The 124,665-nt window shown below is 40.9% G+C and overlaps 2 protein-coding genes across 4 annotated transcripts; both read right to left on the reverse strand.

Annotated features, from left to right (window-relative positions):
- Positions 1-7,565: 7,565 nt before the first annotated feature.
- zgc:194930 (uncharacterized protein LOC557813 homolog) lies at positions 7,566-29,630 on the reverse strand. Its single transcript, XM_031289867.2, has 3 exons — positions 29,332-29,630; positions 14,762-14,814; positions 7,566-9,573 (listed from the first exon to the last, which is right to left on the reverse strand). Exons 2-3 carry the CDS (start codon positions 14,791-14,793, stop codon positions 8,865-8,867), a joined length of 741 nt encoding a protein of 246 aa, XP_031145727.1. The 5' UTR covers positions 14,794-14,814; positions 29,332-29,630; the 3' UTR covers positions 7,566-8,864.
- Positions 29,631-35,262: 5,632 nt separating this feature from the next.
- LOC116043285 (NACHT and WD repeat domain-containing protein 2) lies at positions 35,263-86,662 on the reverse strand. 3 transcript variants are annotated; one of them, XM_031289866.2, is made up of 8 exons: positions 85,959-86,662; positions 84,388-84,556; positions 71,781-71,869; positions 62,913-63,029; positions 49,817-50,020; positions 48,855-49,005; positions 45,458-46,047; positions 35,263-41,576 (listed from the first exon to the last, which is right to left on the reverse strand). In XM_031289866.2, the coding sequence occupies exons 2-8, from the start codon at positions 84,533-84,535 to the stop codon at positions 37,680-37,682; spliced, it is 5,196 nt and encodes a 1,731-aa protein (XP_031145726.1). In that variant the 5' UTR covers positions 84,536-84,556; positions 85,959-86,662; the 3' UTR covers positions 35,263-37,679. The 3 variants fall into 3 exon arrangements, with proteins under 3 accessions (XP_031145726.1, XP_031145723.1, XP_031145724.1); XM_031289863.2 differs by lacking the exon at positions 85,959-86,662 and adding an exon at positions 85,537-85,734; XM_031289864.2 differs by lacking the exon at positions 85,959-86,662 and adding an exon at positions 85,244-85,716.
- Positions 86,663-124,665: the final 38,003 nt, after the last annotated feature.

A 124,665-nucleotide genomic window follows, 5' to 3' on the forward strand; every position in this document is an offset into this window, starting at 1 on the left:
TAATTTGGCTTTGGGTGTTAAACCTGTCTGACAGTGCAGGACATACAGTAAATAAGCAGCACGACAACCTGGTGCAAATATTGATGTACTGTATGTGTTTACTTTAGCTCTCTGGGTGAGGGTGTCACCAGCGTTATAAAAGGTTTCTCACGCTGCATTTAAGCGACTACAAATACCACGAGGAAATTAGGTATGCACATAAAAAAAGGCTATAGATAACAATAAAGCTCTGTTCTGTCTCTTTTGCATGACTCCATAAGCAGTAAATTTATCTCGGGCACTGAATTATTCAGGCCTCTAGGCGACAGGGTTCCCATGCCGATGCCAGGCTAAGTGCCCTACATCTTATCTTTGTGGCTGGATATCAGCCAAGAGGATGGAGCTCTGTCTCGGGGAGTGGGGGACAGGGGTGTTTCTTTTCAGGGAAATATTTGGGACCAGAGGGAGTAAGTCTAGTCAATGTTTAACACCTCTTGAACGACATCAGGCCTGTAAATGCGGTGACCTTCTGAAATGGTTAACCACCCACCTTTCTTTAACTCAATAGTGGGATTCTAGTCTGCTCACGTTTTACACATTACAGCAATGACTGGAAAATGGCTTACAAAGTATCTGTAACCAGAGTTAAAGCAGCTCTATGTTAGCTTCTGAAAGTACAAAAAGACATTTTTAATTTTTTTCACAAATGAAAAGTGGAACTCATAAGTAATATACTCACCTTTGCTCAATTCAATACCCTCGATGGTTTTGCAGCTACAGCCTTTCTTGGTCTGGTGTGACCAGTAGCTTACAGTATGGTGACTATTTTTAGCTAATGATCTTCTTTACTTGTGTTATAAGCTATGTTATTTTAGCATTCACCACTGAACCAAATTCAGTTTCCAGGTAAGGAATGTAATATCTAACCAGAGTGAAAACATTAGCTAATTCCCAGGGTGAATTCCAAAACAAGGTGGACTATTTGGGCTGTTTCTCAGACATTTTAAAGGGGAAACATACCATTTAATGTCGACACTGATTCACACGTTTTCAGGACAATTATTCATTAGAATAATCCCGTTTTAGCTGGATTTTTCCTCTTTAAATATAGTCTTACCCATTCCTCTGAGACAAGGATGTGTGTGTGTGTTTGGCACAATTAAGGGTGACATCATTAACTCCAACAAAGCCTTGAGAAAAACAAACATGTTAACCGAGCGCACACACCTCGGGGACTCTACAGCAGGCTGCCTAATGGACCTAATAAAAACAACATGAAGGAATCTGACACATAAGTGCTCTTTATTTGCCTCAGTCTCCATTCAACACACAGCAGGTTGTGGCACAAATGATCTTGTTGCAAAACTACTTTTGTGCTGTTATCTTGAGGCGGGGTGAGGTCAATTGATTACTGTGAGTCACTGGGATGACAGCTAAAGTGAAGGATACTGAGAGGTAACTTATGTAATAGAAAACAAGACAGAAAAGGTGAACTCTATTTCCTGCTTTCAACAGGGATGTCATGATCAACATATCTGACCATCTCTGATGACACTTTTATGGACCTTTTTGGTATTGTAATGCTTTCAAATAAGTTAAAATATTGAAGGCTAAGTAAAGGGTAATATTATATATTTTTATTATAAAGAAATTCTATGAAAATACCAAAAACCTGTAATGGATGTATCCTGCTAACAAGTCAGGCCCTGTTTACACGTACATGGTTATTTTGAAAAACGGAGATATTTCACTTTGTTTGTGCCCTTTGTTTACACGCCAACAGAGAATTCGCCTCTGAAAACGAGTCTTTCTAAAAACTCCGGCCAGAGTGGAAATTTTGGAAAACTTTGTTTGCACGTTTGCATGTAAACTGAGACAAACAGAGGTTTAGGCAGCCGAGGAAGTGAGGAAGAGAAGAGAGAGGATTTCGGGGATTCTGATTGGCTAACGTGGGCTTGAGCTTCTCGTTACACTGCCACCTACAGGTTTGGCATGCTCTTGACAGCAATGACGGCATATATACATGGGTACGTGTAAAACGAACACTTTTCTGAAAACTGACAGCTGTGCACGATGTTATTTTTGAAAACGGAGAGGTTGAAATGTCCGTTTATGAAAATAGCCGGCCACGTGTGTAAACATAGCATCAATCTCTAGGCCCTGGACACCCACACAGGTGTTTTCAGTTAGTCTGTCAGATTAGACCTCTGCCCAGGTTGAAGGTGGGCAGGAGCTTAGATGGGAATTTATTAAGTCACACATCTTTATCTACCAATAAGAATGATGAAGGTGTCATGTGTCCCGGCCTAACAGGTGCAACAGACCCAACAGGAGTCTCAGGAAGATGTCAATCAATCAGTCTAACCACACCCCCACAGTCCTGGGAAGAGGTTAACTGAAAACACCTGTCTGGGTGTCCAAGGCCTACAGCACACCCGGGCAAGTACACATGTAGTTGTAAATAACGTATAAATTAGAATTGTAGTTTTTTTTAAGGTCCAGATACATGCTAAGTTCCAGATATCTACAGTAGTGTCCTATAACAGCTGGGCACTGTAGGTTTTAGCAAATGTTACTCAAAGAGGAGTAAATAGACCATTTGGTAGGTACTATTTTTAGCTGTGGAAATAACACACATCTGCTGCACTAGTTCATATTTAAGCCTGCAAGACTATATGTGGAGTTGAGATACATTGGATGTGTTTATTGTAATGAATTAACATGACACCTAACAGTGTGGCTCATTTATGTGTTTTTAATGGAGCACAGCGTAAATTCCTTCAGGAAGACTTCTAAACTTAATCACTTTTTTCTCTCTTCTAAACCGAACAGCTGTTAGAGGCGTTCACTTTTATTTTAACCAATCAGAAGCGGCCATTAATTTCACGAGCCAATCACAGCATGACATCCCTGTTTTAAACCTGTCTCTCTCTTCTGCTCAGTTGTCATTTCAGGCTAAGAGCACAACCCTCCTCCTCCCCTTGCACCTCCGGTCTTCATCACGCACAGCTCCTGGGTCCTCCTCCGGCAGGCCGCTACCGTCAGCTCCTCGGTTTGGTCTTTGGGCTCCTCACACCACCATCAGTGTCTAGACTCCATCGGGGGATTATCGTTTGGTTTTCTACCCCTTTATAAAATATAATTTCATAACGATGGAGTCTAATCTCCAAAGACTGTACATTTCATATTATGCATATGTACAATAAATCTTTGCATATCTGCAACGAAGTCTCTCCTGATTGAAATAGTTTTCGGACACTCAATGCAAACACCAAAAACCTTTAAAACGCATCTAGACACTTCATCAATCTTGATCAATCAGCTAATCCCTAGATCTTCAACAGGGGGTCCGGGACCCCTAGGGGGTCCTCAAAGTCACTGCAGGGGGGCCTCCAAGTTATTGTCAAATTTTAAAATTTGTTTCATAAATTAAAATGTTTTAACACAATTCTAACATATTGTTAGCAAATATAAATCCCCACTGATGATAGGCTTACTGGTCTATAGGTAAGGCAGTCTCTAAGATAGCCACCCACAAATACAGTTAATCATAAAGATTCAATGTGCCACATGTATGTGTAACATTAAAATCATGCCAACAATTATTATTTTAATAGCTTAGTATTCTATGCAAAAAAGGTATGTATAAAGGCTTTGGGCCGCCCTACACGTTATTGTAGGCCCAGGTTAATATGCAACTTAATTTTATAAAATATATGTAGTGGGGGTCCCTGATCCGTCTCCCTTTCAGTTAAGGGGTCCTTGGTTTAAAAAAACGTTGAAGACCCCTGATCTAATCAAAAAGCCAGGTGTTGGTCTCTAGACATCAGGGAAAATATTTGACCAAAGGGAATGATAATGACATCAAATAGAGCACACCTGTGTTTGTTCACTGAAGTGTACATGGGAAATGTAGTTTACAATTGTTGTTCCCAATGTTTAAATATATAGCAAGCTCAATATTTGTATCACACAAACTGAGGATGACAACTTCTGTTATTTATTTCTGTTATTGCGATTTCTTGACTGCTTTCTGTATTGCTGTATTTTTAGTTTCATGCCTTTGGGAACTGCAATTGTGAACTACATTTCCCATGTGTACTTGTGTAAGATCAAGCACAGGTGTGCTCTATTTGACGTCATTATAAGCCTCGAAATTCCACTTTGTCAAACATTTGCCCTGATGAAAGTCTGAAGACTGGAAGCTTTTTAATTCAACACCTGAGTGACTGAAGGCTTTCTTCTTCAAGATTTAATGTTTTTGGTCCTTGCACCTTAGCAAAGAGTCGTGAGTGTGTTGGCTGTCTCAAAGTGCCCAAAAAAAAAAAGATACGACAGAAAGTATTGAGAGATAGACACCTTTTCATTTTGGCCATTAATGGGATATGTTGACAGTAGGAAACATAAACTAATGCCAGCCTTATGCTTTAAATGCTTCTCCATGGGTTTTTTAGACCTTCTCAATGCACTTTCGGATAAAGCCAAACATTTAGCCAAAACAAGGCTGACTATCTGCTTATGTGGAGATACAAGGTTTTCACCTGGCAAGAGCTAATAAACATAATGAACAAACAAAGAAATACAACAAACAGGCCCGTGTTTTTTTTTTTTTTTTACTACAAGTGAATTTTACCTTGAAGTTTCAGGCCAACATGGATTTGGAGCTTTTCATTTCTGGCTTTCCCACATGGATATCATGTGTAATTTAATCAATTTAATGCTTTTTAAATAAAATAAAGAAACAGATGGCCCCCTATTGGTTAATACCATTTTTGAAACCATTCAAGGTGCATGCAACTCTCTAAAGCCATTGTAAAGCAATGAAATCATGCACACAAAAGGCATAGTTTCTAAGAAGTTCACACTTTGGAAATAATTGATTTTCAGTGATGTGATCATGTACATATTCCTGTGAAGAATATGGAAAGCATGTCATCTATGTTTTGCTTAAAATAAGGGCTGTTATTTTTGAAGAAGTCGCAAACCAACCTGGGAGTGTGGTTTTAATGTAACCTAAGTAGTTTTATTATCACACATAAATGTATTTGCTTATATCCCAGCACTTCTTTTCAAACATTTGAGTGCCAAAATAAACCCCCAGCTGTTGTATCTTTGTTGGTGTATCTATCTATCTTTACATAATCTTTGCATCTTTGAAAGGATCAAAGTAATCTGGTGACGCACAAGCAGAGCACAGCTCTGTTGTCATTTGTGAATTGATGAAAAGATGAGTCACTATTTTGATTAAGCAGGAACTCTATAGCCGATCCTGTTGTTATTCCATGGAAATATGGAAATGTTCTTTTCTCATTTCGCGAGACTATCACACTTTCTCTCATGCACACACACACAATCTTTGGTGCAGGTGTGACTTATTTCTTGTACTGCAAGCACAAGGTGTCCCTTCAGAACCTCATAAAGGGAAAAAGCATATTCTGAAAATTGTCTTTGACCAGTTTTTGGAGTAGGAACCACATTTAGAGTTTGTGTGATTTGATTCCTCAAAAAAACTTGACAGATTTGTTCACTTCAGAGTTAGGTGGAAAGACTGTAAACCCTAATATCTTGTTGAATCAGCCATGTTTTCAATGTGGTTTTGCTCTTTTGGAAGAAGTCAGTACCGAAGAACGAGCTCATTTGTTCTCCAGCTTGTGATTTGACTGCTGACTTAAATAGCCACACCACTATATCCAAAAGTTATCTTGTCCATCATGGGGGAAAATAAAATAAAAAACACAACAGCCCACAGAGACACAAACCTACTTGTTCTCTCATTTTGCATGAAATGTTGAAAAGAACTGTGAATATATTCATAGACCCACAGGCGTCAGCGTGGCCTGGAGGCTGGCAGTCTGTCCCACTGACATTGTGCTGTATTGACATGGAATTGGCTTGAAAAAATATCTATATACCTTGTGAAAAACATTCAACCCTGCCATGCCTAAAAACAAAAACAAAGTCCAACTACAGAGAGAATCAAGTTTCAGGCCTAAAGAGAGTACACTGTAATTGTGAGACTCATGGCGAGCAATTACAGACACGAGGGAAGAGCAAGAGAGATGAAGATAGAAGGGAGTGGGTGAGAAGAATAGATAAGTGTCCAAAGAAAGGGATAATTTTAGTATTATCAGGGCTCTGTTCCACCTCCTGCACTGACAGAGACACGGAGACAGAGACACTAACAGCCTCTCCTGCCGCGAGGAGCTGGCCTTTTTTTCTTAGTCATGGTTGTTGTGGAAATTTCCACGGTGCTCAGGGTGAGTCTTAATGGTTCAAGCAAAAAGCCCTGCGGTGTTCATTATCCGAGGCCCCTAGGCCCAGGACGCTGCCCGCCGAGGCTCTAACTGCTGTGATGACGAGGTTTAATCACCACAGTCCCCACAGCGATTTGCTTTTTGTTTTGACATTTTAAAGATTTAATACAGCATTTTTGGAAGACAAACTTAAAATACAAAATAAACGTAACACTGTCATCCAGTGAACTTCCAGGGAATTAATGTCGTGTGTGGGACAATCTCTTCAGGCTTGAAGCAAGAGCAAATGACACAGCTAATAAGGTGTTAAGAAAACAAAGTTATTTCAGGGAAATTGAAAAGAAATTGAACCAAAATCAGTTTGAAGGCCACCAGCATTTAAAACAGTGAAATTGTATGGCAAATTTCAGTGAAATAAATGTGCCGCTGGAAAATATCCTCGGGAAGGAACTTGTTTTGGTAGAACATGTGTAAGTTCAAAAGTTGTTTTAGTCGTGCGAGAGAAAACTCATATTGGACAGATAGTCTAGCTAGCTGTCTGGATCTAACCTGCAGAGATCTGAGGAGCAGTTAACCATAGTCCTCATGAATCAACCAGAGTTTAGAATTCCAACACAAAGGAAGCGTTAGGTAACGGAAATCCGGTCGAAAAAAAAAGACATCAAAACAACAAGCAACAGCAAAAAATAGTGTGGTATTGTAAAGAGCATAGACTGTAAAAATAAGATGTAGCAGCAGTGACGTCCCCCATTGGTTTGTGGACTACTGTTTTGAAGCCTCATCATCTTGGTTGTTTGAAACCAGACATGACGATTTTCAGACGAGAGGGCGGAGCTGGGAAGGATGATAAGGCCAAGCCAGTGTTGTCTATGGTTTTAATAGCGCTGCGCTAAACGATAACGAGGGAAAGTTGCCGATTTTCATTTTTTTGGAGCCAGTGGGGTCAACCCCTGCTGAAAATGAGATAGAATGCAGGTTTAAGCCACTCCCACATTGGTTTCACTTTTCAGACCCAGAAGCTTTGTCCATTACTTTATGCAGTCTATGATAAAAAGCTAAAACGATTTACAGTCTGGCTAACCACTAGCTTACTAGGCTAACAGAGAAAATTACCGGAGATTTACTAATTAGACCCAAAGAAAAGTACAGCAACATCAAAACCAATCTTCAGGTCTCCAATGAAGACAAAAAGGGAAAAAGTAGTAGCGTATCCTCCTCCAGGCCTAGCGTTAGCTGCCTGGCTAATACCAGTCACTATTTCTTCTGTATATCCATAATATCTATTCTCTCACATTTTCAACCATACGTATGCTACACAAAGTACCTCACAGGCCAAAGTACATTCTTTTATTTTACAATACATATATAATAAGTAGAAATTATTTGGCAGGCAAACAATGAGTGAAAAGGTGAGATGCGGTGAAAGAAAATAACATCATTATTCACAACAGCTCATTAAGCTTTAACATACTCTTCACACTCTTTCCTCTGCACCATCTAGCCTCAGTTAGTTCATTATTAGGCACATATGCGAGCTTCGGATTGAACTAATGTCACTGGCCAGACTAAAAACACAAAGCCTGACTTATAAAATATAAAAAAAAACAGAGCTAGTAGGGTGAATTGATGGACCCTTTGTGGTTTATTCACCAGTAATTCAGTAATTCAATGTTCAGCTAAAGTTGAAAAACTAAGGCGAAGTGAGTGAAATGTACAGGTGGCTATTTTCTATTTCACGCTTTGGTAACCTGCAGAAGATTTTAAATGTGAATAGATCTTCTGATATGGTCTCACACTATAATGTTGTGCAACAAGTTAAATTTTTTTGATTGACAAAATAAAGAAGAGAGTTGTCAGTGTTCATGTGTCTGATGATGTAAGAACAGTGTGTAAACTAATTTTTCTAAATTTCCAAGTAGATACAATATTGATGAAATCAATGATGACACAGTAAGTTATAAATAAGAACCGCTTCCTTGTCCTCTCTCCAACAACTTCCACTTTCTTCTCACAAAAAAATCTAAAAAGGATGACAAGTGAAGATATAAATAACAAAAGATAGAGACAAAACAATAGGTATAAAAAATGACCTTTAGTCTTTCGCCTGCTCAGTGAAACGAGGGCGAGGTTCCTGAAGAGTAAGCAAGCTATGGCAAAGACTGTTTACAAAGGAAATATTGACTCTATGCTAGCAATTCTCAAAGCTGTGCTCCAAAAATGAGCCAAAATGTGATCGAGGCAACATGTTGTTTTTTTTTCTAATTTCTAACAAGGGCAGTATGAACATGGCAAAGCAGTGAGTGAGCACACAGGCTCATTAGGACTGTGGAGTGTTAAATACACTTGATTCAAAACAGGCTGATATGGCTGCAGTCTACACATCCATTCATTTGTGGTATTGGAAAAGTTGCCTCATTCACAAGGCGGACATTATCTTCTGTCAGTATAACCACAATAAAAAAATATCCAAGATTTTGAGTTCAAAAAATAAATCTCTATTTATTTTTGTAGGGAGAGTTTTCCTTCATTCGTTCCATGCTCTTTGATAAAAACACAAAGTGGGTTTGAACGCTCCATCAAGTCACATTCAGGTCTTATTTGGTGATAAGCGAGAGGCAGCGCAGGGGTCTGTCACTCACAGTCCTCCCCGGCGGTGGCGGCCTCCAAAGCAGCGAGAGCCTCGGCCACCATTGAGTCCGTAACGCTGTGCACCTCCTCCTCGTCCTCGCTCTTCATCCCCGAGATCCCGCTCTCGACGGTGGAAACATCCAGATTCTTTGGCAGTGTGAGCTCATCCCTGGTGTCGGCCGAGGAAAGGCTGGTGGTGCTGGTGTGGACGTCCACCGACAGGGCGCTACCCTCGTCCCCCGTGTCGCACGGGGGCTCCGGCGTCCCTCCCACGCCCTCGTCTATCTCATCTGCTGACAGGCTTTCGCTGCCGCGTCCCCGCTGGCCATGGCTCCTCTGGTTTTCGTACTCGTCTTGTATGTTGGGGTAAATGGGCACCTGGATCGGGCCTTTTTCCTGATTGACCCATCTCGGTCCCAGAGCCTCTGGCTGTATGATGTACAGGCCTCCGTCTGCAAGTGGTGTGCTCCCCTGCCGGAGGAGCTCCTTCGCAGGGGCAGCGTGCTTGACGTAGTTAACGTGGTTGTTGTCCACCTCTAGTTTCAGTGTGCTGTCGTTGGACTTGCTGTAACCCAGGTTGTTGAAGCCCTGCTTCTGCTGGTTGAGGCCGCGGAGCTGGTCGCTGCCGGGATGGTGTTGGGGCTGGTAGAGGGAGTTGGCTGCAGAGTCGGTCTTCCTCACATCCACCGCCACAGAGGGGTCATAGATGTAGCTGTGAGGGAGACAGACGGAAAGGCTGTTACAGAGACAGGAAGGGTCAGAGTTACATTTGACTGCCCCATTTGACTTCCTGGATCAGCGTCTGACTGGGCTCCAGGAGTCAGATGTTCCCGCGCCGATCGATGAAAACACACACTCACGTACACTGACGGTAACAAGGATACCTCATTGTGCAGACTTTCTAAATGTCACTGTCTCGTCTGTGCTTGATGTTTACACTGCATCTTGCCGTGGCTGTGGTAATGTTTGCACTGCTCGTGTGAATGTCAGATATATTATGCAGACAGTTATCGGAAGGAGCGGAGAAAAGATGACAGGGAGGTGTACGCAGGCCTCTGACTGCAATCTTCTCCAAATCTGGTTCAAATTGTTTGTGGAATTTCCCCCTTTTTGGTCTATATATCCCTGCCTCTGCTGAATTCTTTTCATCCCCGGTGGGGACAAAATGTATCCACCCCTCAAAGTGATCAATGCTACTTCACCAATAGACCATATATTATATAGCCTACCTAAAATAGAAGTATTTTAAGGGTTAGGGTTAAAAAAAAGTGCTGTAACTTGAACAGTATAGTGTGATATAACGATAAAATCTGAAGAGCAGTTGCTGGTTGTATTTAGCCGCTGCAGAACTCTGGTACGCTAGCTACCAGCGGGCGCCAATAGGTGACTGCGAGCCGGCTACAAGCACCGCCAGATGACAGTCCTTTCAGGGGCCATGTAGTGTTGTTTACATTATTTGTAAACAACATTTTGTTTTGACATTGCTGGCTGAGCGGCACTATCCATGGATATCCAATTCTTGCATGCTTTGTATTTTTGTGCATGATCAACCTTCCCCCAATAAACAAGCATATTTTCCAATTAAAGGAGAATCTTATTCAGCCTAATAACAATAATAAATAATAAAATAAAATTGAATGTGCACCACAAAATTAGCTGTTTCCTGCTGTGAAAAGTCACTAATCAGCATACATTACAAGTGCATGGTCTTCTTGTGATACCAGCTCATATATACTTTTGATTATAGAGAGAAACGGGCAGCTGATTACGTTCAGAGTCTGTCTAAGAACAAAAAAACAACAACCAATGATAATAAACACAAATAAATTAACATTTTGTTTTTCGAAAAATAATGAGCTCTAGTTATGCCACATAGTTCAGCTCATTGAAATGAGTGACAAAAGTTGAATGCGAAGGGGCTATTTTCACTCTCTTCACTTTCATTTTCATTTTCAATCACATTAAGCAGCACTGATACATAATTTAGCATCAATGTGATGTTAGATGTGTCTTTTGAATCCCTGCTCACTCTTCTGCTGAGTCTTCTATTGTGTAAATTACAGACCGCTGTATTCTCTTTCAAAGAGATCCGTCGATGTCCCATTTCCTCGTAGGATGGTCGAGGTCAATAAAGGTCTGAGACTAATTAATGCTCATTTAAGCTCTACACCTTAAATAGTTCCTTGTAGGCTTTAATGACTGCCTGATACCTCTTTCTGGAGGATTTTTTTACAAGGGCATATAAGCACAAGATGACACATACACACACACACACACACACACACACACACCTCGACAGGTATTAGGAGTGTTGGCAGGTGGGCTTTATTGTGTGGACAGTGTAACAGGCTGTCAGACATCACCTGCTGCGAGAGCCTCATGTTTCGTCCTTTTATTTGTTTTTTCCTCCACCCTCCGAGCCTTGCAACCCCAATAGAGCTCCCTCCATCTCACACCTCGCCAGGTGCCTCGACACAAACCTCCTCCCTGTCTCTCTTTCAGCATCACTGTAATGTATTTGCAGCTCACAAATCTACTATGCCTTTACACTTGACTTCTCCTTGATATGAGCGCTTTCCTTAAAGCTTTATTCCATCTATCGTCTCAATCGCTACCTCCTGCTTCTTCTGTCTTAACTTGTCTTCACTCTTCTTTTTTGTGCTCGCTCTGTTTTTAATCTCACCCCCCTTTTGGTTTTTACTTCACACTGTTCAGTATGCATGTCCTTAACAAGAAGTCCTAAGATTTAAAACTTTCAGATATATTGATATATTCAATAATTTTTTTTAATTATAAATCCCCTCCTGGTAAGCAGACACACAATAACCTCCCCCGCCTACACATATTTATAGTCACAAGCTAACATGCTCATCCTTTGACTTAAGCACCTCTCTCTCTCTCTCTCTCTCTCTCACCCTGCATCCTTCCGTCTGTCTCCCCTCACAGTGGAAAGCTGAGAAAATGAATGTCTTCCATTTATTTTGCTCCTGGGCAGCGCCGCCGCTGTGCCAAGGTGAAATTTGAGGCTTGCTTTCAGAAAACACACACACACACACACACACACACACACACACACACACACACACACACACACTGTGTTGCTGCAATTTTCTGTTTTTGTTTTTATGGTGGAGACAAAACAGACACTAAAGGCAGACAACATGTCAAATTTGTGGGTACATTGAATGTGAGTGTTTATGTGGTTATCGGACCTAAATCAAATTTCTCCAAGCTTAAAATGTCATACAGACAGAGACAAAGCAGCAGCTCCCCAGTGTTAGGCTTACATTTGAACACTAAAAGAGTATTTTTGCATATACAGTGAGTAGATTGATTCTGGGGAGTTCCTGTTTTCCCGTCTCCTTCGGGATTCCCTTTTGGTGGCGTTTTGTTTGTTAAACATTTGCATATGTTTTAACTGTGATGGTGCACCAGATGAGCTGCTGTTTACTGCATCATGTTAAGTCAAATAGTGATTATGTTACAGGAGCAGATTCCTTTGAGCTTGTGCTACACACATTTAAGATGATTATATTGGTTTAAAATGTAATGCAGGGTGCAGTGGTACCTATGGATTTTATGCCGCCAACAACATTAAACCTGTGATGAACATCCTAATCGCGAGCGCACAGCTTGTCCTCTTAAGTGAATGGAAATTTCCACCCTAAAGTGGCAAAGCTAAAAAGTGCAAAGTAACTATGAATGTTTTATTTCTAATCAAGTTAAAAAAGAATAATTATGGGGCGGCCTCTAGCTCACCCAGTGAGAGCGTGCGCCCCATGTGGGCTGAGTCCTTTGCAGCGGGCCGGGTTCGAATCCGACCTGCGGCCCTTTGCTGCGTGTCATCCCCTCTCTTTCTCTCCCCCTTTCCTGTCCAATCACTGTCACTATCGAATAAAGGGAAAAGCCCCAAAAAATAATCTTAAAAAAAAAAATTTCACAGAAAAAAATATTGTAATTTTGTGGTACAATCTGCTTTTGTTAAAAATACTCAATATTAGAATGGGACTTCTGCATTAGTTGGGGGACAGGCTCTTTGCCCTGCCTTCAAGTGTTGCCAAGTGGCTCAGGTATAAATACTTTTGCATTTAGATGAGTTCAATCCACACGTTTTGTACAAACTAGTTAATTTGAAGCATAATGAACCCTTAAATTTTAATTTCCATTTCAATGAAATATACCTGGTATTTGGAGAAAGCTAAAATGAACTTCTGATCATGTGCCAGAGTCCTTGTAAATAAGTAAGAAAACAATTCAGATTTCCCCACATATGTACAGTATACCTTTTAATTCAAATTTTTTTTAACCAGTTTTCAAAATAAAAGAAATGCAACGTCAGCCTACTGAGGCTGCACTGTTGACCCATTAACCTATAGGCCCACCCTGCCAAACCTCAAACACCACTAAGTCCAGAAATGTGACACTCCAGACAATTAGGGAGGTGTGTGTGTGTGTGTGTGTGTGTGTGTGTGTGTGTGTGTGTGTGTGTGTGTGTGTGTGTGTGTGTGTGTATGTTCGCATTCACATGTGTGTCTTTGACATGGGAAAGAAATAAAAGTGTGGAGGGGGATTACGGCTCTGGTATGCGAATCACAGCGTGCCCTTTCATTAATCTGTAATCAGAATCTTGTTTCCCGGCCCTGTGCTGTCTCCGTGTTCACCTCAAGAAGCATAATGATGCTGAGCCTTGTAGGTGTTTAATGAATAGACATACCTGCAAAGAAATACAGTTTCCAAGGGTGATGGCTATTGGCATATTGACTCACAGTTTGCACAAAGAGCCCACGTGAGGCTGAGAGTGCAGACATATTATAAATGGACCTCTCACTATCTGCATGAAACAAGACAAGAAATCATTATGTGGGCAAGGAGACATTTGCATTGTCACTGTGGACCTGCAGATAAGTAACTCTACAGTGAGAGGTTGTTACTGAGGAGGTGGACTGGAACTAGTTGGTTGATCAGGTAGTTGACAGGCAGAAAAGATTTTTACAGTCTACAGCCATACTTTGAGCTAAATGCTAACCTCAGCATGCTAACATGCTTACAGTGACAATGCTAAAATGCTGACGAGCAGTTATATTTACCATGTTCACCAATTTAGTTTAGCCTGTAAGCATGCTAACATGTAGTACAGCTGAGGCTGATGGGAATGTTAGGTTTTGCAGGTATTTTGCCATAAACTAAAGTATTGGACAAATTACATTTTAAACCAGTTGATGGCACTACAATAAAAAAAAAAACCAAACAGCTGTGGGCCACATAGGCTGAAATAAAAACCATCTCCAATAACATTATTAAAAATCAATACCTTTCTACGAAATCCAAATTTAAAGGAGGAGTTGTTTCACACAGCAAATGCCATGTATTTAATGTGTGTGGCTGTTGTTTAGGGTCTTCTAGAACCGGACTGATAACTGTTAAAAAAAGAAATTTGGGCGACTTTATAAGGATAGGGGCATTTTAGAGACTAAACAATTAACTGATTAACAAAAAAACAAGATTATTAAAGGGTCAGTTCCAAATTACAAAAGCACATTACTTACTATTTCTTCAGTAGAAAGAAATCAATGCAATCTGTTGACACTAAGTTCTGTGAATTACACAGAATGGCAGGGACAGTGTTTCTAGAAAGTGATGTGGCTGTTGAATCTTTTAGTATATTTTATTTATAGATTTTCTTTCAACATTGTAAGTACCACAAATGAAATTCCATTCACCTCAACATGTTTTGAGGTAAACAAAAAAAACCCTGAGTCATATATATCACAGGTTTGAAACATAAAACCAAAACTGGCTAGATTCCGATCGAGGAAAAAGAAGTGATTGTAATATTGTGTCCTGACAACATTCACGAGAAGGATCCCGAAAACAAACAAGAAGAGGTAGTAATGACTCACCTTTTTATCATCCTGCAGCATTGGCACCCCATTTGGCCAGCTGTGTCGTGGAGCTGTGGAGGGACATTAACAAAGACATTAAAGTTGAATCACACATTAAACTTTAATCACACAGACACCCTTCGACTAAACAGCACAGACAAAATCTAAAATCATGCACATATCGTTTTCAATGTCTGAGCTCACCAATCAAGGAAAGGTTACAGTTACAGTTACACACACACACACACACACACACACACACACACACACACACACACACACACACACACTTTGACAGTGTCCGATACTGCTATTGATCAGACAGTTCACCACCTCTGACAAGTGAGTAGTTTTTAAATGAGGGTTCTCTCAAGATTCCATCTCATCAGTCAAGTTTTGGCTTTGCCCTTGGTCTCGACGGTGTTTGGACACGAGGATGAAAACTCTGTCTGCCTGAAGCACCGATAAAGATGCTATTGCCATCCATCACTGTTGTGTGTGTGTGTGAGCATGTATCTACTTGCAGGATGGGAGTGACCTTTTCTCTCCTGGTGGTGTGTTTCTTTAGGCTTTGGCGTTTCATTGCCTGTGTAAATAATTAATCACTGAGTCCTGAATGGGTTTGTCTGGGAGCAAAGGAGAAAGAGAGAGCGACAAAGACAGAGGACACAGTGTCTCTTTGTGAAATATTAGAAAGGATGTGTGCCCATGACACGGACGAACCATTTCTATTCTTAACCTTAACTCTCTGACCCTGCAGCCATTACCTTTGGTTGAATCTTTGAACAGAATGGGTAAAGTACAATAAGTTTGAGCTTAATGTCATTACAAATAATAATAAAGGCAAATAAGGAACTAGATTTCTTTAAAAGGATAAGTCTGGTGTTATTCTATATGTTTATTTTTGACAACAAATTCCACGAACAAACCGTGTGTTGGTTGGTCTCTTATGACTTTTTAACTTCTAAGCAAGCCCATTGCCTATTGAGGATGTAAAATAAATATTTAAAAACTAGTCACAAATACATTGTTTCGCTTTATAAAAGTAGTAAATAATTACTTTAAACACCGGGGCACTGTAGTTTTTACCAAATGTAGCTCAAACAGGAGTAACACCGCATTTGTTGGGGACTATTTTCAGCGGCGGAATAATACACATTTGGTGCTTTAGTGAGTATTTACGATAGCAGGAAGAAGGGTTGAAGGTTTTTCTAGGATTTTAAAATGATTACTTCCCGGGAATGTAATGCTGTTTTTGCAACACTGAATAAAGCTTAATCTTTAACAGAACGATAGATAATTAATCATAACAACATTACATTCATTCTAATGTTATAATTACTGCTTTCAGGGAAGAAATATATATTGCTGACGTCATTTTTAGCAGGTTTTTTCATGGTTTGAGGAACAGGAGCATTATGTTCTTTGACATTTATTTGTAACTTTCTTTTGCACTCAATGCTCCATTGTTGAATGTCGTTTAAAATCAGGATGGAGGTCTGCATATCTGATTAAGATATATCAGGCTTGGGACGCTCCAGTAGCTCACCACGTAGAGCACGTACCATTAAGGCTGAGTCCTTACCACAAATGCCTGAAAAAATAAATCAAGCTTTAGCAACAAAGCCAATACTTGTTAGTAGGATAAATGAATTGTTGATTTTGGCCTTTTTCTGAGATTTGTTGACAATACGAAAAATATAGGAACCCTCCAGCCAAAAAGATATGTACTATGTGCAATAGCTCCTGTAATCATTAGTTTTCTTCTGCATTTGTATCCATTAGTCCTGTAAAATTTCAAGACAAAGTAAGGCCAGGTAACAAGAATGTGACAGGCTTCAGCTATGCGGTGGGACTTCATACATCTTTGTGCAAAGTCCTGGAGGGAACGAGCTAAGAGGTCCAGGTGGGCTCTGCTTGGGGGATTGGTATGGAAAATGCATGTGGGAACAACAAATATACTCTCGATGTTCAGTACTCATCATGTTAGCATTAAAAAAAAACAGACACATGTCAAGAGGGCCTGCTGAGGTATATAATATTACAAGCTGAAATACAAGGCTATCAATCCAATGCTGTGAACAGGACCATCATGACCGGGACACTTTTTTTTTTTTTTTTTTTTTTTTACATGAAAGGCGGTATTATTTGTGCAAAAGCAGCAGAGCATGACTTTGCTATCCCAAGGCATCTAATTATCCCCCCTACTAGAGGTGGGTGTAGTCGCTGAAGATGCAGCTCGGACACATAACAAATCTCAGAGTACAATCCTCTTGTCTTTGAGTGTCCTCTATTCTCTCGTTCTCCTCCATAGAAACAATCTCTTGTGATTTGAGGTGGACTTGACTGTAACCGAGCTGAAACAATTGCCACCACACATTCATCTGCATTTTCACACTGGGACCTCCAACACAGTCACATCTATTTCTGAAAAAGCCAAGAGGGTGTATCATGACAAGTGTAATTCAGAGCACCAGTGGTTCAACACAATGTGCTTCAAATAGAGGACCCTGTTTTACACACTGTTGCCCTGGCAAGCACCCACCCAGCTGAAGTGTACCTTATCTTCCAAGAGGGGGGCAAGAGAGGAGGTCATTTTCCAGCGGACACCAAGAAATATCACATAAATGGAGCATTGTATTATTGCCGGACTAAGTCACTATCAGCTGACTTTTACAATTACTAGTCGCATTCAAGCAGGCCAATAATCATCTGACAAGCTCCAACTCTCAATCCTCTGATGCTGATTTCTTCCTCCATTGCCACCAGCTTCCTCCTACTCTTGTTTTCTTGTTGTGGCGCTTCGTGCCTTGTGCATTATGTATATTCCATATCTCAGTGGTACGTGTCTGCTGCTTTCTGCTTTCCATACCCTTGGGGGTGTTTTAATGGGCTAGCAGGCTACTTGGATTTGTTTGGGAAACATCCTCAAGCTCAGAGCCTGCTCTGCCAAGTACGACTGCATATCTATTTGTTGCACTAAATGGTCCTAAACCCTTTAGACATAACTATCTCTGACTGAATTGTCATGAATTAGTTATGAGTATGAATAGGTTTACTTCCTTCATGGCACCATGTTTTCATTACAGATAAAAACACTGTGACAGTACACGGATTATTACGTGTTGTGACTGGAAGATAATTAAGAAATATCACTCCACATTTTTCTTTATAAAATGATCAAATATGGTTATATGAAAGCTATAGACATGCTTCAATTTAAAGGACTTTAACTATAATGATTTTAATTAGAATGTCATTACTGAACAACTATACACAGTTCAAACTAGACCCTCCTGACTACCTATAAATGGTGCATGGCGTTTGTTTCTTTCTTAGCTATAACTAGGGAGGCTACAAAATTTGTACAAACAAAAACTTCCAACATTAGCACTAAGATATGGCATCTAAAATAATTTATATTTCTCAAAAATATTAAATCTGCATAGAAACTATTTGTTCTACATACAACACGCAAGTATAGGCGTTATATATTAACTGCTATTTCTTTTTGGCTGATAACACTAAAACGTGTTTATTAATAACACTGTCAAGATCACTGTAAAGAAATAACATGAGAATAAACCAACAAGAGTCCAAGAGAAAATGGCACGAGATGATCTTTGCCAGAATATTTACCCCTGCAGTCAATCTCATGACTTTCCCTCTCATGTGTCAAATCATGGGAATAGAAAAAGCTTTTGGTGAAGCTGGAAAACAAGGTTGTGTTCAATTAAACTGGACATGGCAATGAAGCAGGAGTTCAAAAACTTGTTATCATTTCTTTCCACCAGAAATGTGTATTTCATTGTCAAATGTAAGGTGCATATGCATGTTGTGGTGTGTTCGGGCTGACTTCTAACATCTAGGGAGGACACACCATCAGACAGGCTGACTGATGGTTGGCTGACTGGCTCGGAAAAAGCTGGTTTGCATCAGCACGGAGCTGGGTTGCAAATTTGCAAGGCAAAAACCGTCTCTGGGTTACCCGAGTGCTGACAATGTGATTGTAGTGTTAGGTCAGCAGAAACAGCTCACAGCCAGAGATGACACAGTGCCATCTTAGCTAACAACCTCCAAGCAGCACAGGCTCATGACTTAGTCGCTAGTTACGTCACTGTACTGATAACTAAGTGACATTGGCATTAAAAGTTAAAGACAAGTCCTAAGAACTCTGCTTAAAGGAAATGACGAGACAAACATGACTAACAAGGCAGGCTGATGTATGTTCTGGCTCCAGTGTGTCTACCTGCAGCTTTGTCACACCGTGTTTACAGAGTAAATAGCTATAGATACACAGAGAGATGTGGAAAAACCAGTGTGGCGTGTTTTAATATTGATCTTTGGTATTGAGGAGTTCCCCGTGGTCCTAAAAGTCAGATCCGAACATGGCCGCATCTTCAAGACCCAACCCGGCTGAATGCAGCTGGCTCTGAGTCTTGAACCTGACTACTGGAGCTATGGTCTTGCTTTATTTCAGTATAGGACTGCAGCTAAAATTCCTTTTCATTATCGATTATAGAGAAAAACCCACAACAGTTTCATAAAGCCCAAGATTAAGTCTTTAAATCACTTTCTTGGCCCGATCAACAGTCATATTCTAAACATATTCAATGTATTATTATTTTTTGATCCAAAACAACTACATATGGTTGAATTGGTACTTTTACTGAAGTATGTAAATCTTCCACCACAATTGAGCTACATTAAAATTTTAATTATGGCACCTTACACATTATGTCATGACTAAAGGCCGTCTTATGGTTCTGCGCAGGCTCCACGCAGAGCTTTCGCTGTAGCCATGTAACTGGCCTGGTGTTTATACTTGTACGCTGGTGTGTGCGTCGAGCCGGCATGTGTGTGTGTGGGGGGAGTGTGTGGCAGAAGGAGAAGTGAGAGAGTGATGGCGATTAGCTTTGGAGCGAGTACCGACTCTAGAGTCATAGTTAGAGAAACAAAGTGTCTCCCCTGTGTTTTCTGACCAAGGTGAGAAATCTTTAGCAGGAAAAGTTAACCCTCTCCTTGATTTCATGTTGTTTATGGAGAAGGAGAACCAGGAAATGGAACGCTACCAAGCCACGACCGAGCGACGTGCGTCGCTGCGACGTGCGTCGCTGCGACGTGTAGTTACATTTTTCGAGAGGTGCACGTCAGGCTACGGCGTAGGGTCCGGCGTAGATGCAGAAGGGTCTGCGGGGGTACGCCATCGATTCGATGCAGAAGCATAAAGCGGCCTTAAGTAATGAGTAATGACTCAGTTGGATAAGATTAAGGAAGGCAGACTGTACCTATGTATGTATGTATGTATGTATATGTACCTAGGTATTTTAGAGGACTCATGAGAAACTGAGCGCCATGGAAACCTGTCAGTAATGAGGTTACAGGCTTTACAGTAACCACCAGCAGCTGACTCCCATTCACACCACAACATTTAAATGACCAATCATGTTCTTCTCCTGGAGACTTTCCAAAATCATAATGAGATCAAGGATTCAATCTGTGCATCAAATGACTATCATTCATTCAGATATTGGCCATTGTTGGGCGGCAATAACAGTGCTTTATCTGCTCCATGTGCCATTCAATATATAATATATTGCTCCTGTTTTCTATGATAGGGAAGATTGGAGGACGATTACTGAAGGGGAGAGATATTTTCGCACTGGCAGCTTGGCTTTTTCGCTTTCTGAGTTTTCTCCAGGGGAATTGAAACATTTCATCTTGGAGAAACAGGTTCAATAAAAGTGAGATTGCTGTAGAGTATCCCCTAAAAGTGGACTGTTTTAAAATCCAAGAGATACCCTCGGAACTGGCAGTCAGAGCCATTTTCGAACGATTGCTGCGGGTGGAAAATTTCATCTGGAAAGATAAGGCTTAAAATAATTCTTCCTCTGGAAAGAGTCCAGTTGAAATAAATGTTACCTGTTAAGAGTTTTGTTTGAAAACAAGAGTTATTGTGTGGGGGAGGAATGGTTAGTTAGGATGAGCTAAATCCTGGCTGTAGCTTCTTATTGAGCAAACAGACATAAGAGTAGTATCAGTAGTCATCTAACTCTTTGCCATGAAGTAAATAAGGGTATTGATGTCAAACACATTCCTTCCTGGAAAGTGTCAAGAACCGCAGCAAGGCGTCAAGAAAGGCAGTAAAGAAGAAGACTGCACGCTAATAAACATGGATGTAAACAAAAGGATCCAAACAATGCATTTTGGTAAGAAGCACTGAATGTAAACATAACTTTTGTTGGTTTGCAAGAAAACACAGGGCGTCTTTAACATGCAAAATTTGTGATTTGATCTCTAGCCTCTCATACCACCTGGAAACACAAACAAACAGTCACCTCCTTAAGGTAATTTTCCTTCAGTGTCACATATCTGACACCCGTTGTTTTTGTTGTGCCCTTAGACGACTGAAATCTATCCACAACCATTTCTGTATAACTGTGGGTTTGAGTTGCTGGTATAAACACTGCACACTATAAAACTACATACAGGTAGACAAGGCTAAGAGACAAAAACAGAGAGCTTGAATAACGTTAGAGGCTCGCTAATAGATCACAAAAATCCATCTTCTCTTATCTACTGACGGTAATTGAATGCACATTCCGAGAGTTGTTGCCTGAAGTGTAGATATGAGTATTTCTCTCGAGGGTCTCTGGTGAACTTTTCAACAAAGGAGACAAGTCTTTCACAGACAAGAGCCTGCTGTCGCTACATAGCTCGGTCACCTGATAGATCTGTTGTGCTTATGTAAGCTGTGTGTAAAATTATAAATTCATAATTTATAGCTTGACACCTACTCGGTCAGACTGTGTGTGTTGGTGTTTTGTGTGAGTGAAGGTACAGTGAGAAGGGAGATCATGTTAATGTGGGTGACATGGGAGAGGTGAGGTGATGGAAAAGTAGGCTAACTGTTCTGCCATCCATCTGACTGTCTGTTGTTTTTGTTTATTGTTCTTTATATTCTTCTTCATCTACGGTGTATTTGTCACATCTGTAGCGCTGGGTATCGTTCAAAAAATGTTCAATACCGGTACTGATACCAATAGCGTGACTTCGATACAGGTTCCTACTGTTGTCAATACCAATTTTCTAAAACAAAAATAAATTACAAAATTAGATATTACGGCACAAATCTTTTTATTTATTTTTTAGCTGCTACTATGTGAGCCGTCTCTGTGTAACAGATCACCAGCATTATTGAATCTTGGTAGAAGCATGCTGAATGCTTATTGGATCACTGACGCTGATAAGATTTACTCATTAGGTATTGAAATAGGTATTGAAATTGGGTATTGAATGACATTGAAGGCATTTTTCGATACTCAATACTTTAGAGGCAATTCGGTCGGTGCCTAAAAAGTATTGAATTCGGTACCCAGCCTTACACATCTGCAAAGACAATGTAGCGGGAATTTTCTTTGCTACAGTGGATGTGCATGTCTGGTATGATAAAAGGAAAACTGCAGGTCAAGTTTGAACCAATATTCAGTCAATTACAGATTCCCCATTCTCTAGTTCAATCTAGAGTTAGTCGATAAGTCATTAGAAAATTAATCTGCAATTATTTTGATTTTCAATATAATCGTTTAAGGTTATTTATCATCAGGCACAAATAGAAACTGATTTCTGGCTTCTCAAATGTGAGAATTTGCTACTTTTCTATTTTTTCTATCATGGTGAACTGAATGTCATTATGTTTTGGACTGTTGGTTGGACAAAACAAGCCATTAAAGACATATATTCCAGCTCAATTGTAACAGGCCATTTTTTGTCTGACATTTTCTGACATGTTATAGACAAAATGATTAGTTCATTAATTGAGAAAATAATCTGCAGATTAATCATTAATGAAAATAAGTATTAGTTACATCTCCAGACTGATCAACCACTGTGGTCCAAGTTATTTTCTAAGCAAAAACAGTATTGTAAGGATTATTTTTGGGATGTATCATAGCACGAAGCTACTGTTGTTAGCAGTGGACACTAATAGAAAATAGCAGCACTTTCTACCGTCAAAAATTGCAGATAAAGGTTTCTAAACCAAATACTAAACATAACCGGACATGTTCTTTCCCAGGGACAGATTTGACAGCGACACTGCCTTCTCAGCTGTGCGCTCACAAGGTCCATACGGGACGTGACAGAGGCTGGTAGCAGAGTAATCATGGCAAGCGAGAAGCAGCCAACGCTAACTTTTGAGAGCGTTTTAAGCTTCGTGGCTTTTTGCTAGACGGCGCTCTGAGCCAGGCAGACACAAAGCTGACAACCTCACAGATGGATGCAGTGGAGATGGCCTCATACATACACGCAGCGGACCGCTGTGGACTTGTGTCGGTCGCACGGACACGCAAGGATTTCCAGAAAAGAGGCTGCATGTGTCAATATATTATGACAATGCACGGACCATCGTGGCTGCGCGACCGATACAAGTCGATACAGACATTACATAGTATACACTAACACCGTGTAATGCCGAAGACCTGCTGATGTGCATTCAACCCGTGCTGGACTCGTTCATAATGAATCAGCCGTCACTCTGTGAGTAGAGAATCCAATCTGCAATGTATTTCAGACACTTCACTGATAAACCAGAGAATCGCTTTATGGTCAAAGATAGTTTTTGTATAATTAACTTGAGTCTCTGCTAGACCCCTGCTTTTAAAAGTAACGTAAAAGTAACGAGTAAAGTAAAAAGTTACTTTCCATAGGGGGTAACTAAGTAAAGTACCGGATTACTTTTTTAAGAAGTAACGAGTAACGAGCAAACACTACTTTTTAAAAGTAAATTCCCCAACACTGTTAGCAGTGGACACTAATAGAATATAGCAGCACTTTCTACCGTCGGTAGAAAAAATCGGAGATAAAGGCTTTTAAACCAAATACTACATAACCGTAAATGTTTCAGGAGTAATTACATCTTTTACTGCCGTTAGCATGCAGCTACACAGGACAATGTTAAAAACACTCCAGTAGTTCCTGCCTGGAGCAGATGACCAATCCTATGTGCCATAGAAGCATAGGCATTGAAAGAAATGGACACAGCGACACCGTAGACTTCGACAGAGACCAGTGAAGTCAATTAGAAGCACTTTTCCGGTGATGGCTGAGCATACACTGAGCTTGACAACGTAAATGTGACGTGAGAGTAAAAAAAACTGTTGAAACTGGAGCGTTCAGAACAGTTGGAAATCTGAACGTTTCAGCTCACGGGGATTTCTCTGAAATACATTTACCTCGTTATTTGAAGTTTTGGCCACGTTAAACATGATAAACTGACATTATAACATTATAGATATGACAGAAAATACGGAAAAGCATAATAGGTCCACTTTCATGTGTGTTGGTCTCTAGAGCTGGCAAAATGCAGGTGACCTCCAACAAGCAGTGTACCAAAACAAATAGACAGCAATAATAATAAATACAAATTTGAAAATGTTATTTTTTTTATTTTCTATTTATGGCGGGTGACCTACAACAAGCAATGTATGCAACCAACAAAAGTCTGCAGCTGTGTCTGAGCGTATGTCTGAACCGCATCCACCTTCAAGGTTGCCAGCTGTGTGTCTGCCTGGCATTCTATGTGTGTAGGACGACCAATTCAACCCTCCCGTCCTCATCAATATAGAGACATTTGTCACTTAGCTGGCTGTTGTGAGCAATGTTCAGCTGTCGGCCACGAGAGCCACAAAATTAGCTAGAAAGTAACATTTTGGAGTAGTGAGTCAAACTTTTTTGTGACCTGTCTGTATATAAGATGTTAAAGAACAGGAACCACCTACCATCAGTGATCAGTAATACTAATACACTACACTAATACACCGTTACTACTTCCACCAACAAGATTTATCAATATTTAAAATGCACACAGTTGGTTAATCAGATCTGTTTTGACTGTTACTGATCAATAAATTCTGAATGGCATCTAATTTACAAATAATATGGTTCTTTATTTAATCTCAACATGCAGCCTTGTTTTTGTGATATATCTTTCTCTTCTCCTGGTGCTACATTAAAGCTGATCTACTACCAATTCCATTTTATCAAGCTGCAACTGGCTTGTATCTCATACATGTGCTCATGAACATAAAGTAAAAAAGAAAAAAAAAAGCAATTTGACCGGATTTCCTTGTAGTCATCAGTGACTGGTGTGACTGTCTCTGCATTTCTCTGCTGAAAGAGAACTGCAGCATTCGATAAGGCGGTCGATTTAGGCCTCTTATCAGCTCTGAGGCTTTTAAATTCCAGCTGAAATGTCAATACACAATTTTAAAGTCTGTGTAATGACAAAGAAATTGGTGCTGTCTCACCCACTGCTTTATCCAGCTTTTAATAACCTGCATATACAGTAAATGAGATAACCTTCCACACCTGATAACGCTTCCCATAAAAGAGCTCAAGCTATTCATCCGAGTGACGCTATGTGTAACTTTTTCAATTGCGGCTCAAAGAAACACTCCTAAATATCTGTTATCAAACAGAAGGAAAGGAAAAATCAATTCAATATAAGACTTTTGATCTGAGTGTTGGACATGTGTGCTTAACAAGCTGACCTAGAGCTGTCTGATTTGAATAAGCCTGTTGTAATTAGGAAAGTGTATCCGTGGTGAGTTGTCATGACGACCAATTTATATAAAGTCAGCCTTCGTTAAGGATCAATCTACAGCATTCTTTTTTGAACGCTTTGTTTTGATTTTAACTTTCTACTTATGCAACTGCTGTTGTTCTATTTAAACTAGTCGATGTGCATTTATTGAGGTCAATCAATTGACATGATATTGATCAGCTGGTCCAATAAAAAGTGTCTGAAATGTCAAAATACCTCCTCTAATTTCAGATTATATCATGAAGCGAAGTGTGTGTGTTTCCGTGTGTTGTGTAATATGATGTGTCCAAACATCCTTTTCAGATGGCTTTGGGCAGCAGTCTGATGAAAACAAGTCCTGTCTCCTCTCTATTACCCAGCAGCCTCTTTATTACCCAGCAACCCCACTGCCCTGTGGATCCTCCTGACCCAGGAGCTTTGAATTGTACTTTAAGCAAGTAAACTACCCTAAGTTGATCGTTAAGGGACCGTTCGGTATTTATGGAATGGACCATCGGAGGAAAATAGGGGAGGGTCATGTCTTTTTATTTTTTGCTGAGGGGAGGGTCATCCAACATTTAGTCTGGGTGGGGGGGTCACCCAACTTTTTTATTCATGAAAAGAGCAAAATTTCAAAGTGGCTTGTTTGGTGCATATTTATCCATGTAGCTCTCAGTCTCGGCGCCCTAGCAGATGGGTCTGACCGCATATGCGGAGATGGGAGGGGGGGGCAGGAGGAGCACTGCCCCCCTGGTGGCTCAAACGGGTATTTGCATTGTTTAAAAAATGAGTGGAATAATTACATCTGGCATGACCAGATATTTTATAAATATCTTAAATAACACAAAACAACTAAATGGTGGAAGGTAATACATCAGATTTCATATACTGCTTTAGTAAAAAAAATATTACCTGGCTGACGATGGGAGCAGCAGGACGCAAAAAAAGAAAGTTACTGTTGCACTATGTCTGGACATCTTACCGTGCCAACCTTGCAATAAAAGGTTTCCTAAATGCCATGTATATAAATGTGATGTCAGCTTACTAATTGATTGCGGGTTTTGTGTAGATTTGGACTTTTATACGTTTATTCCACTATGTTTAAACGGTGAAGTAGAGAGGCCTCGTTCACCTGTTTGGAGCTGGCTGGTGAATGTGACGCTCGTATCGGCCTTGCTGGATACACCGTATCATTTACCTTTTTGTGGATCTACTGATCGCTGTGGATTACTTTTTTTTCCATGTCATTGGATTACAGCAAAATATGGATCTTTTTTTCTCAACGCATCTTAACGTTTCATGGTGAGTTTGGACAGGCATTTCAACAGACTGTAGGTCCAACACTGATTGTTCACCGTTAGATTTTAGTTGAATTTAAGCGTCTGTCTATTGCGTTCCAAAACAGCCGTGCCGCGATTGGATTACATAAGGGCGAATTGTTAAATTGTTACAATGTAATTTAAAATCTGCCTTAAAAATAAACATATATGTTTTGGAATATAATGTTCAGCTTCGGCAGCTTTACCTATGTGCTAAAATATACAATGACGAAACCTAGTGACAAGTCCATAGCAACCAGTGTTGAATTTGTTATTTCCCAGTGTCCTTTGCTGAATGGTCTCAATGTTTTATTGTTTTATTTCATGTGAATACTAGTTTACTAGAGGAGTAACTTAGTATTTGAAGTAATACAGTAATGCATGAAGTGTGCATTTAGTTTCCATGCTTATTGTGTTTCCACAACAATGTTAGTGAGTAAATCTACTGAAATGGCCACCACACCATAACAGAGGAGTGGGATGTGTAAGATGAGAATGTAGAGGTTAACTCCTGTATGTCATGGTTGTAAAAATCAAGTGGCATCTGTACTACTTTGCTAAGTGCAAACTTGCACACAAGGGGAGGGTCATGCCTGTTTTTCAAATCATTTTGGAGGGTCATAGGAAAATTATTACTGACGAGGGGAGGGTCAAATCTTTTTAGGTTAGAGGCCACAAAACTCCTCCGGTGGCCCCTTAATTAAATAACGAACAGTCCCTAACATTCAAACAACCATTATGTGAGAACAACTCTGTTTCTATGTTTTAAGGATGATATCTTTCAATATATTATCCAGGTTTGATTCTAATAATTACAAAGGCCAACAAAGTTAAATATAATAGGTATAATACATTATATGATTATTAATGGATTGAAAATAACGCTACCCATACAATAGCATTGAGCTCTATTTTCATGTTTACATCCTGTTTCATGTTGAGTCTTCCTGTAACAGCAGCCCTGGTGCGAAGCAAACTAGACCATGAGCAAATATTATTTGCATACACTTTCAATGGCTTGTTTTGTCTAATAGGCTGCAACATGGGTGGAGTCTGTCACTAAAGGCAAGAAAATGGATTTACCAAACTTAGCATCTTGTGTAAGTCATTGTCAGGATGTTGTAAAACCAACCTGTCTCGAGCTAAAACACAGGTCAGAAAACCATGAAAGGGTTTTAAGAGACACTCGATGTATGATAGCTGCTCGTACACAGCTGTTAACATCATGTTTAAGGGTGATAAACGCCAGACAGGACAGGTTTGGGCTCAGGCATAAAGCTTGTATGCTGTTTGACCCAGAGTTTAGTGGGGCTACGTGTTAGATGTGCAAACAAAGTCCAAGGCCGTGTACATGAGTTCTGGTTAACTGATTCACATCACTCCTCCTCCACCTCTCCACTCCATCCAAACAAAGAACAAATGCCCCCAATAACAGCCCTCCATTCACTCATTAACTTCACCTGCCTGCATGTGCAGTGTGTGCAGGGTATAATGGAAACTTTCAGCTTCAGTACGTCACATTTCCAGCACTGTGTGTGACATACTGAAACAAAGAGGTGCAGTTTTTTGTTTAGTTTTTACACAGATGCACATTTACATTTTACAAGAGCTAAAACAATTACTCAATTAATTGAATAACATATCAGCAAACATTATTTGGCAACTATTCTGGTGATTAGGTATTTGTTTGAGTCACTTTTTAAGCAAAAATGGCAAACATTTGCTGGTTCCAGCTTTATGAATGTGAGGAATTGTTTCTTTTTCCGGTTTTAGATGAATGTTAATGTTAATATTACAATTTAATATAATTGGGTTTCAGTAATGTTAGTCGTACAAAAGGTGGCTCTGGGAAATTATTATGGGTATTTTTCAGACATTTTAGAGGCAAAACAATGAATTAACTGATTGATAAAATATAACTTTTTGATAAAGAAATCTATCAATAATGAAAAAGAAATTAAGATTTTAAAATGTACACATGGTGGGTATTTTACAGGCTGATTTCAGTGATTCTTTATTTTTAAATTTCACTATCTGTAGGCTAACAAAAGTTTTAAAAAGTCAGTATTTCTCTACCAGAATTGTATTTCAGGTAAAGAGGAACAGGTTTTGAAACATGTAGACCTGTATACAGGAAAATAAACAAAAGTATTGAAGCACTTAAATTAATAAACAAAATATGAAAAGATACCTTGTTTTTGTTTGTTTTTTCTATTTACGGTCATGCCTATACCTACGGTTAATACATTACCTGTAGCCTAATACATACGTATCTATTCACTTGTTTATAGTTTGTGTTTATAGCATATGTCATTGTGTGCAACAGGTGTACACTCACATCTCCATTGTCCGTAAAAACTACCTTACATTCAAAAACTAGTTTAAACAGTCTTATACTTTTCATCCTTATTTATTGTGGCACCATATTAACATTATACATTACCCATAACTATCTTAATTAACATAATAAGCGTGACGCCATTGTAGTATATATTTGTTATTCAAAGCGCCATATGGCTGACATCACTACTCAACGTTCACCTGTTGCAGTGAATAACCGTCGAAGCTGTGCTCACAGCGGTTTAATAACGCATCAACAACACTTTGCACACTCTTTAAAGTTAATTTAGAGCATTATTTTTCAAGGAAGAGAGCCATAAACACTAGCAAATTGTGTTTCAACTTACCTGTTGCGCTAAGCGAAGGTGTGGCACTTTGCCTCAGGTATCAAAAATGCACGGATATCTTCAGTTGTCATTTAAGTTGTTTCTCTTCCGGTCCATTATTGAGTAGAAATTAGAAATACAGGTGAAAAAGGTGGTGGCTCCATTGAACAGCTTCAGCTGGATATGCCTTCCTTCCTTTGGTTTGAGTTGTTGTGGAGAAGAGTCTCTCTCCCCCCCCCCCCCCACCCCCCTCGGTGATTCCACAGTCCCATGTCTCCTGTTTGAACAGCCGTCTGATGGTTGGTTAGCCTGGGAAACTAGTAGACCACTGTCAAGTTGCACACAGTTAACTAAAACTGTTTCCTGTCACAACTATCAAAATAAAACGTATGAAACCTGACAAAAACCACATTATTTACAATATTTATGATGGTGAAATGTAACTAAGTAATTTTACTCAAGTACTGTACTTGAGTAAAATGTTGAGGTATTAGTTTACATGAGATTTTCCATTTTATACTATACGTGCTTTTACTCCACTACATTTTTAGGGGCAAATATTGTACTTTTTCCTAAATTTATTTGATAACTTTAGCTTCTAGTTACTTTGTAGATTTGGATTATTAATACAAAATGATTATGTATTATTATAGAGTACTGTAAAATATCCAGTATTCAGTTGAAATAAGCCCCAACTTTACCAGCTGCAACATCAAAGTGATGTACACATTAAAGGAACACACCGACTTATTGTGACTTTATCTTATTCACCGTATCCCCCAGAGTTAGATAAGTCCATACATACCCTTCTCATCTCTGTGCGTGTCGTAACTCTGTCTGACGCACCCACCGCTAGCCTCGCTTAGCACAGAACATTTACAAAGAGCTTCACAAGGAGCAAATGGTTAAAGAAGTTGAAACACAACAAACAAAAGAAAAGTAACAATGTTTTGAATATCTCGATCAACATTTATGGTGTTGAGGATGTTATCCTCACTAAATGTGTGCCTTTATCTTCAAAGAATAGATTTTACCTTTTGAAATGGACATAAATTTCGGAACCCGGAAGGTCCAACGAGTCAAGTCAAACTTTAGTTGAAGTGTTCACAAATCACGTCCACACTTATACAGCCATAACTTGAGAAGAGGGGTTGCTTCATTTGAAGAGATTACAAACAAAGAATGTTGGAAACCACTTTGTAAACGATGCAGTATTAATAATGAAGGTTAATTGGGTTTCGTAACAAGCAGCACGCCTAAATTGATTTTTTAGTGATACTGGTGGATGTCTGCCTAATAACAATTACCATCTGGGGTCATCATTTAACCACATTAATATTCACAGTACACATCAGGACACCAAATGAGGCTTTAATATATTTAACTTCCTGTCTTGATGTGGCAAACTGTGTCCAGCTTAACTCAGCTTAACCTGACCAGCCTCTTCACAGTTGATCCTATGGCTTGGCTGCGATTATGGTGGAATCACCCCTTAACACTTGTGACCCACTTAACTTGGCTTAAACCCAGAAAAGGAAAAAAAAATAAAATAAAAAAAAATACAGTAAGTCTCTGACTAAGAGTCTGATTCAACATTGAAACAATATACAAAATAGTTTTTATAATAAAAAGGGGTATATTTTGGCAAATGAAGAAAACAACTCTGCTATATTGCAATGTAATGCACTTTTAAAATGTTTTCAGGAATTATCCATCAAAACTGTTCTTGAACAATGTATTTTGTGTGGCAGTTTTGCTGTGTTGTATAACTTGACAGACAAATGACTGAGAATGACGGATGCACAGACAATAACACGATTGCAGTTTATGGCCTTGTCTTGCTCTGGGTTGTGCTTACATCATTTATTTCATAAAAAAACATGTGGAATTCTTCTTTTACTGCAAACTAATCTGAATAACTCTAACTCCAATAGGTGTGAGAATGTGTAGGTGTGTCACCTTGTCTTTCTTGTATAAACACTGTTCCAGAGACACAGGCTTTTGGAAAGAGGAAATACTCAGAATATCTTTGAAAAACACTGGAGGTGTTTTCCTGCTCTGGCTGCGATTGACTGGATGGCAGCTAACATTTTGGCGAACATACAAAACATGACAACAATGTGACACATCAAATGCTAAATAGAGCCCCTCTTGGCATTTTCAAAGACACAGTCAGTGGTGCAGCATGAATACGCTGCTTTCTCCTTATTTACTTTTTTCTTTTTGCAAAAGAGCTCCTGTGAAATACTGAAACAAATAGGAAAGTTGGGGGAGTTTCCAAATCTTTTAATAAAAAAACATAAATAAATAGTTTAATAGGCTTTGTTGCAAAGAGTGAAATAAGAAAATACCACTCTTTCTCATTATGTGTCTGTTCAATTTGAACAGCCAGGAAACTGTTAGCTTAGCATTAAGACGGTCAAAGGAAACACATACCCTCCTGTATATAACCACAACTTGTTGCTTTTACACTTCCATATGTTTTAAAGATTAAACAAAGAGATATGGCATGCTAGTTAGTGAGCTTTAAAAGTAATGGCAGATTTTAAAACCTTTGGACAGAGCCAAGCTAGTTGTTTCCCCCTGCTTCCAGTTTTTATGCTAGGCTAAGCTAACCATCTCCTGACTGCAATCTGACTCTTGGAAAGAAAGTCAAGACGAATTATAGAATTATAGATAGTGAAATTTCCATTTGTTTGAGAACTCTAAGGAGGTTCTTGTCTACATTTGCTGAAAAGTTGATGCTCAAACTTTTTTACTGCCATTGTCTGTATCCCCTACCATGTTTAATTTCCTCTTCTGTCCTGAGTGTTCAGATCAGAAAACGCAGCAGCACAGAGTGGACACTCCAATCTCTTTAACCTATCACAGGCAAACAGCTCTTCTAACATCTCCCGTGTCCTACTGTTCACCTGAAATCAAAATAGAGCACAGAAACCTTCACATATTGGCGTCTCTCCTCCCAGCATGCTGCAGAGGAATTGGGTCAGGGCTTGTTGGTAGTTATCTTTCCAAATTGGGAAAATGTGGGGAAAGAGTACAAGATAGAAGGAAAGGAATAAGCGACAATTGCGTGTCAGTGATTTGTATGAAGGAAATCCCAAATAATCAGCTAATTATCTGTGGACACTCATAAGAGTGATTGCACTGATGAGTTAAAGAGGAGTGTTTTGTGACCGGAGATATAGAATGCATTGTGTCTCAGAACAGGATCTGATTGTCTTAAAGAAGGCTTATCTGAGGTCTCTGGGCTTGAGGACCCTAATGGAGTTGAGAGTGACAAATTAATTTAAGACTCTGTTCCTCTCACACTCTATAATAAGCCACACGGTCATAGGGGCATCACCAGACTTCTCAATAGAGAATATACATTGTGTTGGCAAAGCACATATATCTATATGACTTGTTTTTCAGTCTTTAAGCATTGTGGCGATAATAGGACTTTTGTCAATTGCTCGAACTCATGTTGAACTGGACCCTGAAGTTTTGTATGACTCAGAGATGACCGTAATAAAAATGAAGGGCAGAAAGTCCACTTTACGATCCCCCACAATGCTCCTCTGTGCTTCTCAAGAAAGGGGGAGTTTTGAAGCAGCATCTGAGCATGTGATTTCATCAAAGTATAAACTATGTTTTTTCTGTTAAATTAAAAAAAGACACACAAAACTCATATTGCTATTAAAATGTACACTAATTGATATGCTATGTTTAATTAACCATCCACAGGTCCTAAAGAACGGCGAACTGAAGAATTGCTACTATTACACTACATATTTGCTATAACTCACCTCACAGACAAGTAATGGTACTTTGTCAAGTGTAAGCTTTGTCTTTAAGCAGCCTAAAATTGGTGTGATTTTCCTGTGCAAACTGTTTAGTTAATCAAATATGGGCTACTCAAACAACCAGAGAATTTGGAGTATATTTTTTAGCTTATACTGTGCAGGGTTTGGCTGCCAGTAAGGTTAAAGTGTTTATTTGTGGCTGGTTCATCTGGCCTGTCAGAGTAGAAGAGGGAGAGGGAGAAATATGGGTGACTCTTAGGCTTCCCCTTTGCTGAAAATACAGGTTACAGTTGAAAAAACATACAAGGATGACAAAAGTAGGTCCCTTGCTTATAGAGTAAACGCAGCTGACAATGAAGAGGCTATTTTAGGGCTGAGTAAATAAGAGGCAATGTCATACTGTACCTACTGTAGGACAAACACACACACACACACACACACACACACACACACACACACACACACACACACACACACACACACAGATCTGTTCAACAAATAGTAGTGCAATTATATGCAGGTGGAATGTGCTAGCAATAGTCAAGCCCTTGTTGTCATACAGACTGGAAGCAGCCCCAATAGCCAACAGACATGAGCTCACCATCATTACAATGAGAAGCGTGTCCAAGCCCATCACCACTATGGACCTGATGTTGCTGTGGAGACAGGACACACACACACACACACACACACACACACACACACACACACACACATACACATTCACTCGCACACACAGCTTGGCTTAGAGTGACACCACTGGGAAATTAAAATGGTAGCCCAAAGCAACAGGCTTTTATTGGCCAATCCCAGCTTGATCCTGAATGTATTTGCCTTGCAAGTTTGTGTGTGAGCGTGTGTGCGTATTTAGCGCAGGGCACTGTACAGGTGCACTGCACATGCATCGCCTAATTATATTGACAATGTCAGCCAGTGTTGGAAAAATATTCACCATGCTTGTCTGGTATTCAGCATCAAGAGCAGAAGAGCAATTACTGGCCTATCAAATAATTTTACAGCTATGTTGCGTTGGTGTGTGCGTGTGTGTGAGGCTGTCAGCACTGTCAGAGTTTTCTGACTCGGGAAAACAAAAACAAAAAACATGAATTACCTGTTTCGCAGCATGCTCTGCAACTTAACTTATAGCTATATCAGTACGTCAGGACTGGGCTAATTGTAGCCAATTAGAAGAAAGTTGTTCACATCAGTCATTGTCTTCTCTGAAATCAAAGGCAGTAAATACAATAATTTTATGCCTAAAGCAGAAACATGATCGCAACATCTTGTTGCAACCTCTAACCACAGTGAAAAGCCTGAGGCGATGCAGTGGAGGCAAAAAGTGAACCGATTTATTACATTAAAATGTTTCATACAAACGATGCATACACACTAGTTTCATATTGCTTCAGACATAAGTTTCTTTTCTGTTTGAATTCCAGTTAAACAACTCTGTAACAAAATGTAAGTACAACATTTATGAAAATATAAATCTCTAAACAGGTAAGTCAGTCCTGACAATACAAAGAATACAATAGAAACATTCATTATACCAGTATGTCAACTATGAGTTGCAAACATGTAAGTTATTAAAAGTCATTCAAGTTACTTAACATACAATAATACCGTTTACTGGCTTCCATATGGACACATTCAAATATACTCTTAAACTGGCATTCCAATATATTTTATAAGAGGACTCTTTTCAAACTTTTTAGCAAAGATAGCACATTGTCTCTATCATAAACATAATCACAGTAGAACACTGAAACCATTTGGTAACAATATAATTACAGTAAAAGCTTAAAGGAACACGCCGACTTATTGGGACTGTCTTATTCACCGTAACCCCCAGAGTTAGATAAGTCCATACCTACCCTTCTCATCTCTGTGCGTGTTGTAACTCTGTCCGACGGTTACACCGGTAGCTTAGCCTAGCACGGATCCTGAAGGTAAGGCGAAGCATTGCTGATCTGCTCGGGGCATCTCAGGTGCTGCAAAGCATATCACTCCGCCCAAGTAGCACAAGTAGCACTGCTTCGCCTTTCTGAGAATATAGTTCCCAGTTTGTATACGGTTAGAAGATGGCTGTGTCTCATGTGACCTTATTATTTGTACACGCTGTGACTATACAAATCACAACATGTAAATAGGAACATGTTGGTGTTATTTTGTCACTTATTCGGAGCAGTAGGCTAGTTGGAACCGATTACCTTCAGGATCCGTGCAAGGCTAAACTACCGGTGGAGCTGTCGGACAGAGTTACAATACGCACAGAGATGAGAAGGGTATGTATGTATTTATCTAACTCTGAGGGTTACGGTGAACAAGCTAAAGTGTTCCTTTAAAAAAAATGAGACAGTCAACAAAATGAAACACAAACTATAATTGGGACTTTGGCAATTACATAATATAATTTTTTTTTTTTTTTTCAAATTAGAAAGAGTTGTAGGGAAATAAAGTATTTTAACGCTTGATGCTGCTACCCGGTTTGAAATTATCCAAGGGCCGTTCTCTCAACAGTTCAAAACTAGTAAACATACAATAAGATGTAATAGCCCTTAAAAAGTATATGTCAAAGTATAAGTGTGGTATTTTCAATCATGCCTGGCAGATGATTGGTTTCATCAGAGCTCAAAATTGCGTTTTGGGTTATTACAGACATGCTTAACGAAAGCGATCACGGTACCTGCAAGGTACAACCTCATAGATGAACTCATCATCTATTCTTTTAGATTGTCAGCAAACCAGATCTTTTATTTCAGCCTGTCATGATGTTACCAGGGTCACATTTCTGTGGGCTGTGAATGTGTCAAAAAAAATTCTATTTGTGGAAAGAACTTCAGAATGTTTAAATAATATTTGTGCGGAAAAAATATCAACAGTGAAGAAATTTAAAGACTCAGAAAAAAGAACAGCTTTTGTTCGATCAAAGAGTATAAATTCGAAGCACAAAGTACAAGTAAATGTAAAAAAAAGAAAGAAAGTGATTTAAAGTGTAAGTTTTGGTCATGTTTTTGGCTATGAAAGCAAAAGATGTAACTTAAATGTGTGTTCATCTGTAACATTTCTGCTTTGAATCTGTACTCGGATGTTCACAAAAGCAGTTTTTCTTCTGTGTAATCTCACAGTTGATACAATTTTATTTATTTTTTATATTCCTATTATTATACATCTGTTTATAATTATAGTTATATTATTATTATTATTATTATTATTATTATTATAATAATGTCTTATTTTTTTTAAGCTCAAAATCTTATTGGCCTTAATTTTATCCCATATATCTCCAAATGTTCCTGTCTCTGCTGTCAGGTGTTAAGATAGCGGCATCTTATTGTTGTAGTGATACCAGGCATATAAACAGAGACTGTAGCATTTCAAGTGAGTTAGCTGTAGCCTGCAAGTACCTGGATAGTCTAGTGTATTTTTGTAGGCAAATTCAATACCAATTTTAAGACAACTCTAGATCACTTTAAACAATTTACACAATATTTCATATGAATACATTTAAATAATTTCACAAACCACTCATAAAGTGCTTCCACCTACTGTCTAAACCTCTAAATATATTCACATGGCCAAGTTGTTTCAGTGAAACATTGGGCTTATCACTCCTTCCTTTTCTATCTGAACATCTGAACAAACTCCACTAAAACCTATAGTAAGTACACTGGTTAAGGCGTGAATGTGTATGGTGCTATGCTACACTATGCTCAATAGTGGTGTTTCCCTTAAAACAAACAGCACACAAACTGATGGAACTGCAGGTAAATTCACACCAAATTGACGTAAACTGTTCCAAGAAATTTCTACAACTATCATTACAAAGAGCAATGCCATCGGTCTCTCGTGTTGTTGACTGGATTTCAGTACACTGATCGTGTAGATTTAACATCAATGCAAGTATTATGTAACTGTGTGTATACTGTGTTTACAAATTCCCTGCATTTTCATAAATCTTGTTATCTGCACATAAAGAACATTTTAAATTCCAGGCACTCACTTTGATTGCATTAAGCACAACATAACATTTTTAAGGAGTTGCACAAATTGCAGCAGCCAGAAAGGGATATGTACATATGTTCATAGTTCTTCCTTTTTTGTACAGTACCGACTGATGTTGATACAAACATAAATCTACTCTTAAACATTATGGCTTAATGTGCGCAATGTAAATAATGATAGTGTCAAATGAAAGTGGCCTAAGATCACTGGAATGGCTTTGAAAATGTTTGACCAAGACATTTGAATAATAACTTTGTTCTTCAAATGCAAAAGGACACATAATGGCAAACTAATACCTCACAGAATATACCTTTTTCTTTTTTTTCAAAAACTTAGAATTTTTCTAACAGTCTTCGTGTGAAAAACAAAGAGAAACTGTATTATAAGTTGGAAGTAAGTAATACATAAGTTGAGTGCAGTGTTAAAACGGTCGGCCCATTAACTACCCAGAGGGCTGACATCTGCAGCTGAATCACGTGGCTGTAAACAAGTATCAACTGCAACCCCAGAGATTCTAAACCTTTTAACCTATCTTCACCTGCTTGTCCTAACTCTACCTGCTTCTTTGATCTCCACCTATCACTGCAGAAGTTCAGTCTTCTTTGTAGGCGTGGTCGACTCACCTTCCCCAGAGTCAGACACGTTGATAGGGCTGTCCCTGGAGAAGACCTCGGTTGACTCCCTCCAAACGCAGTCGGCAACAGTCTTAAAGGAATGGTTGCCACATTTTGGCCGCACCTTCTGCGAGGCATTGTTGACAATCTGTCGGCTGTTGGAGGTGGCTATCTTTATCTTGAGAGCTGCATCCACACGATCCACTACTGTGTATGTGCCAATACTGCCATCCTCGAAGCCAATGATGATGTTAAGTGCTCGCTGGGAGAGAGACAGGGAGGTGGGCGTCTTGTATAGGGAGCATGTGCCGATGCTCTTACCATCAGCTAGGCGCATCACGATCAAATTGGACACAACACCAGCATCATCATCTTCATCACAATTCCGGAAACAGATATACACTAGATAACGTCCATCTCTTGATAATTTCTGACGCCAGATTATACCAGCAGCATGGACAAGCCTCAGCTTTCCGCTGTGAAGATCCAGGACATTAATATTCTCATCACCTTTGGAGACAATTCCTAGTTTCCCATTGGGTGAGATCTGGAAATCCTCTAGATTTTTCAGGAAGTTGGTTGGCAGCTGGACTCGCCTGCAAACTGACTCATCAGCCACACTCCAGATGAAAACGGTCTCTGTGGATGTGATGAACACGACACAGTCAGGGCAGTCAGGAATGAGCTTGAAGTTGACGATGGTAATGCCATCATCACAGACAAACTTCTTGGATACGCTGCCCGACCACAGGCTGACAGCGAGGAGCTTGTTTTTGGAGGTTCCCACAAGGAAAGTGTTTGCTGTGGTAACGAGTGCATTCTGGAGGGTGACTAAAATGTTGCAAACTTTGTGCCCAGTCCCTAGTCTCCAGACTCTAGAGGCATTCTGCTCGCAGAGGGACACTACAAACTGGTCGTTGTGGGTGATTAACAGCTGTGATATTCTTTGTCCATTGATGCGGAAGATGTTTTCTCCTGTGTTGGTTTGCCAGATGTACTGACTGGACTTATCATCTGAAGTCACCATGAGATCCCCTGAGGAGGTTAGGACACAGTTCTCCACTATGCCCTCGTGCTTAAAGACGGTCTCAATAAAGCCAGTGCTGAAGTTCCATTTGTGGACAGCTTCTGAACCGTCCATGGTAAACACATAATCCTCTCTGCCAGTCAGCTGCAAGGTCTGGATCTTCTTGCCTGTTTTGTCGATATTGGACATGGCGGTGATGATATCAATGTCCCAAACAGACAGCACTCCACTGCTGGCAACAGAAAGGAGCAGGTTGTGGTGGGCTGATTTAATGAGTTTGACAATAGCCCCTGAGATCTCAATAAGGCTAGCCATGCATTGCCCACTGTCCCTCCTCCAGACAAAGATGGAAGAGGTGTTCTCCATGGAGGCCACAATGCTTTGTCCATTCTTAGAGAGAACAGCAGCCACAAAGCGTTCAGTGCGTTTGGCCTTGAACTTCTCTACCATTTTCCATACTTTTGTGTCCAGAACCTCAATACTTCTGGCCTTGCAAATGAGAATGGAGCGTTGGTCCTCAGATAACTCAATGCCCACCACTTCACTGTCATCCCCTCTACAATCGTAATCCTCCATCAGACGTGGGTTGGTGATCTCTTTGGTGTTCCATACTGACAAACTTCCTTCATTGTCAACCATCACCATTTGGTGAAGGGTGTCCAGAACTAGAATGGACTTTACGAATCCCCCAGAAAACTCAGAGGTCACAGTGGCCAACTTGTCCCCATTCCCCAGATGAAAGATGGATGCAGTGTTGAGGTACTGGCCACAGAAGGCATACATTCCATCCGGAGAGCACTGAACACAAGTCACCTCGTACCAGCAATGGAACTGGTAGAGAGGCCAACCGTAGAGTAGGTCAATAACGTTGACGTCTTTACTAGCCTCAAGCCAAGCCAAAGCATGATGGGTGGACAGAGTAAAACCATTGATGAAGGCCACCCCACCAGTGACACCACCATGCTTGGACCCCTTGATTTCAACCTCAGATAAAAGGCAGGACTTGTGATTATCATAGATGAGCAGCGTGTTTTTGGTTGTGGCCACGACCAGATACTTTTCATCAGTGGTTAGCCTGATTCCAAGCACAACGGATTTGGCTGTGTCAATCTGCCTTTGAAGTTGTCTGCTCTCTACATCCCAGGTGCTGACAGACCCATCTTCGAGGGCTACAAGGACTATGTTTGGTGCTAGAGTGGGCAGGATCTCCACAATCTGCATGTAGCTAGAGCACAGAGGAAGCCTCTCTGGACTGTATGTGACGTCCATAGAGGAGTGGAGAGGCACAATGGAGCAGTACTTCGGGCCATCTTTGTCACACTCAAGGAGGAGGTGTCTGAGCTTGGGGAGGGAGGTGACAACTGGCAAAAGCCTTTGCTGCAGCTCAGCAGACAGCGATGCTGGGCTATTCAGCACTTTTACCTTAATGCTACGGAGAGTGGTGGCCAGGAACTTTAGTTCTTTTTCTTGGGTGTAGCTGTACGCTAGGTCAATGTCTGATAAAGCCTTTTCAAACTGGCCAATCTTGATCATTGTGTACAGCCAGCTGAAGTTCATGATGACACCAAACATGAGGTCATCAGTGCGCCCACTCCTGGTAAGGTGGTACACCAGCTCTGTCATCTTCCTATGGTTGACAAAGAAAATGTCAGGCTCCAAAAGATTGCACTGGAACACCCAAGGCTGCTCTGGAGTCTGTCTGTCATATGAGTACTTGTCAGAGGATGTTTTTTCATGGGACTGCTGCTGGTGGGGGTTTTTGTGATGAGATATATTCAGGGAAGTGAAATGGTTGTTATCATAAGTGAATATCTTCTTCCTGCCTCCTGACCATGCCCCCAGGAAGTACTCAGCTAGTAGGCTGTGCATTTGATGGACGTCTTCCTCGTTGCTTAGATACAGCTTCTGGGCAATGAGATGCAGGTGTCTGTTTGCCCAAACCATCAAGGTGACGTTACGTACCTGGCGTTCCACCAGATAACCATCCAGCTCCTCTTTAAGCCTTGCAACCAAATCATAAGAGATCCTCAAGGGGTTTTTGAGGTATGTTGCCACAATGACATCACCAAGAACTATATTATCAAGGGACAGAATATCTTCCAGCTCGACCTCTGTTAGCCCAGCCTTGGCCATGGTGATATACCCTAATGCTCTGAAGACAAATCGTTGGCCCAACTTGTTCTCCACGGAGTAGAAAAGCTGTTCTATGCTTTCATGCACTGTTGAGCACAGGGACCTGTCATCCACATCTTTGTGAGACCTCCAATGAACTACTTCTCTGTAGATGAGGTTGACAAACATCGGCAATGTACACTTGGCAAGTGCCTCATTGACATAGATCTGTTGGCCTGAGGTGACCTTTCTTTTAACCCCCAGCAACTGCTGTTTTAATGTTTGGCTGCAGACCTTGCGGTCCCTCTGAATTAATTCCACATAATACTCCTCATCATGAATGAGCTGTCGAAGCTTCTGCAGGATGCCATGTTTATTGGGTAACGTTGAGACTACAATACGGACTGTCCGAGGCAGATGTATGGGGAGCCACCACAGCTTGCGTACTTCATCGGCATCTGAGAGCTGCTCCAGTGCATCCAGGACAATGACCAAGGGCCTGTGGAATGAAGATTCTCCTAGAAGGTTGATCAGGAGCTCCCTCATCTCCTGAATCTTGTTAGGCAAAAAGTGAATCAGGCAGCGGTAGTTTATTGCAATCTGTTCACAAATGCTCTGGAGGAGGGTGCGTAGGTCTGTGGAGAGCTGGCTGGAGCCAATAAAACGGACAATAACCACTGGGTCGGTTTCAGGGCCCATCTCTTTCTGCAGCCATGTGTAGGCCTGAAAAACAGCATTGAGAGATGATTGTTAGAACATATAGAGTCAACTTTTTTTATATGAGTTTTTTTTTTATATTCCATATTTTAATAGCGCATAGGCAAACCAAATCTGTAAAATAAATATCTTAAGATAGAGAAAAAAAAATTATATTTACTGTGAGCACTTGTATGCTGCTTGGTTTGGTCAAACAAACTGTTAAACAACTAGAATTATCAAAGCTCTACAGGGATGGCACAGAGATTTAATGAATTGCTATTCTAACAACTGACGCATGGCTCATTAGTACAGCAAGGAGTAGAGGTTTCATACATTTTTACCTTAGTACAGAATCTGTGCTTCACCAAATTTATCACTTCTCTTGGACATAGAAAAATGTGTAAATCTCAGTAATGTTAATTTGTAATGCCCTTAAACATTCTCAACGTAATACATAGATTAAATCCACAAAGTTTTTTTTCATCATTAAAAACATTATATGAATGAGCACTACTCAAAGTTTTGAGGCCTCATTGATATTATATTCCCACCATTCATGAATTTATTAAATGGCCCAGCTGAGATTTCATGGGGGGCATAAAGATGGTATTTGACACTTTTAGGGCAATAGTGATGATTCCTACTCCACATTTAGCTGTGTATGTGTGTGTGTGTGTGTGTGTGTGTGTTTTTGTGTGTGTGTGTGTGAGAGAGAGAGAGAGAGAGAGAGAGAGAGAGAGAGAGAGACACACACACACACACACACACACACACACACACACACACACACACACACACACACACACACACACACAGACAGACAGACAGACATAATCTGTCAGTAGATAATTCACATTTTTATTTTAAATAATCTACAACTAAAATGTAACTCACATGTTACATTGAATACAGCTACAATGTACCTTCAGAACAGGAAGGCAAGATTATAGTGCTATAAAATGGGAGGATGTACCCATTTTCTCTCATCATAGCTTTTGGGAATTTGCATGCCAAACACACACCATTACAATCAGACAAAGTAAACTCTACATAACTTTAATTAACCTGATTCTTACGTGCAGTAAATGCCAGCCATTATAATGGGCCCGAAATTCAAAGATTGGCAATATTCTCTAACTGTGCCAAAGCAGCCATTGCATAGCATTGGTTGTTAGGAACCAATTACATACTGCTGTATATTTTGCTATAAGAGTCTATTTAACAGCTATTGTAATTTATCATCTGCTATGTATTATTCTTATTCTGCAACTGTGAACGATTTGGCTGCTGACGTGAAAATCTGTATTGCAACCTTACACCCCTGTTATCTTTACACAGCCCAAGGCTACGAGTTACTGTGGTGAACTGAGAAGATTAAAGCTCCAAATAAAATGCCTCATTATTTCCTATAACATTATCCCTCTCCTTGTGACTTTATTACAGTCAGCTATTTCTTTTTAGAAATCTAATTTTGTAAGAAAGTTGTAAATGCATACTCTTTTACACACAAACATTTGTGTGTTTTGTTTATACATTTAGAGCCCATTGTGACTGACAGGCAGATCACCGTGCAACCCAAAGCACTGCCCTGAGTCCCACAAATGTTTGATGATATTTTGACCTGGATTCCTCTTGTCTCGGTGGACTGGTTTGAATTATATATCAAATACCAGACAAAAATTCAGTGTGTTAACCTGTGAGTCACTTTTATCTTCTTTACTAACCACAATGAGTGTCCTTGTTTGTAGTTAGTAAAGTAGATTAAAGTGACTTAAAGGTTATTACTATGCACACAAATTAAAGTAATCTATTTTTGCAAAAAAACACATATTACAACTGGCTTTTCTTTGTCATAGAGAAACTAGAAACAGAAAATGGACATTCTATATCCTGTACTATATCATGATGAAGAAAATGGTTGCTATGATCAAAAGATTAATAGGAATGAATTTGTCCATTTTTGCATTACACAACAAACAAACCACAACACGGTCCACTCAGAGGAGTACAGGACCTGTGTTTCTGAAAGATCTGGAGTGGTCTGAGCTAAAAAATAAAGACATAAATGCTCCAGGGTTCAGATAAATAAAACCAAACTGGAAATTCAAGCCATGTTGGGACTCTTTTTCCGGCTGTTCTAAAAACCAAACGTCCTGTTAAGTCAGACTCATTTCACATCAGGGTGATACCGTACACATGCCGGTCTGTCACTGGCCAATATCGGACCCTTCCGATCCAGGATTTTAAAAATTCAAGGCTTAAATGTGCGATTAAAGCTATGCTTTGGCTGTATTAGGGCTGGGAATTCAAGCCATGTTGTGACTCTTTTTCCGGCTGCTCTAAAAACCAAACGTCCTGTTAAGTCAGACTCATTTCACCTCAGGGTGATACCGTACACATTAGACTACAATTGTCATGCTAAAGCTGTGATTAACATCCAACATCTGGGTTAGACTACATCTAGTGGTTTTGGGAGCGCATTTCATGATCTAGTCCTTATTTAGCCTTTAAATAAATGCTAAAGTCTGCAGTTTCACATGTAAAACTGAACTAAATGTTGACTGGAGAGTTTAAACATACTGCATGCTATTTGACAAGTCAAACAATCATTTCAATTCATTGTTTTTTTAGGATAATTACTAGTCAATTTTAAATGGGTAAAATTGATATCTGCATTTTTGTAAATTTCTTAAAAATGTTTCTGATGATTTAAGGAAGCAGATTTTCTCTTTTCTGTTTACAAAAACGTATTTCCACTCTCACACAGTGTGACTGTCAGCATGTTACAAGGAAGATTTTGAAAGATCCACCTGGAATTGAAAACAAGAACGAACAAAGACGTTTATGGCAAAAAAATCAGGACAGGTTCTAAAAAAAAACAGGTAAACTCCCCTGATGGAAACGAGACACATGGTGCTGTTGCAGTGAAGCAAAAAGACTCATTTGTAGCAAAATAAACTAATTCTGTATCAAATCCCTTTTTCTCTTTTTCCTCCTTAATCCTTTACCATGTTCTCTTACACACCTCTTCCTTCCTCACTTGTCACCTCTATCACTAGGCTCTGCTTTATGAGAGTGTGAATGTACATTAAGTGTTTATTAAGTGAAGATTAGGCTCTGATCACTGGTTTATTGCTGTTATCGTACCTTCTAATATTTTATACAACTATACAATGAACTTGGATGATATGACTGGCACTTACAATAAATGATTGTATCAATGTGATGTCTGTGTGTGTGTGTGTGTGTGTGTGTGTATGTGTGTGCGTGTGTGTGCTGTGTGATCTTGGCTATGGTGTGATCCTAATGTAGCCGGGCAGCCAGATGGCGCACACAAAGCCAGAGAGTGAACAGAGAATGTGGTGCATGTGCACAAACAGAGCTACATGCATGTTCACTTTACAAAACAAATGTACACAGACATTGCAGAAATCTCGACAGATGTTCTCGCACAAACGCCTAAAAACGCAAACCTATGTACAGATGTGTGTACAGTGCACACGGAAACACACACGCACACGCACACACACACACACACACACACAGACACACACACACACACACACACACACACACACACACATGCACGCACATGCGCATGCACGAACGCACACACAAGCGTATGGCTTCACAGGAAATTAGAGACGTGCATGGCAATGGACTGTCTTTTGGCAGACACACAGATGGTCAAGCAAGCGTTTGATGATAAGAGATGAACAGTTGCACGCCCCCTCATACTCTGCGGTACAAAGATGGACACATGCTCAGATCTGACAGACAGTCGAGCACAAGCGTGACCACACTGCGAGAGCCGGCCAAAGTGAGAGAGAAAGAGGGGCAGGAATCACACAAAAGGAGAAAGATAACGCCATCATTTTTTTTATATTCTCTCTATCATGTCTCACCTGTTTGGCCACCTCAGACAGCAGCAGTGTCTTCCCAGTGCAAGGTCCCCCGTACACCACCAGAGGGCTCATTCTGCTCCCCTTGGACGTCAGAAGGTACTCTTGTACGTAATCCAAAGACTCGGTCTTGAACTCGTAGAGTGCTGCGTAGCTTTTACATAGGGAGAGTTGCTGCAGAATCTCATCGTACAGCGGGTCAGTCTCTGTGTCAAAGTTCTGCTGGACCGTGGCTTGGATGATATCCACCATGTCCTCGTAGAACTGTTTACACAGACCTTCTACATAGTGGCTCTCCACTTCTTGGGAGTAGCCTAACTTCATGTCGCAGTGAGTGACTGATGAATAGACACGGAGGTTGGAGGCAGCAACAACTGTGGGGATGAATTCGTCCCGTACCTTTAGAAGGCGTTCGTAAGCTTCCTGGTTGCGCATGACGCGATCGCTGCCGGCCACGATGTCCATGTATCGGGTCATCTCAGGGATTTTGGCAAAGCGGTCAAAGTTGGCGATCTTGCGAATGTAGCAGACACATTTCCTGAGAAAGGCAGGAGTTTGTTTTCCAAGGGCAAAGTCTAATTCATCCTCCAAGGCTGAAAAAAGACAAAAAAATACAACTTACAAGTCTTCCTCAACTTCCCTATATGAAATCACCTTTTGAAAATTTAGATTACAGCATTGTGTTTGGTTAGGTTGTAAAATGGCTTAATGCAGATAAGAACCACCACCTGGATTACAACGTAAAATCTTTAAAGATAAATGTCTATAACAGATGTAGGTTTTAAATTTCTTTCAGGAGCAAAGCTGAACAGATTTGAGAAGCCTTTAGCCTGCGATTAGATAGATTTCTCTTGAGCCTTATTTAAGAAGAAATAAAGTAGGCCTAGATAAAATCAAATAAGCCAGCACTACTGAACTGTATCACAGGCTTCCCAACAAAGAGTTGGCTGACTGGAATTCTGCCAGCATCTCCTGTTTAGTGGTAGCTTACTAATTAGGTGGGAGAGAGAAAAGTGTGAAAGTAAAGTTCCAGGAGACGGCACAACTTCTATGCTGTACAAATAAGCTACACTTAAAGCCCAGTGTGCTCAATTAAAGTGCATTAAAAACTACAGTTTCCTGACACAAAAATGTCCTTCCTTTTCATGTGAAATTATGAAACTTACAATTACTTAATTCGTTTTGTTTTGTTCTTTATTATCACCATAAAAAGGCTACATGTTGTGCCTGCTCTATGAGAACAGGGCGAGGTGTATAAAACAAGGACTTGTTATTGAATTATTGCCTAAATCTTCTCCCACAATGACAGCCTGAGAAAAGAACAAGAGATGTCTTGAAAGATGAATTCAGTACTGTTCAAACAATTCAGTAATAACTGGGTTATGGCCAAATGGAGTCTTTTACAGACAGGAGCTGATATGGAGCAAAATCAACCTCACGGTGAGAATAAAGAGTGGGAGGAGTTGTTCAAATATTGGAGTTATACCTTTAGCTTTCGCTTATACCTTTTACACCAGCAGAAGTACGACAATCTGCGAATAACCGTTGAGTTGCATTTACTTGATTCTCTGTTTTGATGTTTGATCTTAATAGGAGAGTTCAGATTGGCCCCTTTGGTGACAAATAATTTGTGTTTTTTAGAACCATGTTGAATAGAAAATAATAAAAATATAAGTTCCTCAATAATTAGCCTGGTAATCACTGAAAATGTTGCATACTAATAATAATAAAAATCAAGAATAAAAAGGGGAAAGTGGTCTTGAAAAGGAAAAGGAAATCTCTTTAGAAAAAAATCTAGAGAAAAAATCTTTTCTGTTTTTACCTAAACACGGTTTGGATGAATTACTGAGATGTGAACATACAATGTGATCGGTCAATCACTGTCATCTGCTGAGCTGAGTCTGACAGATCCTGATTGCGTCTCATCTCTTGTTACCAAGTGACAAGATGTCAGTCTACACAACAACCTCCCTCATTAAATATATGGCCTTCACCATGTGATGTTTTTTTCCTGAAGGTGAATGTTTTGTATTTTTTTAAATCAGTATTTTTTTCTCATACATTATGTATATATGTATAAATATTATTTTAACCAGATATACACTGTAACACAATATTACAACTATCAGACATACTGTTTGATAAAAGGTATGATTTGTTAGATTTTGTAGGAGAAATAAGCTGCCTGTATATCACCTTTACTTATTTGATCTACTGTAGAAATTAGGGCTACAACTAAGTATTATTTTCATTACTATATACCTATATCTAATCTCCCCTTTCTCTCTAATGTCAATGTCCATTTCAAATGTATTTATATAGCACATTTAAACAACTGTGGTTGACCAAAGTGCTAAAAAAACAAAATATCAAATACAAAAATTATCATGTAAAAATACATAGTTACAAATAACATTAAAAGACGCCCACCTTAGCTAGGACAAAGGCCAGAGTAAAAAGGTGTGTATTTAGCAAGGACTTAAAAGTATATATAGTCTGCGCCTCTCGAATATACAATGGAAGGCTATTCCAGAGGATGGGAGCACCCACTGCAAAAAACCGATCCCCTCTACTTTTTAGCCTAGCTTTTGGGACATTCAAAAGCAAGTGGTTGGTTGACCTCAGTGTTCTGACTAGTGTATAGCGATGTAAAAGTTCAGCCAGACACAAAGGGGCCAAACCATTTAAAGCCTTGAAGACAAGCAATAAGATCTTGAAATTCTGAAATGTACAGGAAGCCAATGAAGAGAGGCCAAGACAGATGTTATATGTTCCCGTTTTCTTGTACCAGTTAAAAGGCGAGCGGCTGCATTCCGTACTAACTGGAGCCAATTTAGTAATGACTGATCGATGTAAGATCCTTGAGAAGGTAGTCGCTAATCAGTTATGTGACTTTCTACATAACAATAGTTTATTTGAGGATTTTCAGTCGGGATTTAGAGTGCATCATTGCACAGAGACGGCATTGGTGAAAATTACAAATGAGCTTCTAATTGCTTCAGACAGGGGAGTTGTCTCTGTACTTGTCTTATTAGATCTTAATGCTTTATTCGACACTATTGACCATAGCATCCTATTACAGAGACTGGAACATTTAATTGGCATTAAAGGAACCGCACTAAGCTGGTTTAAGGCTACTTGTCGATTGCAGAGGTTGTCACTTTTCATAGAATTACATTATTTGCATTCAGAGCTTTACGTTTGTGTCAATAAATTAAAGGTCAAATCATTATTTGTCACGTAAAAATGAATCAGTATTTTCAAAAACCAAACAGAAACCCTGAGAAATAGAAGTCAGCTTCCCTTCGGACAGTAAGACTAGTTCCAACTTAAAAAGAAGTTATCAAAAGATGTGACATGAAAAGATGAAAAAGAAAGAAACAGTCAACATGAAACGAACCAGAGCAAAGGAATTTCTTGGCCTGAGCGCTCTTCATGGTCCCCTTCTCCTGAAGCTGCAGCACCGCTGTTCGAAAGATCCTCTTGATCTCCTCCGACACATTCCTCCAGGCCTTGTCATTCTTGGTCTTGGCTGCACTGCTTGACTCCATCTATGCAGGACAGGGGGAAGGGAGAGGACAGTCAACTTTACTCTTTAGACAGAGACTCTCATCACGTACTGAGGGAATGTGGTTATTCACGTTTTCTTATGTACTGTGCAGAAACATACCACAACAAAAGGAATATTGTGAACGAGTGCTTTATGTGGCCTGGATTGCTGTATTTTTTTCAAATTATTTTCAAATTACCTGTTAAACTAGATTTTTGAGTGATTCTGCTATCTAGTAGAGAATTTGAGAGATTCTCCAAGTATGACACTTTCATATCTGAATGTTTTTAGCATCCTAAAGTGTGTTAAAGGGCTTCACTGGCCAACAATGTAAAGTTTATATGACTTAAGTGAAACTCAAGGCAACATTATCATGCAATTCTTTAACAAAACTCATTCAGATATTTTCATTCAGACGGTGGAACTCAGAAGCTTAACTGTTTTATATAAAATTAATTGCGCTGACAGAATTTCTGTTAAATGAATTTTATGGGCTCATTTGCATGTATACTAAAACCTTTTATTGGCAAACAGTAAAGCAAAGGACTTTGAATGGGCTCAAGAGCTGAACTACTTTGTCACAAGCTGAAAACCAACCTGGTTTTCTTTTCTGTACGTGCATATAAAATATGTACCTCAAGGATAATTTAATCCATAAACCACAGATCTCAAGGACAATAATCCATTATCAGCACTGTTAAAATCTCTATTTAGTAACAACCCTGTGGGTAAAATAACATATCAGAAAGACTAACAACCACTAACAAATCCCTTTTCTGCCCCTGTAGTGGTAGCATGATAGCTGGACTCACAGAGTTCTGGCAGTTCTTAAGCATTTGGGCTTTGGGTTTGAGGTAGTATGCGGGTGGCACAGAGTTTTCATCCCTGCAGTACCACTCTTCCAAGATGTGTGTGTCCAGTCCCGCCTCCACAGCTGCATCCAAGATCATTTCAAACTCAGCTGATTCCACCTCCCCCGGCACTCGGATGCTGCCGTACTTTTCTCCCACCAGACCCTGAAGAGGGGGAAGGAAGGAAAGAAAGATAAAGGGCAGGGAAGGTGAAAAAGAGAGAGGGAAAATGTGTATAATCATGATCCTTCAAACTGTTATGGGGCTCTATTTTTTGGATCAGTGGCGCAGAGTGAATACTAGAGTCAATGATGCATGCAGTGCGACTTATTTAAGGCAATTTTAGAGCCACAGGCGCAACTGTGCTGCAGTTGGGACATCTACCAGCCAATTTGTGACATCAGGGGTGTAGCTGGCCTGCCACCACGATACCCACTCTGTAAGCACTATGGTGCATACTGACAGCTCTATCTTAAATGGAAATTGCTTTATACCGAAGCCACATTAAACAGTTTAAATAAGAAAATGTTGCACCTCTCTTCCCATGTAGAAACAGTCATGTTTGCAGTTAAGTGTTGAAAATAACAATTGCGCGCAAGCGAGAAAAGACTGTGGTTGTTTGATGAAAAATCTGCCTGCCATAACTCACACAATAGTACATGAATATCACAACATAAAGATAGGCAAAAGACAGAAAATAGCAATTAAAGTTAAGGGAAGATGTAAGGGGTAAAATCATCTCATTATACACAATTGATATGAAGAATAAGAAAAAGGTTTAAGTTGTTACTGTTTGAATTCTGTAACACATAAGAAAAAAGTAGAGCTGACTTTGTGCCCTGTTACTCTTTAGAGTGGCGAATGCTCAGAAGCACTGAGGTGGACAACCACTCAAGCACAGATGTTCATCCATCTGTCTCATTGCCATTGTCGCTCTCATCTCACACACACACACACACACACACACACACACACACACACACACACACACACACACACACACACACACACACACATATTCACTAATAACTACATGTACCTACTGATACCAAAATGATACTTTTCAAACACAATTATGATTTAAATGAGGAAATAATAAGTAAACAAGACCAAACATTTGATGTTTTCAGCACTTCAGCACTTGAGGTACAGTCAGTACCTCAAAAGCTGTTATGTAAAATACACATCCTTTGCCAAATTTCATAACGCTCATTAATCAGTAGTATTAAGGAAATGAACAGATTTGCTTTATATATAGAACATATGGCACTGTTTTAAATAAAATGTAGATTGATAGAAATATAGAGGAATGTAGATTTGTGAGAATTTATGACTGAAATTTCATATAATTGTGCTTCTGTGCTGTAAGTTACTGTTATTATCGTCACGACCACTGACATTATCATTATCATCAGTCTTATACACCAAAGCTAATACCGACAATCACTTTCCACCATCTTTTTAGTAAGAAACAAGAACACTCAACACAGTAGCTGCATAATTAGTCATCATCAAATTAATGAGTAGCCTTTTCATTATCTCCCACTCCACATGGCATATCTACTGTAAGCTCTAATGAGTCTCCATTCTTCCCCTCGGCATCTACGCACATGCTTTTGAAAGACAGCCGGCTCAATACCATTGGAAATGATCGGGGCCACTTCCTTGCTCCAAAAAATCACTGGAAACCCCTTCGCTCCATGACCAGCTGATCTTTACTCCATGTGTCATAATTCACATGCAGCTGATGCCTCGGGGCGAAGACGCAGAGCGAGTGAGGAGCAAGCCAAATGACTGTGAGCTCCGACGAGCAGGAAAACTACGTCGGTGCGCTCACGGCAATGACGCTTCAAAGCCATTCCATGCTGGACTCCTCGTTCCCTTGGCATTCGCAGTGGGAACAGATGCAGAGAACAAGCAGAATCAGATAATGGCATGTGGCATGTTCTGCAGGACGGCCTACTCTCAAAACCCACAAATGCCTGTGGTGGATTCATTTACATTTGTACAGTCTTGTGGCCACGTTGCAAATATGATAGCAAAACTTCATTTTGCAGCTTCTTTTGGATTTAGGAGATAGTTTCCCTGTACGGTATCAGCTGTTTTGGAAGAAATAGGGGTGTCATTTTCAAGGTTGGGTATTACGATTTGGATCCAATCCCAGCATTCGCATTATATAAACATTTAGCTGACCCACTTATCCAGTGAAACAATACATTAATCGTATGTATCCTGCCCCAGAAAAGATAAAAAATCCCCTGAATATTATAGTATTAGCAATAAAACAAGAGGGTTAAATAAAAAATGAAGCTAGATGCTAATAAATGAACCCTCCTGTGACTGGAATATTCAAATACATCCAGTAAAACAAGAAGCCATAATAAAATAGTGCTTATTTAAGTACAGAATACGAGCCAAGCATCTGTAAGACAGGAAGAAAGAAAAGGAATTCCCTCTTGTGTGTAACTGTGCTCTCTTCCTGTTAAAATAAGGAGTTTAATAGATAATTAGAGCAGGCTGCTCACTATCTTCAGTGATTGGCAGGAAAGGTCATGAGCTACATTCAAGACCAAAGTGTTTCAAGTGACAGGTGCACGATTTAGGTCAGAAAAAAAAAACTAATTAGCTGCATACATTTGCTCTCCAAAATGCTAAAAGATCATTTTTAGTTTTGCTTTTCTCACCAGAACCAACACACACCCTATGATCCAAATCATTTGTTTTTTGTTATTTTTGAAATGGAAACTGCTATAATGAGTTATAGTTTTGTATTCAATTTAAACCTTGCTCCCCTTAGTTACACGCCTGTCAAGCGTTTCCGTCTGGCACAGAAGCAGTTTATAACATCGACATATTAACCACTCGAAATTCTGAGTAATTTTTTAAACAATGCCTCCTTGATTTCAGACAGATGTACACAAATGCAGCCCTCTCATTTTTGCAGGCTGAAATGACAACCAGATTTTATCAACTGTAACTAGCTAACTTGCTAATTAAGCCAACAGTCCCTCCATGAGTTGGTTGAAAATGCCATCTTGAGCTAACCCATTCATGTTTCCAACAGACTCTTTTTTACAACAAAAACCCTGTGTTATGTTAAGTATCTCTCTTATTTCATTCCAACATACTATAATCCTCTTTGGCTGCTTAGCGTAAATACTTGAACAAGTAAGAGGTTAAAGCTATGCTTTATTGTTTGGATTTTGAAACAGAATATTTCACTTTAAGTGTTACAGGAGAGGAGGACTGGGTTAGGATGATGTGGGCTAACCAATGTGTTTGGCAAGAAATAACGTTTTCTCGGGTAACATTGGCTGGTGTTACGTGAAGGTAAACTTCCCCAAATCAAATAAAGAGCACATTAACGCTAGCCTACATTTTGTTTACGTAACCTGTAACCCAACAAATGAATGCAGTGTGAAACGCTCCTATTGGCCTTTCAAATAACGCTGGGTTAAGTTACTACTTTTGGTAGTGAGCTAGCCGGACATGCTAACGTGCCAACTTATGGTTGCTGTTTCAGGGAGAGGTCAAGTAAATTATTTGTTTATCTATTTTCCACATGGATAATCTATCGGGCAATGAACCCTTAAATCCTACAATTTTTTATGTAATATTAAATCTACCTATATTATAAAATAATATAGGAAACATTATACCGTTTAGAGACACCTTAGATCTTCTAAGGTCACCTCATCTGCCCTCTTTAGATGGTCTTCTATGACTCACTGTGCTGCAGTGATGTGTCCTTAAAGGATGGAGGCACTGGGCTAGACTGCAGTAATGCTAAGAGAAATAGTGTGTGTGTGTGTGTGTGTGTGTGTGTGAGTGTGAGAGAGAGAGAGAGAGAGAGAGAGAGAGAGAGAGAGACAGTCCCTCTCCAAGTTGCTGACAAAGTCTCTGTCAGATTGCCTCGACTGTGTGTGTGTCTGTGTGTGTGTGTGTGTGTGTGCGTGCGCATAGAGATAGAGATTAGGATAAAAACCAACTGGTGTTTCCTTTCCTATCAAAATGACAAAATATGGTGTTCAAATGCTAACACACACACATTCACAGCCCTCCACCATTGCATGTAATCTACTGTCACTTCTGTCATCTACTCATCTTACCAAAGCCAAACTGTAAAAGATGTCCAAATATTTGCTGGGTGGTTTTAACATCCCTGTCTTAGCCAGAGAGCAGGCCTGGAATGAGGCCATCTAAAGTGGATTATAGCATGGCAGCTGACAAGCCAAAACTTCACTCCTCTGTGTGTGTGTGTGTGTGTGTGTGTGTGTGTGTGTGTGTGTGTGTGTGTGTGTGTGTGTGTGTGTGTGTGTGTGTGTGTGTGTGTGTGTGTGTGTGTGTGTGTGTGTGTGTATGTGTGTGTGTGCAAATGCATAGTATGTCCATGTCTCGCTTTGGAGAGGGGACCAAGGGGTTGTAGTAGTTTTTATTACACTTTAGCAGCCGCAGGTGCAAGAAACACAGGAGGCTAAAGTGACAATAGCAAAGCAGAAAGTGGCCAAATGCAAATCCATTTTTACCTGCACTCCTTCCTCATTCCTCCCTGCTCTGGTTTTTCATCCCTGGAACGGGGTTTTATACTCTGGCTAAGTGCACTTCATCTGATGAGCCAGTTTGGTGAGGCGACTAAGATATTGTACACAGCTACAGTATGAATCAACAAATCAATCACTCACGCGGCCAATCAATGAAACACACAGTCAACTGTTCTGATATTTGCTGTGTAAGCTTTGGCACTGCAGAGGGAGAAATGTCTCTAAAAAGAAACCAATGATCTGATCAAAGAAATATTTCATTTCCAGTGACATGTACACTCACTCACAGAGCTGGGAGGCATATCCTTACTACATACAGATATTATACAATGCGCTCTAATTGTCATAGTATACTTTTTTTTTTTGCAGTATGCAAGAAATGTAGCCAACAGTTTTTTATTAACATGAAATGATTTGATATGTTACTCATATTTACTCAATCCTACATACACCGTCTTGTTACTGTAAATACTCACAAGATCAGCAAATATGTATTAATCCACTGCTGAAACTAGTCCCTATCTACTCCTGTTTGACTAATGTTTTTTTTTTAAACTACAGTGGTCAGCTGTTTTAGGAAATAATGGACCTTTTATATAAATGAAACGCCATGCTCTCAAAGATTTACACCTTCAAGTATTACAACAAGTATTAGGTATGAAGATATGTACAAACACAATGTTGGTTTCGGCCTTTTCATGGGATTTATTAACAAAGAATAATGTCCTTTAAACATAAAAAAAGATGAAGAAATAAGAATTATTATTATTATTTTCCTATCTTCCATGATCTTCCATGAGCTGTCACACCACCATTCCCAATTTATTTTGCAGCTATGAGTAGCTCCTCTATTTTCATTGTGCATTTTATTGTGTCTGCAGTACCCTGGTTAAAAGTTAAAATTAGTATGTTGTATGGATTTGCAACAAAGCTCCAGATTTGCCAAAATACAACCCTTGAATTAGAGCAATCTTTGCACAAGGATAAAAACAGACACAATTTCCAACATCAAAAAAGTCACTCTTTTGTTCAATTCTTTCAGGATCCTTCTTTGCTGGATTTGAGGCACTGACTATTTGCTATGTATATCGACTTCCACTGAAGATGAGAGGTAAACCAGCTAGTTTGGGCTATCACATTAGCAGTTACACCATGTTAAGTGAATGGAGGAGAAGAAGAGAGAAAATAAGAGCTACAGTATCATCAACTATCTTCTTACATACAGTAAATCTGCTACATGGCCAGGCAAGTCGGAAAAAAAAGTAGAAGAACTGGATGCTGACGATATGCGTCCTTGAGGCATTTATCAAGTTTTAGTGTTTTTCTGCATGAGGGAATTTGAGACTGCTGGTGAGCGGAAGAGTGGAAAGGAAAGAATAAGGGAAAAAAGTCATGGCTCATTGTCATGCTTAATCTCCAGGTCAATGACACCATCACCATGCCAACCCCTGCGATCGCCATGGAAACCGGCTTTATTGCATCGACAGGTTAGAGAAAAGCCTCCCTTACCAGGTGTGCTGTATGCTTATATCTGTGTGTGTGTGTGTGTGTGTGTGTGTGTGTGTGTGTGTGTGTTTAACAACCCTGCACTGCCACCTGTCTTGTATTCAGCTGTGCCCTTTGAAAAAACATTTGCTGCAATTGATTCCTACTCATAAAGAAAGACTGACATATCCAATAAAAAGCTGGTTATATAACAGCTGACTTTGTCTTATGAACTAAGACAACTCGACATCTTGATGGTCACACATGCCTACTGAATGAAAAAAACGTTACGTTTGTAGTTTCACTCAAGGTCCATTTTCCATGTCATGTAATGAGATAAACAACACATTTTTTTAAACTGAAATAGTGAGATTTAAATCTCGCATTCCCAGTGATCAGGTTGAGATGAGGAGTAGGATTAAGTCTGCCTTTACATAGAAGTTACAATAGTTGAAGGAGATATGGAGGTTAGACTAAGTACCAATACTATTATTTTGATTCTGGAGTAGAGCACAGCACTGAATAATAATAATAATAATAATAATACATTTTATTTATATAGTGCTTTACATGGCACTCAAAGACACTTTACAGTAAAACCAGCACATATATCACATTAAAAACAGATAAGCAATAAAACCAACACATAAAACAAGCATATTAAAAGCAATTAAAAACAATAAAACCAGTAACTATCAGGTGAGAAATGTAAGACTATTGTATGTGGAAAGCTAATCTGAAAAGGTGTGTTTTGATTAGTGTTTTGAATGTGTCCAGGGGTCTCATTTATAAAACTGTGCGTAGGATCCTTACTATAAGTGTACGTACGCCCAAAAGCCCAAAATGGCGTACGCCAAAAAAAAAAGTCAGATTTATAGACACGCACACCTGTAAGCAGTGTTCCCTTTATAAATCACAGATTACCTACAAGTGTGCATACGTGAATCAGCCTCTTATCCCTCCCTGTACACGCCCATTTTTAACCATAAATAGTAAATGCAAAGCACCTCGTGAATGCTGATCAGTATATGAATGACACTGGCAGTTGTTAGACCGAATCCTGATGACTGGCTGAGAAAAAGCAAAAAACTTCTCAGACGTTCAGGAATTGCTAAAAATTGAATTATAATTTCGGCCTGTTCTTGCACAGTGTAGGGGAACCTGATCTATAACTACATGTATTAATAATACGTCCAAAACGGCAGGCGTTACGGCTCTCGGGGACAGCTTCAATATACCAGACTAAGATTTAACAGAACTATATATTATATCCAAACAAGCCTTAGTGACAAAGTTGAAGATTATAATATTTATATAAAACACTTAGCTGTCTGACATTTCCCTCTGGAAACAGCCGGTTGCCCCCAGAGTGGCGAGGACCTGTATTTGGACCGGGATGGACTGGGATGGCACGGTTCCGGCGCGTTATTGCCCTCTCTATTGGACCCAATTCAGTACAAAGATCCAAGAGCTCAGCTTTAGGGAATCTAAATCGGCATATTAGCCAGTCATCGTCATGGTCCCTGAAGTCTCTTTTTCTCCTGATTCTTCCATTGGCGTATAGTCCTCCTGCAGGGCCAGCAGTGCCATCATGCAGCATTACGCACGGGGGTCACCGCAGTATTTATGTTTACAACAATTCGTGATTGTTGCCAACACAGCATCAACTAGTGGTATCCCCCACCCCAAGATACAATTTGAAGACGAAAGAAAGTGTAATAGGCAAACACACTTTTCTTCATGCAGGTTTTGTCACAAACAGTATTAAAGTTCGGACCGATAACGAGGACATTAAGGGTAACGATTGCGCGAGAGCTTAACGGCTGTATTTTCGGACTTTGACATTTGATGATATATGCACAGTTTTATAGACAGATATTTAGTTATTTACACTGTGTTCTGCCGTTATCTAATGGTAGGGTATTTGATGCTATCCTGTATTACATGCAGTCGGGCCATCTCCTGAGACAGCACCGATTAAACATTAATAATACATTTTTATTTAAGATTTGAGTTGGAGGTGTTTATGGAACAATTATCACAGAGTACAAGCGCAAATAACACTGCTGGATTTAATCTTCATGGTAACGTGGATGATATGGAGTGAAAAAATGTGCGTGAGGCATCAATACTTGAAAATATTACGAGTAATCGTTATAATCATAAATGTGCGTACGCATGGCTCAGAGTTTGCGTGGTGGACCGCACATTCTCCCGTCAAGTTTGTTTTTTATAAATCACAACCTTTGCGTGGGAAGTGATGTACGCACGTTTTCAGCCCCGTTTTGTGCGTATGCCACGTTTATAAATGAGACCCCTGGTCAGTACAGTCATGGATGTGTATGGGTAGGGAGTTCCAGAGGGAGGGGGCTGCAATGGTGAAAGCTCTGTTACCCCAGGTACGGTGCTTGGTCCTGAATGGTGGGGAGAGGAGGTTTGCGTCAGAGGAGCGGAGGTTACGGGGGGATTGTGGCGGTGGAGCAGGTCTGTGAGGTAGGAAGGAGCCAAAATGATTTGTAGAGGTGAATGGGGAGAGATGTGTGTGCCAAACAGAGTATTAAGAGGTTTCTAGTTGTTGCACAGATCCTCTGTGGCAGCAAGAAACACACCTACACTACGCATGTCAATCCTGTTTTTCTGTTTCCTGTGTAGTGTTTCTCACTCACTCATCCACATTGCGCTGGCTGGCGTATAGGGCAGAAACTAAGTCCCTCCACTTCCTTCTGTCTTTGGCCAATTTATTTGTGGTCCCCAAGCTCTGTTGGTGGGGTTGGAGTTCTTTCTCTAGCAACAATCAACGTCTCCTCCGTCTTGGCTCACTCAGAAAACTACAGCCCCAGTCAACCAAACACACTGCTTTGCTATTGGTTGAGGCTGTGATTTTGCCCGGTCAAAGTTTACCAAAATTGAACTTCACGCCCTTCCCTCCCCTCCCCTCCCCCCATTCTCCCCTTTTCTCCTATCCACTCCTCTCTTTATCTGTCTCTTTTTCTGCAAGAGAAACACATCCCATGTCCATAATCAATGCAGATTTAGTTTTGCTTTTCAGAGATTTTCCTTTTCATCCTTTTTTCTGTTCATCCCTATTTTCCCCTCTGATCCATGCACTGGGCTCTGTGACAGTTGTTGTGGGCTGCAGACCCCCAGATCAGCTTCTCTTTGAAGTCTCCTCTTACAGCCATGTGGCTGTGTGTATAAGTGTGTGTGTGTGTGTGTGTGTGTGTGTGTGTGTAAGCTGGGGGTGACACCCCCTCAGGAGGTGGACACCTAAGCGAGTGAAGGTAATAATAATGGTGGGTGTGTAGAAACTTTGAGCGACTGCATGTCAACAACTGAGATTGAAACAGACAGAACGAGACAGAAACAGACAGAAAGAACAAGACTGAAAATAAGATAAATTAAAAGAAGAGACTGGGATTTGCCTGAACAATGCACAGTGACACACAAACGTACATGCACGGTTCGAAACCTACTGTATGTTGTTGCAGAAGCAACAAGACCCTAAATGCGGCTGACGTTTTCCCTGTCCTCACATATATCTAGGTCTACCACTCTGTAAAAATAAACAACGGCACTCCAGAGATGGCCCAGACAACCCAGAACTGTCATAAACAGGGCTCCAAGTCCCTGATCAAAGGACCTGTCGCTGCCGCCCGGAGCTCCCCAGTGCTGGAAACATGGCTGGCCGGCCTGTGTGGCAGTGACAGGGCTGCAGGGACTGCAGCAGCTGGCTCTGATAAGTATGAATGGGATTTCATTCTGTAGATCTATTGTGGGCTTCTCGGCATAAAACCCTTAATTCACCACGAGACAGACAAGTAGAATATGCCATTAAAGATTTAATTGGCCAGATGGGACATGCACTATAGATGCATACATGTGTGTGTGTGTGTGTGTGTGTGTGTGTGTGTGTGTGTAGAGGGGTGTAAAGAGTCTGTATCACCCAGAGTCAGAGTCCACCCCAACTGATTCTCAATCTCATGACAGAGAAAATGCAGCGGGTCAAGATACTCTGTTTGTATGTGCCTGCGTGGGTGTGTTTGAAAGCAGGAGAGAGGAAGAAAGGTGAATCAGAGAGAGAAATAACAAAAAGCTGTGTGTGCGCACCAGTGTATGTGTGCCTACCTACCCTTGGTGTGTTGTGTGGTATTGCTTGAGGTCAGTCAGGGTTAAGATGGTGAAATTGCAGCAGGGACAGAGGGCTGATGGGAATGAATGAAATCAGCGCGGCATGTACAATCCCACAGCAAACACCAAGCCAGCAGCACAAAAGCGGAGAGTGCGTCAGGTCTTTTTCACTCAGATCTGGTTATTTCACTGCAGTTTAGCCTGATTGAGCTTACATTGTACAGCCCAATATCGCACACAATGTCTCAATGGGCTTTAGAGGCCATGACATCAAATTCCACTTCAACACATTAGGACAAAAAAGTACTCAAGAAAAATCCTAAGCTTGCAGACGGCCAACATTATCAGCAAGGTCAATACCAATGTTCGTAAGAAAAACTCCTAAATTGTTGCAATAGTACAGGACCACTGGGAAAGAAAAAGTGGGGACATACAGTAGATTAGATGGAGAGAAGATGGTGCAAGACATTTTCTTCTTAACAATATATAACACCAATATTTAGCAATACATAAATATACTTCAGTTTTAATAAAGCAGAGGCCTTTCAGCACTCTGGCGGAGTGTTATGGCCTGCAAACTGTTGTAGTTCAGGCAAACAAATGTGTGCCGCTCACAGTCATATGACATACTCTAGTTGCTGCAACATATATCTAACGCACCCTTTGGTAGAGGGCGGTCTATTCAAGCTGTCAGTGCCCTGCCTACTTTTTTCAGCCACACTAATCACTTACCAATTCTGCTGCAAACATTTGCTGCTGCTGCTGCTGCTAATATAGCATTTCACAAAGAAACATGCATGTTAACACTTTGATAATGTGGCTTTAAGGCAGCTTTTAAAGAAAACAACTGTGTGTTTGTGCCACACTACCCATGCTGCTACTAGTATTCCCTGACTCTGTTGGTTGGCTGTTGTTACCTCTGATCTGGGCAAAAGATGCCATTTTATTCAAGCCAAATGTGGGATTTTCCTGTCTTTCCTGTCACTGCTGATGTCGTACTTCCCCAAGGTAAGTTCCAACATTTCCTGCGTGTGCTAACATATGTGACATGGTGTTTTGGCTCTGTTCAGGTGTGTGTTTTGTGTGCTTGGTGATATCGGTAGTTGTCTGTTTTATTACTTTTCTGCAGATCAGCCTGTGGGCGATGCAACTTACTGCAACACCGCTACCATCTACGTTTGTGTAGAATTTTCTTTAGTGTTTGTTGTGAATTAATGTCTTGCAGTGATTTGTTATTTGGCATGTGCGTTATGAAGTTTCTTGCTGTTGATTAATACAGTGGAAAACTAGTTTTCAAAAAACAAGCTTAACTCAAGGTCCGTTTACTAGATTTTTCTGGAGTGTTCAACCTCATCTCATGCTTTCTATGGGCAGATGGAGTTTTCTTTGTTGTCAAGGAGATGGCACAGTTCTAATTTTGCACTAATACACATAAAAGTGGTCAGTGTGGTTAATTGAGATGTGAGTTTATTGTTGTCACTCCTCAAACTCTGCTGTAATGACGTTGCTGTATGCTCGCGAGGAGTGATGAATTGGGAGCCTTGATGCTGAATATCTACTATGCACGCACTTCGTTTCATGTTAATAAAACAAACAAACACATTTTTAAACTAAGAAACTGTGCAGCAGCCAGAGAGGTACTGTAATATCTCTACTTTCTGAAGCAGTTGTACTTGTTGGAAGAATGTTCCTGGAGCAAGTGATACTGGCCAGATATAAGGAGCATCATTCCACTGTAAATAACCTAGAACTAATCATTAAGATGCACATGTTTGTCAGTGAAAAGTGTGTTTGTGTGCTTGTTTGTGCGATTGAGAAAGGAAATAACAACTTGTGAATGAGAGAGGAAGGAGGAAGCAGTGCATGCAGGGTGGGAGAAGAAGAAAACACAACACTCAGTCTGGGGAATGAGATTATGCTCCCTGGAGACAAGGCTCCTGCCCTACCCATAATGCATTGCATTACATCTCCCTGTGATCTCTCACCTCAATTTCAACCTCTAGAAACGGATCTGTTGCATTTGAATAATTCACCATAAATTACTCGTCTTCCCCACTTCACTGGTGTCTTCGTCCTTTTACATCCTCGTGCCAGACTTTTTTCTTTTTTGTGTGGCCTAAAATTATCTTTAAAAATATCACTTCAGCCATAATTACGCGTCATGCCATTCTCTCTCGCTCTCTCGCTCTCTCTCTCTCTCTCTCTCTCTCTCTCTCTCTCTCTCTCTCTCTCTCTCTCTCTCTCTCTCTCCTTGCAGAGGTATTCGCATTACTCATTCATACAAGTGTAATTTTAGCTTTGCATGGATTTTCAGTATTTCCAGTATGCTTGCCCAAGATAAGATACTTTCAAGATGACTTAGCATCTACTGTCACGTTTGTGAAGTTGTTTCATTTTTGTTATTGTTTTCTAACAAGTGAAAATGTCACCGACCCATCAGGTAACATGAATGAACATATATTATTTACTGAAGTGAGGAAGTTATAGGCCTTTTCAGCACAAACCCAAACAACTATTATCAAAAAACTGCACTTGTTAAAAAAGAGATAAAAAAGGATTCCACATCATGTACTTAATCCACTGTCAACACTATAGACACAGATGAAAGGACTTCAAAAGCTGCTGTCATTTCAGTTTCATTTTTCAACGACGTGAAAAATTAGATTTCCCTCTTATTAGGTTTCAGCTATTACGTCTTCAACAGCTAACAGCCTGGGAACAATCCAGCTTTAACACCACATCAGAGCCATGGAATGAGATAGGGAGGGGAAAAACTGGTGGGAAAAAAATGGAAGTAGACACAGATTTTCTGGACACAGCGATTTGAACTTTGATAACACCCAAACAGACTTATAAAATCCATTACATTTCAAACTGTAACCTGTGTGGTGTGTAATACTTACAACAAAACATGGTCCCGCTGAGGTCTTGAGACATTCCTCCAGGAGCTTCATCCTGAGTCGCTGCAGCTCTGGACTGTCCCACTCCTCTGGGTCCGTGCCCCAGTACAGGTCCACCACCTGAAAACACACAAACGTGGGCCAAGAGTTACTGTATGTTCTAATAAGAGCAAAAAGACAAATTAAATGTATTTAGCGTGGCACATTTTTTGCAGAATCTTTCTCCTACCTCTAAATAGAAAAGGCGTTCTTGCTTCTTGCTTTCTTTTTCTATTACGAACAAGAATAAATAGCCCAACCTCCTTCATCAACTTGCAAAAGAGCAAGTAAATGATATATTTTTCTTTTAGAAAACAAGGTTATACACTGTTTTACTAAGATACGTTGCTGTTGCAGGTGAGCACTTTAAGATAGAGCTCTTGCAAAACAGCCTGTTGTTACAGTAATACATATTGCAATAACAGCAACAACATTTCATTACAACCAAATACAGGGCGGTTAGATTCCATGCACACACTGAAATGTAGCAAACTTAGTTGAGAAAAAAGAACAAAGAGTTAAGCAGAGAACTGCTGTATTTAAGAGAATTTGAGGAAAACCTGATGCCAAGTTTTACAAATGCAGCAAAGTATAATCAAACAAAAGCTCAAATGGGGATCAGAAGGCTTACACTCTAAAATCTCATTTGAAGTAATGCCAACACTGACACACACACACACACACACACACACACACACACACACACACACACACACACACACACACACACAGAAAACCACTACACTACTCTGAGCATTGCCCTGCAGTGAAGAGTGACACACATACACATGCCACAGAGGGGGTCTCCCTCAACACATTCCGTCACAAATGTCAAAGCCCTCCTACCGGCAGCTTCCTGGGTCTCTGATAGTTTTTCGCCTGCTAGTTAGGGACTGACATATGGCTTACAATATGATTCCTGATGGCCTTTGCTGCTTGGAGCCTCTGGTTTCAGTCCCCAAAATAAATAATGCCCATGGTCGCATAATTCTTCTCTTGTTCTTCCTTCTTCCATTCTATCGATTCTGCTAGTCCGTCTCCCCGATGGCAGTGTTTGGGGAGTAAAAAGTAGAGGGTAAAGCAGGGGGATGAGGTGAAGCCAAAGTGATTCAGCAGCCCTCTTCCTTCATGCTCTGCTGCTCACCAGACTACCTAGCTCAAATGAGTTTAGCCTGGCACAATGACTGACACATCCGCAGTGTGGCAGAGAACAGCAGTGACTGGCAGCCCTATATAACCTGATGGCACTGAAATTGAGAGTGTGGGACTTTACTTTGACAGTCTGGGAGATATGTACCTCTCATATTACTGGTGGGAGCAGCAGGAGGGCTGGAGCTAACCCTCAGCTCATCTGCTTGGCTGTTGTTGTGCACCTGTGAGCAGCTGTGTTACTGTGGAAGGAGAGCGCTTTTAACTAGCTTCCTATTTCTTCCACATCCATGGGCTGCAACTAACAAATATCCTTGATCAATTATTCTAGTGGCTACCAAGCTTTTTACCTTGTAAAGCTATGTTGTAAATTATTTTGGCAATATTGCCAACACAGATAAATGACAAAATTTACAACTGGCCGATTAGGTTTAGTTATAAGCCTCTTTCCATTATTGTGAACCACCATAAGCCATTACATTGGGGAAAAAAACCCTCTCCCACTTATACACACATGTTAAGCATCCCTCATAAAACGTGTTACTTAGCACATCGGTCACTGTGTGTCAGTGTCACTAATCTACTTCCAACGCACGTGTGGGAGACTGCAATTGGCCCTGTGTTGACAAGGAGCGGAGGGAGGAGGAGTGAAGTGAGATGAGCGCCCCCAATTACGATAGGTTTCAGCAGGTGAACGGGAGGATGCACGGTAATTAAAAGCTAAATAAAGACATTAGTCATATCTGCTCACTGCGTGCATATGTGTGGGGAGATGATTAAATTTGCTTCATCACCCGCTGTGCTTCACTGGAGTATAGACAGATGGATGAAGGAGAAAAGGGAAGAAACAGTCGAGGAATGTTTATCCAAAATAGGCAAGCACACATGAATGAAGTTAAGAGAGGAAGTATTTGGATGGGGAATTAATAGAAGGAGGCGCAGTTAGATGAGGACTCCTGTGGGACGGGGTTTGGCTGGCAGTGTTTCACAGTTTCCTCGTGTCTTTTCACCCTCCTCTCTTTTTCTTCCAAGTTCTCCTTCATCTTTGTTGCTCCTCTCTCTGATTACTTTCCCTCTCCCCCAGTCTTTCTCTCTCTCTTCTACTAAACTACAGTAGTGGGGGTGCCATTGCTTACGTAAAAGCCGAAGCAGCTTCTGCTAAGCAGCTTTCTAATGCATAAAGGCATTTGCCCATGGCGGGTCAAGTGCAGGAGAAGCCTTTTTTATGTATTGAATGTTAGACTATTAGACTTTGGGATTATGCCCAAGATGCCCAGGAAGAAAGGGCATGAAATCAGGCGGGAAAAACCCCATAACAGAAAGACAGGCAAAAAACAACAGTAAAAATAGATACGGTGTCAACATAAATATATCTTAAACTCTCTTTTGCAGGCAGTTTTTTTTATCATGAAACATGTAGTAAGTCTCTAAGAATGTTTGATGAATACAGCTTTGTTGGTGCTCCAGGACAGTGCAGGTTCTAGCAGGAAATCCACGGCCAAATATGAAATCTTTGCAGTGATATGAAATGTACACAAAACCGAGTTTGAAAAAATAATAATAGGACAGATCACAGGAAGGGAGTTTAAGCAGGGATTTAGACTTCAATGTTAGATCCCTGAATGCTATGTTTTACTTCACTTCTTTCAATAGTCCGCCTGCTTTTGATAAGAGGTCAGATTTGACTTTTTGAATGTAATACAGTTGATTCAGGTTGTCGATGATGAGCGCTGAGAGGAAATTTCACATGCATGCCTTCGAGAAAATCTGTCAAGCTCTGACCCACGGGGGTAATTATGACACAGTGTTTCAGACGTTGCTGCTCAACCATAGCAAGGTAAGGTTAAGAGCCGGTCAAAGACATGAGGTAATGACATCACATGACTTGTGCTGGCTATAATGAGGCACCAGCAGAGCAGGAAGCAGGCCTTCAGTGAAACTGCTCGGGGAGATCCTTTTTTTTTTTTTTTTCATGGCAGAAGATGCTTGAGAGTAACTTTACGACTGGCAGTAACCTTAATTGAAAGCAAATGTTGTGTTTTTTAGAGAAACGCAGCATTAAAATGAGCATTGTTAATGTGAGTGTAGGTCTCCACGCCAGATGGAGGTGCTTAAATGGGAGCTAGTCTTGCATTGCCAGACCTATCTCCACAGCGCTCTCTGGGCTAGAGTATGGTCTGACTACACGACTTATCTATTCTGGGATAGGGGGGAAAAAAACGCTCTGGCTTGCTTGTATTTCTTTAAACCAATCACAACCGTCCTGAGCGGCGCAAATCCCCGGATGCAGCGTTGGTGCACCTGCAAAATAGATAGCAGAAGTAGCTGAAGGGAAGGGACTTCCAGCACATCCCAGGCTTTATCTCAGAAATGTACATCCGTTGAGCCAGACTAAATGGGAGCAGTCACAACTTGGAAGCTCCTCAAACCAATAAGTAAACCTGCAGGGAAAAAAACTAATCACAACACTGTTGACCAGTGCAGGTGTGTTGCGGAGTAGTAATCAAAGCGTCTGGCGTGGCCAGCTGGTGCACACTGCAGTGTCGAGAATAAATCAGCTTCTTGTTGGTTGCAAATTGCAAACATTCCTAAAACGTCTTTCAGAGTGCACACTCCTCTACAAGGAGGCTCAGAGAACATAACTTAAACATAATGATGTTCAGAAAGTTCAAGAAAAGACTTAAAATTCAATTGTTCCCATTTCCCCTGCAGCTAATATTGCCTGTGGGACATTCAGTCTTTATACTTTGATTGTGCTGTCAGGATACCTGCAGAGTTGATTAAAATGTTCTCTTAAAATTCATGGAAACCAGTGTAGGTATATTATGAGTAGAGTCAAAGTGTCAACACAACTGCTTCCACATATTCTCATCTCTCAGGTGCCCTATAGCTCAACTGATGTGGAAATTTCTACAGTTCACCAAAAACAGTTGTGCCAAAATGAAATGTATAAGTTTTCAAATCACTGAAGAAACTCAATATATTGGTGCATACAGGCTTTCTTGTTAAGTGTAATGGTGTGAACACACTGTTAGCACACAGGGAACCAGTTGCTCTGAGCCCATTTATTTATTTAATCAAATATATTGTATGTATAGTATAGTATCGTGTGTTACTAGATGCCACTTGAAATGAATGTGAACTATTGTACATTTTATAATTACACTGAAAAATAATTGACTTCACCTTGAATTATTTGTAATAATTTGTAAAAAACAAGTCTCTGTTTAATTTTTATAGTTATGGATGTAAACACTGTCATGATTTCAAGCAATGCCTATTTCATGTTTATTTCCAGGCCTATGTGTCCATCAAATGTCAGAAATCGGCTCATATTTTCTGAGATATCCTGCTGACAACAGATAAACTGACATGGATGAAAATATAATCATGGTGGCGACAGTAATAAAACTGAATAGTTCTCCCATGGGTTTTACAAATGCAGTGTAAGTAAAACCTTAGAGGCATTTCATATTTGATTTTTGATTATCTACAGTATACCGATTGTCAACATCATTGCTGTGGAGGCAGTTGGCACGTTGATGTGTTTTTGTAGAGACTGAATAGAGAAACCAACAGGCTCAGAGCAGAACAGTGAATGGAGATGACGGCAGACTGCCAACAGGTAAAAGAGACAGACTGAAAGAAGAATGAGAGACACAAAATAAAATAAAAAGCAATGGCAGCCAGATAAACAGATGGAAGAGTGATGAATACATCATGCTTTGAACGGTTTGTCCTTCTGATGTTATATCAGTCTGAAATCACAACACAAATTTAAAGTGAGACTTGAGATTTCCTACCGTAGGATAGCTAAAGAGATGAAATATCCCCTTTTCAAGGCCTTTTGTACGATTTTGTACCATTCTTCCTCAGATGGTTAATTTGTGCTTTTAGTAAAAAGTAAGAGACTTCAATAAAAAAAGAAGATAAAAAAGCATATTCACAGAAAAACACATTTAACTAACATTTTCACCAACTCTTATGAGAAGCACCACTACGAAATAATATTAGCTTTTACATTTTTAAGTGGGTGACATATTCTAAGAGCACTGCGTCTTTTTTGACAAAGCCAAACCGACAGGCGTATTCCCTTCTTTAAAGGTGCAAGCATAATAGCCTACATGAATAGGCTTTTATTTTAATCATTGTGAAATGTAGTCTGACCTCTCATCTCGTCTCCTATCTTGCTGCTTGTGTTGTAAATTGTAAAAGACATCAGAGTGACAGCCGTTGAACAGAATCTCACCGCTGTGGCCAGGAAACTTTAATTGGTGTGTGTGTGTGTGTGTGTGTGTGTGTGTGTGTGTGTGTGTGTGTGTGTGTGTGTGTGTGTGTGTGTGTGTGTGTGTGTGTGTGTGTGTGTGTGTGAGAGAGACGGCCAATGAGTTTGGCAACCAGAGACGGTCCGACCACATTATTAACAGAGCTGCTTCCAGTAACCCCGAGATTGAGTTTAACTTCTGCATGTGGGAGGAAATGATTGTACTGTAAGAAGATGATTTATGAGTCTAAGAAATGCAAGATGGGCTGTGATAACGGGAACTGGGATTTTAAAGAGAAACTGACAGTCCAGCATGTGAACCGCATTAAAAACTAGACTGAAGAGTGAATCTACCCGGGTTGTAGGTGGAAGTAAAGCACAATTTCAGATTAGTGTTCTGAGACTGAATAAATGACCAACTGAGCTCGGGTCGCCCAACAAATAAATCAGACGGTTGAATCGTCTATATATTTGAGTGGCAAAACACTCATGCGTGAAATCCACAGATCTATGTCTTACTGATAACATATAAATATGGTCAGAGACTGGATATTTGGTTTTATTAGAGCAAGCCAAACGTCACACACACCAACAGTTATCTAGTGTGGTTAGTGTGTCTGTTTTGTGTGTTTATAAAAAAAGAAGTGAGCATACCAATGAGTGATGAAAGAGAGAAAGAACAGGAAACACAGGGATAGAAATGGCAAAAAGAGATCATGGAGCCTGATCCCCTCGCCGCTGCTGTGCGCTGTGACTGAATGAGGACGCGGCCCACGGCCCCTGGGCTGGATTTCCGCGCCCTCTTCCTCCCTCTATCCCTCTCTCCACCCGCTGCGATCCCTCTTCATCCTCTTAAGGAAACGTTCTGGATAGAAACTAAGTCAAGTGATGTTGGCATATGTGTGTCAGTGTGTGCCAGCCGATGTGTGTGAGAGACGGAGCACGTGTATGAAAGGGGAGGCGGGATCGCACATAAATTACAAATCAAAAGCAAAAAATAAACACAACTAGAAAAATAATTCACTCGGACCTACAACACACCGTACGTAGAGACCGTATGTGATTTCATACTTAAAATGATTCATAATCAAAAAGTTAACTAGAACAACAACTAGAAAATTGGTTTTAGCCAAGGTGCCAGTTCTCACATTGCGTAGGTGAGATTGAGGTGTGGGGGGTTTGGATGGAGGAGGAAGAGTGGAGAGTAAGTGAGTCAGAGTATAAACTGCTAGGCCTTCTGCATAATCATTTCAGCTCACGCTTCGTCACAGCGAGCTGAATCACCAGACAGACACGTGGCCACAGAAACCGGAGCCAAAACGTCTCTGCACTTCTCTATCACACACAGACAGTTGAGAGATTCAACAATGTTTGTTCGATCTTTCTATCTGGTTCTTTGACCCTTTGACTTTATATATAATTGATGCTTGTAAAAATAGTAATTCTAATTTATGGGACTGGCTGTATGGGCCAGACATATTTAACACGCTTGTCATTAAACACTGTAGTTCACTGTGGGGGCATCAAGTCTGTGGAGAATCTGCTTATGGTGCTTTGGAGCTATACACTGAATGGTAAATGATTCATCCCATTCAGTGGATGGCTTGTCTCCTCACAAACAAATTTCAACGGAGATTTGTGAAACAACAGCAACGGCAGAATTAAAAGAAAAGAGCTAAACTACGACCAACATTTGGTATCAATAATCACTTTTGAATTTCAACCAACCAAATTTCTAGGAACGAGGGGTTTTATCTCCCCAGTCACAGTCATAATGCCCCAAATTAGCTACCGCTAGTGCATCCAACTCATGTAAAATCCCAGGTAATACAGTGAACATTCAACTTGTGCACAGCAAGCAAGAGAATATTTAGAGTTTTCTTCATTTAACCTTTAGAAATAAACCAGCCAACTCATTCCAAGTCCTCTAATCAGGTCACCGTTATCGGCCTACAGACTAGAGTTGTGAAGATTAATCGATTTAATTCATTAGTTGTTAACTCTTAAATTAATCGGCAACTATTTTGATAATCGATTAGTCGGTTTGAGTAATTTATTAAGACAAAAGTAAAAATTCTTTGATTCCAGCTTCTTCAAAGTGAATATTTTCTAGTTTCTTCTCTCTTCTGTGACAGTAAACTGAATATCTTTGAGTTGTGGACAAAACAAGACATTTGAGGATGTCATCTTGGGCTTTTGGGAAACACTGATCCACATTTTTCACCATTTTCTGACCTTTTAGAGATCAAACAACTAATCGAATAATCGAGAAAAAAATCAACAGATTAATCGACTATGAAAATAATCGTTAGTTGCAGCCCTACTATAGACCAATATATTAAAAAACTGATTAAATCACATTCGACCGCCATTAGGACTTAGTGCTACTGTATTTGCAAATGTAAATTTCCTGTACAGCCATAATCTAAGTGTGTACTTGTGAGCCACATCAAAGACAAATGTCAAATGCTTTGTGATGGGCAAAGTCTGATTCAAACTTTGAACTGAAAAATAAAAACACACACAAAATAATGCATATTCTCTGACATGCATATTAATGGCGGCTTAAGTCTGCTGAAAAAAAGATAAGTGTGGTTTTGCCTCCTTCAAAGTTTAGTTTGTTCTCGTACTCGAATCATATGGCAAGAATCTAAAAACAGGATTCTGTAAGAACCGGAGTCTATAATCAGAATCACTCAAATCTGAACACATCCCCTGTAAAGGACTGGACAAGCCCTGTGCACATATAGGAGGTCATCTAAATGCTATAGTATTAAGCCTTGTTATAGCACCTCTTAGATGGTATGTGCTTGGAGCTGTTTATAATCCAAACATTCTTAGCATGAAATGAGAATTAGCTGCCGACACCCTGCTGACGACAGCTTTACGAAGCAATGCAGGGGTCACAAGTCTCCTCATCGCAAACAAATCTCCTCAAATCCTTCCAGGAACAATCTATGGCAGAAATATCCCCCTGCCTCGGGGGCTCTGCTGGATTTGTTAAACAAACAAACCTCTGATAGCAATCTTTCCACGTACACTGATGCTGATTTGCAAAGCAAATGATCTTGATCAGTGGACGCCACTGGGAGAATGCTGCAATTCTCCGACAACAACAAAGGGAAGGCCCTTGCATCCTGCTTTATCCACAGCTAGATTTGTGCCAGCCTTCACTGATGGAAACCTTATCTCTGCTGGCCTTCTGTCCGCCTAAAGGGACAGGGACCCCTGCATGCTGCTCTCGGGCCCCTCCAGGCACTGTGTAAGCCATGGTTTAGATTTGGAGGCACTTAACAGTCAGTACTGGCAAACTACAGCTCTGGAAGTTACAGGTCCCTTGAGCTGGAGGGAGGTAAGACAAAAAAGAAAACAATTAAAAAGAAAAATAAAGGTAGAAAAAGGGGAATGCAGCCAGTTACCTGGAATTCAATCCCATAGTTCTCCCTGCAGAAGTCTCGTAGTTTGGGGTAGACGTGTTCTTTCAGTGCGTTCCTCTCCGCCTCTGTGTCTGGAGACAAAAGAAAGAGGACATACTAAAGTGTTGAATTAACACTTACCAAAAAATCTAACTTCAAGCACTCGTGTATAGGAGCAGAAGCAATACATGTACATTATAGTAAAAGCTGTATTTGCATTGCCAGTTCAATTAAAGGGAGAAAAAAAAAAAAAAAAGTAGTTCAGCTTTTTGGGAAATATTATTCACCTCTCTGAGCGTCAGGTGAGAAGATCGATACCAGTCTAATGTCTGTGTGTTACATACAGAGCTTGAGCTAGGGGACGATTAGCTTAGCTTTGCATAACATTAAGACAAGAAGCTTGTCTGGCTCTTTATTAAGTTCAAAAATACACCTAGCACTACTGACATTCTCATGTAGCTCTCTGAAAGTTAGCGAATTTCCGAAAATGTTGGGACTATTCCCCTATAAGCAGACCAGACTTGACTTCTGTAGGTCTTTGTCAGAGTTAAAAGCAGAAGCAGAAACAAATACCACAGTTCAACCTTGTTATACAGTACATTCATTCAACAGGGGGTGTATCTTAATTGGATAGCTGGAACAACAGGTGAATAATAAGAGCCATTCAACTAATCGAATAATCAACTAATCACCTCTTAAATAATTCATGCCAATATTAACGTCATCACCATATCATTTTTAAATACAGTATGCAACCCCTTTTTACACCCATAAAAATATGATTACCTAGAAGAGCCAGTGCTGACACACACTATTTAAGAATGTGGGATTATGCAGCATTAAAAAAGTAAGGCAGTAATCATATTGGACAGTCGGAGTGTCACAGAGTGAGTGCCCACGGCTTGTTGTTGTGTCCCATTTTCTTTCCTCCTGTCCTCTCTTTTTCAAATGGTTACTGTAATGTATTTGGACAGGCCCAGTCTCTTCCTCCCTCTCTTTTTCTGAAGGGTGTGGATGGATAGTTAAAAACAGAACATGCCCGACAGAGAGGCCCTGTGTGTCCAAGAAGCTGACTTGCACATGCACACATATGCACACACAAAGAACACACATGGTGGACGGCGCACAAACATCCCCTCAGTCACTAACCGTGTCATACGCAGTGTGAGCAGAAGAGCCCATAAATTTAGTCTGACGAATATTCCTCTCATCTATCTTTAGTAAGGCTTTGGGCCGTGACCGTACATATATCTGCCCACAGCTACCCGGGCAAAATGTCAAATCAAAACTGAACGGCTGTAATAGTATGCAAATGAAATAAACGGCACTTGCTGCATCAGTGGAGCTCTCACCTAATTCCATTAGAGATACATTACAGTTATCTTACAGTGTTGTAGGTGACATCATAACCACAGAATAGCAGCGTTTATGGAATTTGCATTAAACCTATTTATGTGTTTGGGAAGTGATAAAAAGGAGTGCAATCCAAATCTGCATGTTGCTGCACGGCGTCTTTCGTGACCTGACAGACTAAACTGTGTTGTTGTTTGTATTGTGCTGGTAACTGCATGACGCCTTTCCCTCTCTCTCTTTTTTGTGGGATGATGATGAGTTATGGCAGCCTGACGTGTGTGTGTGTGTGTGTGTGTGTGTGTGTGTGTGTGCGCGCACCCACTTGCAAAGGAACAAAGACTGAATGTTACATTCCCCTCTTTCTCGCTGTCTGTCCCTCCCTCCAATTTCCCAATCTGTTTATTTCAGTAGTGTCGACCAATCTATCTTTCCTTTCAGATATGTCTTGTCAGCGCGTTCTTTTTTCTTTATCCAGTCCTTTTCTTTTCTCTCTTCCTCCCTCATCCTCCCATAAGGGAACTAATGGGCGGCCATTTGAACATAGAAATACAGTCACATTTTCTTTTCTTTCTCTTCCTTCTTTTTTTTATACTCAATGCAAGGGGTGCTGCTAACAATTATTTTTATATTCCATTTATTGTTTAGTCTTTAATAGGTGAAAATGGAATATCCCAGTGTCCAAGAGGGCAACTGGCAACTCACTTTCATACTAACTGTACATGTAGACTCACCCTTCCAATTGTATCTCATTCCTCACTCTTCTCTCTTTACTGAACAACTTAATCTCACTGACATTTTACAGTAACGCTTGTCTATATTCTGAATGATTATTCCCTGTTATTTATTATGTTGTAATTGTAGGCTCTGTGTGTTCTTTTTTGTTTGTTGTTGTTGTCTGTTTTGATTATCTTGTTTGTATGTGTGCAATGTTTTTTTGTGGTATTTTGTTCAGGACCCCCTCGAAAACGAGATGGTACATCTCAAGGGGTTATCCTAATAAAAGAATTTTCAAGAATTTTCAAGAATCTTCATACTGCTTGTTTTGTCCAACCAACAGTTCAAACGAGACTGTCCTCCCCTGAAAAACGCACACATAAGTCGTTTGTTCAAGCAGCAATTACAACTCATATTTACGCTTTATAGTGGCGGTGCCCTCGCGGTAATTAGGATGGGAGCAAAGCAGATAGTAAGGTGACAAAATATAAGAGCGTCAAATTCCGAGTAAGGAGGTAGGTTGATGTGGTGGATGGGGCAAACAAACACAAGACTTTTACCCAGGAGACCGGGGTTCATGTCCCGTTCAAAAATAAAAGTAAACGGGGAAGGTTTTTTTTTTTTTTAACTTTAAGGAACAAACAGAGCTACGTCACGTTCTGCGTCAAGTGCGTAACCGGAAGTGAAGTAACATCTGAATTTATATTATTATTTATATAATAATATTTCCTGCCTCCGCTAGTGGTGCTAATTTATGAAACGCTCCTGTGGATCCTATTAGAGGGGAGGAACACTACAGTACAGAACTACAGTATATAGTCGTATGGTTTGGAGTACTTGTTGATCCAAACCCAAAGATATTCAATTTACAGTGATTTGAATACTCAAAACCTCACATTTGAAAAACTGCAACCAGGCATTGTTTGGCTTTTTTCTTGATGGAAGGATTTAAACATCAACAAACCATCTGAGCAGTACGTGATACTAAAGTTCTATGGATAACGAGCCACAAAGCTAACCCAAAATCATTACAACACTATTAAGTCAGTTAACACTGACATTGCTTCAGCTGGTCCTTCAGTCCTCTAGATAGTGATCACTGCAAGTCTCACCAACAAGGCTCTGACAAAGCAATCACTCTGCTCTCATCAAGCTACGCCGACTGACACTCCAGAGGCACTTGGTATGCACAACTGCTTAGAGATCTGATTAAAAGAGAGAGAGAAGAACCTCAGCAAATAGACCAAAGCTGTGACACGGTGGTCATTTACAATGACCAGTCCTTCCAAAAATGCTGAGTTTTTTTGTGATTGCTGTGGGCAAAAATCCTTGATTATGCGGCACGTTTTCTTAAAAAAATGCAATGGAATATGCGGGATATTTATGCAATTTTATGCAATGAAATTGCGGGAACTTGCAAAAATTGCGGGAACTTGCAAAAACTGTGGTTTCATCATGGCTTCATCGCAGGGTTTGCAGCTTTTCGATGATGTTCACGTCGCGTAATTATGTCACTTCATAACGTCACTTCATAACGTCACTTCATAACGTCACTTCATAACGTTCCCATGGCAACAGGGGGAAATGGCTGCTCTTGTGTGAAGTAAACGCAACATTTTTCAACTTTCTGCTAAGATATATGTGACTTTTTTGCAACGAAAATGCGGAGATTATGAAATCATGCAAGCCCCGCATATTTGGTTTCACTTTTTTGTGTTTTTAAGCCCCAAAAACGCCGTCGCCTTATAAACGAAAGGCACATCCAATAAAATATTTTGTCGTTTTCACCCGCGAGCGTCATCGTGTAAACAGGGCCTTAATGTCCTCGTTATCGGTCCAAACTTTAATACTGTTGGTGACAAAACCTGCATGAAGAAAAGTGTGTTTGCCTATTAGACTTTCGTCTTCAAATTGTATCTCGGGCAAGGGCGTAAATCCCAGGGGGGTCAGGACCCCCCCCCATCTAAGGGTTGTCCCCCCCTAGAAAACCATGCTGTGTATTGTAAATACTTAAAATATCTGTGTAAGTAGTAAAACAATACAAACCCCAAAAAATGCTTTTTAAGGTTAGAAACATTTTGAGTTCCTCCTCCTTTGCCTCACAGTGGTTTGGTCCACTGCATGCTGTACCTTAGGAATCGGATCTGCACTAGACTCACAGTCACATCGGGTAGTGACAGGAATGTAGTAAGTAGGCGGTTCAAGGCTGTTAGGGTTATAAATATTATATGTAATCTTCAACTTTATCGCTTAGGCTTGTTTGGATATAATATATAGTTCTGTTAAATCTACGTCTGGTATATCAAAGCTGTCCCCAAGTGCTGTAATGCCTGCCGTTTTGACGTCTGAGAAGTTCTTTGCTTTTTCCCCACCAGTCATCATGATTCGGCATGATTTGGCATAACGAAAGAACAACTGCCAGGGTCATTAACAGACTGATCAGCATTCATGAGGTGCTTTGCTTTGACTATTTATGGTTAAAAATGGGCGTGTACAGGACGGGATAAGAGGCTGATTCACTTACGCACACTTGTAGGTAATCTGTGATTTATAAAGGGAACATTGGGCCTCATTCACCAATATCTTCCTAAGTTTTCTCTTAAATATGTTCTTAAGAAAGTCCCTAAGAAAAGTCTACGTCAGATTCATGACGTGTTCTTAAACAGCTGAATTGTTCGCACCTGTGTTCTTAGGATTGATGAATCCCACGTCTTCGTAATTGAAAGCGCGTGCCAGTTGTTCCTAATTAGCATAAGAAAACGCCCCGCAAATTCCCATATAAGGGCATGACATTTCCTGTACACCTCCTGGGAAGCGGGAGACTGCGTTCAAGAGATAATTGTTGGAGTCGCAGATGACTTGTACATTGCAGTGGTGGAGGAAGTACTGAATCTCAGTACTTAAGTAAAAGTACAAATAACCAGAGACATATTTACTTTAGTAAAAGTAGAAGATGTCCACTACCACAAACAAGGCCAGCTGGCTTTTAAAAGAAGTTCCTATCCTAACCAGCATAAAATGGAAATATGTTAGAATCAGAATGCGGTTGGTTTTATTCATGAATGTATTTTAAGACGGTTTTATTTTTTTTAACCATGCAAGTAAGCAAATAAAGTGTGTGAAGCAGCGATAATGGGGAGGAGATGTGAAGAGGTCCAGCCAAATAAATAAGATATGAACGGGTCTTACGCTGCCTGGCGGTGGAGTAAACAACGCTGTGGAGAGGCAACTATGATTTAAAAACGGGAATAATAAAAAACAATTATTTTTATTTTCACTTTTACTGGAGGCTGTATTACCGAGGGTCAGCGGCGCTGCTGCCCGGGCTCTGGAGCACCGGAGCGGTGGATCGGCGGTGCCCCATATAGATCTATGGCAACCAAACTTTACTGGTGAGACAAACGTGTGACGGTCAGGAAGACATTTTGGCAGGAGGAAAAACTGATCAGAAAATGTAACGGAACGTTGTAGAAATGTAGTGGAATAGAAAGTATAGATAATTGCTGCAAAATGTAACAAAGTAAAAACCACTCCATTTTGGCCCTATAAATAGCGCGATCAATCACCAAGTAACGCAGGATTTAATCAGTTTAATTGCTGATGTAAATTGCACTGTTAGTGTTTCTTTGCATACTATGATTTTTTCTTTTCAACAAATGATCAGAAATACATTACAGTACAATACTATCATTGTAAACAACCGTAGAATTAAATAAAATGCAGTAACCAATTATTTGGAGCAAATTGTCATCACTCAAATGTGCGCAAGAGTGCTCTTGAGTGTTTGTAGATTTTGTTCTTAGCTAAGAACAAATCCAAGATAAGAAAACATTAGTGAATGTCAGAATCTTCGTAAAAAGTGTTTAAGTGGGGTTTAAGAACACATTTATTCGTAAGAACGGTTGGTGAATGAGGCCCATTGCTTACAGATGTGCATGCACACGGTTTTATAAATCTGAATTTTTTTTGCCGTACGGCATTTTTGGCTTTTGGGCGTACGTACACTTTTAGTAAGGATCCTACGCACTGTTTTATAAATGAGACCCCTGAAACTGAACCGCGATGATGCAAACGCACAGCCAGGGAGCATATCGATCCCAAATGACCTGGACGATGCTCAAGACAAAAGTGTAAATCAGCCATCCATAAAGGCCAGATGTTCCTCGATTTCCTGAGCACAGGGAGACCCTACAGGTTATCTGAATACCACTGAAACAAGATGAAAGAAATTCACTGGAGTTTATTGTGCCACCATCCACTCTTGATGTTAAGCATCAAGGGAAAAAAACAATTTACAGTAAAACATGGTAATATGGGACTGGATGTAACAGTGATGGGGACTTCCCCGTTTCTCTGCCAGTAACCTAAATTGTGTATGATTAAATAACCCAGTGGTTGCATAAAGAACCAGTGTTAGTCTACCCAACATAAACATGTACTATGATTAGTTCATTGGATAACATCTGTGCTAGCAGCTAAGCAAATTTATGTTGGGAACACACTAAAACATTTTACAGCCCAATTATAGTAAACCATGATGGCTGATTCTCAAGATCGTTGAGACATGGACACCGCATGTTAACTTTTTGAAGATTTAAGATTCAAATCAGACAGAATCTCAGACCAGTCAGATGGTCTAATCAGGATTATATCAAACATGTTAGATTTTAGGTTGAATCTAGACTGGGTAAACCCAGCCCGATCTGCCGCCGATTTGATTTTGCCCTGCAGCTCAGGTTGGAAACCTGTACGTTTATCTATCCTGCTTCCGTTACAAATTTACGGGAACCAATCACGAACTGGCTTATCCACCTGGCGTGCTATTGGCGGGTTTAACATGATGACGATAGAGAAGCGACCAAGCAGCTTTTTGTTTACATTCAACATGACGGCCACCGAAGCGCAGCAACCCGTTGATGCCACTGTCACTGCTGTTTTAAAAGAGTTCAAAGGCAAGTTCTCCCTGAAAACGGAACAGAAACTTGCCCTGGAACAATTCCTACAAAAGAAGGATGTGTTTGCCTTAGTACCTACCGGCTTTCGCTCTGCCTCGATCTGCAAAGTACGTCACCCGGATCGTTGGTCTGATTGGTTGAAGGACTATCCAATTGCGTACAGAGTCATTTGAACTATGCCTGTTGATCACACCTCTCGTGCAGTAGAAAATACAGAGCAGACTCCCCAGACTAATGTTCAATCTTAAAAGATTGAGCTTGGTCTGGTGATAGCCAGACTAGGCTGAATCTATTGCTGTACTGAAGTTTGAGATGGACAATGATGCCAAGGTGTGATGCCATGCTTTTCAAAATATCCAAACTCTTCTGCTGCATCTTTAGTTTTCCGTCAGTTTCCTGTCACGGACATGTCTACTACTACTACTAATGTCAGGGCACTAGTGAATTGTCCCTACCGATATTTTCAACAATCTAAAACAAATCGATAACCGGTGAGGTCAATGCAGAGTTGCCAGGTCTGTTTGTTTCCTGTAAAATGTGGAAGTATTTTAACGAAGAATGAAAGAGTGAGGGGATGTGGTCTTGTATCAGGCTCAGGTTTGCTCCAGGTTCATAAGCTGATTTAAAATGTAGCATAAAGCTCTATCATATTTAAATTTTAAATACTAATTTAAGTCTCAAACTTACAGTAATGAATAAAAATGTGAAACATTACTTTACATACAAAAATACAAGCCCCGTTTTGAGCAAGTAATGTTCTGTGTGTGTGTGTGTGTGTGTGTGTGTGTGTGTGTGTGTGTGTGTGTGTGTGTGTGTGTGTGTGTGTGTGTGTTTGTGTGCATATGGGCATGTGAGCAAGTGCACATATACTGTATACAATTGTGCATATTGGTCGTCCGACAAAAAAAGTCCCCACCAATGTTAAAACCAAACCTATGCATACCCTAGTTACTTGAGTTATTATGCTGCTCCACGTACACAAAGTATGTGATAAGGTAGTAAAGGTTTTTGCTTTCTTGTAACATAAGGAGCTTTAATATAGTTGTGTAATCAAATGTAAAAGTAGCAGTTTTGTGGAGAGATTTGGTCTTACACTGTTTATCAGATCTATATCATACTGCCTCACTAGGAACCTCATAGCCAGATAGTCATCCCATTTCTAATCCTCGTTGTTACTTTTTAATCTTGGAAACTGTGCCTTTTTAGGATGATAAATCTTTGCATGCAACACTTTATTTCTGTCAGTGTCCTTGATATGGTAGGATCTCGAGAAATGAAGAGAAAGTACTATATTCCAAGGAGAATTAAATTGTGGGAGATGTGTTAAATATTCATTTTCGAAGTGAAGTTGCTACTCCATGGTTTTGGGAAATTCATCAATATATCTTTTTTTTTTTTTTTTTTAACAAAGAAATATATTCTGAAAATGGAATCTGGAAATTAAGAGTTTGTAAGCCCATGGATAAGCATGCATAACTGACATACAGATTTATAACACTTTTGATGCAGCGACTTATTATCTGCAAAACTAAAGAATACAGCTAAGAAACAGTTTGGCAAGACTTGAAGCCTTACCACATTATATTGTAGTGACTTTAAAAGTAGCCAAAAATAGTGACAGGTTCCGAAAATTAATATATCCTCCAAGAAGACATTGAAAGAAACATTCATTGGAAGTTACTGGTAAGATTTTCTTCATTTTCAATCTCAATTATCAGCATTAAGCCTCCAAACTCTCCCCAGCAGAGCCCTTGATGTGCACATAAAATAAAATGTCCATTAGTTATAAACCACTTGCAGACCACACTAGTTTTTCTCGAGGTTAATTATGTTGGTTATAAGTGGATGATCACTATGTAATTTCATTCAGGTGTATCTTGCATCGTTGCATCACCATCATTCACCGATGAGATATTTTTATAGTGTGTTCCATTAAATGGCTCAAAAACCCTGGGAATTAGATGAGTGTGTGAGGGCAACTGCTGAATTTGTCAGAACGATGTCCTGGGGGTTGCAGTCTTGCTCCACAGCACTCTGGGAAACTCCGAGAGAGGTCACTTAAAGCTGCTGCCAAACTAGTGAGAGTGAGCTTTCTCTCTCCCTTGAGGAGAAGAGCGGAGGCATGGAGGCCAAGGACGACACAAGAGGGGGAGCAATAAGCTCGCTAACACTTCACTTGCTGCAGAACTGGGGCCCCGGGTGCCTGGTTAGCTCACCTGGTAGAGCGGGCATCCATATATAGAGGTTTACTCCTCGACGCAGTGGCCGCGGGGTCGACTCCGACCTGCGGCCCTTTGCTGCATGTCAGTCCCCTTCTCTCTCCCGTTTCAAGTCTAAGCTGTCCTATACAAATGAAGGCCTAAAACGCCCAGAAATCTGCACTCACCAGCCCCTGAAAAGCAATTTCTTAAACAAAAGCCACCCTTTCCACCTGCCATCTCTCCCTCTGTCCTCCTTGTCATCCCTCCCACTCTCTTCTTTGTTCTCTTTCACCAGACTCAATTTGAAAAAGTGGATGATTAGGGAGAGAGAGATATTCTTGAAGTAAAGAGACCATTGAATTACGGGAAATCAGTTAAAAACCAACAAAACAAACAGAAAAAGATAAATAGAGAAATTTGGAACAATGGGAATAATTGTGGGGTAAAATTTAATGTAATTGGTGGTCTCTGTGGTGACATACTATAACCTTGATGATTGTGCGTTGGAGGGGTAGATGATTTTATGCATCGCATCCCTACGGCCTCGTGCTTTTATCAACTTTAAACAGCTTTAGTGATAGCTTGCATTGAAATAGCTGCCTATTGCACACAACCGATGCCAGAGCCCCTGAGGTGACTACAGCAAAGTAATGGAGTTGTCTTGATATGCTTATATGGATCTCCATGAACACACACAAACACACACACACACACACACACACACACACACACACATTGATAGAAGAGACAGGTTGCATAATGCACTGAGCAGTAAACACAAAAATAAATAAATCATGTTAGGCTTTTCTCTGGTTTGTTGCTGCTGTCTCGCTACTGGCAAGAACAGATAGTGGAGTTTTTAATTGATCGACTGTGGACACACACACACACACACACACACACACACACACACACACACACACACACACAGATTCATCCACATGCGCCAAGAACTTGAGTGATTCATTAACATCATGGAAGGATGGAAGGACACCACTCAAATTAGTAGTTTGGCTTACATTTTGGCAAACACTCTGGAATACATATAGCCTACTCTATATCACTGCATTGTGGAGTGAACCTTCTAGTGTAGCATATGCATGTGCTGATATCTCAAACCACTCTCTTCTACTTTTTCTGAGGAAGACAATGTTCTTTTTCCAATTTATTTAAAAATGATATGCCCCTTTTATTGACAGCGCAAAGAAACACAACAGAGGTCCCTGACGGTGAAGACAGCAGTGGCATTGCCCTGCAGTTGCCTATGGCTTTTGATTAAGAGCATTAGGGTCAGTATATTCAGCAGAGCCAACACTATAACCAGCAAGCACTTAAACATCTTGGCGTTGTAGATCAAAGCAGAGATGTCCCCCGGTCAAACAGACACAATAAAAAAGTGCTGCTATACCGTTTTGATGGGGAGATTATTACTGCGGATAGCATTGTGTACCTTTGTAGTGTCTGGTATTACACATAGTGAAATGACACTGTTATGTTTATGGGGAGTTTGTCAAAGCAAGGGATTCTGCCCAGCTTTCAGCAACTTCTTCACACTCCTACTGCTTCATTATTTGATGCATATACATCTTTGGGGAGAAATGTGAGGAAATATGCTCTTTCTGTTCCTGCTCAACTAGGGTTAGAGTTACTCATTCAATTTCACGGTCACAGCTTTCCGGTCACAAGCCTAAATAGACTTAATACTCCACTATGTGACAGTAGGATTTGGTGGGATTTAAATCAAAATGTTGGAGGAAAATGCCAAAAGGGTGATGCTGAAGCAGAGAGGGGCTCTTGCATCATCAAAACATGTATTGTATCCATTTGGGTCATGATTGCTTGTCTGATTTGACCACATTATACATGTACAGTGTGTTGAATGCTATTAAATAAGTGCATGGACAGCCCCCTCTAGTGAACATGGAGAAACAAGTACTGCAGCAGGACTGAGGGCAGACCTTTGTCATAGTTAGGAATAACAGTATTTCTTCATGTGCATGTTTATACAGAAGGTAGGATTTGCAGCACCGCAAAAGTTTGCAAGAGTAGGAAAGTTTTTGCAAATAGTTTGAATCTGTTCTGTTACTGACAATATCTACAGTACAGCTGGAATACTGTAATGGAGTGAACTCATCTGAGATCAAAACAAATGCAAAGAATACCTTATTGCAAATGTGATTTGACAAAGGTAGGGGAATCAGCAGTGTTTCTGCGCCACTGTTTGAGTGCCTCGCTTCACTGGAAACAGCAGCTCATAATTAGCTCTTTTCACAGCTCAGGCTGAGATGTGTGGCTTTCCATTTGTGCCGACAGTGTGAAAAAAAACTACTTGGAATAGCCCCCTCATCGTTTTTCCATCCACGTGTAGATTGGAGCGTTAAATTCGTACTGTGAGGTGATGGTCTGAATGACTGAGTCAGCTACAGGTGGCTAAACAATGCCAGCGTTTTCACTCTGTACCGCGGGCCATAATACTGCAATAAACTGAGTTCAATTTCTTCTTCTTTTTTTGGGTCCACAGCAATTTGCTCAGCGTGGGCAAGCAAATGACAGTGATATATCGACAAAAGCAACCTGCCTTTTTAATTCTGGCATGCCCTTCTCTCTCTCTCTCTCTCTCTCTCTCTCTCTCTCTCTCTCTCTCTCTCTTTCTCTCATGGCCTACTCTACTTCCCTTGCCTTGTTTACTCCAGTTTTACGGAGCCTATTTTTACCCCTTTGCCCAGAGGGCATATTCAAATACAGAGCTGCAACTGGGTGTCTCCCTCACAACCCAACTGTCTTTGCACTCTGCTCACACCATGCACTCTATGTCGAGAACAATGTGTTGTTTCATTGTGATATTGGAATAAATCATGTGCCAATTTGTTTTTTGTCAAGTTGTCATTTGGTCTAATGGAACTTAATTTAAGATATTTTCCAGTTTTTTTCTATTAGGTTAAGTGGATCTTTATATGTTGCAGCTCAATGCCTCGCGAATAGACTACACCTTGATCTCAGAACCCTGACTTTTTAAATGGGCCTAAATCAATACTGGATCACGAGATCACATGCTTGTAAAGTGGCTGTATTTTATTTCCCAATGCATTAACCTTCTATTTTACAGAGCTTGAGTTCCATTTATTTTTTACAGCACTAAAAGCTAATAGCTGCAATTTGTTTTATTTAATTTCTCAAGAACTGTCCACACAAGTTACATCTTTAAATTCCATTGCAGACAATTCAACTAAAACATACTAAAAAGCCCAAGACATCTGGATAATATGGTTAATGTATTTCCATATTTGTAAAATGCAAAAAAGAAGAAAAAAACGTCTTATTTGAAGGTCTGCAGGGTTGAAGAGTGTGTGTATGATGGGAAGATGGAGCTGTCACACTAGGTCTTACCGTCGGGGTTGGCACAGATAAACACCCGGACGCTGCGGCCGATGGGGACGTGGTGCGGCAGGGCGTTGATATTGCCGCTGATGGCCGCCTTGCGCAGCGCCGACTCCCGCGGGCAGGGCTGCCTGCTCCCCACACCCGACGGCCACATGGTGGGCGACTTCCAGCGTGGCTACACACAAACACACGCACAGAAGGGGCATGTTAGCGCGGCCAGGGGCGCACACACAGGCACATGGACAGACGTGCATGCTTGCGCGCAGATTCCCCTGATCCATCCACACACACGGGGCGTTAATTATGGCAAAGACATGGAGCTGCACGCTTTAATTTGCAGCTAACTTTGGACACATTTACATGCATTGACTTAATTCCTAAGGACAGAAGATGCCTAGGACTTTCAAGACACATATCAATATTTGCTCCAAAATGCCCCACTGGGCATTTTGTTTAAAATGTGACTTTGAAAGAGTTACGAGTTTGATCTTTTCTCACATAAAATGCACAATTTATTTAGGACATTTTACTGCAGGCTTAAGCGTGACAATACCTTGCTATACTCATAACGCCCATGCCACACACACACATACACACACACCAATTAAGTTAGGATGGATCTGCCAAATCTTCTCCAAACACAGGAGTGAAATTGAATGTTTGTTGTTGCAATAATATGGTAGGGATATAATAATGGGATATTACGCACAGCCTACTATCGTCATGGTGCATGCGTAATTTGTATACATGTCCTTGGACGCATTCATGAATTTTCATGCCACTGTGGGACAAACAGACAAACAGAACGAGACGAAACAAAACTCGAATAGACGAGCAAGGCAAGCATCAGTCGTATTCCCACCCCCAGAGAAGATGCTTGTAAAGGCGAATAACCGCTACGAATGGTTATTCCGCCAGGAGTAGACGTCAAGTCGCTGGTTTTCCGGAGTTGGTCTGAAATCTTTGTTTCAAAGACGGAAAACCTCCAAAAAAGACAACAAAAAGCGGAGAAAAGTTGGGTAGTCCACTACAGAACACTACGTTATATCCTCTGAAACAGACCACTAAAAATCACAGAGGCACCGCATCCAAGGGAGGACTTGACTACTAGTGATGCTGGAGACAGGCACAACAGGACACTTCTTTGTTGCTCACATTCATTCGCTTCATGTCGTGGCTTCCGAAAATATCCAAGCGTCGAGGACGGTAAAAGGAAGATAAAAACGCCCATCAGAGTTTCTGTGGCCGAGAGACGACGCCGGGAGACAGTAAAACGGATGCCGTGTATCGGAGTGCTCCCCCTGGCATCCTGCTGTCTCTACAAGCCGACCGAGCTCTGAGAGAGGGAGTGTGTGTGAAGCCTGGCAAAATAAAAGCGCGACTACAGGCTGGCAATTTTCAAAGTAAAATAGAAGTTTCAGCATACAGATTGCTAGACCCTCACCCTAAAGGCTAAAAGGCTTTACAGTGAAAACAAGAATGGTTTTCGAGACAAATCACTATTTTGTACATAAAAAATAACTCAGTTTTCATTTAAAGTGTGTTTTATATCTTATAAGTTAGCTCCGTATACTTACCTAGCTTGTTCCAGTAATTTGCCCTTTTACGTTGAAGGCTGAATGTGTAATTCCGGTCGTGCTCTAGCTTTTTTCTGTTTGACTTGACGGAGGTGACAGAGAAGAAGAGCTCTGGATTCTTGTTAAGTCTTTCTCCCTGTCTCTCTCCTCTCCGGTGGACAGACTGCTCACCCAGCCCCCATTAAACATAGCACTGGACCGCGGAGTCAGCAGCAGTGTGATGTCGTAAATGACGTTACCACTGTTAAATGTTAGGCTACCAAGTCAGGAACAAAGTAAAGTAACGTTAGCCTTGAACTGAAAGCGACGGTACTGAAACGTCACCTTCACTTTTTTTTTTAACCAGTTAAACGTCGAATAAAGTTGATTTAGCCTATTCACATGAAAGTGACATTATCAGATTGTTTCACTGTCCTGTTCGTTTTTACCGTAATCAATGTTAGCCTAAGCTGCATCTTTTCCTCTATGGCTACGTGAGATATAGCTAAAATGACAAATAGTTATTACGTTGTAGTTGTTTGTGCTTGGCATTTTTTCCATCTGGCAAAGCACAGTTCCATAGCTAATTTGTAAAGGTATTATAACAAGCTACTGCTCCATGAGAGTTTATGAGAAGAGAAATTGGCTTAAGTAACGTGTAATGCGTTACTTTTCTGAGTATGTTACTGAGTGAGTAGCCTTTGCCGCGGATAGGGGAGAAGCAGCACCCCGGAGGAGGACTAGAAGGTGTGTGTGTGTGTGTGTGTGTGTGTGTGTGTGTGTGTGTGTGTGTGTGGGGATGAATTGCTTTATCGATAACTGTACCTCTGCTCTGCAGCCTCTGGTTATTCGTGCTGGAAGTTTAAGTGCATTGGATTTGTACTAAACGGAATTGATTACTGTGCTGTTCTTGTGGGGGGGAAACGCTGAACCATATATTTCCCCCATCTCTCAGTCTTAGTGTTTAGCGGGCAGCAGCAAGTATTTCTCTGAATCTGATGAAGAGTGAGCTCTCGCGTCAACCTTAAGCTCAGCCTCTGCACTAATGCTTTTTAAGTTATGATTGTATAAAAGAAGAATGAAGCCTATATAGATGCATAAGGTCCCTGGCTGGATATTTACCATCTTACTGACGAAAATAAGCTTTTAACATCACTCTCAGATGCTTACGCCCACATCTCACATATCCAGCCAAGGAAAGAAAAACTTCTATTTTAAAGATCAAAACATTTCAAAAAATAATGTTATATAGCTATATAGAAAATAGTGGAGACATCGGTGACCTCGTTTGCAAGTAGTAAGCAGCAATTTAAATCATCGTTCCAAATCAATGAACATCATAAATGAGCACTGACTATTGCAAGAAGCTCCAAATCCTGCTATTTCATATTTCATTCAACACATTTCTTTTTTATTTATGTATTCAGCTTCTGCACACACTCACAATAACATTCAAATTTAACTTATCTAACTTATTCCTGGCATAATTTTAAGTCTAGAGTACACATTACCATGACTACAAATGCCAAATTTAACACATTATTTACGTAAGATAAAAATAATTAGGCGCTAGATGACTTACTGTTCTGCTGCAGGTCTCAAGGAGGATTCTAGGGCTCTGCAGGCTCCCACCGACCCATTTAAGGCAGTCTGCAGGACCACAGGCTCACACCAGAACAAAATGTAACACTCCGGAAAAGCTCAAGTGGGGCACAGGGGACCGGAGCCTTGTTCCCAACAGTGTTATGACCTTTCTTTACTTGATTGTTTCGCTCCCTCTCATAATCCCTAGTCAGTTAATCATGTGTGCACCTGCACTGGATTAATGCACCGCAGTCTTTCGAGAGGATACACTTTACACAGCTTGTTGGCATGGTGTGATGTGGCAGGCAAAAAGTGTGTTTTTGGATGGGCATGTGTGTGCGAGCAGGGCTGCTGGTGCTACAGCAGAATTTCTGGCCCCTGGGAAAAGAGCTCAGGGGGCCTTAAAACCGTAAAAAATGTATAATCTTAAGGCCTCTGTACAGCATTTAGCATCTCTCCCCAGTTTGGTGCCCCTAAGTCACCTTTGGGTGAGTGTTTGAGCATGTGTGTGCATTCAAGCATGGCTGTAGTAATTGCAAGTTGTTGGGTTTATTGCCATGTATGCTTGTATATTTGCTCATGTTCCTGTCCCCCAAACCCTGGACCACTCCAAGCTAATGTGAGTCACTGTGGTGACAAGATGCGACGTGTCACCTGGGAGACACACAGACACAAAGGACAGACACTAGCTGTTCACTTGGCAAACGTCCACGTACACACTCACATTCATTTTATGCACACAAACACACCGACTACAGATACATGGCTGGTTGGCTGGTGATGGATGGTTGTTTCTGCACAACAGCTGGAAAGGAATGGAGGGACTGGGAGTCAGGGGAGACAGTTGGGAATGTCTATTCCTGTGTGGCATCGCTACATTAACTCTCATTATTTGGAATGCCCACTCTGAGCTGGATTTTCTAGTTAGCTGACTCAGAGATCAAGGGCACATGCTCACGAGTTTTAAGTCATTGATAGGAAATGTTAACTTGGGCAAAGTCCCAATGATGTGATTCATGCTTTCATTAACAGTAAACACAAAGTAAAGCTTAGGCTGATGGGAATGTCATTAGTTTTGCAGGTATATGCTCATATACCAAACTATAGGACAAACTGAAATTGTTACCTGATGGTGGCACCATAGAAAAAGTTGGGATTACCAACATTATTAGGTTTCATCCTCTGGGGACCACACTATCTGTAAAAGAAGTTCATGGCAATCCATCCAATAGTTCTTATATTTTGATATAATGAAACATTATACAACAAACAATATGATGAAACATTAGTGGTTGTAGACAGTCAGGGCCTGAAGTTAACTTTTTTGCGACCAGCCACTGTGGCAGGTGGATTTTAAAATCCACCAGCCACACAGACTTTTCACTAGCCATTTCCTTTTGCCTCATAAAGGTGAAATACAGAAAATGCACAAGCATCGTTCTTAAACCTGTTAAGAATACACATTTAAGTGCTGTCTAGTTATAAACGAAATCAATACTGCACTATATAAAACAATATATTCAAACAATATAACTATAAAACAATACTGCACTGCAGTTCATTTGTTCTGTACTGTTGTCAAAAAATCAGCTACTCACGAACCTTGTCGTTGTCGCCAACTGTTTGCTTGGTATAAAAACATCTTTTACTTTTCTTTGAATCATCCTCATCTTTTTGTTGATTGCTTGTTTCAACCGGTCTCTTCACCCAATTAATGTACCGCCACATTTTTGTGTTCAAATCCAAGGAAATGGCGGACTTGGTTGAAATGAGAAAGAACAGTGGCAAAAAACAACTAATGAATCACTCAATTCTCATTGGCTACCTGCCAACGTGGCAGGTAGATTTACAGTTTCACCTGCCAATGGCAAAATTCAGCCGCATTTTGCGCGTGGCCGGGTGTTAATTTCAGGCCCTATAGACCGTGTATGTTGTGCTCCAGCTATATTGGGTATACAGAATATATTTGAATGACTAAAATGTATTCCAATTAACATATTTAATTAACTGATTACATAATCATTTTCCTCTTGGAGTGATATTTCCTTGTACAATTCATTTCCAATATGCTTATTATTGCATGTCTATATTCTTTTCAGGTAGGCTAGAAAGTTCCATTGCATAAGGAGGAAGAAAGAAGAGTGAATTAAATCTGGAATATCAAGAGATGTTTATATGTGGAACTGGTGATTACAGATCCTTTGAATGTCATCCATTTATAGAAACTCTTACATTATAGATATTATGGTGATCCTTTGAGCTTCCTTCGGCATGTCCTTGAATCCCAATCTGCTCCAGGGACATTGCTCTTGTGTGACCATGCACTCTGTCCCCACTTCATTTCTTTCCTCTAGTGTTCATTTCCATAGAGCATTGAATGAATTAGTATTAGCTACAACATCACTGATTGCCTTTGTAACCACAGATCCCTTCCAACTATCCCTACCATGACACCTTCACATCCTCAACTTATTTGCCTTAAAAGAAAGAGCCCTTTTTAATGATTTAATTTACAAGTGAAGGTTTGTCAGTAGTGTATGAACAATAATATCATTTTCTGATTTCCTGACCTCCATTTCAAGCTTGTAGAAGGAACAGATGCTGCTTACCAATTTATTTATGCAAAGTAGATTAACTTGGGCACCTTGCAAATCACCGGGTTTATTCATGAGTGAAAAGTCTACACAATTGATTTACAAAAGTAGCTCTTACTGCTTTGATTGTGATGTGTAAAAATGATTCAGCCACTTGGTATTTTTTACTATGAACAAATCTGTCCTCCACATTTCCTCCTGACAATGTTTACGTTCAAACATCCGATAAGTCAACTCTCTACTCCCAGGAGATACCCTCGCTATAACTGAATAAAAACCCAGCAGTGCAGGCTTAGCAGGACTCAGACATAATCCTGCTATTAGCCAAGACAGGATTCCAATCAGAGCTCAACAGTTTCCCTGGCTCTTCCACTCTTTTACCAGCAAAACACAGGATTAAGAGGTGACAGGCAACCTCCCACCTGTCATACAGTATGGGATCAGTGCAAACACAAAACAGGTGTCAGTTACTCCATGAAGTCACAAGCAAGTCAGATATCAAGTAAACACATATCTTTATTTTTGTATTCAGGGAGAAAAAGGTCAACAACATTGTTACAGTGCAAGAGTACAAAACATATTGGTGCAATAGTCGGTTTAAAGGTATATGGACTGGAACCATCACCTTATCGTGGTGGAGAGGTTTGTGTGTCCCTATGAACCTGAGGGCTGTGTTGTCTGGAGCTTTGTGCTCCTGGTAGGGTCTCCCAAGGCAAAGTAGTCTCAGGTGAGGGACCAGACAAAGAATGGTTCAAAAACCCTATGAGTGACCGAGGAAGCGATGGAGTGACCCTGCCCGGAGGAAGCCCGGGGCCCCCATCTGGAGCCAGGCCCAGATGGAGGGCTCGTCAGCGAGCGTCTGGTGGCCGGGTTTGCCACGGAGCTCGGCCGGGCACAGCCCGAAAAAGCTACGTGGCATCCATCTCTCCATCCCATGGGCCCACCACCTGTGGGAGGAACCGCTGGGGTCGGGTGCGCTGCCACATGGGTGGCAGTGAAGGTCAGGGGCCTCGACGGACCAGACCCGGGCAGCAGACGCTAGCTCTGGGGACGTGGAATGTCACCTCTCTGTGGGGGAAGGAGCCGGAACTGGTGCGGGAGGTGGAGCGCTACCGGTTAGATCTGGTGGGGCTTACCTCTACGCACAGTCTCGGTTCTGGAACCATACTCCTGGATAGGGGTTGGACTCTTTTCTTCTCCGGAGTTGCCCAGGGTGTGAGGCGCCGGGCGGGTGTGGGGATACTCACAAGCCCCCGGCTGAGCGCCGCTACGTTGGAGTTTACCCCGGTGGACGAGAGGGTCGCCTCCCTACGCCTGCAGGTTGTGGGGGGGAAAACTCTGACTGTTGTTTGTGCATATGCACCAAACAAGAGTTCGGAGTATTCGGCCTTCTTGGAGACCTTGAGTGGAGTCCTATATGGGGCTCCAGTGGGGGACTCCATAGTTCTGCTGGGGGACTTCAACGCACACGTGGGCAATGATGGAGACACATGGAGAGGCGTGATTGGGAGGAACGGCCTCCCTGATCTAAACCAGAGTGGTTGTTTGTTGTTGGACTTCTGTGCTAGTCATGGATTGTCTATAACGAACACCATGTTCGAACATAGGGATGCTCATAAGTGTACTTGGTACCAGAGCACCCTAGGCCAAAGGTCAATGATCGATTTTATAATCGTTTCATCTGATCTGAGGCCGTATGTTTTGGACACTCGGGTGAAGAGAGGGGCAGAGCTGTCAACTGATCACCATCTGGTGGTGAGTTGGGTCAGAGTGTGGGGGAAGACTCTGGACAGACCTGGTAAGCCCAAACGGGTAGTGCGGGTAAATTGGGAACGTCTGGAGGAGGCCCCTGTCCGACAGACTTTCAACTCACACCTCCGGTGGAGCTTTTCGTGCATCCCTGTGGAGGCTGGGGGCATTGAACCCGAGTGGACAATGTTCAAAGTTTCCATTGCTGAAGCTGCGGCGAGGAGCTGTGGTCTTAGGGTCTTAGGTGCCTCAAGGGGCGGTAACCCACGAACACCGTGGTGGACACCGGTGGTCAGGGAAGCCGTCCGACTGAAGAAGGAGTCTTTCCGGGATATGTCCCAGAGGACTCCGGAGGCAGTGGCAAGGTACCGAAGGGCCCGAAGGGCTGCAGCCTCTGCCGTGAAAGAGGCAAAGCAGCGGGTGTGGGAGAGGTTCGGAGAAGACATGGAGAAGGACTTTCAGTCGGCACCAAGGTGCTTCTGGAAAACCGTTCGCCACCTCAGGAGGGGGAAGCGGGGAACCATCCAAGCTGTGTACAGTAAGGATGGGACGCTGTTGACCTCAACTGAGGAGGTAATAGGGCGGTGGAAGGAGCACTTTGAGGAACTCCTAAATCCGACTAATACGCCCTCTATGGTAGAGGCAGAGCTGGAGGATGATGGGGGATTGTCGTCAATTTCCCTGGTGGAAGTTGCTGAGGTAGTTAAACAACTCCACAGTGGCAAAGCCCCAGGGATTGATGAGATCCGTCCAGAAATGCTTAAAGCTCTGGGTGTGGAGGGGTTGTCTTGGTTGACACGCCTCTTCAACATTGCGTGGAAGTCTGGGACGGTGCCTAAGGAGTGGCAGACCGGGGTGGTGGTTCCCCTTTTCAAAAAGGGGGACCAGAGGGTGTGTGCCAATTATAGGGGTATCACACTTCTCAGCCTCCCTGGTAAAGTCTTCTCCAAGGTGCTGGAAAGGAGGGTTCGGTCGATAGTTGAACCTCAGGTTGAAGAGGAACAATGCGGATTCCGTCCTGGTCGTGGAACAACGGACCAGATCTTTACTCTCGCAAGGATCCTGGAGGGAGCCTGGGAGTATGCCCAACCGGTCTACATGTGCTTTGTGGATCTGGAGAAGGCCTATGACCGGGTCCCCCGGGAGATACTGTGGGAGGTGCTGCGGGAGTATGGGGTGAGGGGGTCCCTTCTCAGGGCCATCCAATCTCTGTACAACCAAAGCGAGAGCTGTGTCCGGGTTCTCGGCAGTAAGTCGGACTCGTTTCAGGTGAGAGTTGGCCTCCGCCAAGGCTGCACTTTGTCACCAATCCTGTTTGTAGTATTTATGGACAGGATATCGAGGCGTAGTCGGGGTGGAGAGGGGTTGCAGTTCGGTGGGCTGGGGATCTCATCGCTGCTTTTTGCAGATGATGTGGTCCTGATGGCATCATCGGCCTGTGACCTTCAGCACTCACTGGATCGGTTCGCAGCCGAGTGTGAAGCGGCTGGGATGAGGATCAGCACCTCTAAATCGGAGGCCATGGTTCTCAGCAGGAAACCGATGGAGTGCCTTCTCCAGGTAGGGAATGAGTCCTTACCCCAAGTGAAGGAGTTCAAGTACCTTGGAGTCTTGTTCGCGAGTGAGGGAACAATGGAGCGGGAGATTGGTCGGAGAATCGGCGCAGCGGGTGGGGTATTACATTCAATTTATCGCACTGTTGTGACGAAAAGAGAGCTGAGCCAGAAGGCAAAGCTCTCGATCTACCGGTCAGTTTTCGTTCCTACCCTAGGTTGGGTCATGACTGAAAGAACGAGATCCAGGGTACAAGCGGCCGAAATGGGTTTCCTCAGGAGGGTGGCTGGTGTCTCCCTTAGAGATAGGGTGAGAAGCTCAGTCATCCGTGAGGAGCTCGGAGTAGAGCCGCTGCTCCTTCGCATCGAAAGGAGCCAGTTGAGGTGGTTCGGGCATCTGGTAAGGATGCCCCCTGGGCGCCTCCCTAGGGAGGTGTTCCAGGCACGTCCAGCTGGGAGGAGGCCTCGGGGAAGACCCAGGACTAGGTGGAGGGATTATATCTCTAACCTGGCCTGGGAACGCCTTGGGATCCCCCAGTCGGAGCTGGTTAATGTGGCTCGGGAAAGGGAAGTTTGGGGTCCCCTGCTGGAGCTGCTACCCCCGCGACCCGAGACAGGATAAGCGGACGAAGATGGATGGATGGACAGAAGGCTATCACTTACTTTGCACATGTGTTTACATACTTTCAGAGTTTTATTTCTATTTTGGATAATCTTTAGGTGAGTTTGCATCCATCTGTTTTGAAAATAAAAACCCAGTGGAAATTACAGGAATTAGAAAATAAATCTATTATATAGCAAAAAAGTTTGTACTGAGTTTGTCTGATGTTGATTGATGACAATAGACTAGGGGCCCTATCTTGCATCTGGTTTGTATTTCTTTAAACCAATCACAACCGTCCTGGGTGGCGCTAAGCCCCGGATGCAGCAACGGTGCCCTTGCAAAATAGATGGAAGGTGAATTTACATCTGTTGAGCCAGACTACATTAATCATATCTTTTGATGGTTTTCAACACATTTAGTCTGCTATTGATGTATTCTTCACAAATACATTAAATCATAGCTGCTCACCCATCTGAAGTCACTCTGACAAGATTATCAGCCAAATATCTGAAGACAAAATATGGAATATTTAAGAAATTTAAGCCAGATTCAAACTGACTTTTACACAACATGAATAAATCTCCTCCTACTCCTCTTGCTTACTTCCCTCAGAGTGTGAATCCTACACCACAACAAGCATCAGCCAAGACACTGTAGTTATATTTGGTCACTTGGAGTGTGAGATGCATTTTAGCTTATCCGTGCATTGCCTTTGTGCCAAACCAAAGCCTTGGTGAGGACCGCAGCTATTTATGGCCACGTCAACTGTGGCACCTTTCACCACTAACCAATTAGTGGTTTTGTTGTGCTCCCACTCTGACCTTTGTTGTGTAATTGATTTGAATGTATGTGTTTGTTTTTTTCAAGCATGTGAAAGTGAAAGTGTCATGATTGCGAGACAGATTTAACCACACAAACACACAGGCACGAAACACAAACATGCATGTGCTTGTTGTGTACTGAACGTGCACACGCATTGACGCAAGCATACAGGCATGCCAGTATGCACACATCCGCACACACACAAAATACACACAAATGGGGAGAGTAGAAAAGTGTGTGCGGACATGGACAAACAGAAACGTATTTGATTCAACAGTTATGTTTAGCCTCGGTGGACTATTTAAATGGAAATCAACACTTCAGTTTTAGTTGACGCTTGTTGATTCAACATACAGTCAAAGTCAACTTCCTGTAGCATGTTTTGCTGTTGACACTCAGCTCATACGTGGGATGATTTGATTGCTGCCAAATTTCCATTTCCACTCAAATCTGCTGGTATTGTCGTAATCATGCATACTAGCCAATATTATACCTTGTTCTGGATAAGACTGCTGCTGAAGTGCGCTAACTCGAAGCCCCTTAAAGCTAGTACACATAATAGCAGATGTGCATGTACTTGCATTTACATTTAAAAACGTGATTTAGAATTTTTTTTACCAAAGGCATGAACAACAAGGGATTATTAATTATAATTGTAATTATTAGGAAATGCTGTTTGTATATTGCTGTGCATGTATACTGCATACATCATATTACACCCTTTAAGTTGAATAGGGTGTTTTTTGATGAAAAAAGTTGTAATTAATGAAATGAATGGTTGCTGAATTCAGTTATCTGCTTTAGTTTTTAAAATATTGAATTTATTCGCATAACATGACTACTTTTTTATTGTAACTTTAATTTCAAGATCTTTACCAAATGGTGCTCAGATGTATATGACTGCTATTCCCAAGGATAAAAAAAATGCCAGTTATCACTGATACAAAAGAAGAAGAAATAAATATTCTTGCTGAGATGGCCTGCAGTTGAGAAGCCAAAACATGTACTTGGTAGTTGTGCTACTGCTTATTTCTGCATTGAGAGTTTGTATACTGTAGTGAAATGAAAAAAAAAAAAAACTGCATGGAATCCATGACAACAGTACAAATTGGGCTTGGTTCTCTGTAGTTCTTCTAGTTTGTACACCAGTGAGCTGGCTGATGCCTGTTTGTGTGTGACAGAGACAGAGAGAAGGGAAGACTCGCTCTGACTCTATTTCCTCATTAGATCAAACTTTACCAAGATGTTATTCAGAGTGGACAGGCTGCATCTTTCTTCTGCTTCGTATGCCCGGGATCAGTCTGAAAAAGCTTAGGTGTGTGATTGTGTGTGAGAGGGGGTCTGCTCTTGTTCAAAACCAGTGGCAAACCGACTTAAACACAAGATAAGATTGTGTGAGGCAACCGGGAAATGTAGCATAAATAATGTAAAATGTAGTAGCTGTTTCTCTGGTCACAATTTAAACTGTCAAGCTGCCAAGTGTAGGGATGACAGTAATTGCCACATATCTGTTGGTGCATAAAAACAAAGCTCTCTGCTGAGCCTTTTATTAACCCGTTTTCTTTAACTAGCAGGTTTGAACTAATCCTGTATTTGCTTATTTTTTTGTCCTAATAACCTGCCTGTAGAAACGTATGTATGCAATTTCATTTTTCCTGCCATCATCATCCTCTTCAGCAGCCCTCAACAGCCGAGCGAAAATACTTTTGTCGTACATTATTTCTATACTAAATAGCAGCAAAATATAGCTATTTTAACATGTCATATTCAATAAGGGCTCAGACTTGCATACATTTGCTTCATGAAATGAAGTCACACAATAGCAATTTATTGTAAAACTCTCCTTAGTATGAAGACACATAAAAGTATGTTTCCAAAAAAAGGACCAGTAATTAGGAGCAGCACATAAGGGTTAAATTATACACAGAGAAAGGGACAGATGGAAAGTGCAATTCAAACGGTGAAAGACAAATCATCCATAATATGGAGGGATCCATATCTTTACATTTTCTTTTACTTTCAGTGAGCACATGCTGTCACATGCCTCATGATTTCAAAGAATTATTCTGGTGGAAAATGATCCCCTGATGTTCCCGCCATCCTTCTGACAAAAACAGTAGAGAAAACAGCTTGTCAGACTTAAGAGGTGGAAGGATAGGGGAAACTATGGGTACACTATTAAATCTGCGACACTTGGTTTGGAGTTAATTCATCTTACTGGAGACCTTATGGAGCAGAACTATGACACCAGAATGGCTATAACCTATTGTCTCATTAATCTAAAGATGATAGGTAGCCTGCTAATTCTCCGTTCTTGTCTCATGGGATTAATATGATGTCAGGACAGGAAATATAACCCTCCATCTGGTGATAATTGGTCATGTCAGCTACTGTAATGACTTTAGTCCGTCTCCCATTTAACCTTTTGACAGTGACATCAAATTTCAACAAACAATGTTAGCATCAAGAATGCCATACATTTCGAGAATGAAAATTTAGTATTTTAGTGGCAGAGGCGAGCACAACCCCACCTTGCATGGCAGCTGGATTCTCGCAATATCACGAGTCATCACATAAAATCAATCTTGTCAGGCTTCAAGTAATGCATTTGTATCTGAGCTACCAGCTAACAAAACCAATCAGCTACTGGCAGCTATGGCCGATGTTTAGGGGTGTGACGACCCGTGTTTGTTCAAAACAATAATGGCGGATGTGATAGACAGATGCAGACAGAGCTGAGGGGAACTGCAAAGTTTGGTGTTAATTCTCTGCTAGTTTGATGCTATGAGAAACCCCTTTCACATTACACATAATCATTTAATCCATTGTTGATATAGAAATATTTTTGAGTGCAGCTTTAAAGTGGGTATCATCACCATCAGAGCACACCATCCTGCTCCTTATGAACTCTTCCTCTAGGTAACACTGTGCTTGTGTGTTTTAAGTGTGTGTTTATACCTGCTGGTTGATTCATGCTGATATATGTTAATGCATGTAGCATGCTGTAGTGCCATTAAACCAATTCTATGTGATTTACAGTTGAATCCTCCATCATTGCTTGAGCTGAAAATAACTAAATCTCTACTGAATTTGTTTAGCGTTGATGAAAGAATGTAAGGTGTTTAAACTGTGATGTGCAGCATATCAAAGACATCTGGGGATGCATTTTTGCAGCGACAGGTCTCGTATATCCGTCATATGTTTTTCCTGGTAGCGTGACAGAAGCCTTCAACATTAATGCATTTGAGGTGTTACCCAACCCTCCCCCATTGCATGTTATTCTGTGTATGTGTTTTAAAACTACAGGTGGCTGTAGCATTTCACCAATAAACAGATGACAGAACAAAGGGGGGGGGCCGTCATTTTTCATCCGGCACTAAAACGGTTTGTTTTTGTCTCTTTCTTGTCCCGCTGTCTTTTAGTTAAAACAGAAAAGCAGTAATTATAGTTGTTATAGTTCCTTTTTGGATCTCCACTTGGGAATTACATGTATGGGCGGTTAAATAATATGGGTCGCACTTTTGTCAAAACATGAAATAAATCAACTTTTTATAAAGCCTGTTCGGAACATTAAAGAGTAGCTTTGAATGAATGTGTTATTTGTTCCTAAATTAAAAATCTCCATAATTAGAGCTCTTGGTTTATTATGAAATGGCTGGCAGAGGCAACCAGATAATATGAATTCAACTCACGGCCAATCACACGGGGGGTGATAGATGAGGTCATGTGTGAGGTGATGTGTGCGTGTGTGTTCATAATTTCCCCCCTACCCATCTGTGAACATGCCTGCTCCACAATTTGCTGGTTGAAGAGCCTGAACAGAAGTGTCTGAATTATAAGCAACCTGCAGGAATTCAAATGAGTGTCAAAGGTCAATATCAAGAATCACAGTGTATATAATTCCCTGCAGACATGCAAAGAGCTTGACAATAATTCCTGACAAATTCTGAATATGAGTATATGGAGCTTTTATTTTGTATGACTGTCAGGCTAATGAGAAGGCACTCGTCGAAAATTCTTTCACATCTTTGGACAGGCGTTTGTCAATGTTTGGCCTTTGACTGGCCACAATTCCCATCACATGCATCTGTGAGACCCAACAGCAGCTATGGCAAATGCTGAATGCTAATATATAATAGTCAGATAACAAATACATATAGTATTTTTAAAGTTATGTACTGTGTACAATTCATATTTTGTAACCAAAACACATTGCATGTATCCACAAGGTCCAACAAACTGCTGAAAACATTTCTTACCTCAAAAAAACTGTTGCAAAGTTAAAGGTGCCCAGTGAGGTTTTCTTAAAGTTTACATTCCATTTTTCTCACAAAAACGCATTGTGTGTGTGTGTATCCTTGAGGTGTAACAATTTCCCTTCTCATAAAACATTGTAAAGCCTTTTTTTGTATTGCCATTGCCATTTACTTGCTAGCAGTCTTCTTCTTCATTAGATTTGCAGGTTTGGGGTGAAGGTAACCTGCACGTCACATGCAGACGCCACATAGAACGCTTTTCAACAGCGTTAGCTACATGATTGCTTGTCGGATATAAGCCAGACATTATATTTATAGTATTAAGTTGTAGTAGTATAGTAGTAAGTTGCTGTGAGCTGTAGCCTACATTCACTTCTAAACAGAAGCAGAGCATAATGTAATCTTGGAGATTATTCCGTCACAGCGCTGTGCAATGCGAGAAAATCTCAGAGCTGAACCGCAGACACTGCAGTTTTCATCAGACTCCACCTGGGTCGGGTAATTAAGTCTACTGCTAATTTACAACACTAATAACATTACCGTCGCCAAAATACCCCCACGAATCAAATCCCTACTTCACAGTTAACCATCAAGCCACTAAACCTGTATGGAAATTAACACCTCTGCTCTCTTTCTTTCTTTCTTTCTTTCTCTCTCTCTCTCACTGCGCACACACACACACACACACACACACACACACACACACACACACACACACACAATCTGGTTCTGGTGGTTGATTAACGCAGATACGTGCTGATTAGCAGTCATAACAGGCCAGGTGGGTCCATGAGGCTAATATCTGATTACGCCACATTTTCATTGTGATATTTTGTGATTACATTCTGAATCTGCAACTAACAGGATGTGAGTGTTTCTGTGACTTCCTGTTCAGACTGAAAACTGCTGTAAACGGCTGTAAACTGTCCAACTTGACTGCGGCTTTTTGTCACTGCCCCCGGCTGCTGCCGCCTGCTCTCGTACACTTTACCAGGCGAGGCGCAGCTCATCTCGAACGAGCCTATGGAAATAGCATCAAACTGGCAGCCGAAATGTTAATCACATCGCAATTTGGCATGCAGACCTAGCTCAAAACTCATAAGATATTCCCAGCTGAAGTAAGAATGTCCTTTAAACATTAGAAGTAAGAGTTAAATTATCCCTGTTAGCATGAGACCAAGTGTGTTTTACTTCTAACAAAATCCATCATTACTAATGGGTGTGGTCCGAAATGTGCTGTGTTGCACCTTTAACCACACCCAACAGTGATGTCACTGTGTCCTGACACACCCTGAGTACACTTTAACATCACTGCAGCAAGATGAGAAGTTAAACCACTGGAGGTCAGCAACAACAAGATTTTCTGTTACAATGCTCTTTACTATTAAAGGTGCACTATGTGTTCCTGCATGGTTTCAGCGCAATTTCATTTTTGTCTCAAATCGTAGGCATCTCTCCTTGATCCGCTAGCTACCTGCCCCCTGAATACACTGTGAAACAGCCCGGTCTTGGGAGACAACATCGGGGTCGTAAACGTCAAACAAACACTAGGGGCACAGGATAGGCACCAAAATACAACAAACACGTTCCAGCCAATCACCGACAAGATGGTTGGGGGAGGGGGTGGGGGTTAGTGACAGTTAGTCAGTTAGTCATGACAGTTACGGAAAAATGGGGGGAGGGGCAAGCATGTTCTGTTTTGTTTTGAATTTACTTGGAACGTCAACAGAAGTAACGTCATGCAGGAACGCATAGTGCACCTTTTTAAATGTAGAAAAAATAGGTTAAAGTGGTTTTGGGCTTGTGGGAAATGTATCAAGTTAATATCATTGTAAATGGAGTTAACTTACTCTAACTTAAAATAACCTGGAACTTTGCTTTCATTATGGCTCTCACACTACAGCTTTATGAGTAGTCAAAAACTCGGTGCACCTTAGTTAGGTAAAATAAGGTGATTTGTTGTCTAGTTGGTCCAACAAAGTCCCCAATAGTATTTCAAACAAATAATCAACAGGTTCTTACACCCATCTCGTAAAATGTGGACGCTTGGTCAGGTGCCTTTGTTGTTCTTATTGACCCTAAAAGTCTCCTTTAGCGCTTTAAGTAAACGTGCTTGGTTGGGACTATTGCCGTCCCTTTTGTTATGTTAGTTATGTTAAGGAAAAGGTCGTGGTTGGGCTTACGGTTCCGTGACACGCGGGAACTACGGAACGGTTGGGTTTAGGAAAGGGTCGTGGGTGGTCGTACGGTTCTGTGACATGCGGGAAGAACGGGTCGGAAAGAAAAAAACAACTATAGCAAGCGTGACACGAACCCCGTTCTCCTGGGTGAAAAACCTGTGTTTGTTTGACCCATTCACCACCCCAACCAACCTCCTTACGCGGAAATTCGCCCTTACATACTACTCGCTAAATCCTATCTAACTGCTGCTCTCCCTGGTGCGTTACATAAACACGCTGAAAGACGCCTTTTTCGTCACATCAGACGCTGACAACCACTGTCCAAACGTCCTTATTTTACGAGTTCGGAATGAGAACGGGTTAAAATAATAGACATCCAATTCCCTTTTTGTACAAAAAAAGTACTTCAGTATTCTAGCAAGATCAGGCTCCATAACAACATCTAATGATCTGGGCTGCAATGTGTGAGTACCTAAAGCTTAGGTGTGTAGCTTTCTGGTTGCCCCAGGTAGACAAAGCCTTCAGTACTGTATGCATGTCAATCACTCTCTTCATTCACTGACATGGAGCAGTAAACACAAGGAATGATAACTGGAGGAGCTAGAGAGGATTAAAAATGAGTATGAAAGCGGGTGTGCTTTGATGTAGCCGCACTTCAAAGATATTCTCGCCTCTAGGGTGCGTGTCCCTCCACTGTACCTCGGCTTGTGCTCAAAACTGACAGGAAGTCTTGCCCCCTTTTTTCCTTTGCAACTGCCTGTTCTCTTCTTCTCTGCCTTTTCACCCCCACAAAGCTTCGACAAATTTCCCCTCTTCTCAGTGTGCGTAACATCTGACAGTTTCAGCGGAATGGCAGAAATGCATGTGAAGTACATGTATGTCGGAGAGGATTGGGCTGTGATCCCCAGTCCTCCCCTGCTGATCCTGGCTGGTTCTGCTCATCCTTCTGTACTATTCTGTAATTCACACAATAATTGCTCCGGTTGGACACAAAATCTTGGTGCTGGAAGGGTTTTAACTGCATGTTCAGTCATGTAATGTACAGTGTGAGTGTGTTAATTTTAGTTGGTATTTTTGTTTGTGTTCAAATGTGGGTGCGTGTGAACAAATTGCTCAGACATTTCCCTACAGTGCCTCACAAATGGCAAATCTCTTGATTAATAATCCAACTGCCTGCTGTAGTGCAGATGATGTGTGTGAATGTGTGTGTTGCGCAGAATAATGGATGCCATCCTGTGATCGTAAATGATCAAAAGCATTTCTTTTGATGAAAGGAAGTCAGTGACAACTTTCCTTCCTGGAACGCTAAAAATTCCCAACAGTGGAGGGGCGAGGGCTTTGATCGATTTCGCCACGCTCTAAGAACTGCTAAATAATGTGGGCGTACATTCACAGAGCTCATAAAACTGATATTTCTATGCTCTTTAATTTTTTACGTCTCCCGTGTGTCTTCTTTTCCTATGGTATTATCTCAGTGACAGGTAATCACTCAGAGAAAGCGTCACTATGCGTATGCACCTAACTGGTAGAATTATTTTGAAGCCTGGTGGCCTCTTTAAACAATATATGTCTATGTCATAAAGAGCACTTCCTGTAAGAGGAAACCATATCCTAGAGTGAGGCTTGATTTCCACAGAGGGTGCATGCTCATTACTTATCATTAAGACAGGCAATCCCATCTTAATAACCAGCCTCACACAGTCGACATCTCAGTTAAAAAGCCTGTAATTAAAGTCTATATATCAGACTCTGCAGGTGGGACTGAGTCATTGATGTCAAAGAGCACCACCGAGATACGGCAGAGCCTCATTTCCAGTTAGAAGCCGGCTTTCACCCCTACACGTCTATTAAAGGGAATCCTTGACTGTTGGCTCTCCTGTGTTTTGTAGCCGGGGAGGCTAAGTGTGACTCCGCTGCTGCAAAATGGAGATGTAAACGTCTCACTTGCTGTCAGGCAGAGAGGGCTAATTGTACAGGAGGAACAGCTGGTGCACTAAAGCTTTGACAAAAAGCAGAAAACGGTTAAGCCTGGGAAAACTTTTTTTTTCCTGTTTAAGCTGCCATTTAAAGTGAAACAAAAATAGAGAGGAGGTTGAGTGAGGTAGTTTCAGTCAGAGGAGGATCTCTTTGGTGGAGTGCCAGGTTGGGAGATTTTGAAAGGATTGTTTGGCTCATTGATGGGCTCTTGTGGGCTGACATTAGAAAATCATGCCTGATGGTTCTGAAAGAATGGTTTGGAAAGTGAATGGAACAGTTTGAGAGGCGAATGGTGGAAGCTACTGAGTGAAAAAAATTTTTTAGACGGGGAAATAAGTGGAAGGTATAAAAATAAAGTACAAAGTGCGAGAAAGGATAGAAAGAAAATGGGCAGAAGAATGATTCGTGGGAGGCAGCACGACAAGTGCTTGTATCTGTCTTTGTGCTTCCATTCATTAAAGGCAGGAAAGCTCAGGCAGAATGCTAAATTAATGAGCTCCCACAGGATAGAGGCAGTTTGGCATAGTGACAGATTACTTTCCACCAACTCTCTTATTACCAGCCGGCTTAGAGCAGCCCAGTCTAGCCTTAGCTTAGTTTAGCTCGCCAAATCCCCCAGCAGATCATAGGCCTTCAGCTGTTAGCCCACCCCAGTTTTCTGAATTATACAGAAACACATCTTTGCTCCCATCCTCTTTTTATATTAGGCTAGCTCAGAATGTTAAATATTGCATAATGTCTCTGCCTCATCCAACACTGGAATAATCTGTTTATATTACCACATTTGTATTGTATGTTTATTTCTACCACTGGTGCCATTTGCAGAAAAAAAGCACAGGTACACATCTTTCTAATCTTATTTAGCCTCTCTGCTCTGTTGTCTGCCAAAGTATTAGTCACTCTTAGCATCTGCCGGTGTGTGCTTAGACACACACACACACACACACACACACACACACACACACACACACACACACACACACACACACACTCTAAAATGCACCCAGTGTTCTGTCTGAAATTTGCCCATTATTTGGGCCGTATGACTCTACTTTTTAGCTAGTTAGTTATTAGCTCAGTGAGAGGCTAAACTAAACACAAACACACGTTTGTACAGTTGATATATTGGCTATTTGGAGTAAATAAACACAAACTGCACAAAATGTGAAAATTAGCTTTGCTTTCTATTGGAACATCAACATTAACTTACCACCAACCTCAGATAAGTCATATTACTGAGTAGCTGTGTGTTGCCTCAGCAAGTATGTTGGATCCCGCAATACTTTTTCTTCAACATTAGGCATAAAAAAATGTTTCAAAAGGTTTAATCTGCAGAGAATTGATTGAGAATGAATATGGTGTACTCACCACTGGTTGTGGGAAATGTTGCTTCTGTTCAGACAGCAGAGAGGACCGGCGAGGAGCATCTGGAGACTTACAGTAAGGATGAGTTATGGAGGAGAACGGAGTTGAATCTCAGGGCTGCTCTTAAACGCAACAAATGAAGATGGATTCCACTGGGACGTGTGTGTGTGTGTGTGTGTGTGTGTGTGTGTGTGTGTGTGTGTGTGTGTGTGTGTGCGTGCGCGCATCCAGTAGAGATGGCGATGAAAGTGAAATCTCCTTATGAACCTGTCAATGTGATGGAGTGTGTTTGTATGTCCATATAAACACGCAGAGCATATATTTGAACAACATTAATTTAGTTTTTGCTTTTACTGTGTGTGTGTGTGTGTGTGTGTGTGTGTGTGTTTGTGTTCAACACATTTGTGTAAATCTCAAGGACTAAGGTGGACGATTGAGCCACATTTGCCTCTGCATGTGTAGTATGACAGGTTGAGGAGCCGTTGTTTTGCCTTTGAGAGTCATTTGGATTCAACTGATAAGAAGGCCGTTAGCTGCTGCTTCAGCCCGTTGCCATGACAATGTGTCTTCTGTGGAGAAAGGCATGGCGCCTCAGGTATCTGTTGTAAGAGAAACCATTGCGGTGTATGTGTTGTATGGGATTGCTTTTTGTGTGGAGAGTTGGCTGGGATTTTTTAAATAAATAAATAATTAATTACAAAATAAAGCTCCCATCAAATGTCACTACCATCTCATATAATTAATATAACTCCCCATCCTCATGTGTGTATTTACACACAATCTGCAACAGCATGTGTGCATCTTCAACTGATTAGCTTCTGAAGTGTTTTCCAACATCTGGACCTGCTGCTCAAAGCATCTCCTGGGCATAGGTAACATCTGTACATGCCACTAGCCATCGATTGGCTGAATGAACGTCTGTCTGTTGTAATGCACCATATGATTGGCAGGTGGTGTGAGGGGAGGTCACGGCTTGCATTCCAAAGCTCACATTATAGCTTTTAAATGGCTGCAGTAGAAGCTTAAAGGTCAGGGATTTTTGTGACTAGAATGTTGCTCATTCTGTAAGCGGAGAACAAGTATGAAACCTGTGTGGGAGGAAGAGAATAACCAGTGTGTTCTCAATGAGCCCTTGAGCAATGTAAAGTTGCTTTTGAATTGGCGCTCAGCTGCTTATGAATGTAGTAGAGTCTTGGTAACTGAATGGAAATTGCAAAGTGAGTTGTATTCAGCCTAACCTTGGAGATTAATGGTTAGCAAAAAGATTTTTTCATTTTGAAAGACCAAATATGTGCATATATAAATATGTCTATCAATATCTGACAACACAAAAGCAAATCTGAGAAACATTAAGGTCACAGTTATCCCACAATCAAGCTTTTCTTCAGGGTTAGCAGGCTTTTCAAGACAATGTAAGGGGTCTTTAACCTGTCAGTAGTCACCCGCCCCCCCACCGCTAAGGGGAAAGAGAAAGTGACAGATCATTTGACAGAAAGATGGAGTCAGATCATTTTCAAGGAGCTAAATGTCCATGTTGATGAATGGACCGTGTTGAGGAATTGACCATTCTCTAAACTCCTCCTCCAAACAGAGATTGTGCAATCATAGCTTAGCAACATGTGTTTACATAGCAGCGGTGTGCATGGGCCTGTAGTGAGAGCAATACTCTGTAGAAACTGGAGGCTGCTTTATTTTCTTTTTTTTTTCAAAAACAAAAACGAGATAATAGTGTAGGCCAGGGGTGGCCAACCAGTTAGGTATAAAGAGCCACAAAAAAAAACGCACCATAGCAAAAAGCCACACAACACATACACGTCCACACTACAACAGCAACAGTGTCTTCCAGATCTAATGACAGTCATAATACATAGCAGTTTTCATATTTTTTTTTTCTCACTTAGATTGACTCAGTGGGAAACCTGACAGTCTTTGTTATCCACAGTCCTTTTCAGGTCTTGCTTGAACTCGGTTGTGGCCACTCGAAGCAACTCTCTCACTCATTTGTCACTAAAGGGGCTTTCAAACAGTCGGATTCAGCAGTGAAAGGGTTAACGAGGAAGGTGATCTGTGGCCGCTGTTTTTCCTCAGGTTGCAGAATCTGTCCTCAAAACTCTGCTGCATTATTTTCCATTTTAAAATAATTGGAAAATGTATTGGCAGATGCATTCAAATATGTTTTTTTTTTTACTTTTCTGAAATACTGTATGTTTCAGAAAAGTTAAAAACAACAATCAACCAATGACACAGCCCCCAGCCACACAGTAAGAGCCTCACAGGAGCAGGCAAAGAGCCGCATACGGCTCAAGAGCCACAGGTTCGCCACCCCTGGTGTAGGCTAAGGAATCAGAGGTTTGTTAGTCTGCTCTAACGGTAGCTGCAAACATTAGCATGTTCGGCTAACTAGCTCACCACCAACAGTGGTACCCCAGTGTTACTTCCAGGACCAAGGAACATGCCTTGTACATTTCCTTCAGTCCACAAACTGATCTGAACTCATACTTTGTTTGCATGTTCTCTCTGTGTTTGCTTCGTGTTCTCCAGTTTCCTCCGTGTGCTCCAGTTTCTACTCACCACCAAAAAACAAGTTTGTTAGGTTAGTGCTCCTGCCAGAGCCCCATGACCAAAAAGGCACTGGCAAAAAGAACTGGAGTTGGTCCCCAGGCACCTGCAGCTGCCCACTGCTCCTATGTATAGGATGGGTTAAAGGTAGTTTATCTGTGCATGCTTAGAAATGAAAATAAAGGCACTTTTAACCATATTTAACCTTTAATACTTTATCATTCGATTAAATGTATCACTTTGGTCATAAAACACCAAACCAGCTGTGTAAAAGGAGAGCGGCGCATTGTGAGAACGCCAACCACTGCTGTTTCCCTCTCTCCTGCGTATTGGTGAGCATGCATGATTTTAACCATTAACTGATGTACTTGTTGTTTTTTATATTCTTCTCTGGTGCTACATTTGGCTCAGCAAAAAAATAGTTTCCAGCTGTTGCTCCAAAACAAACCTGGTTAACGTTTCTGGTTGTGCGACTCAGATTCATGTAGCCTAATTGGTTTAATTAGGACAGACAGTCAGACACCTAATCTCAGGCAACACCATCAGATCTCATTTGACCAAGTTTTCCTTTTTGGAATGGGGTGAGGCAAGAATATTAGTTTATCAAGCCACTCAGAAGCCACAACTGGTTCCTGTGCCCTGGCGCAGATTATTGCACAGGAAAGCCCCACATGTGCTGGGGGTCCAGATTGCCTAGATTCCTGAAAAAAACATTCAAATTTGGTGACGCAAATCCACTTTTCATTTAATTTTTCCAAAAATCTACTGCCAAGAAAGAACTTGCCAACCGAAAATATAAATATATTCTGCGTAAAATGAAATACAAGCAATTATTTTGGATATTTTTAATTCACTGTTACAATGATTGTTTCTGTCCACAGTTTAAATATTTTTTCCAACATGTGTGCACACAGTTATCCAACACTCGCTCCTTTCCTTCCTCATCCTCTCTTTCATGCTCTGGCAACTTCTGAGTGCCCTTAAATTAATCAGTGCTTTAATGGAAGCTGGTTAAATATTCAAATTCAATAGTGAGTTGCTCAACACATATTCAGCTGGCCTCTCTCTTCTGGGCTGAAAGCAGTGGAGTACTATACATTTATACATTTTAGTGTAGGACGGTTCAGCCAATGGAATCATTAAACAAAGAAATATATTGGCATTTGTTTGCAGCTTAAATCATCTAATTAGCAAATGCTACAGTTACAGGACACAGTGCTTCTGTATATAAACAACCAAATGAGCCTTCTGTCCCTGAGCTATATGGTACACAACTAACTGCAGTGGCTCATGGCTACTGTATATATTGTGCAATGCAGTATATACTAATTATTTTTTTCCTTTTTGTCTCATTATATTTGCAGTGTTTCTGAAAACATTTTAACAATGACAACACAGAGGTTAATACACATTTGCCATGCAGTATTATAGTTTATTCGTGTATTAATTAATAATGTTTTCTAACTGCACACATCAAGTAATACTACTATATCGGAGCAACAAGTGGATATTTTAGTCGCTTCTCAGCAAATCAATTAAAAAAAATAAGCGTTATTTATCACCATACCACATGTGACACATTTCTACCTGCTATGGAGAGAATAGCACTTCCTGCACAAATGAGTAGGTTTCATACCTTTTGAGCAATGTGTATCCCACCAATCACGGGCTCAGCTGACCCCGCTGCTGTTGAAATCTCCTGAAATGGCAGGGGTGGCGTCGGTGCCACTGGTGATGTCAGCCGTCACTGCAGCACCTATCATTTGACAGATTTGTGAGGGGAGCGCCTGTCAAATAAACCATGACCGCTGCAACCTGTCATGAGCCCTCTCCGCTTTTCCCGTTAAACGTTGTGCTGTGTTGAGAACCCTGTCACTCTTAGAGACAGACACACACACACACACACACACACACACACACACAGAGAGAAAAACACATACCCAGTCGAGTGAAAGCACAGCCTCAGCCAACAGCAGATTGATGGGACTATCAGAAAATAGTGCTAGTTACAGAGTGTTGCTGCATGTATGTACTCAGGCTGTTAGCATCATAATGCATGAGCAATAATAATCTCTAATTTCAAACTGACCTTGACATGAATTCTATTTAAAAATGCATTTATGCTCATACCATAAACATGGCATAGTAAATAAGCTGCAATTAGAAACAGATCCTTCTCAAGTTACCAGACTGATGCATCGTAATTATTCATGTGGGTCTAGAAACTGTAAAAGTGGCTCCTCCTTGAGACTCACGGCTGATACTAAATGAAGTTCTGTGGGTATCTAAAAATAGCTTTGCGATAAATCAGAAGTGTGTGGTGTATGTGTGTAAGTGAGTGTGCGTGTGTGTGTCCAGTGAGGTTTCCAGTATCTGATAAAAATCCATTGTCCAAAGCTCAAGACCTGTAAAAGTACATCTGCGGAGTGAGCAAAAACTTCTTATTTTTACAGATTTAGTTATTGTACACTTATTATACTTAAAATTGGACACATCACATTAACAACATAAACATTTTAGTTTCAGAATCCTGATTTGTTTTGGTGGTCTGAAGGTAAAATGTTGAGCAGACTTTTTAATGAGATTTTTTTTTTTACAAAATGCGTCACAGCTTGCTAACAAAATGTCAACATTCTAACATTTTCACAATGGCAATGCTAAAATGCTGGTTTAGCAGGTATAATGTCTACCATGGTCATTATCTTAGAACACACAGTACCGCTGAGGCTGATAGGAATGTGGTTAGTTTTGCAGATGTTTGGTCATAAACCAAAGACTTGGGTAAGGTGAAAATCTGGCCCGATGATGGCGCTAAATGATGTCTAAATGTCATTACATCTGACTAAAAACAAAAAATGTTGACCTCGTTGGGGTGCCAGAGGAAAAGTTAGGCGATCACCAAAGTCAGTAGGCCTTTTCCATTAATTTCATATGAATCCATCCAATAGTTATTGAAATATTTCAGTCCAGACCAAAGTGGTGGAAAGTGGTCATTGCCATCCCTACACAAAACACATCACACTATAATGCAGATTGCTTTATTGTTGTTATTGTTACTATGTGCATCATGCTTTTCCAAAAAGAAAACAAACAAATCAATCAAAACACAAAATGACATGGCAGCAGAAGCAATAAGATGCTTGAAGTCTTTACGATGTGAGTAACTTGTCCTCCTCTTGCATTGCTAAAACAAGACCAACTTGCATTCAGTTCAATGATAATCAAATAACAGGATGGTGTAAAAAGCTGTTTCAGTTCAAACTAAGAGAAATGACAGAAGAATTGCAGCCAACCTTGCAATCAGCAGTCCTGCTGGGAACAAGAACAGTGCTTTGAGTGCAGACTTAAGGGCTCCAGGATATAGGAATAATCAGTGACCAACATATTTTGCATGCACACAGGCACACACATATAATTTCTCCATGTCTCCTTGGTCACATTTGATGGAGAGTGTCCTCTTTTCTGCATGCCCTTTTTGCATCTTTGTTAAGTAAAGACTCTTTGCCTCTACCTCTGCCTCCTAAGCCATGCTCTTGGGTTCTTTTGTCTCTTAACTGTGACATGCACTAACACTGTGTGTGTGTGTGTGTGTGCTTGTTTTACTATATTCGTGGGGTCCAAAAACCGGGGAATACAGTATACTTGTGGGGTCTGCACAGTCTTGTGGGGCCCAAAATGCTGGACCCCACAAGGTTAAATGGCTGTTTGAGGGTTAAGCTGCGGTCTTTCAGGATTAGGATTTTAGGATTAGGGTTAGAATTAGGTTATGGTTAGGGTGAGGGTAACCGGCAATTTCCACTGGATGCAGAACGTCTCCGGAACGTCGACGGAGTCATTAGGTTTCCATTAAAGTTAATGTGTGTATTTCCACTGACTGCAGAACGTCTGTGTCCCTACTCCGTCCCTACTCCGTCCCAGTTCCGTCAGTCCGCAGCCCTCCGGAGCAGATACGCAGAGCTTCTATTTTTGACGGACGACGGAGAGCTCCGCAGCAATTCAGCACAATTCAGATTGTGCGGGACAGGAAGTCGAGCACAGAAACAAAATAAAACATCCGGATACTTTTCAAAATAAAATACACCGTGCTCACGGCAGGTCATATTTCCCTACACTACACCTTGAAAACACAGCACAGAGTTGTTTACCCTCTACTCCTCTGCATGGAAACAAACTGTTGTTGGTTTTGTGGTTCTGTTTATAGAAACTATATCCTGTTATATCGCACGAACATACGTGAATTCGCGAGATCTCGTGGTCGGTTGGCCGCAGCCTTTACGCAACAAATCCGGACCTGTTGGGTATTGACGAACGGCGGAGCACGCAGCCGTTCCGCAGCGGAGCCGGTCCGCAGACGTTCCGCATCCTGTGGAAATCCACGGTAAGGGTTAAGGTTAGGCATTTAGTTGTGATGGTTAAGGTTAGGGTAAGGGGCTAGGGAATGCATTATGTCAATGACGGGTCTCCACAAAGATAGTGAAACAAACGTGTGTGTGTGTGTGTGTGTGTGTGTGTGTGTGTGTGTGTGTGTGTGTGTGTGTGTGCGCGCGTGTTGATGTGGTACATTGCGATTGTTGATTATTAGCCATGGTCTTTATAATAGCTGCTATGTTTTTACCCTTCACATTCATTCCTATAATATAATATCCACCTGGGACACAGCAAGCTTAAGTGGTGACTTATCCTGACTGAAAGCATGACAAATGAACAGAAGTGAAATATCCATTGTCGTGAAAAAATAAACAAGGTATAGTTAAAAAAAACCTTAAGGGTTATTAAAGACACATTTCCTTCCCCACTGTTCTGTAAGGGGATTCTACCCTATTGTGCCACAACTCCTTGTTTCTAATTGATAGCAAAAGTATATTGAAAATAGCGACAAGCTGTTCTGATATTAATATCACACCTTTCAGCTGTCCGAGCTATTGATGTTTCCGTGGAATGGATTGCACTCATCCATTGTGAGTGTGGGTGATGAAAAGAGATTGCGTGGTGTGTAGGTGTCTATTTTCTTATCATGTGTGTGTAAACTCCAGTCGATTCGGGAAATATCCTCCGAGCTAGAACCAACAATCAAATTATGTTTATTTTTTTTTTTAAGTAAGTAAAATTCTCAATCACACAATCGACAGCCATTTTAATTCCAGAGCTCGCCTCCCTATGTGCATGTATTCCCCCAAAACAAGTTCCTTCCCGAGGCTATTTTGCAGAGGCACTGTTGCTGCGTCCAGTGCTTGGCGCCATGCCAGATGATTGTGATTGGTTTAAAGAAAAGCCAATAAACTAGAGCACGTTTTTGTCCTATCCAGGAACGTTGTGTGGACCAGCCAGACCTTCCTCCGCAGCGCTGTGGAGGTCTGGTAATGCGAGACTAACTGTCATGGTGATTTATGCTGCAGTAGGGTTAATACACAGAAGGTAGCTGTATCCTTGTATATTGTGAACAAAGTGTCTATTAAACAACTCTATATTTTATGTAATAATTAACAGTAGACTCAATAATGCATCAACTGTCATTAATAATATGATTTTACACAGTTCCTAAATGTATAATAAAAATAATAATAGAAGGACAGCATTGCTCTAAGGGGAAACAAATTTCTCCAGTTAATGGCTATTACATGATACAAACCAAGCTGAAAATTAATGGGAGGCAATCATGCTTGGCAATGGGCCTAACAACATCCGTGACAATAAAAAGCCTAATAATCCATGGCCGCTCAATGATCATTACATAATTACATGACATTACATGCAACAATATGGACTTTCTTGTTGATTTCATTCTCAATTAGTCCAGCCAAATGGAAACAGCAGAGCAGGAAATTGCAACATAGGGATGCTTTTCACTCCAACTAGCGATATTCTCGGTCTCATATAAAATTTAACCACAGCTGAGTTAGGACTTTTGCTCTCACATGTAATGTCAGCGGATTTTCCAGCTGCTGTGGGACAGAGTCCTTTTGAAAGTCTCGGTGCTGACAGCTGCGGTCTTTCAGGGAAATCAACCAACAGCACCCACAGTTTCTCCAAAGGGTACTGTGGCCGTTTTCGAAAGGTGGACACATTCTTCCTTACTTTATTTGAAACAGCATTATTTATCAAGTCTCCATTATACTCTCCTTCCTATCCATTCCAGTAAACTGTGCCTTTATTTTATTTCATCTGTTTATTTGTCAAGGACAATGCATTGATCAACAGATATCCCTGGCAAGATGTTAAACATAATCACCATAAAAGGAGAATAAAACAAGCACAAGTTAAAAGAACACATTCACCAATAAATAATGCAACAGTAAAACACACAGTAGTTAACCACAAACCTTGTATGTGAGTTTTGATTTAGATTACACATAAACTACTCACAAAAAGTTAGGGATATCTGGCTTTCGGGTGAAATTTATGGAAAATGTAAAAAGTTCAAGCTACAGTGGTATTATATCAAGAAAGTAGGGCATTTAAGTAGAAGCATGCAGTGGTGATTTCATCATCTCAAAAAATGTATTGAAACAAAAGCCAACAACAGTGGTGGGTATACCACAACAAAAAAATGTCAATGTCTCAATAACTTGTCATGTTCCCTTGAGCATCAATTACAGCTTGACAACAACGTCTCATGCTGTCCACAAGTCGAGGCTGCTGAGGCATGGCATCCCACTCTTCTTGAAGGGCGGCCCTCAGGTCATTGAGGTTCTGGGGTACAGAGTTACGGGCCTCAACACAGCGACTCAGCTGATCCCATAGGTTTTCTATGTTTTCTACCTCGCAATGGCAAGGTACTGTTGATCAATTGTTAGGTGTCGCCTTGGTCTCATGATGTCAAAATGTGAACAGCATGATGAGGAGGACTGTTTAAATACCAATTCGAATTGAACCAGGAAATATATTGGTCGATTCATGGATCAAACACCTGTTGTGAATTTTGCCATTAAGCTCCTTGTTAGGGAACAGCAAGTTGTGCAGAAAGTACTGACGCATAGAACTGTTGGACATGCGCATTCAAAAGTTTAGAGAAGGTCACCTTAAGTTCACTTGTAAAGGTTATAGTGGATTTTAGGTTCATCCTGAAATTTCACCCGAAAGCCAAATATCCCTGACTTTTTGTGAGTAGTATACTGTATTTTGTTAATGTTAAAAGCTTGGGTAAAAGATCTTCTTAGATAGATAGATAGATAGATAGATAGATAGATACTTTATTCATCCTGAGGGAAATTTTAGGCATCCAGTAGCTTAGACAACGTATGTGCCTAAATGAAGTAAAATAAATAAACGTAAAATAAATTTAAGTGCGTGTGTGTGTGTGTGTGTGTGTGTGTGTGTGTGTGTGTGTGTGTGTGTGTGTGGGTGGTTGGGTGGGAGGCCCCCAACTCAATCTAAGTCGAGGGACCTCCCCAGATAATCAACAATCTATGAAATTCTCTCTCTGTCCCTCCCTATACACCAAATCCAATACCAGGATGGTCCCCCCTTCCTCCCCCCTCCCACACACACACACACACACACACACACACACACACACACACACACACACACACACACAAATGCATATTAACACTCACAAATGGCCACAAATTTGTATCCCTTATGTATACTCGCTGACACACATATCTTTAAACACAGACATGCTCGCACTCTGTCAGCAGCGCGAAAGAGTCCAGCTGCGAGGTGCCCTGCAAATTGCCGGTGAATATAGCGGTTTCACAAAATTCAGTGGAGCAGAGAGAGAAGGGAAGAAAGAGCGGGTAGATGGAAAGGGAAGGCAATCAATAAATTCTGAGCACAGTGTCGAAGAAACTGACTATCTAATCCATTTCTCTTCAACCGTCTGTGCTTTGTGTTTTGATTAGGCAGGGCTGTGCTGCGCATGGGTGGAAGCAAAGGTACTGTATTTGTTGATGGATGTACTGGAGTACTCTGCTGTACTGCTCTTTTTATTTTTATTTTTAATACATACTGTGTGTATATATATTTATACTTGTTTATATTCTAATACTTGATTTTCTTAACCTTCTTGTATTTAGAGAATGTGTGACATGCACCTACAACACCAAAACAATTTCCTTGTATGTGTAAAAAAACGTACTTGGCAATAAAGCTTTTTCTGATTCTGATTATTCTGATGAGATTTCTGAGATGGCTTTTCATGTTTTCAGCCTGAAAATATTCCAAAAAGATCTGTTCTAGAAGGCACAGATCTGTGCTAAATATATGCTATTTTAGTTATTTTTACCATTTTTACTGTATTTTATTAGACAAGATGATAACATACGACCACAAGACACTAATAAGTATAGTAAAATCAACTCACCACAGTGTGAACTCTCCTCCTGCTGATTCTGCTAACTGGCCAGTCGACATTTTCAAATGTAAACATCAAAGAAAACAGAGCAAAAAGGGGAAAAAGTAGGAAAAATGAACTTCACTCTTCACTTCCACTACATGGACAACCAAGACCATCTATGTGTCCATCTCTGAACGGCTGGTCAAGGATTACATCTGCTCCTCACTACCCAGTACAGTGGACCCATTACAGTTTGCATACTGTCCCAAATGATCAACTGAAGACTCCATTGCAAACCTCCTCCACACTACCTTTTCCCCCTCTGTCCTTCTGTTGTGTACATGCTCACATGATTTAACTAGTTTCTCATTGGGGTACTGTCCACTGCCTCCCCACCTTTTCCTATTTTTGCTTTCTTTCACTGTTTCCTTCTTTGCACCAGAGGCAGAGATAGACTCATACGTGGTGGTTTAAAGATCCTTATCAGTCAGACCTGTGTGATTTATTTTTTCTGTGTGTGTGTGTGTGTGTGTGTGTGTGTGTGTATATAGGTGTGTGTGTAGGTGTGTGTTCCCTGGAGCCCAGGCCCTGAGGCAGGGTGGAGCTGAGCTGTCTGTAACTGGGTATTGATCTGACACACACACACACACACACACACACACACACACACACACACACACAGACACACACTGAGAGCCATGTTTTGCTGAAGGGAGGCTGGCTGCCCTGAGAACAGATCAGATACTGATTCAGCGTCCTTCTGAGATGAACTCACCTTTGAGTTTTTGCGCTGTGTGTGCGGAGGTGTGTGTCTACTATGATGTTTGTGTGGGTTACAGGGACAGAGAGGGATAATGATGGCTGATGGTTCTGTGTCCCAGAAGTGTGTATGTGAAGAATACACAGCACAGACAAAATATCAATCCACTGACCTTTGTGCTCCAAAAATGGTAGCCTTTAGCAATATTGGACAAAGCACTAGCTTATCTGGCTACTGCATGGTCGATAAACTGCCCCAACCTGATGTATAATAATATAGTCACTTATAATTAGAAATATTTGAGAAAGGAGTTAAATACTCTCTGCCTCTGAAAGCATTTTCAAATACAAACTAATGAGGGTCCAAAGTCCCTGTGTGACAAATGACAGGATTTTAAAAATTATCCATATGAGCATGCTGTGGTCTTTGTTAGGGAAGTTTGTAACAAAGAGTTGCTTTTGTACACATCCAGCAGTTATCAGTCCCTCCAGGATTTCGCGATGTCGCGATCGCGCCAATTCAACCAATCACCGTGACTTTGGTGCGACTCGCAATTTTGACCAATCACCGCAACTTTTCCGCAAATTTGACCAATAACCGGAGTTTCCTGCGACTTCAACCAATCCCAGCAGTCCCACGTGCCAGACTTTACGTCAGTATAATGTGACTCTGAGAGCCACTGACCAAGCAGGAGTGAGAGAGAGCTTGTTTCCGATATGAAGACGAGACTCGAACATTTCACATTTACCAACAAAACGTAGCTACAGCGAAAGACCGTCCTGCCAACCTGTATACATTTTAACATCAATATACGCTGTAATGTTTTTTCACTCTAAAGTCTGAAGCGGCTGCTGTTTCAATCCTGTCGGCTGTATGCAGTGGGCGGGGCTGCTGCTCATACAGTTCCCCCCGCTACTGACGCGCACACACACAAACACACACGGTAGATGCAGGAAAAACCGCAGATGAGACGACACAATGACCTAAATTGAGGACAGCTACTCTCGTTATTGTAAGTGCAATGATAAGTTAAAGTCCAATAAGTAGCTACTTTATCAAACCATATGGCTGTGTGTCCCAGGCCAGGTTAGGAAATTATCTAACAATGTAAAGATCAACAAGCCACTGACACATATGTTCAAATGTGATTCATTCAATAAATTATTATTTTTTGTCTTAAATCCACCAGCCATTTTCATATTATACCCACATTTGCAGCATCCTGAGCCTTTTTGGTAAGGTAACTAGGAAAACTCAGCACAGGATAGTTTTATTCTCCCCGAAACAAGTTTCTTTTTCATTTTTAAAGAACTATAAAAAAAAAAAATCGCAACTTTTTTTGCAACTTTCATTGTCTCCCGCAACTTCATTGCAACAAACATACAAAAGACATCGCAACTTTTATCGCAATGTTTTACAAAAGCTCCCGCAAAATCAGGTATTTTGGGCCACAACAATCTCAAAAAAAGGCCGCGAAATCCTGGAGGGACTGAGTTACGGAGCAACATTATTATTCATTTGGAATTGTTTCTGGCCAACTAATGAATGTAAGAATGAAAGTCCAATATTTACTCTCTTTTAGCTCGGTTTTTGGTAAAATCAAAAGGTGCAATAAAAACATGAGTCACAACCAAAAATTTTTGATTGCTGTTTATTGAAATGGCCTTTATAATAATGGCTGGTAACCCTCACTGGGTCTGAGCTGTAATTATGCAACCTGGTACACATAACTGGATCTTATGGAGACCAGTGAGGATAATTATTACTTGTTTTGTTTCCTTGCGAGCACAATATAATTAACTCTTGATCTGCACACAAGAAGCTTTCACACAGTAATATTTCTGTGACCATGAGAAAATATATTCATAGAAAACAGTTATAAAATTCTTATAATGTGATTAATTTGTTAACATTCGTGACATGAGCAAATTGAATCTCATTCGGATTTCAAGAAAACAAGCCAAATCATCAATTTCCCCCATAGGATCTCTTCTGGGATCTGAACACACTTTTGTTAGATAATTAGGTTGACTTCACCATTTGCTAAATGTATTTGGTCTGGTTACTCTGTGTTTTCCTTCCTCCTTCCTTCCTTCCTTCCTTCCTTACTTTCTTCGGGTTGTCTTGACCTTGGACCACACTCCTCACCACACTTTCCACTCCACTTACAAAGCCTTCATAAACAATCCTCAACTGCTAATTATGCACTGACAACAGTGTTCCATAAATCAGCGGCCGGCTAATGAATTCCCACAGACTGTGTGTGTGTGTGTGTGTGTGTGTGTGTGTGTGTGTGTGTGTGTGTGTGTGCGAGAGAGAGAGAGAGAGAGGGGTGAAGTAGAAATGGAGAAAACACTTTTGCTTAAGACTCTTGTATTTTCATTTATTGTGCTCACCCCAACATAGAGAATGGCCGAGAATGAAAAAATGATCATTGCACACTGTGGACAGCGATTAGTGTCTGGAAATGAGAACATAAACAAGGAGAGTAGAGGGAGATATAGTCCATGAAGTAGAGATCATTACACAATGAATTAATTGTATTTAGACTGCTACACTTTGTGTTCAATATTTTATATTTGTATTTAACATTTGAACACTTGAACTGAAACAACAGAACTCCTGAAAAAACACTGGCTGCACAAAATATTAGAAACCTGATAGAAAGTTTCATATTACACTCTTAATAATTTCATTAAGTATTATAATAGCATATTATAAAGCTATACTGACAATAAAAAATGTGGATTGTGTAAAAATGTGGGCTCCAACTGTGTATCAACTAGTGTCTACAGCCATGTGATGGTAACCACATCCATGATGCTCACGATGACAGTGCTATGCTGATGCCAGTCTTGCTTTGCCAGACCTTCCTCCACAGCGCTGCAGAGGAGGGTCTGGTTAGTCCACACAGCATTCCGGGATGGGAGAAAAAATGCTCTGGTTTATTGGCATTTCTTTAAACCAATCACAATCGTCACGGGTGGCAGTAAGCACCGGGCAGAGCCACGGTGCTGCTGCAAAATAGCCTTGGGAAGAAACTTGTTTTGGTGGAACATGTGTACGTTCAAAAGTTGTTTTAGTCGTGCAACAGAACACTGAGATTGGACAGATAGTCTAGCTAGAGCAGAGATCTGAGGAGCAGTTTAAGCTACAGTGCGTAGTTTCTGTCTCCCCCATGAGGAATTCTAAGTAATGACAACAACACTGTCGGCGCATCCACATGATACAAGCCTTCTGTGATCGCGCACCCCCCTAGCTTGAAGCTAAGGGACGTTCATTAATATAAAAAAGTTGCGCACTAAAGCTTTAACCATAGTCCTCATAAATCGACCAGAGTTTAAAATTCAAACACAAAGAGAGCGGAAGGTAACAGACATCCGGCCGAAAACAGTGAAATCCAGTGGAATTTCCGGCAGCAATAGAGCAATCCCGGAAGTGGAACGTTGTGGATATAGACTATGCTGATGCTAAGAACGTGTAATCTGTACCAGGATCTCATCTTAGTTCAGCGTTTTAGCATGCTGACATTTGCCAATTAGCACTAAACATCGTAGACTGGTGGGAATTAGTTTTGCAATTAAAGAATTTGACAAATAAAAAACTTTACCAGAAGATGACACTAGAACAAAAGTTAAGGGATCACCAAAATAATTACAAGTTATCCTGAGACGGACATGAATGTCTGAACTAATTTTCATGGCAATCCATCCAATAGTCAATCTGCTGGCGGCGCTGCAGAAAAAGTCAGGGGATCACCAAAATCATTTCATTTCATGGCAATCCATCTAGAAACTGTTGAGATATTACAGTCTGGACCAAAATGGTGGACTGGCTGATCGACATTGCCTTCCCTAGAGCTATGCTAGCAAGATATACTAAACATTTTGTAAATTTAACACCCTGACATCCTCTGCTGAATGTTTTTGAAAACATCAAATACAATAGTGACATTCCACCTCATATATTCGTTATGCTTTCCAGTGCACAGACAGTTTGGGTTGATGCATATTGCAGCGCATGAAGGGGTAGATGGGTTATTGTATGCCTATGCTAATGGTAGGGAGAGCATAAAAATAGAGCTGTTAAAGTGCAAAGGCTGTCTCATACAATGATTTATTCAGATTAGATACGAGTACATACACAGGGGCCATGTGGGCGCTTGTAGGACAGAGCTAACATGCAACTGTTAACTCTTTATGCTGCCTTCACAGAGCTATGAGATATGCTGTATTTATTTGTTTTCCCCAGACAGTGAGCAGGGGCGTCAGGACAGTATTAATCAAATACACACAGGAGCCCTGTTGTGAGTCAAACTGTGCATTGCCTCGCAAAGGGCAGTCGTTATTTTCAATTCTCTGCATTGCCAACAACGATTGCTTGCACATTGCCTGCACATCCCTGTCTTCTATGAATGAGCTACAATCCAGTGGCATTTCTGCAAATGTCATTGAATGGATGTAGTGATGTATTGTCGGTGGACCACCAATAGTTTTGAAACACAAATCATTTACATCTTAATAGCTGAGAAACATCCTCAATAAAGGCGACTATTCAAACATTGCTGCCCAAGTGCAGCAGCTTCTCTGCTCTCTTCATCTTTATCTCCCTCTCTGCATGCGTTTTTTATTTGGATTCTACTTTGAAGCTGTCTCCCTCTTGCACTGTTACCCTATTTTGTGCATATCTCTCTCTCTCTCTCTCTCTCTCTCTCTCTCTCTCTCTCTGTCCCCCCTCCCTCTCCATCTCTTGACATGAGTGAAGAGGCCCGCTGAGATAAAAACACAATGTCAGAGCATACCTCAGCTCTCTCCGCTGAGTGAGAAAATTGACTGGGATTGTCTGTGGCAGTCTCCATTCGCAGCAGTCTGTGGCCCGTGATGCTTAAAGTGCTGTGCTAATTAGTTTTCTCTCCGTCCCTCCCTCCATCCCAACAGACACACACACACACACACACACACACACACACACACACACACACACTCTCTCTCTTTTGCACACACACGCGCACGCACGCACACAACAATATTCTCCCTCTTTCTTTTGTGCTGCCTTTGCCGTAGCCTATCTATTATGTAACAGTGTGTGTAAAGTGCGGATGCACCTTCTCAAGGGTTTTCTGTGTGTGGCTTTGCATGTCACACAAGCAATGTCTCTTTCTATATTTGCCTAAGCAGCACATGAAGGCAGCAATGGGGGCAGAGGCTAGCACAGCAGAATGACACAACGAGATAGCATATGACAGGGCACAGTACTTGTTGGAGGGGGACTTAAAGCTAAAGCAAGTGTGAACCTGCTATTGGTTCCCATTTGGTGACCCAAATAGGGGCTGAGTTGCATGGTAATAGTATTAGAATGTGTATCATTTAGAAGATGATAAAGATTCATAAAATCACATATTCACACATGCAATCAATGATGTAAAATTTAAACATATGTTAAGTGTAGTATGTTTTACAAACATATTTAAAGCTGCATTAATTTGAATCATTTGGGGGCAGTGCAACAAGCTGTAAACACTACACTGACGTATGAAATTGTTTTATTTAGAGCCATTTTTCTGGCCACTTGACAGATGTAAATCCAATGTTTCTTCTCACTCATGAAAAAATATATGTTTCTTTAGCTGCTAGTTATTCCACTATGTTCCCCAGATAGTCACTAACCTTTACTGCGGGAGCGTACAGTGAGTTTACCAAAGCTTTTTTGGCTGAGAACAGCTGCCTGCTGCATCTGGAAACAACACTGATGAGAGCAATGAGACTGAATCCAAACAGATTAACGAAATGATTATAATTGAGGTTTAGGGACAAACATCACACCTCATTGTCATCCAATTTCCTGCCCACCCCCAACCAGCTCACACCCCCACCCAAACGCCACCAAAGCCATTTCTTCTGCTTCCTCGCTTCCTTCCTTCTCATTACAAGAACCACATGGGGGACGATCGAGACGTTGCCCCCATCCCTGGGTTCCTCACCGTGACATTTTCCAGTCTACAAGCATTATCAAGCCCTAGTCGACCCATATGGTTCATTCTTCATTCTCAACCTCATTTTATTTTCTTTAACGTCTTTATTTGCATGCATAAGGTTTCAGGTCCCAACATTATATTCTGTTGTACTATCAATACATTAGAGTAGCTAGTTTAGTCAAAAAGTAAATTCAGCACAGGAGTTTACTCAAAGCGCAGTTTGATCTGCAATGACATCATCAGCAACTGGCACTTCAATCAAAAAAAAACTGAAGGCTTATAGTGAAATTCACACACTGAAACACACTGCAATGTTATCCTTAAACAGTAAGAATGTGGGCTCTGTTTCAGCTCACTGTTAATAAATAGCACTGTTATTGTGGTTGCCTTGTGAGCTTTTAGTTATTTTCATTGAGAGCATCAGTCTGAGCTGGCTGTCACTCACAGTGAGCCCTGCGAACCTTGTTAGCAGTAACAGTAACTGTTGGAGAATTCAGAACTGTTGATGAATGTATGGCATCTGTTACAGATTTTGTGAATGAAGTTTGCCATTTCACTGGATTGCAGTAACCAAAAGGAATCGATGAAAGTACAGCTGGGGAGCAGGTCAGGTTTTACTCTGAAAAGTGAATGAATGTTGACAAAAACTGGATCAAAAGCTAGATGAGTAGATTGAAACCATACTCACGTCTATCTAATATGAAGCTATAGCCTGGAGACCTAGCTTAGCTTAACTTAGCTTAGCATAAAGACTGGAAACAGCTAGCCTGGATGTGTTTGAAGGTAAAAGAAAAAACTCTAAATAAGTTATATCTTGTTTGTTTAATCTATAAATAAACACAGTCAGTTAGGGAAGGGCTCTCCTACCCAAGACCTGACTATAACAATTGACAACTCTGTGGTAGTCCCCACCAAGACTGCTAGAAACCTGGGTGTGACACTTGACGACCAACTCTCCTTCACTGCTAACATTGCAGCAACCACCCGATCGTGTAGATACATGCTGCATAACATCAGAAGGATACGTCCCCTTCTAACGCAGAAGGCGGCTCAGGTTCTGGTTCAGGCTCTAGTCATCTCACGTCTAGACTACTGCAACTCCCTCCTGACTGGCCTGCCTGCATGTGCCATCCGACCCCTGCAGCTCATTCAGAATGCAGCAGCTCGGCTTGTCTTCAACCTCCCCAAGTTCTCTCACACTACACCGCTCCTCCGCTCTCTTCACTGGTTACCAATTGCGGCCCGCATCTGCTTCAAGACACTAGTACTTACATACAGGGCCATGAACGGATCAGCCCCAGCATACATCCAGGACATGGTCAAACCATATACCCCAACCCGCCCACTTCATTCTGCATCAGCCAAACTGCTTGCTGCCCCCTCACAGCGAGGGAGAACTAATCACTCAACGAAATCCCGACTGTTCACTGTCCTGGCTCCCAAATGGTGGAACGAGCTCCCCATCGACATCAGGATGGCCGAAAGCCTACACATCTTCCGCCGAAGGCTAAAAACACATCTCTTCCGACTACACCTCGGATGATAAGAAAAAAAAAAAATTCTTAACCTGCACTTTCATATGTCTCTTTGTAAGCTTTGCCTATTTAAAGCTAATGTACTTGCACTTACTACTTGTTGTCTGGAGTTTTAACCTTCACAGTTGAAAGCACTTAATTGTAAGTCGCTTTGGATAAAAGCGTCAGCTAAATGACATGTAATGTAATGTAAAAGAGAATTTGCTGAACTTTAAATTTAATTGAAGTCGTATGAAGTTAAGAGTGTAAGATCCCCACAGACGTTCCTGTTGATTGTCCTTCAGAGTGTCAGGTGTAGAGAGCTGCTCACCTAAAGGAAATTAATTAATAATGAAATCGATAACATTAATTGCTCATTCACTACATCATATTTTCCTCACCGAACACAGGTTTCATGTGTCTTACTGACTCCACGTGCACCACTCTTTTGGGCTTTGAGGTAAAACATCTAGTAGCTCTCTGGCAATGTGTTGGCATTGATAAGGTGATTAGATCCTCTGAGGGAAACAGTGACAAAGTAGATTTTATCAGGGTGGAGGTGTTTTTTTTACTGTGAGGCTTTAATCACTTTTTTTTTTTAATCACTGAAGCTGATCTGATTACTCTGGAAAGCAGAGATAAAGAGAGGACTAAAAAAAGCACCAGTAACTAATGAATATTACATCAAAACAATATATGCAAAAAGTAGTAAGCGTGAGAAATTAACGAGACAAAAATAGCAACTACATTCGGTATTATAACAGCCTTGTTCAAGTATCACACTTGGTGGTCTAACACATTAAAATGCAAGTGTAGTGTTTTGATCAATATAAGAATAATGCCTGTAGAGATTGTTCCTGTTGTTTCCTGTGTAATGTACTTACTTTGATCCAGACTAATGTCATTGTGAAGATAAAACATGGCAACCCCATCTCCCACAAAATACGGGCAGAAACGGA

The sequence above is a fragment of the Sander lucioperca genome, chromosome 17 (assembly GCF_008315115.2).
Source record: "Sander lucioperca isolate FBNREF2018 chromosome 17, SLUC_FBN_1.2, whole genome shotgun sequence".
NCBI classification, from domain to species: domain Eukaryota; kingdom Metazoa; phylum Chordata; class Actinopteri; order Perciformes; family Percidae; genus Sander; species Sander lucioperca.

Excerpts from the sequence above, each read along its gene's own strand:
- zgc:194930 (XM_031289867.2), bottom strand. The coding sequence starts at position 14,793 with ATGGGGTGCCAATGCTGCAGGATGATAAAAAG. Across the intron at positions 9,574-14,761 it reads TGCTGCAGGATGATAAAAAG|CTACATCTATGACCCCTCTG; the intron begins GTGAGTCATTAC and ends TCTCCCTCACAG.
- LOC116043285 (XM_031289863.2), bottom strand. Across the intron at positions 50,021-62,912 it reads CAGCGGGACCATGTTTTGTT|GGTCTGGTGGGAGAAAAGTA; the intron begins GTAAGTATTACA and ends CCCCCTCTTCAG. Across the intron at positions 49,006-49,816 it reads TTAAGAACTGCCAGAACTCT|ATGGAGTCAAGCAGTGCAGC; the intron begins GTGAGTCCAGCT and ends TGTCCTGCATAG.